This window comes from Furipterus horrens, unplaced genomic scaffold (genome assembly GCF_987537825.1).
Source record: "Furipterus horrens unplaced genomic scaffold, mFurHor1.1.pri manual_scaffold_6, whole genome shotgun sequence".
NCBI lineage: Eukaryota > Metazoa > Chordata > Mammalia > Chiroptera > Furipteridae > Furipterus > Furipterus horrens.
The window spans coordinates 76,274,898-76,419,076 of record NW_028327176.1 but is presented as its reverse complement, the minus strand read 5'-3'; the positions used below and the strand labels follow the sequence as shown (position 1 = coordinate 76,419,076).

The 144,179-nt window shown below is 41.8% G+C and overlaps 1 protein-coding gene across 2 annotated transcripts; it reads right to left on the bottom strand.

The window, feature by feature from the left end:
• Positions 1-22,731: 22,731 nt before the first annotated feature.
• On the bottom strand, positions 22,732-126,967 carry UXS1 (UDP-glucuronate decarboxylase 1). 2 transcript variants are annotated; one of them, XM_090281859.1, is made up of 15 exons: positions 126,785-126,967; positions 99,621-99,648; positions 98,561-98,624; positions 97,416-97,459; positions 82,653-82,713; positions 72,509-72,689; positions 54,740-54,844; positions 51,115-51,174; positions 48,388-48,509; positions 40,236-40,355; positions 33,999-34,042; positions 30,649-30,709; positions 28,293-28,350; positions 26,263-26,366; positions 22,732-23,454 (listed from the first exon to the last, which is right to left on the bottom strand). In XM_090281859.1, exons 1-15 carry the CDS (start codon positions 126,876-126,878, stop codon positions 23,323-23,325), a joined length of 1,278 nt encoding a protein of 425 aa, XP_090137985.1. In that variant the 5' UTR covers positions 126,879-126,967; the 3' UTR covers positions 22,732-23,322. The 2 variants fall into 2 exon arrangements, with proteins under 2 accessions (XP_090137985.1, XP_090137986.1); XM_090281860.1 differs by having other exon boundaries at positions 98,561-98,609.
• Positions 126,968-144,179: the final 17,212 nt, after the last annotated feature.

Below are 144,179 nucleotides of genomic sequence, written 5' to 3'. Positions count from 1 at the left end.
GGTTTCTATGTCTTTTTTCATGTCTTTGCAATCATTACTCTAAACTTTCTCTCTGATAAATTTCTTGCCTCCATTTCATCTATTCTTCTTCTGGAGAATTCTCTCGTTCTTTCATTTCGGGTCTATTTCTTTGTCTTCTCATTTTGGCTGCTTCTTTGTATTTTCCACCTTAGATGTTAAACTAATCAGTCATAAACTGATCGGTTGTGAATCTAATTAAGCTGTAAACAGCCGTCCAGTTTACTCTGCCCCACCCTGTGGTTCTTAATTCCTGTGGATGTGCTATTGCTTCCCCTCAGGCTGATACCATTCAGAGAGGAGTGATCTCCCTAAGAAAGATGGCCTCTTAAGTATGGGGACTGACTCAGCACAGGGATCCTGGTGGCTGTTCCTTCAGTTCTCTCCCCAGACCCACAAGCCACTCTCCTCAAGGGTCTTGTATACTCCGCCACCTCTTTGCCAGAGCCCAGGGTAAGTGGCTGCAAATGAAATTTGTGCAGTGACACTTTAAGAGGCTCTCTGCATCTCCAGCAGTTTCTCCTGGCAGACAGAAACCCTTCTGCTTTTCACAGATGAATGTTATCTGGGTTCCTTTCTGGTTCTGATACTGTAGGCTGGGGAGCCCAGCTTGGAGTTTAGACCCCGGATGCTGAAATATCCCTCTGGAACTTCAGCTGCCACCTGTGGGAGTCTAGCTGGCCCTCTAGTGCCTCCTCCATACTCCCTACCGGTATTATTGTGCTGAAGTGATGTCTTCTTATTTGTCCTTGTTTATAAGGCTTACCTCCAGCTAGTGTTCAGTTGTTTATTCTGGATGATTTCTTTACAATTTAGATGTATTTCCAGATTAGTCCTGGGAGGAGGTTAGTGTAGCTTCCACTTACTCCTCCACCATCTTGGATCTCCTTTCTTAATTTTTTAAAGGTAAGTATTTCATACTCTAGGTTTCCTTCCAAATATTGTATCTCACGAGTTGGATGTGAAAAGTTGCATGATGAAATTTTCTAATATCAGTTATAATTTCTCTTGACCCATGAGTTGATTATGTATTAAATTTCCAAGTGAATAAATTTTTAAATTATCTTATTGGCTTTGTTTTCTAACTTAATTACAATGTGGTTTTAAAAATGTGATCAGTCATATCCCAATCCTTTGAGTATACTGAAGTCGGCCAGCTTTATGTCCAACTGTGTGTCAGTCTTGGCAAGTGTTCCATGTATGCTTGAAAAGAATGTGTCTTTTCCAGACATCAGATGTAGTCAAGTCCATTAGCTCAAGTTCCATAGTTAATACTTCTCACATTTTCTATTTTCTTCCTTTTGAGGGGTGATCAATTTGATCTATTGATTAGTGTGTGACCTACTGGTAAACGTTAAAAATATATTATGATGAATTTGACAAGCTTTTCTTTTAACCACGTCAGTCTGATTTTATATGAGGCTATATGCAAATTCATGCAACACACAAATTTAGAATCAATGTGTCTTCCCGATGAATGATATCATTTATCATATGCAGCAAATTTCCTTATTTCTAATAATGTTTTTTGCCTGAATTCTCAATAGTAGTGTGACTATATGTGCCTCCTTTTGGTTACTACTTGCCTGATAAATCATTTTCATAATTTGGCCTTTATCTTTCTGTGTTTTTTAGGTGTATCTTTTGTAGTGTACACAGCTGAAATTTGTTTTGCACATTTTTTAAATACAGTATAACTATTAAAGCATTAAGGAGAGAATTTAGTCCACTTATACTTAGTGTGATTAGTGATTTGGTTTTATTTCTAACATCACATTTTGAACTTTTGACTTGTCCCATTTTACTTTTTCCTCCCCCCACTCTTGCCTTCAGGACTATTTTGTTCTTCTGTGTTTATTCTTTTTATTGGATCTATTCTATTAGCATTTGCCCCATTTAATACATATTTTAAAAGTTACAGGTAATGAATGGCCACAGTCTTCCCTTGAACAATACAAGAGCCTTGCTATATTCTATTCTCTGAATTCCCTTCCCTATTTATAAGATATTACAACTTGGAATTTTAAATCTAGCCTGCTGTATTTTCCCCACAAATTATCTTTGTTTCATATGTAGTCATAGGTTTATTTAGATTATCATATATTTATCTTACTTCACAACTTCTTCCAAATCACATCGTGCACTTGAAGTCACTTTCCTTCTCTTTGAATGACATCCTTCAAAATTTGTTTACTGAGGGTCATTTGGTAGTAAATTCTCATGGATGCACTCTCCCCACCCTCCCATACAAATGAAGGTTTGAAAGAAAGTGTGCTCATTGCTGCTTCAGTGTGATGGGTTTGTCATGGGCCTTTCATCAAAGTAGGGCCTTTTAGGGGCTCAGTCTGTATCACAGGACAGTCTGCCCTGGTCTTTCTCTCCTGTCCTGAGCATGGAGCACCTTCAGAGAAGCACATGTTCTGTAGAATTCTGCAGACAACTTCAGGCAATACTCAGCCATCCCTTTATTTTGGGATTCTGTAGATTTCTTTCTTTTGTATCATCTAAGGAATGCATCTAAAAAGACATTATTTTTTAAAAATTATATTCAGCATGTGCTCCCATTGGGAGATTTATTGAGGTTACTTATCTGATCTCCCATTCTAATAGAAACAGAACTCCTACTTGCTCATTTGTCAAATCAGAAAGTCTTCATCTTTGTGTGTTTACATGTATGTGTGTGTGTGCGCGTGTATCTAGGAACCTCTTTTAAACATATAAAATACACAGAATTACAAGTAAAATCAATTATATTAAAAAAGGCATCAACGTTTCAGAAGACAAGTTTGTGATATAGTAACATGTTTCTTTTTAAAAATATGTATTTTATTATGTTGTTACAGTAGTCCCAATTTCTTTTCCCTTAGCTCCCCTCTTCCCTCCAGCAATCCCACCCCTGCTTTGTTCATGTCTATTGGTTGTGCATATAACTTTTTTGGCTTCACCCTTTTCTATACTATTCTTACTTTCCATCTATTTTGTACCAACCAATTATGCTTCTTAGTCCCTGCACCATTTCCCCATTTTTCCCTCTCCCAGCTGAAAACCCTCCCAATGATTCCCACACCTATAATTCTGTCCCTGTTCTGGTTGTTTGCTTAGTTTTTGTTTTTATTTTTTAGATTCAGTTGTTGATAATTACAACTTTGTTGTCATTTTAATGTTGATATTGTTGATCTTTTTCTTTAATAAGTACCTTTAACATTTCATATAATAAGGGCTTCAGCTCTACCTTGTCTGGGAAGCACTTTAGCTGCCTTTCCATTCTAAATGATAGCTTTGCTTGATAGAGTAATCTTGGTTTTAAGTCCTTGCTTTTCATCACATTGAATACTTCTTGCCAGTCCCTTCATGCCTGCAAAGTTTCTTTTGAGAAATCAGCCAATAGTCTCATAGGCTCCCCTTTGTAGGTAACTCTGATTTTCTCTTGCTGCTTTTAAGACTCTCTCTTTATCTTGAACCTTTGGCATTTTAATTATGATGTGTCTTGGTGTGGTCCTTTTTGGGTCTATCTTGTTTGGGACTCTCTGTGCTTCCTTGACTTGTCTGTCTATTTCCTTTGCCAAATTTGGGGTTTCCCTTCATTATTTTCTCACATAGGTTTTCAATTTCTTGCTCTTCCTCTTCTCCTTCTGGCACCTTTATGGTTGGGATATTGACATGTTTAAAGTTCTCTGAGAGGTTCCTAAGCCTCTCCTCATTTTTTTCAATTCTTGTTTCCTCATTCTGTGTGGTTGACTGTTTTTTTCTTCCTTATGTTCCAAATCATTATTTGAACCTTGTTTTTTTTCCCCTTCATCATTGGTTTTGTGTGAATTTTCCTTCATTTCACTTAGCACAGCCTTCACTTCTTCCCTTATGCGTTTGCCATACTTAAGCATATCTGTCAAGCCTGGGAGCATTTTTATCACCAGTGTTTTGAACTCTGCATCATACAGAATGGCTATCTCCTCATTTGTTAGGTTAACTCTCTCCTCGTAGTTTAGTTCTCCCACTGGAACCTTGATCCATTTCCCCTTTTGGGCCATACTTCTCTGTGTCCTCATCTTGAGGCTCCTGTGTTTGTTTGCCTCTGTGTCTTAAGCAGAGCTGTCACTCCTGTTATGTTGTAAGGGGCGGAGCCTTAGGTATTCGTCAGTACAGGACGACCCATTTCACCATGTTGTGGTGCTGTGTGTGGGAGAGGGGTCCGAGAGGGAACAAAGCCGTTTGCTCAGCACTTGCCCCTTTTCCTGGCACTTCTCCCACTTCTGTATGGGCCTGACTTCTCTCTACCTGTTGCCCTGGCCATCGTTCCCAGAGTGGGTGCATCTGCAGACATTCTAGGATTAAGGGGTTCCTTTACCCAAGCGGATTCTGCTCGGAGACTGGCAGTTTCTTCCTCTGCTCCAATCCCCACTGGTTTGCACAGTCAAAAGCAATGAGGCTTTATTTTCCCTGGCGCTTGGATCATGAGCTGCGCAGTCTAGTCCAGTGCTGGTGTTGGTGCTGGGAGTGCTCCCCAGGTGTCCCTTCCTACTTTTTAAAACATGTGTCTGAGCTTTCCGCCGGCCTGCTGCTGCCGCCACCACACCACGTCCTCTCCGCCCCGGCTTCGCCCCTCCTCCCTATCTGGATGAGTATTTCTTCTTTATATCTTTGTTGAACTTCCATGCAGCTTCATTTTCTGGGACTTCTGGTTGTCTCTAGTTTTGAAGTAGTTGCATTCCTTCTTAGTTGTGGAGGGAGACACAGTGTGTCTGTCTAGGCCTCCATCTTGGCCATAAGTCCATAAATGAATTTTTTAAAATAAACATGTACAGTGCTATAAATGTATTTTTTCTTCCTTATGATTTTTTTAGTAATATTTTTTCCTCCAGTTTACTTTAGTGTAAGAATACAGTATATAGTACATATAACAGACAACATATATGTGAATTGAGTCTTATCAGTAAGACTCTGGATAATAATAGGGCATTAGCAGGTAAGTTTTGGGGAGTCGAAAGTTATAAATCAATTTTTAACTGCATAGGGGTCAGTGCCCCTAACCCTCCTGTTGTTCAAGAGTCAACTATAATTATTTTTATATATTGGTGAATTCAGTTTGTTAACATTTTAAATGTTTACACCTATATTCATGTGGGATATTGGTCTATAATTTTTTTTTGTACTATCTTTGTCTGGTTTTAATATCAGGCTAATGCTGGCTTGATAAAATAAATTAGGAAGTGTTCCTTCTTCTAGTTTTTGGAAGAGATTGTATAGAATTAATGTGTGTGGTAGAATTCTCCAATGAATCTTAATGGATATGAACTTTTCTTTCGCAGAAAGTTTTAAATTATGAATTCTATTAAGTATAGGGCTGTTTCAAATTATGGATTTCATATTGGGTAAGTTATGGTAGTTTATATTTTTCCAGGAATTTGTCTGTTTCATGTAAGTTGTCAAGTTTATGTACAGTTGTACCTAGTATTGTTAAAATCCTTTGATGTCTGTTTACTTGTTTCACTCCTGATGTTGGTTATGTCTCATTTTTATTGTCAGTCTTGCTAGAAGAATGTGAATTTTATTGATATTTTCAAAGCTTTGTAAACAGCATAGTTGGGCCATGAAGAAAAAAAACACTACTCTGACAAACCATCTCCTCACTGGTGTCATCAGACCATTTACATTTAGTGTAATTATTATGTAAATGCTTAAATCTGCCATTTTACTTTTTGTTTTATGCTTGTTGTCATTTGTTTCTCTTTTATGTTTTTCCTGCCTTCCTGGGGTTAAACTTTTTTTTTTTTTAATTTTATGTGTACATTTGAGTATCTATTTGTATAGCTTTTTTAGTGGTTGCTCTAAGTATTACATTATATATACACATAACTTATCAAATCTATTCATTCCAACTTTTACCAGTTGTGGTAAAAGTGTGAAAATCTTACTCTCCAACATTTATAATATAGTTGTCTCATTATACAAGGGGGGAGACCCTCCAAAACAGAATTTATTTACAAAAATTGTGTATTTATTCTTACATGTTTAAACTTTAGTCACCTTCAAAGTACTCCCTCCATTTGATGCAATACACCTATTGACACATTTCTTTCCACTGCTCAAAACAGTTAATTCATCGATCTTGATGCCTTTTATTGTTTATGCCGTTTTTTGTTTCACCTCTTGCTCACGCACCAGCAAAATGTTTCCCTTTGAGGTCTCTTTTCACCAGGAGGAACAAAAAAAGTTGCTCGAGGCAAGATCGAGTGACTAAAGAGGGTGGGCATGGAGGTCAGGCCATTTTTGGTCAAAACTGCTGAACACTTAGCACAGTGTGGGCAGGTGCACTTGTATATCACCCATCAGGAAATGGGCAAATGCAATGAGTCTTCCAAAAAAATTTACTGAAGCCCTAAGCCTCTCACAAACACCAGCTGGAACTGATACAGATGGGTTCCCAGAACACTCACCTAGTGGGGAAAGCCTGTACTACAGGGGCTCGCCCTCCAGAAGATAATTCTGTTTTCTTTTCTTTTTTTTGGGGGGGGGGCGGGTGGTCTTCCTCTTACCTCTTTTATATATATATTGAAAACCACGATTGTTATGTTTGCCTCAACCATTATATATAATTTAGAAAACTTAGAAATAAAGCCTATTACAGTTACTTATATTTTCCTCTTTACATTTTTTCTTCCTTCCTGACATCCCAAGTTTACATCTCTTATAGTTTCTTTTTGTTTAGTTTTACTTTATTCTTTTAGGGTAGGTCTGCTGGTCACCCTGGCTGGTTTGGCTCAGTGGATTGAGCGTCGGCCTGCGAGCTAAGTGTCGCTGGTTCGATCTTCCAGTCAGGGCACATCAGAGAAGGAAAACTCTGACTCCAAAAAACCTCCGCTGCCTTGCGGCATACCTCTTCAGGGGAAAGGCTAAGGGAGTAAACCCCGACAGAAAATCCGGAGCCGGAGTCCCTAAGGCGGTTTGATGTTGTAGTCAACACCGGCAACTCCTGCGGCGCACCTGAGGCCAAGCTGTATTGACTCTGTCTTTCCCTTGGACCCTTCAGCTGCGAAGAGAGGGGGGGTCTGCTGCATGGGCAACAGCAGACCCTCCATATCACCCTGCCCAGGCTCTGTAGCTTCAGCTTCACTGGAGAGGACACTCCAGCGTCATCACAAGATGTCGATGCAACACGGGAGGAGACAGATACCGTGTCACTCCCGAGTTGGACTGCACAGCCATTCTTGGCGGTGCAGATAGACTCTTAAGAAGCTACACCATCGTCTCTGGAGACGGATGGCTGCCGACGGAGGTCTGCTGGTGAAAATCTCTCATAATTTTCCTTTGTGTGAGAATGTCTTCATTTTCTCCCCATTTCTGAAGGACATTTTTACTGGATATAGAATTCTGGATTTTTTTTTCCTTTTAGCACTTGAAAAATGTGCCACTGAGTTCTGGCCTTCATTATTTCTGATAAGAAACTTGCTGCAGTTCTTGATTTGCCTTAAAGGAAATGTTTCATTTCCCTCTTGCTGCTTTTGAGACTTTTTCCCCTTTGGCTTTAGTTTTCAGTTTGACTATTCTGTGCCTTCATATGGATTTCTTTGGGTTTACCTAATTTGGTGTTTACTCGGCATTTTGAATCTCTTGGTGTATTTTGCCAAATTTAGGACATTGGCAGCCCTTTTTCTTGGAATATCTTTTCAGTCCCACCATCTGTCTCCTCATTTGGGACTCCAATGACATGACAATTTTTTTTTCTACAGTTCCACATATCTCCAAAGCTCCTTTCATTTTCTTTTTTCAAACTATGCTTTATTGATTAAACCGGATAATTTCTATTGTTTTATCTTGAAGTTCATGGATTCTTTCCTTTGTCCTTTCCACTGTTAAATTTACCCATAGAGTTTTTTGTTTTATTTTTTTCAGTTCTAAGTTTTATTTACATTTCCTCTTTGCGGAAAGTTTCTATTTTTCTTATTTCAAGCATGTTTAAAATTGCTCACTGAAGTACTTTTATGTCTGTTTTAAAGTATTTGTCACATAATTCTAACATTTGTAATCTCAGTGTTGGCAACTCTTGTCTTTTCTCATTCAGTTTGAGATCTTAGTTCTTGGCGTAATGAGTAACTTTTTAAATTGAAACCTGTTAAGTGTTCTACTATAAAACTCTGGGCCTTACTTAAATGTTATGTTGTAACATGCCTCCTCTGACACACCAGTAAGAAAGAGGGAGCACTGGCTTGTTACTGCCAGATGGGGGTGGAAGGCAAGACTCCTCAGAGTATCCACTGACAACATCCAGATGGAAGGGAAAAAGGAGACCTCACTGCTGCTGCCCAAGTGGGCTCCACTGGGGTTGCCCTGTTACTGCTGATCACTTAAGTGCTCAAATCTCCATATGGTCTTTCCTAACACCATGGAGATAGAGTCATTACCACCCACCAGATACAAGTCCCAGCTCAAGGCTTCTAGTCCCTAGTTCCCACTAGGCCTTCTCTGATATTACCTGGGGAGGGGCATGGAGAGATGTGGAGGCATCTTGTGACAGCTAGGCCCCACCTGCTCTTTGCTGGTGGAAATGGGGCTGAGGCTGTAGATCTATCATGGATGGAGTAAAACCACTGTAGGCCGTTGTAGTTTACAAGTTTTCTGTTTCATTTGCCTGCTCCTTTCTTGGTGTGTTCAGACACTTTTTGTTTGTTTTGTTTTTGCTGTGCACATTGAAATTTCTGGGTTGCTAGCTCCTCCAGCTCCAAATCTGGGATATCTGAGGCAAAAAGAGAACCCATGGAACTCGTTTTTTTTTTTTTTTTTTTTTTTTTTTTTCAGATTTAATGTGTTTTATTGATTAATTACATTTGTGCCAATTTCCCTTCCCTCTGCTCCCCTCCACCCGGTGGCCCCCCTCCCTCCAGTTGTCCCCCCCTTTTAGATTATGTCCATTAGTTGTGCATACAGTTCCTCCCAACCTCTCTCCGTCTATTCCATTCCCTCCTACCTTGATCCCCAATTCCTATATCATCTCCCTCCCTTTCCCCATTCCCCCTCCCTGTTGACCTCCCCCCAATATGCTTCCTGTACCCACAGTTCCTCTTCCACTCTCGTTGCCTATTTAGTTTGCCTTTGTTTCATCTCCCTAGCTTCTGTTTTTTTTTTAAACCAGTCCCTTTAACATCTCATATAACAGTGGTTTGGATCTAATGAACTCTTTCAGTTTTATTTTGTCCTGGAAACACTTTCTCTGTCCTTCTATTCTGAATGACAATTTCGCTGGATAGAGTATTCGTGGTTGTAGGTTTTGGATTTTCATTACTTTGAATATTTCTTGCCAGTCTCTTCTTGCCTGTAGGGTTTCCCTTGAGAAGTCAGCTGATAGTCTAATTGGGACCCCTTTGTACATAATTCTTTTCTTCTCTCTTGCTGCTTTTAAGATTCTCTCTTTATCTTTAATTTTTGACATTTTGATTATAATGTGTCTTGGAGTGGTTCTCCCTGGGTCCAGTCTCTTGGGAACTCTCCTTGCTTCCTGGACCTGCAGGTCTATTCCCTTCCCCAAGTCTGGGAAGTTCTCCTTTATTATATTTTCACTCAATTTTTCAAGTTCTAGTTCATCTTCCTCATTCTCTGGCAAACCAATGATTCTTATGTTGGGCCTTTTATAGCTGTCCCAGAGGTTTCTGATCCTTTCATTGTTGCTTCCCATTTCCTCTCGCTGCATTGGTTGACTGCTTGTTCCTTCTCCATATTCCAGTTTGTTGAAATGAACTCTGGATTTTATTTCCTTTCCTTCTGTCTCGTATGCTGTTTTGTTCCTTTCGTTATGAAAGTTTTTTGCTTCTTTCATATCTTTTTCCTGCTCTTTTGTGAATTCTGTAAGCCACCTGATAACAATGGCCCAGAACTGAGCCTCTGACAGGTTTCTTATCTGTTCATCTGTCAGGTTCTCTATCTGCTGCCTGGTGAGTTGTGTTACCGGTATTTCTAAAGTTGCCTGCCTCATTTTGACAGATGCTTTTTGTTTTCTTGGGCTGGCTGTCGGGAGCAGTGCCTGTGTATGCGTCACAAATTAGCGACCGGCGCCTGCTTGTCCGCGACCTATTTCGCAGCCCTGTGGTGCTTTCTTTGGGGGCGGGGGTCCAAGATGGATTCACACAGTTATTCAGCTAGGAGACCGGGATCCGTCCTCCTGCCCCCCCTGGGCCTCACTGTTCAAGGCGATGCGGCGGCCGCTCTCCCCAGCTCCGGAGTCGCGCACCGCCAGGGGCTTGGCCGCCGGGACTCCTCGCCGGGGTCGCGCACCGCCAGGGGCTTGGCCGCCGGGACTCCTCGCCGGGGTCGCGCACCGCCAGGGGCTTGGCCGCCGGGACTCCTCGCCGGGGTCGCGCACCGCCAGGGGCTTGGCTGCCGGGACTCCTTGCTGCCCGCCGCTCCGGGTGCGACCGCAAACAGCACTGCCCACTTTAACTCTTAGCTGCCCAAATGGCACCGCTGGTTTATAACTTCATATGTTGGACTTCCGTGTAGTTTTATTTTCTGGAATTTCTAGTTATCCTTTGTTTTGAAGTAGTTGTATTCCTCTATAGTTGTAGAGGGAGACCTAGCGTGTCCGTCTAAGCCTCCATCTTGGCCGGAAGTCCCCGGAACTCACTTGTTTAAGTTTGCTAGAGCTGCCATAACAAAATACTAAGAGACCATGTGGCTTAAATACCAGAAATTCATTTTCTCATAGTTCCAGTAGCTGAAGGTCCAAGATTAAGGTACTGGTAAGTGAGGCCTCTCTCCTTGGCTAGCAGATGGCTGCCTTTTTGCTGTATCCTCACATGGTCTTTCCTCTGCACATGTATGTTGTCTAAATTTCCTTCTTTTAAGAGCACCTTGTAAGTCAGATTGAATTAGGATCTACTCTAGAAAAACACTGATTGGTTGCCTCTCATATGTGCCCCACCTGGGGACTGAACCTACAACCCAGGCCTGTGCTCTGACCAAGAATTCAACTGGCAACCTTTCGCTATGTGGAACAACACCCAACCAAGCCAAACAGGTCAGGGCTATTTTTTTAGTTTTCTCAATTACAGTTCACATCCAATATTATTTTGTATTACTTTCAGGTATACAGCGTAGTGGTTAAGCAACCATACACTTTACAAAATGTTCCCCCTGATATTTGTAGTACCCAACTGGCACCATATAGCTATTACAGTATTATTGACTATATTCCCTCTGCTGTGCTTTACACCCCCCATAACTGTTTTGTAACTGCCTATCTGTACTCATTCCCTTCAGCTTTTTCACCCAGCGCTCCAACCCCTCCCGTCTGACAACCATTAGTCTGTTCTCTGTATCTATGTCTATTTGTTAATTTATATAGTTCTTTAAATTTCACATATAAGTGAAATCACATGGCATTTGTTTTTCTCAGACTGACTGACTTCACTTAGCATAATACCCTCTAGGTCCATCCATGCTGGGCACTTGGGCTGCTTCCATAGCTTGGCTATTGTAAATAACGCTGCAAGGAACACAGCAGTGCCTATTTTCTTGCGATATATATCTAGAAGCGGGACTGCTAGGGCAGTAAGTCAGTTCCATTTTTAATTTTTTAAGGTAACTCCATACTGCTTTTCAGTGGCTGCACCAATCTGCATTCCCACCAACGGGGCACAAGGGTTCCCTTTTCCCCACACTCTAACACTTGTTTCATTGATGACAGCCATTCTGACAGGTGTGAAGGGATACCTCATTGTGGTTTTAATTTGCATTTCCTTAACGATTAGTGACGTTGAGCATTTTTTAATGTCTACTAGCCAACTGTATGTCCTCTTTGGAGAAATGTCTATTAAGGTCCTTTGCCCATTTAAAAAGAGAAAAAAAATTTTTTTGGTGTTGAGTTATAGTTCTTTAAACATTTTTGGTACTAACCCTTTATCAGATGGATCATTGGCAAATATGTTCTCCCATTCAGTGGGTTGCCTCTTCATTTTGTTGGGTGTTTCTTTTGCGCAGAAGCTTTTTACTTTGATGTAGTTGCATTTGTTTATTTTCTTGTTTCCCTCACCCGGGGAGATGTAGCAGAAAAAAAAAATTACTATGAGAAATTACCAAGAATTTACTATGTTTTCCTCTAGGAGTTTTATGGTTTTGAGTCTAACATTTAAGTCTTTAACCCATTTTGAATTTCTTGTGCATGGTGTAAGAAGGTGGTCCAACTTCACTTTTTTGGCACATTATCTGTCCAATTTTCCCAACACCATTTATTGAATAACTATCTTTACTCCATTGTATGTTTTTGCCTTCTTTGTCAAGTATTAATTGACCATAAAGGTATGGATTTATTTCTGGGCTCTCAGTCTTTCATTGATCTGTATGCCTGTTTTTATGCCACTACCATGCTGTTTGATTATTATGACCTTATAGTATAGTTTGACATTAGGTAGCACGATTCCTCCAACTTTGTTCTTTTCCAAGGCTGTGGCTAAACAGGACCTTTTGTGCCCTCCATATACATTTGTGGATCATTTTATCTAGTTCTGTGTATTATGTCATTGGTATTTTGATAGGAATAGTGTTGAATCTATTGATTGCTTTGGGTAGTGTGGACATTTAAACAGTATTAAGTCTTCCTATTCATGAGCACAGTATATGCTTCCATTTATTTGTATCTTCTTCAATTTTTTTCTTCAGTGTCTTATAATTTTCCAAGTTCAGGTCTTATCTCATTGGTTAAATTTATTCCTAGGTATTTTATTTTTTGATGTAACTGTAAATAGGATTGTTTTCTTGGTTTCCTTTTCTGATAGTTCATTATTGTCATATAAAATGCAACCAATTTTTGGATATTTATTTTTTATCCTGTCACTTTATTGAATTTATCAGTTCTAGTAGGGTTTGTTTTGTTTTGTTTTGTTTTTTGGGGGTTTCTTTTGTGGAATCTTTAGTGTTCTCTATATATAGTATCATGTCATCTGCCAATAATGACTTTTACTTCTTCCTTTCCAATTTGGATGCTTTTATTTCTCCTTGCCACTTAATAAACTCTTTTAAAGACCCCTCCAAATATAACTACATTCCGAGGTTCGAGGGATTAGGAGTTCAACATGTGAATTTGGGGTGGGACACAAGTCGGCCCATAAAACTACTGTATCCTTCGTTGGGCCCTGAAATCCCTAGTTGGGCTGCCTTTTTCTACCTTTCAGTCTCCTGATATTTTTTTAATATTTAATGTTCAGGTTTTGATATTGTACTTGGTGAGGAAAATATGTCTGTTCCATCTTCTTGGAAACAGATCGATCTTCCTTGCATTTTTCTTTAGTTTCTTTAAAAACTGACCTCCCATGACAGGTAAACAGTAAACTCAGCTATTTTGACTTCTGCATGCTGGGCCTTTATACTATCACATTAGTTTTACTTCAAATTAAATGTATAAAAAATACAGAAACACAAAATTCAAAATGTAGCAAAATAGTAAGTCTTTAAAAAATATTAAGGTTCTTGAACAAACCCATTAACTGACATGAAAGTATCTTGGGAAGCTACTGCTCCATCCTAACTGCTAAAAAGCAGAACAAACTGAAAAATCAGTAACTCTTCTTAGGTACACCAGAGAAGTGAGGTCAAACTGCTGTCCCTCAGACTGGGGAGACTGACAAGCAAACACGGAATCACAAGTTAGAGGATGAGCAACCTCACGTGAACCAGTGCCAGAGTAAGAAAATCTGAACTATAATCGACAAATTGCTGGAGGGTTAGTGTAGACAAGTCTGAGTTTAAAAATCCAGGGGAAGCCAGTCATAGGAGAACCCCACAATTTTGAGCTTTAGCTCCAGGAGCTCAAACGGGTTCTCATAGTGAAGAGCAGAGAAAAATCTTGTGTTTCTAGCATCAGGAGGAAAAGGAACTGTTTTGAACTACAGCAGAGCACTTTGTTCTGCATAACAGGCCTACCCTCAGGAGAAACTAGGTAAGTAGTCTAACCTGCTGGGGTTCTATGAGGGCCTAGTTGCCTGGGGAAAGGGAATAATGTCAGTCCCCTAGATACTGTCTCATCTAAAGGGTGAATAAAAATTAAGATTATTGATAATAAAATCCCTACTCTTTTCCTTCCCACAGCACAGCTGTAGATAAAACTGAACTTGTTCCCCAATGTGGCTACAACAGGATACAGAAAAGTTTTTAACATAGGAAGATTACATGGGTTAACCTCAATAATGAGAACAACAGTCCTACTGGGGTCTTTGAAGCCATGTGCATCCCCACCCCCTGCAGACTAGTAGCAGTCTCCGGTCAAGGCCATTTTTCAATTCTCTATCCAAAGTAACAATCAACTACTAAGAAAATCTAGGTAAAGCACACAGATCACTTTAATATGCAAATTGAAACCTTAAAACTCATAGCTCCTTGGCCTTAGGAAATCACTGAGGGCTTCCCAGATTTCTCTGGCTCTTTTATGAGACCAGATTGCAACCCATTCTCCTGGCCAGACCAGCATTTAAACTCAACACAACTTCTAGGTTAAGAACTAAGTCAAGCTAAAAACCACTAACCAGAGGGCAGCTCATCCAGCACCAGGACCACTGAAGGAAGACTACCAGGACTCATGGAGTAGCCACAATGGGGCTTGTGGACTGAGCTCAATATCCACAAGGGTGTAGATGAAATCCTGTCTCCCTGGCACATTCACATGCTTAACTTCAAGTTTCCATTATTTCCCTGGATGTATTACCCCTTTCCTGAGCATGAATTATTAATATAACCCCACTTCCTCTTCTTCCTTGTTTCTTAAATTTTATAAAAATCATAAAAAAATGTCAGAAGAATGAAACCCACAGAAGCATTCCAGAATTAGCAAGTAATAAGGTAGAAGAATTCTGGAGCCTGGGTCTCTGGGGCACTCCCAAACTGCACCACACAGCCTTAGCTCCACACACCTCCCTCCCTGTCTATGCTCTGTCTCCCACGAACAGGTCACCATTAGTCGTTTCCAAACAAGCTCTCCAGTTTTGTGCATCTGGGCTCAGTAAATAGTGCGTCACTTAGTTCTACCTAAAATAATGACAATCTAAACTAAGACACACCCTTGAGTCTTCTCGTTTTCCTCTCACATCACATCGAATCTAGCACTGAATTTTGGTTCCAAAATCTTGCTAGGAATTGAATATGACAAAAAAAATTGCAACTTCCTTAGCCTGACACCAGAGATTCTGATTGGAAAACTATCTCTAATTTAATATATATGTATCCATATTCCAAGGTGATTCTGAAGAAAAAGCAAATCCTGGTGAGTTATGGAAACAAGTGTTCTAGCCAAATGCTTGATGCTTTTATCTTCTTGGTGCTGGTCCAGGTTTTTGTCCATATCATGCAGAGACAACTGAATGTGTTGCTTTAACTTACTGCATCGTTCTTCCCCCTGTTATAAAAGGAATACAAAAATCTAAACACTAAATCTTGAAAGAATTCTTAATGAAAGCAAAGCTCTCAAGTTTTCTCTCAATGAGTCTAGTTCACAGGCACTTCTTTTTTTCTCCATCTGGTCTGTGTTGCCAGAACAGCACACACAATGATTGTATCCCTGGGTGAGAGCTAAAGATCTGTCCACAATGTATTCAGAGTCAGCCAAGGAGCATATAAATGTTTTCAATATTCACTCATCAGATTACATATTATTTGGGGGGGGGGGTTCAATTACAGTTGTCCTGTTCTTCCCCCATTTCTCTCCCCCACCCAGCCCACCCTCTCTCGCAAATCACATTCCTCCCCGTTGTCCATGTCCATGAGTCATTTATACACGTTCCTTGACTAGACCCTTCCCTTATCCCCCTTCTCTCGCGCCCCCTCCCCCTTATTGACTGCTATTCTGCTCTTTGTTCTATTTAGTTCATTTGTTTGTGTTGTTCTTTAGTTTCCTGTATTAGGTGATATCATACGGCATTTTTCTTTCTTTGCCTGGCTTATTTCACTAAGCATAATTCTCTCTAGTTCCATCCATGTTGCTGCAAATGGCAGGAGTTCCTTCTTTCTTTCTGCTGCATAGTATTCCATTGTGAAAATGTACCACAGTTTTTTGACCCACTCATCTACAGATGGGCATTTAGGCTGTTTCCAGCACTTAGCTATTGTAAACAGTGCTTCTATGAACATAGGGGTGCATAAGTTCTTTTGAATTAGTGTTTTAGGATTTTTAGGGTATAATCCTAGCAGTGGAATCGCTGGTTCAAAAGGCAGTTCCATTTTTAGTTTTTTGAGGTAATTCCATACTGTTTTCCACAATGGCTGCACCAGTCTGCATTCCCACCAACAGTGCAGTAGGGTTCCCGTTTCTCCACATCCTCACCAGCACTTGTTGTTTGTTGATTTGTTGATGATGGCCATTCTGACTGGTGTAAAATGGTATCTCATTGTGGTTTTTATTTGCATCTCCCTGATGGCTAATGATGTTGAGCATTTTTTCATGTATCTATGGACCTTCTGTATGTCCTCTTCGGAGAAGTGTTTGTTCAGGTCCTTTGCCCATTTTTTAATTGGGTTTTTTTTTTTTTTTCTTGATGTTGAGTCGTATAAGCTCTTTATATATTTTGGAGATCAGTCCCCTGTCTGTGATGTCATTGGCAAATATGTTTTCCCATATGGTTGGTTTCCTTTTCATCTTGCTGATGTTTTCTTTTGCTAAACAAAAACTCTTTAGTTTGATGTAATCCCATTTGTTTATCTTTTCCTTTATTTCTCTTGCCTTAGATGTATCCATGAAGATATTGTTACGTGAGATATCTGAAATTTTCCTGCCTATGTTTTCCTCTAGGACTCTTATGGTGTCATGGCTTACATTTAAGTCTTTGATCCATCTTGACTTTATTCTTGTGTGTGGTGTAAGTTGGTGGTCTAGTTTCATTTTTTTGCAAGTCCCTATCCAGTTCTCCCAGCATCATTTGTTAAAGAGGCTCTTCTCACTCCATTTTATGTTCTTTCCTCCTTTATCAAATATTAGTTGACCATAGAGGCCTGGGTTTATTTCTGGACTCTCTATTCTGTTCCACTGATTTATATGTCTGTTCTTATGTCAGTACCAGACTGTTTTGATCACAGTGGCTTTGCAGTATTGTTTGATATCTGGTGTTGTGATTCCTCCTGCTGTGTTCTTCTGTCTCAAGATTGTTTTTGCTATTCGGGATCTTTTTTGGTTACATATGAATTTTTGGAGTATTTGTTCTAGGTCTGTGAAATATGTCATTGGTATTTTAATAGGGATTGCATTAAATCTGTAAATGACTTTGGGTAGTATGGCGATTTTGATGATGTTGATTCTTCTCATCCAAGAACATGGTACTTGCTTCCATTCATTTGTATCTTCCTTAATTCCTTTCTTCAATGTTACACAATTTTCAGAGTACAGGTGTTTTATCTCTTTGGTTAAGTTTATTCCTAGGTACTTTATTTTTCTTGTTGCTATAGTAAATGGTATTTTCTTTTCTGTCTCTGTCTCAGATATTTTATTGTTGGTGTACAGAAATGCCTTAGATTTCTGTATATTTATTTTGTACCCTGCTATTTTGCCAAATTCACTTATTATATTGAGTAGTCTTTTAGTGGAGTTTATAGGGTTTTCTAGGTATACTACCATGTCATCTGCAAATAATGATAGTTTTACTTCTTTCCCAATTTGGATGCGTTTTACTTCTTTTTCTTGTCTGATTGCTGTGGCTAGGGCTTCCAACACTATGTTGAATAGGAGTGGAGAGAGTGGACAGCCTTGTCTAGTTCCTGATTTCAGGGGGAATGCTTTCAGTTTTTGTCCATTGAGTATGATGTTGGCCTCAGGCTTCTCATATATAGCCTTAATTATGTTAAGGTATGCTCCCTCTATTCCCATTTTGCTGAGTGTTTTCATCATAAATGGGTGTTGTACTTTATTAAATACTTTTTCTGCATCTATTGATATCATGTGATTTTTGACTTTCATTTTGTTTAGGTGATGTATTATATTTATTGATTTGCAAATATTAAACCATCCTTGCATCCCTGGGATGAATCCCACTTGATTGTGTTGTATGACCTTTTTGATGTATTGTTGGATCCTGTTTGCCAATATTTTATTGAGGATTTTAGCATCTATGTTCATCAGTGATATTGGCCTGTAGTTTTCTTTCTTTGTTATGTCTTGACCTGGTTTTTGGATTAGGGTAATACAGGCTTCATAGAAATAGTTTGGGATTTTTCCCTCTTCTTGGATTTTTTGGAATAGTTTGAGGAGGGTAGGAGTTAGTTCTTCCCTAAATGTTTTGTAAAATTCGCCTGTGAAGCCATCCAGTCCAGGGTTTTTGTATGCAGGGAGATTTATGATTACTGTTTCAATTTCCTTCTTTGTTATTGGTCTGTTGAGACTTTCTACTTCTTGATTCAGTTTTGGAAGGCTATGTTTCTAGAAATTTGTCCATTTCTTCTAGGTTGTCAAATTTCTTGCCATACAGTTGTTTGTAGTAATTTCTTACTATCGTTTGTATTTCTGAGGTATCAGTTGTGATTTCTCCTTTCATTTCTGATTTTGTTTATTCGGGTCTTCTCTCTTTTTTTCCTTGATGAGCCTGGCTAGAGGCTTGTCAATTTTATTTTTTCGAAGAACCAGCTCCTAGTTTCATTGATCTTTTGGATTGTTTGTTTAGCCTCTATGTCATTTAATTCTGCTCTGATCTTGATGATTTCCTTCCTTCTTCTTGCCCTAGGCTTTGTTTGTTGTTGTTGTTCTAGTTCTTGTAGCTTTAGGGTTATTTTTTATTTGAGAATCATCTATCCTTTTCAGATATGCCTGTATTGCTGTGAACTTCCCTCTTAGGACTGCTTTTGCTGTGTCCCATAGGTTTTGGGTTGTTGTGCGTTCATTATCATTAGTTTCTAGAAATTTCTTGATTTATTCTTTGATGTCATTGTTTACCCATTCATTATTTAATAGCATGTTATTCATTCTCCATGAGTTTGGGTGTCTAATTTTTTTCTCTGAGGTTGATGTTTAGTTTCAAGGCATTGTGGTCTGAAAAGATGCTAGATAAGATTTCAATTTTCTTGAATTTGTTGACGCTTGTTTTGTGTCCTATCATGTGGTCTATATTTGAAAATGTCCCATGTGCATTTGAAAAGAATGTATATTTTGCTTCTTTGGGGTCAGTTAAGTCCATGTGATTTATTGTGTTGTTCAATGCCTGTATATCCTTAGTGTTTCTTTGCTTCGATGATCTGTCTATTGTTGAAGTCCCCTACTATGAGTATGTTGTTGTTGATATCCTTCTTGTGGTCTTCTAGTATTTTCTTTATGTACTTGGGTGTTCCTATGTTGAGTGCATATATATTTATCAGTGTTATATCTTCTTGATGGATTGTGCTTTTAAGTATTATGAAATGTCCTTCTTTGTCTCTTTTTATTGCCCTTGCTTTGAAACCCGTTTTGTCTGATATGAGGACTGCTACCCCGGCTTTTTTTATCAGGTCCATTTGCTTGCAATATTTTTTTATATCCCTTTACTTTCAGTCTATGTAAATCTTTTGTTTTGAGGTGTGTTTCTTGTAGACAGCAAATATGTGGGTCCTGTTTTCTTATCCATTCCGTTACTCTATGTCTTTTAATGGGAGCACTTAATCCATTTACATTTAAGGTTATTATTGATGTGTACTTATTGATTTCCCATTGTACCTCTGTTCCTCTTTTTTTTTCTTCTTCTTTTTTCTTCGAACATTCCCTTTAACATCTCTTGCAATGCTGGTTTGGTGGAGATGTATTCTTTTAGTCTTCCTTTGTCTGAGAAACTCCTTATTTCACCTTCCATTTTGAATGAGAGCCTTGCTGAGTAGAGTATTCTTGGTTGTAGGCCTTTGTTTTTCATTGCTTGAAATATTTTTGACTATTCCCTTCTGGCTTGTAGTGTTTCTGTTGAGAAATCAGTTGATAGCCTTATCGGAGCTCCCTTGTATGTTATTTGCTGTTTTTCTGTTGCTGCTTTTAGGATTCTCTCTTTGTCTTGGAATGTTGCCATTTTAATTATGATGTTCCTTGGAGTGGGTTTTGGGGGGTTCCTCTTCATTGGAACTCTCTGTGCTTCCTGAACTTGTATAACTTTTTCTCTCATCAGGTTGGGAAAATTTTCTGTCACTATTTCTCCTATCAGTTTTTCTATTCCTTGTTCTACTAATCCCTCTTTAATTCCAATGATTCTGATATTGTTTCTCCTTATGCTATCCTGTAATTCCCTTATTTCTTCTTCGTACTTTTTCAATCTTTTTTCATTTTGCTGTATTGTCTGGGAATTTTTCTCTACATTATCTTCTCACTCACTAATCCGATCCTCTGCTTTGTTTAGTCTGCTTTTGACTGATTCTACTGTGTTTTTCAGTTCAGAGATTGAATTCTTCATTCCTTCCAGGTTCTTGTTAATAGTTTCTATGTCTTTTTTTATGCTGGTGTAGTTCTCTGCAAGTTCCCTATAATTTTCTTGGAGCTGTTGGTAAGTTCCTTGGAGGTTGTCATAGTTGTTTTTAAGGTTGTCGAGTATGTTGAGGTTCTTCACCACCATTGTTCTGAATTTCGTGTCTGACATTTGGGCTATGTCTATTCCATATACCTCTCTTTCTGGGGATTCCTCTTTTCTTTTCATTGAGAGGTTATTTCTGCGTCTTACCATGTTGGATTCTTCTTGTTTGTTTTTATTTTTTGGGTCTGCTTTGACTTCCCATCTTTGTGGTATGAGATTCTTTATAGGAGATCTGGGGGTTTCAGTGGTGCAGTCTCTGATCTCCTGAGCCTGATGTTCTTGGGTTACCCTTTATGTCGTTTGTTTATGATGTCTGGTTATATTTCAGATACTCTTTGGTAGGATCTTCCTTCTGGCTAGTTGATTGAGAGTCACTCTATCCACTTTCTCTTGAGTTCTTTTGTGGAGATGCTGTTAAAAACATGAACACACAGCCTAGGCAGGAGACCCACACCCTCAAAAATATTCCCCACCCTCTATCCCGCTATCATAAGCCAACGAGCCAGTATTAATATAAATGTAGAGATATTAGAGCTTTTATACTATAGGAAGAACAGGTAAGAGTTGTTTTTAGGGAGGAAAAATATGATTTTTGAGAGAGGGGAAGATAGATTAATAATATAGTTGAGACTATGCAAGATAGTAGGTAATATTTACATTGTTAGTAACAATAGAAGAAAAGGATGGATAAATGCAAAATATAGTAAAGTGGGATTGTATAGTATTGGATTTATATAGTAGTTATATTCTATTTATTTAGAGTGAAAGGGAGGCTAAACTAGACACACAAACAAATAAACAATGATTCAAGAGGAAGGATGAGGAGAGATTGTATAAAACAAATTAGAGATACAATTTTTTTTTTCCCTTCCTTTCCTCTCTTCTCTTTTTTCCCTTTTTTAAGGAAGGAAAAAAAAAAGGAATGTTTTTACTCAGTTCAGCCTTCGTGTGTCATCTTCTTTTTCTGCGTTCCCAGCTGGTCTAATGTGGCAGGTCAGAGGTTCTTGTTCCTTGCAGCAGCGGTGTGCACCTGTGGTGGCCAGCATGGCGCGCTCCCTTGGCACCTGCTGGAGCCAACTGAGATGCCTTTGTGCGCTCGCCCCTGTGCACGCAGGGTGGCCCGAGAGCTTGCCTCGGGCCTGCCGAGCTGCGCTCCGGGAGCTGGTCTCTAGCCTCCCAGGGCGGGGCCCCAGACACTTGGGCACAGTGGAAGTGAGCGTCTGTGAGTCGCTGCCGCCTGCTGTTCCCGCGCTGCAGGTGCCTGCCATTCCCACACCCGCCTGGGCGGGTACGAGCAGAGCCTGAGCAAGTGGTCTGCGCTCCGGCCTGGCGCCCACTGGAGCTGACCGGGGGTATCTGCGCACGGTCTTCTGCATGTTCAGTGGGCCCTCCCTGTGCCCATTGGGGCATTGGTCTTATGTCTGTTGGGGAGTGTCCGAGGGGCACCTGGACTCGCGGCTCTGCGTACCTGGGCCAGTGAATGTGGGTACTTCCCTATGAGCACCTGCGTGACCCAAGGGGAGGATTGGGGAGTGGATGAGCGCACCTCTGCGCCTGCACTCCTCAAGAATGTCCCACCACCCCCAAACTTCCCACCCCTCTCCGCAGTCCACAAGAAAAAAATATAAAGAAAAATTACGTTCTCACTTGCACAGCAGTATGCTGTCTCCTGTCCTTCAGCGCCAATGCCACCTGGTCGAGTCCCGTCTCTACCAGCGGGCAGAGATCCGCTCTCCTCCCGACTCCTCTCTGGGGAAGCCTGTGGTCGCCAAAAAGCCTTTGTGTACTTCCAGCCGCAGCTCAGACAGCCACCCCAGTCAGGAATCCCGTCTCGTCCCTTTTTCCTCCGCTATCCACACTAAATAGGTTGTTCCCAGATGGTTTTTCTCTAATCCAGCAGTGCCAAGGCTCGACTCCTGCCAGTGTCCAGCTGCTCACTGAGATGTTCTGTCTGCAATTAGTCCAAACTACAGACAGGTCTCGGGAGCCTGAAAGCGCAGCCTCCCCTCCGCCATCTTCTATCAAATTACATATTATATCAAAATGGATGTTTTCAGAATTTTTAAAATTAAATTCTCCAATATTTTTCTGAAAGCAGAAAGCCAGCCAACCTTTAAAACTGAAAGTGAGTTTCAATATTTTATTAAAATAGCATATTTAACCACTGTAACCAAGAATACCTCAACTTTGTCCCCCACCCCACCCAACCCCACCCCAAATATGCAGCACAACACAGTAGTGATTTCAAATATCCTTGATCATGAGAACCAACAGAAATATTTCAAAGTCAAGTTTGCAACTAAAAACTGGACCTTGGAAAAATTCTGAATTAAAAGAAACATAAAGCTCTCAAACAGAATTTTTTCATCCACCCCAAGAATAAATGCCGGTGTGCCATCCACCTGACAATACTGTTATTTTTTTTCTTTATGCATAGTAAAATGTCTCATTTATAGGTACCACTTTTATAAATAAAATTGGCATTTTCACCCCATTTAATGTTCCTTTTCAGCTTCACAAAGAAACCAGTAAATAAAACTGTCAACGACAGTCACAACATATGCTCTCACAGCAGGATAAAAAGCTTGAAAATACGCAGAGATGCATCTATGCTATTTTACATAAAAAGACAAATTTAAAAAGTGCAAGGCAAAATTTGTAGGTTTTTGAGGGGAGTTTGTAGGCACATCCATTTCTTTAAAGCAAGGTTCAGAATAAAATTCCAGTTTGTTCTTCATGACACCTGTTTAAGTCTCTCTTTAAGAAAAAGAAAAAAGAAAAAATACATCCCATCAGTGTGAAACAGGGAGTCTCAGTCCCAAGAAGGTTTTCAGTTATGGCGCGTCCGTCCTTTTTTTATTCTTGCAGGCTTTGGTTTGGGGATATATTGATTATTTGCCTGGTACTCAAGTTCTTTCCGGAAGTAGTGAATTGCTTTGTTTAAACCTTCCTCCAATGGGACCTGTTTAAAGAGGAAGTGAGAATGAGAGACTAGGTGGCTACTGAACAAAACAACAGACTGTCCCAGGCTTCACAGGAAGAAGTGCCAACTTGAGGTCACAGAACAACTTATGGGTCACAATGGAAATAGGGCTGACTGGGAGAAGTCAGTCATCTTTTCCAAGCGCCCTTCAGAATGCCCTGGGAAATCTGACAAATTCTACTCCAGACTGATACAAAACAAGCTTTAAACCCCCAGAGATCTGAATGACTTCTTGCAGGTTTGGTGTCTACTCCAGTTGGAAACAATCACAAAGATCACTTTTAAAATAAGGCGCAGATGCACCTACCCCTCCCCGGGTGGGGGGTGGGGTGGGGATGCTATAGGAAGCATCTGTACCTGATCCACATACCTCATTCTCCCACGGAACATTGATCTTTTGTACTTTCACCTTCACTGACCTAAGAGGCTGAGTCTGACAGTGATGTTTAAGTAATCTTAACTTGGAAACAGGAAACAGAAATCATCAGCTGCCGACTAAAAAAACAAAGGGAGAACTGGGAGGTAGGCATTACCTAGGGGCACCTAAACTGCAGGGGAGAGGATATAGCTGTTATCTTGGTGGAGATGGTTTCATGTCAAATTTATCAAATTGTACATTTTAAGTATGAGCAGTTTGCTGTATGGCAATCTCAACAAAGTTGTTAAAAACAGACACACATAAGAAGATTAAGATAGGTATGACTAAAAGCTTCTCTGGATAAGATTTCTCAAAATTTTTGTATGAATTAAACTAGTAGGAAGAGAAACTAGCAGTAGTTGCCTTATATTCCAAGAATGTTAGAATATTATACATTTAACTCCAGACAAAAATATCCACAGTACACATACTTCACATAAGTTAGGAGCAATAGTACTATGTAGCGAATGTGCATTTAATTTTTCTTAAAACATTTTGTTTAAAAACATAGTTCTACTTACAAAGGGCCCCGTGACAAATTCCTTCCAAACATGAAGACCTGTGCTTGCTGTAACTTGTTCTGTACAGCTGGTATTGTTATTGATCAGATGTTGTTAAAATAGGCCACGATCACATTTTTACTTCATTCAACCAATTTCTGTGGCCTTCAGATGACTTAGACTTGTAGATGACAGGATAAACTACGGACAGGACTGGACTCTCATACCTCTGTAAGGTCCAACATTCTACATTTCTACTCACTTAGTTCTCTAGGTCTCTGAAGGGCAGCAGAATATATCACCCCAAAATATAACTGTAGGGGTTTAGGATATGCCACCCCAAATCTGCCACTTTGGCACATTGATGATTTTGAGCTGTAGGCACTTGAAAAAACAGAAAATGCAGGGAAAGAGAGACTTTCTCTGAATTTCCCTTTTCTGCCTAAACACAAATCCTCCAAAAGAACTCGATTCTCATAAATCCCTCCCAGGGAGCTTCATCAACCAGGGAGGATTGACTTATTATAGGAGAGGACAGTTTCACCAGATAAACTGTGTCACAAACTATCACTAATCCCCCATCTATTCTTTTAAAGGCCCTTCCCTACCCTCCCTTTTCTTTTTTTCTTTCTTTCCTGAACCTGCAACCTTTTGGTTTATAGGACAACACTCCAACCAACTGAGCCATCGGGCAAGGGCTCATTCATCTTTCTTAAAAATCCTTTACTCTGCCCTAAAAGGCCTCTCCCATGTATACATGAGGGATGCATGTTGATAAACTTGTTTTTCTCTTGTTAATCTGTCTTTTATTACTGTAGTCACGGCTGACAACTCAGAAGGTAGAGGGAGAATTATTTTTCCTCCCTAACATTCCCTACTACATTCACCTTCTAAAGGGAAACAGCTGTGGACTGTGCCCCTCCTCTCTGTGTCTGTGGCCTGACATGGAGGAGCTGCAACCAACAGGGCCACGTGATGATGGCTCTACATTTACCGAGCACCTGCTGTGTGCTAGGGTCTGCAGGAACTGCTGCGGCTGCTGCTGTGCATGAGCCACATGTCTCTCTCCTCAAGGAGAGCACATTTTAGCAAGGCCCACGGGTGGGGGTGGTGCGCAGAGAAGGAAGGTGAAGCAGAGAAGCAAAGAGGGAGTGGCAGAGACGTGACAGATGGTAAAGGGGTGAGGTTGGTCCTGGAGATGTGGTTGCCCAGGAAGGCATCTCTAAGGAGATGGCCTCTGAACTGAGACCTTAAGGACAAAAATGCAGCAGCCCTGGGGACACACAGCCTAAGAGGATGGGCATTCTAGACTGAGGGAGGACTCTGCAGCTTCTTGCAGACCACAAGAGTCTTAGTCTAAGCACAACTGTCCACCCTTAAATTAGACTAAGGAGGTCCACCTTTTTCCTCACCTTCCATCCCCCACACTTCCAATCTGGTGTCCCATCTGGGTGGGACCCATGGGACTTGCTTTACACCCGACATGGTTGGCAGCAACCTCGCCCAGCCCTGCGCATGCAAAGACAGCCAGGGCCATGTGAAGACTGGCAGGTCACCCATAGCTACACGAGGCCTGTAGCGCATGGAGCTATCACCCTCAATGCTGCTTTCACGGGTGAAGATGTGTGTGAGATTTTCTGAAAGCACAGACCTCAGTAGGCCCAGGCCGTTTCCCCAGGAACAGAGAATGAGACGCACAGTGTGAGAAGCATGTAATGACCTGAAGAAAACCCTACACCTGGGCTGCCCAGATGCTCAACACTACCTTGCTACACCAGGGGCTACTCAACAATGGTCAGTGCCTGTGAGGACATGGGTGCGGGACACGGTAGGCCTTTCTTCCCAAGACAACAACTCCCCCACACTTACCACAGGCTCCCACCCTAGCATCAACTTTGCTTTTTTGATGTCTGGTTTTCTTTTCTGCGGGTCATCCTGTGCTTCGGAGAGAAACTGAATTTCACTTCCACTACCTGAGTTTTTTAAAAAAAAGAAAAGAAAAGGTAAGAGAGCATCACAAACCACTAGGGATAGGATGTTTTGCTTGATATGTCAAAGTAAAATCCCATCTCTGCAGTGAATAGGGTACAGGTTGCGTGATGCATCTCTCCTGGAGTCATTCAGCTGCCCAAGACTTCTGTTCCCTCAAAAGCTTGCTAAGCGGCAGGCTACTCTGCCTTTATGGGCCTGAGTGAAACTCGAGGGCCGGCCCTGCACTGTCCACTCCAAGGCATACCACCTACCATCAGCTAACACAACAGGTGTGCCATCGGGCACGACTCCGAAATGGCAAATGTGGTGTGTGGTTAGAGGTGGTGTGCAGTCATCTGTGACAGTGCTGCCCCCACTGATCACCTGGTGCTCATGCCCTGAGAAGGTCCTTGCCTGGAATCAGGCTGGTCTTTAACTCACTTAACCAGTAGAGTGCAAGGGGAATGACTAGACCAGTTCCGGGCTGATGCCTAACTTGGGTGCCTGCAGGAGCGAGCCCTGATTCAACACGAAAGATGTCCAGCTCCCCTGCTGGAGACAGGGCATGCAAAAGGACAGAGAGCCTGGCTTGTTCAGGCCCTGGCTGGGCCCAGATCCTGCTGGCCAGGAGAACGACGCCACACTGTGACCATCGGCCAGGCGCTGAGAAAAGCCCGCAGTGGAGGCGAGCCCCATTGCGGAGCCGCTGCCCACAGCCCCTGTGGTTTGGGGTGGTGTGTCTCACAGCTATTCACAGAAGCATGGCGGTTACATTGACGCCCACTCAGGCTTTAGGCCAGCACTTCTCAAACTTCAACATGCAGATCGATCACCTGAGGATCTTGTCAAAACGCAGATTCTAATCCAGGAGACATGGGTGCGGTGTGTGATCCTGCATTTCTAACATGTGCCTGGATAATGCTGAAGATGCTGGCCCCATGCCTCACTCTGGATAGTAGTCTCAGTGCCACACTAGCTATTATCAGAGCACATCCCTTCCTCACAGTGGCAGGGACAGACTCTCAGTAAAAAAGATGAGGAAATGGACCCTAGTGGAGGCTGTAGCAGCCATAGGATGCTGCCTTTTATGTCTCAGTAGGATCACTCCTCATCAGCCCAGCTGTCCAGAGTGGATCGGAACAATGCTGGTAGATGACAGCTCAATGCCAGGAAGGAGAACCCTGAAGAATCCACCCAGCTAAGGGTAGGGTGTGACAGCCACTTCAGAGCATCCTACATCACGTTCATTCCCAGTCTAGCCAACTACAGTCCAATATGGTTTTGTCTTAACTCAAATTTCTCAATCAACCCTGGAAAACAAACACCTCCACAAGAACTGGATTTCCCAGAGCTTCACTCTAATGATGAGACAGAGGGGACCCCCAGGCCATGTCTGCTACTCAAGAGCTGGCTGGAGAATCACAGACTTCTTATGGCTGAAAGGCAGACCCTTGACGGGGCCACTCAGTGTCTACGCTGCCTCCACGCTTCACGGCAGGCTGGTCACAGGGCTGAACACAGAACATGACCCTGCACACAGATTCTGTCAGAAACACAGCTGGTGTGGCTCTCCCCTGCACTCTGAAAGTCTACACTCGCCACCGCCAGTGTTGGAAAATCAAACAGTTGTCAACTGAGCAGGATGATTAAACATCATCAGGTCTCAAGCACTGGGAACAAAGTTATACTTCCCGCTCCACAAAGACCTGCAATTATGAAGGTGAACGAAAACACACCTTCCCCGCTCACCTTGGTCTCTATCTTTCCATTTCTTAATTAAAGATTCAGAAAACAATTAAGTGTCCCTGATAGAGTTCTGCTTTTTATCCAATTCAATTCGCTTGTATTAATTATACATTTTCCAGTCAAGATATTTTAACTGACAGGATAAGTGCAGTTTCATTCAGGAAGATGTTTGTCCTACTTACCAACAAGGGTTTTAATTAACTGAGCAAATTCTAAGATTGTGTGTTCTTCTGGGTTCCCCTAAGGAAGAAACAGGTTCTGGTTATAAGTGTAACTGCAACAACAAACACCACCCCCCACCCCACCCTCACACATGCAGGTCTTCAACACAGGCCAACCCTGGTGTCTCCAGAAGTCCTCAGGCTCCTGCCTCATGTTTCACTGGTGCTTAATTGTTCCAGACAATAGCTACTCAACGTGACAGAGTGCTGAACTTCACCGTTGTCCTCTAGACATCAGGTATAAGAACACCCTTTGGCAAGGTTAAGAGTAATGTGAACACACATTCTCTGACTAAGTTACTGTGACAGACAACTTCCATATCTAACTGCAGTGTCATTTTGCACAAAAGTTGAATTCTGCAAAATTAGCTCTAAGATGATTTCTTTTTGTCTGGGTGCACTGTGTGAACTTAAGTAATAAAGGACTTGCAAACTTGCATATAAAAGCCACGACAGAAATAAAACGCACCACAGGTGAGGGCTCTAGGCAAGTTGGCAGGAAAGACATGATGCAGTTTATAAAGTAAGCTGACTTTGGGGGGCTTTGAAGCTGCCCCCTTTCCCTTCCCAAATTCCCACTCTGATGTGCTGCTCCTCATCATAAGAGACCACCATAAAGTCTGGCAGTTATACATCCTAAATCCTTTTCATTACCAGTTTCCTAGTGCAGTCTTAAGCTGGAAGGTAAGAGAGGCAGGGAGGGACTCTGGGCTTAATTATGAGCACAAAGGAAGGGCTGAGTAGTATAGAGGAGTGATGGGAGTCCAGGAGAAAGCGGCCCTATCTTTATCAGGAGTATTAGCAGTCTTCATATTTTAAGGAAAAGAAGTTTCTATTAGAGACTGAGTTCCCAAATTTCCTTGTTCAAAAACCTCTCAAAAAGAGCAAAGGAGGAACATGGTATCTAAAGAAAAATAGATGACTGAGGACCCACACAATCTGAGGGGCATGCAGAGGGAACACAAGGGTGGAGGGTCCTTCACAAAGTGTCAGGTCAGTAAATGCCTGAAATAAACTGAGCCTCACAACACATCTCATTCTCTTTTTCATTGCATGTTTCTTCCAAAGTGCATCAAAGAAATACTGGCTGGGTGCTCGCAGCCAACCATACCCATGAGCAGGTCAACAGTTCAACAAGGGAATGACCTCTACAGGGACTATTCTTTCCTATTTGGTAAGAACCCAAATCCCAACTCAGTGAAAAATGAATGCTATGGAACATGCTTAAGATTGCTGGCTACAAAGAAAAGTACAAGGAAAGGCTTTTGAATTAACTGGTTTCCAAGAAATAAGCAGGCATGGCCACACCTGCTCTAAAACACTGTAGGAAATGAGAGGTAATTTGGGAGAAGCACCTGAAACAGACTTCACCAAGGTGACATTGTCAAGGTGAGGCAGTGCTAAAGGGGCTCCCTAGGGAACACAGGGGCTCTCATGTCAGTTGCCATCAATAGAAGCAGAACATCTTGAATGCTGGGTAGTCTACAGTGGACACCTCACATTTCAATGAGATAGGGAAAAACCCATTCAGAAGACAATGACCAAAAGAGTAAGAGGACTCCAGTGTGACATGAACTCTGGCTGAAAGAGCTGGAGAGGAGAAGACTTGGGGGGTATGACCTTGACCTTGAAGTCCTTAGAAAGCTATTATACTGCAGAGGCACCAACCAGCTCTGAATGGACCTGCACACAGAGAAGGCCAGCCAGCAAACAGGCAGACAGAGAATGACACTTTACTCCAAAATGTAAGAAAAAACTTTCTGTCTGCCAGAACTGGCCAAAGACAGAATGTTTTCTTTTGGGAAAGTGAGTTCACCAGCACTAGCTGTGGTCAAGGCCAGGGAAAACCACCGTACAGTCCTGAAACAGAGATCCTGGGACTGCAGAAAGCGATGTAGAAGCACGAAGGCGGTCTGTGCAGCTGAATTACAGAGGTAACTGGAAAACTTTCTTAACCACCTCCCTCTTCTAAAGTCTCATTTAATCAAGTCTCATACAGATGTATGTTAAATGACGGAGAAGGGGATGCACATAAAAATGCCCATCTCCCATCACCGAAAGGGTTTACGAGTTTGTAGGTGGACAGAGTTGGTTTAGTGTTAATTACATTATTCATCCATGTCTTGCAGACATTTTACTTCTTTATAATATCTTACTTGGTTTTACTTTGTGTTTTTTCCTCTTTAGCATTCAGCAACATGCATGCCCTAAGTGTGTCATAGCAAATAAAGCAAAACCTGATGCTTTTCATGGCTTCACTAAGTATGAGCGAGCCTGTGACCTATTCTGGGATAGTGGGGGGAGAGGACCTACTCACCAGGTTGACAGGGCTGCTGACGTTGCTGTTCATGAGAGCCACCAGGCCATTCACCAGGTCACTAGGAGAGAAGGGAAGGCCGGCTCAGGTGCCTTCTGCCCAGCACGCAAGTGCTGATATCAGACACAAGCTACCTCCCAGAAGAAAACCAAAACCCAAATGGAAAACTGGATGTCAAAATAAAATCCTGCAAATAAGAGGATGTTGAGAATGCTGAAGTACTTATGGATGAAATGACAGGACCTGTGGAATCTGCTTTCAGTAGATGAGATGTAGGTGGCTAACAGGATGGAAGCTGAGCGATGGGGTTGAGTGCTCTACTTTTGTAAATTTCTGAAATCCTTTAACAATTACAAAATAAAAATAAATTAAAACAGGCACACATCCAAAAAGGATGGAGTTGATACAAGTTTCTGCTGAAAGTCCATGTGACATGGGAACCCAAGTAGTTGGCCCATATGAAAACAGATAATTTTTTTTTTAAAAAGAGCCACTGAAATGAACAAACTCCCATTATATAATTCCCACACAGGCAAGGCACAGATAAAACCAACAACACTAAGCATTGAAATAAACCTAACACTCTCTCAACTCCCTCAACCTTCAATTCAGCAACCCCCGCCCAAAACACCTCGTATGAAACGGTTAAGAGGCACCTGGATGCTTCAAATGAATAGTGACTGACTGGGCCATGAAGGTGAAGATAAGTAAGCAAATGTTCGCTTACCAAGGTTTCTTATTTTCAGAAGCTTTAAAGTGTGGCTCTGTTAAAGAAAAGTTACTTCATAAAAATGACACCTCACTGCTATACACAAGTACTTTCTCTAAGTCTATTTTCATCAACTATAGTTTTGAAAACTTTTAAAGTTCATTTTAGTGGTCCAAATTAAGTCTGTTTGGAAACCTCTCCCTCCTCCTCCTCAGTCATTACCAGAAAGGAGCAGGATACTATGGTAAAACTGCAAAAGAAAACCTCAGTTTTTTCTTTCTTTTTCATTGAAAAACAATTTTTGGTGGGGTATTTAAAAAAGAAACTATCCTCTAGGTTTTTGTTTACAACAAATGGGTATTTTTGTGTGAACATGCCTTAAGTCTGTTCTGTTCTCACAAAGTCAAGCACAAATGCAAATAACAGCTGATTTTGGATGATCTGTCTTTTCTAGAAACTGACAAAAGGTCACTTCATCACTATGGCAGTGATTATGACATCACAGCACATTCTCTTACGCATATGTCTCTGCATTTGTAAAAAGACATTAAAAACTGCCATTCAATAGTCCACATTCCTTTTTAACTCTGAAACTGGGAGAAGCCGGGGTCCAGGTTAAGCTGGAAGATGACTGACTGTTATGCAATCAAACTCAATCAGGGAGTGGAAGGGGTGGGTCATGCATCATTTATGGAATAAACTGGCAACTTTTAAGGTCCAAATTGCACAGATCACACTCATTTAACCTGAAGCTCTTTAAAAGTGTCATTTTGACAAAGTGACTTAAAAAAAATATGGCATGCCTTTGTTATGTGGATGAGAACGGAACTTGACCGATGCAAGTACCACACACAGTCACATCTGGATGTCAATGTGCATGACCTAGACCTCAGGAACGTAAAATACTGTTTCAAGGCAATCCTGAATTTTAGAAACAGTTGATTTAGTACAGTAATGACAGATTCAGATACTGCACATTTTAAATTGTGGAGTAAAAAGATTCTCAGTGTCTAAAAATAGCTTATTAAAAGTAGCAAAACTTTGGTGGGTTAACTCTCAGCTGAGTCTTCAATAACTACAAATTGTTAATAAAATATTTTAATCACCAAGAAAAAGAAGTATCTGAGATTATTTTCAATGAGTTTTGTATCTGATGCCTTTGAAATGAGGATAGTAAGAATGGGTTCTGACTGACTTCCTTTTTACTGTGTCCAGGGTGTTACAGCTGGAGAAGCGTGAAGCACCACTGATGAGGGAGGGGCTTCAGGAAGTTCAGTGTAATTGCAGAGTGCGAGATCCCCCAAGAAAGAGTACAGATGGGGTGGGGAGTGTTGAAGGAGAGTGGGGTGAGAATATATTATTATGAAAAGATGGTACTCAATACACAGAAGTCCAATTAGTATGGTTACCATACAGAAATGTGCCATGATCCTTTTCTCTGAGCACATGGTGCCTGGGTTAAGTGCTTTGAAATGAAAACAGGATAAGGGAGGGGCAACTGCCATTTCCTGGTTAAATCCTTTCTTAAAATACCTGGGGCACAAAGTGAGCCCATTATGCACTCCCAGGCTTTTTGTCCTGCTGGACAGGACACTCATGAGTGGTGGGGGTTGGGAGTGGGGAGGGAACAACACTCGTTATGTTTGTCTAATCAGAGCTCTCTTTTGGACTAAAAGTGAAAATTCACAAACAACAAACACTTTCAGGATAAATCTACACTGGTTATTTTAAAGTTTTTCTTCTTCTTCTGGCAGTTCCATTTCTCAAAGAGACTTCTATCCTAGACCTTCACATCATCAGACAAAAGTCTATGTGATCACTTAGCTGAGGTAGGGCTGGGGGGCTGCCCAGACTTGCACCTCCACTGCCACCTCTTCATCCCTACAGCAACCCTGAGATGGCCTCAAGACACAAGGAATAGCATTTTCTGGCTGATAGGCATTCCAGGTGTTTGCAGTGAAAAGTGAAGATATACAGAAATAGATTTTACAATTTCAAACACCACAAATTTACGAAGAATTCTCAGCAACTATGTCACGTAGAAAATTATTTGGGACTATGTAATTGTTTATATGGTAACTCTTCTCTCTGAACCCAAACTGCATTTTTAAAATTAGTCACCAACTGAACTGACCAACAAAAAAACTACGATACCAAGAAGACAATGAAAATTACCATGTGAGACATTTAGTTTTGGTACAAACTTCAACAACAGCAGAAAACTATCTCATCTTTGCCTTAATGAAGACAGTCTCACCCACCCCAGAAAGCCATGTGTAAAATGGGTTAGATTTCAGGATCTATAAGTTTGTTGGATGTTTAAGGCCAAATGTTAAGCTGGCATGAACTGAAATCAAATTAATTCAAGTTGGGCAAGTTTAACTACAGAACACTAGGTGGCAGTAAAGGATTAGCATGTGAGTCGTAAGTCACTGACGCGCATGTCAAACTTTTAACTTTAAATAAAGAAATAAAAGAACTTTCCCATTTTAAAATTAAAATGAATTTTGCACCAAGTCATGCTGTTAAGAGTTGTGAAGGCCATTACTGTGAAACACAGACACTGCCTGTTTGGTCCACAGCAGCCTTGCTGCAATCACCGCGAAGGCCAGACTGCACGCAGCCAGCCCAGCTATCTTACCTGACGTACTGGAAAGCCCTGGTCTGCGATCCGGATCCGTACACCTAGGAGGAAACCGACAGTCAGGCCTCACAATGTGTGCTTCAAAATTATGCCCGATGGTGAGGTGACAGAAATACTTATGCATGTGTGTATTTACACATATAAAGTTTTCCTCAAAGACAGTGCCAGGAGTCAGCTTTCATCAGTCCTATGACATGACAGGTGCTATGTCAGGTTCTGGGACAGGATCCAACAAGCACTTAGTACTTCTCACCTGCCGCCCATCAGGAGAGCAGGGTGCTCCATAAGACCAAGCCACAGAACCTCTGCCGAGAGCCCAGCAGCCTGGCATTTTTACAACTTGTTCACTAGGTCATTCTAATGTTGGCCAAGGTTGAGAACCACCCAGAAGACTCTGGATAGAGAACAAGTGGTGGGAGGGAGGGGTCTCATGCTCCATTTGTTTGCAGTGTGCAGATGACGTTTTATTGAGTTGTACACTGGAAATCTATGCGGTTTCATGAACCAATGTCATCCCAAAAAGTTAAATTTAAAAAAATAAAAAATAAAATAAAATTACATAGACCCAGATTCAAACCCTAAATCTGCCACATCCGGGCTGTCCTGAAAAAATTCACATCTGTGAATCTATCTTCTCATCTGCAAGCTGAATACAGTCAAGAGGCACAGCAGAATCAAACCCTCCTCTGAATGGAGTCTGCACGTTAGTGTTTTAACTGAACTAAGAACTAAAATCTCTTCAAAACAAATTTAAGCTTAATAAACTTAATAAGCCAGCTCCACCCAAACCACACTCATCCATTTTCTAAACTTTCTGAACTGAATTCAACACAATATTTTCTGGGCTGCTTCTATGATATGACTGGTAGAACTTAGCAATATACAGACAGTACTTCATTTCACTGTGCTTTATAGATACTGTTTTTGTTTCTGTTTTACAAATGGAAGGTCTGTGGCAACCCTTCATCAAGCAAGTCTATCAAGCACCATTTTTTCCAACATTATTTGTTACTTTGTGTCTCTGTGTTACATTTTGGTAATTCTTGCAATATTTCAAACTTTTCGTTATTATTATATTTGTTTTGGTGATTAGTGCTCTTTGATATTAATATTATAATTGCTTTGGGGCACCATGAACTGCACCTATAAGGCGGCACAGTTAATTGATAAAGTGAAGAAACATATGAAGCTAGCACAGGCTGATTCATGAGGTTTAAGGAAAAAAGCCATACCTGTAACATAAAAGTGCAAGGCGAAGCAGCCAGTGCGGATGTAGAAGCTGCAGCAAGCTCTCCAAAAGACAATTAACAAAGGTGGCTCCACTAAACAACAGACTGTCAATGTAGATGAAACAGCCGGAATTATCCCCTTGTAATACAAATACAGGCTTTCCCCGCTAGGTGAGTGTTCTAGGAACCCATCTGTATCAGTGTACCACCTGGTGCTGTGAGAGGCTACCTTCGGATTCAATGAATTTTTCTGAATACTCTTTCAACACATTTGCCCATTTTATGAAGGGTTATTTACAAGCACACCTGCCCACACCGTGCTGAGTGTTCAGCAGTTTTTGACAAATATAGCCCAACCCCTTCTGCCCCACCCTCCCTATTCACCCAATCTCACCCCAAGTGACGTTTTTCTGTTTCCCTGGATGAAAAAAGTCCTCAAAGGGAAATGTTTTGCCAATGTGGAAGAGGTGAAACAAAAAACAACAGAAGCACTAAAAGGAATCAAAATCAGCAAGTTCAAAACTGTTTTGAACAGCGGAGAAAAGTCTTGGTCAGTGTATTGCATCAAATGGAGAGTACTTTGAAGGTGACTAAAGCTTAAACATATAAGAATAAGTACACAATTTTTATAAATAATTTCCAGTTATTTTTGGGTCCCCCCTTGTATGGAAAAAAGATGACACCTAGGACTTTTATAGCTGGAGAGGAATTAATGACTGGCTCCAAAACCTCAAAGGATAGGCTGACTCTCCTGTTAGGAACTAATGAAGCTGGTGACTGTAACTAAAGCTCATTTACCATTCCAAAAATCCTACAGCCCTTAAAAATGATGCTAAAACTACTCTGCCCATGCTATATAAATGGAACAACAAAGTCTAGATGACAGCATACCTGTTTACAACATGGTTTACTAAATATTTTAAGCCCACTGTTGAGACTTGTTGCTCAGAAAAAAAAAAGATTCCTTTCAAAATATCACTGCTCACTGATAGCGCACCCAGTCACCCAAGAGCTCTGATGGAGATAAACAATGAGATTAGTGTTGCTCTCATACCTGCTAACACATCCATTCTGCAGTCCACAGATCAAGGAGTAATTCTGACTTTCAAGCCTTATTATTTAAGAAATACATTTTTTAAGGCTATAGCTGCCATACACAGTGATTCTTCTGATGGATCTTGTGAAAGTAAATTGAGAATCTCTGGAAAGGATTCACCATTCTAGATGCCATTAAGAAAATTTGTGATTTGCGAGAAGAGGTCAAAATATCTTCATCAACAGAAATTCGAAAGCAGTTGATTCCAACCCTCATGTATGACTCTGAGGGGTTCAAGACTTCAGTAGAGGAAATAACTGTAGATGTGGTGGAAATAGCAAGAGAATCAGAATTAGAAGTGGAGCCTGAAGAAGTTACTGAATTGCTGTAATCTCATGATAAAATCTTAATAGATGAAGAATTGCTCCTGGAGAAGATGCTGTGAAGTGTGTTGAATGGCAGCAAAGGATTGAGAATATTGCATAAACTTAGTTGATAAAATAGCAGTAGGGTGTGAGAGAACTGACTCCCAATTTTGAAAGAAGTTCTACCTTGGGTAAATGTCATCCAACAATATCCACATGCTACAGAGCAATCATTCACGAAAGGAAGAGCCAATGAATGCGGCAAACTTCATTGTTGTCTTATTGAAGAAATTACCACAAGCACCCCAACCTTTAACAAACACCTCCCTTATCAATCAGCAGCCATTAGCACTGAGGCAAGGCCCTCCACCAGCAAAATGATCAGGAGTCGCTGAAAGTACAGATGATGGTTAGCATTTTTTAACAATATTTTTAAATTAAGGTATGTACATTGTTTTCTTTTAGATATAATGCAAACTTAATGGACTACATGTAGTGTAAATATAACTTTAATACACACTAGGAAACTGACCCCACGGTACCCCCGAGGTGCACCTGTACTCCCAAGTTACCCTAACAAGCATCCAATCTGGCAGTGACTCGACACTAAGACGCAGAGAAGGAATGAAATCTGCCTAGGGATAAGACAACAGGGGCTTCCAAAAAAAAAAGCTGGAAGGTAAGTTACTACACTAACCCAGATTGGAAAAAAGAAAACAAGGTATCAAGGTGTTCCCTACTACCCGTGAAAAGGTCTTTAGGCTTAGAAATGACTTGTTGGAAACATGAGAAATGGAACGAGAACAGACACACCTCCTTCTCCTTGCTTAATAAACAAAGCGTTCCCAAAGATGGGCTGGATGGAGAGAATCGTGATTTCTCCATAGAAGCCTGTGACAAAAGCAAGAGATGCTGCCTCAGCTGAACAGGAAAGGATGAAATCCAGGACTTCCCTTCCCTTCAGTGGAAGGGAAATAGAATACTGTGTGACAGAGGAAACAAACACATCTGAGAGGCGTCCCTGGGTCCTCCTGCCACAGAAAGTGCCCAGAAGACTAAACCTGGCATGTTCTGGACTCAGTGTAGTCCTGTATGACAGCAGCCATCCTTCTGCTCTGTCACTGGCCCAGAAGCTTGCACAGCACAGACACGACACACAAGTTACTACCTCTGTCACAAAAGGTGCACTCCTGGGGCACGCAGGCGACTTGCTCTCCCCCACCAGACACTTGGGCCCTGGCTGCTGCCCAGAAGATAATAAATCATTAAGTTCTTTCTCGGCAGGCTTTGAACAGTTTTTGCTCTGCAAAGAAAGCAGCTCTGATCTTGTGATGTGAGGAGAGTTACTGAGGGCAGTGGCTGAAAAGGCACTAGGAGTGTCCCCGACAGTGAGGAATTCCCAAAAGAGCAGCTGGTCCGAAGGGTCCAGTGCAACAGGGAGAAGGGCACAGGGAATGAGAACGAGCAACACCTCATAGAAACACAACAACCACAGCTTCCAGAACAAGTCACTGAGCTGCTTGTGCTCACCACAAAGAAAAGCAGCCACTAGAACCCACTTCATTAATTCAACCACACTATCCCGGCCACCTGTGTGCTTGTCCAGGGGCAGGGACACAGACGTGTGCTCTCCCAAAGGCAGGGACACAGACATGGGTGACCCAAAGTTCCTGGTATCAAACAGGGAACTGGGGGGCTGGAAACTTAATGTTTCAGTTGGTGATTAAGTGCAATGGAAACAACGAAAAGCATGGTGAGGAGGGGCACAGTGACAGGTGGGTGCCACTATATGCACAATGATCCAGAAGGCTGCCCAAATGAGATGATGGCTGAAAGGGGAGATGGCCTGGAAGAAAAGCACTCCCAGGAGAGGCAGGACCAGAGTGAGGGTGAGGCTGATTGTGCAGGGAAGGCGAGATGAAAAGCCATCTGCAGCTTCTGACCTCTCTTTCAGGGCTCCCTCTGGCTGCTGGGTTGAGAGCACTTGACAGGACAATGAGAAGTTAAGCGGCCACAGCAGTAAAATAGGGGTGCACGGAGGCATGGGCCAGGGGCAGTGGGAGAAGAGGTGAGTCAGTATCTGGATCTTCTTAGGGAAAAGGCCACTAGGATGTGCTGGTGGATCTGACGATGTACCGTGTGAGGGAGAGAGGACTGAGTGTGACCACAGAGTGCCTGTCCTCAGACACCAAGGCACAGATGGAGCTGGTGCTTACTGAGCGTGAAGGTAGGACAGTGGGCTGGGGGCATCTGCTCTTCAGGCTGGGGTCTGAGTTCTCCTCTCCCCTATCATGTATGATGCAAAACTAACCTGGAAAATGTGTCTTGCCCTGGTTCTAAATTGTCAAAGCTTTTTATTCTAAATTGGTAGTGGTACAGCAAACACATCTAAGAGCAGCTGAACACCATGAAGAATAGTGATTAGGAACAGAGGCTCTGGGTTCAAACACAGCTGCCACCATTTGGCCATATAGGCTTGGACAATTTATCTAACCTCTGTGCTTCCGTCTCCCAATCCCGTTAACAAGGAAGAGTAACATCACCTTACCCCATAGATTTGTTGTGAGCAATAAATGAGTGAATAAAGATCAAAGAACAGAAACAGTAACTAATTTTCTCTATTGGGAGATTGGTAGAGAAAGGGAGAGACGAATATACGAATGGACAAACTGGTATGCTTACACAGCTATTAATTTTTCCCCTGGAATACACTCAGCTGATAAGCAAATTATGCTGTAGAATATTTGGAGAACCAAGACGCTCCTCTAGTCTGGAGACCCACTGCACACGGAGCTCTCACAGAAGGCCACGGGGTGAAGAGCAAAGCAGCGGAGGCAGGGAGGCAGGAAGAGGAATGGGAAAGGCGGGAGGAAAGAGGTGCGTGAAGAGAGGCAGAGCACTGAGGATTCGGCAAAACTGAAGAAAACCAACTGAATTAATCAGCAAACGCCCTGGCAGAGCAGGCTGAGGGCGCTCCTCCCCAAGGGAGGCGAAAGGGGACAGTGGGGACATGTGTGGAACAAGCAGCACACACTGACCCCACGGGGGTGTCAGGGTACTGAGCAGTGCGGCCTGATTCTCACCATGCACTTGAACCACTGACCCCAGAACACCAGGAGGCCACTAGGCTCCAGAAGCCTCCCGGGTGGAGAGCCACCGGCAGAGGGACTGCTTCTCAGCACTGCTGAGACAACCGCTGCAATTGACCCGGACACATCTCCATTTCTCAGCCACCTGAGGAACACTGAGTCTAGATACACCCCTGGCTACAGCCGGCAGGACAAGAAAACTCGGGAAAGGTCTTTGCAGGCTGAGCAGCACAGGCAGACAGGCCCTGAGGCCTGGGTAGCGTGGACCACGCCTGCGGCCCCTGGCTCAGTGTTACCTGCAGACTCTGAAAGCAAGGTGACCCTAGTTACACGAGTCACTCCTCCCTGGATTCTACGCATGTGCCTCCACTCCCGATGGCAGGGACATACAGAAACACCAAGTGGCAGCTTCAGGAATGTGACTCCCTGAATTAGTGTGCACTTAATCATTTGGGGGGGGTTCCCGAATTTGTTTTGTTTTGTTCTGTTTTTGGGCCACTGGGGCTGCCACTTACTGTGAGCGGCTCCCCCTGGAGCGCCTGCAGGATGAAGTTGCTGACCACCCGCCCGTCGTTCATGTGCATGCGCGGCCCAAACGTGTTGAAGATTCTTGCCACTCGCACTTCTACGCCTTCCTGGAACAGGAGCAGAGGAAGTGAGATGTGTTTCATTCTGCAGTCTGCATGGATGCTTTGGCATTTCCAGTGTCCTGCACAGAAAACATGTCAGAAAACGTCCTGCTTTTCATTCTAAAACAAAAACAGCTGTTTTGTTTTTACTGTATGCAATGTGCTTACTGTAAACAAACCTGAACACTACAAAGTTATACCAAAGAAAGTCCAACATGTCCTAAATCTCACTACCAAAAGGCAACCAGTATTAACACTTTGGTAGAACACCTGAACAACACTAACATGTTTATATACATTTTTCCCCAGTAAATATCTGTTTTTCAAATGGGATCACGCTGCGCTCATTCTTTTATCACTTTTCTCACATATTACTTTTTGCAAATGTATCACTAATAGAGACTTAAATGTCAGTGAATGTTTAACAGCTGATTTGAAGAAAAAGGAGCACTTTATCTTAGGAAAGGAACATATACACATTCTTAAAGAGCTGCACTCTGCCTACACCGCAGTCTGTTCCACCCACAAACTAAAGACAACATGGCACCAATAGCAGCTATTAGCTGAACAGCCTGGAAAGATGCACACCAACATGGTGTGAAACACTCTCTCTAGGTGGTGGGACTATAAACATTTGTTGTCTTCTATGTATTTTTTTTGCAATCAGGAAAGCATATTTTAAAGTATGTAATCATGAAAGTATATTTCTTAAACCCTAAAAGATTTCTTTAACTATCTTATTTAATTATTAATTTCACAGACTGCTTTTTCATGCATACAAAAATTTTTTTTCTTAAATCCTTACCTCAGGACATGCTCACTGATTTGAGGGAAAGGGAGGGAGAGAAACACTAAGCAGTTGCCTCTTGCATGTGTCCCGACCGGGGACCGAACCTCTGCAACCTTTTGGTGTATAGGACGACGCTCCAACCAACTGAGCCATAGAGGCCAGGGCCAAAAGTTAAATGTTTTAACACAAACTCTGAATTAGTGGACTTTCCCAGCCTATGTGCTTCTAATCTGTTGGAGTCATCAGAGTACAGACATATATTTGAGCATCTGAAGCAGGTAGGGTGGTGGCATGAGAACCTGGGCCCATGTGCCACCCAGCTCCATGGCTCAACCAGCCCGCTGCTTAACCCTCTCTCAGTCACAGTAAAATTGAGAGAGAAACAGTACTTTCCTTAGAGGGATGTTATAAAAATTAAGCCTCTACTGCCCTTAGCACAAGCTCAGTGGTGGCATATATTAGTTGCCATTGTCACTACTAATTGAAACAGTTTTGCTCCCTCTCTCCTTCCCCCTCTCTCTCACTCTCATTTTACCATCTCAGATCTGGCACAAACTGGGAACCAAACGGACCCCTGGCTAACTGGGCCTGTGCAGAGAATCCTGCCCCCAGTACAGTGAGTGAAAAGCAATCAGCTGCAGCGTCCCAAGGGCCCACGTTAGGCCTCAAAGAGGACAGACACCCAGTTGGCCACCTCTGCCTACGAGCAGCCTCATGACGCCCCTGGTACGCAGTTTCCACATGGGCTGAGACAGGAAATGGTTGGGAATAATGAACCCAGCACAGACTTAACTTTTAGAAACCAAAGCACTATATTTTTGCTAACTCCTCCCAGCAACACATTATAATGCTTTCACGTGACTTTTCAGATTCTTAGGACTAAGATACTTGGTCCAGGAATTTGAAATCAACCCTTTTCTCTACTGAACTAAACAAGAGAATTTCTTTTTCAATGGAGGGAGGGAGGAAGGAAGGAAAAACAAATGTTGATCTCAATAGAAAATAACTCAAAAGTATCTACTTGCATTTAATTGTTAAGATGAGGAAAGAATTATAAGTGGATAAATATGACTTTATTCTAGGAAGAGTCTAGAAAAACCTTAGCAAATCTTTAGTCAAATCCACATGCCTGGCAGGAGGGAAGATCAATGGGTATGTGAGGACTGCAGCGAATCTAACACTTTTGTCCTCTTGACCCTCCCTTTCCTCAGGAATAACATTCTAGAACATGGCCTTGTTAAACAAAGAAGCGTTCTTCAGATACTGCTTGGCCAGCCCATAAATGAGCCTGCTTGTTTTGATTTTACTATTTGGATTGTCACCTTAGGAGACACAGGACAACACCCCGAGACAGGTGCAGCTGCAAAGAGAAATAGCCACAGTGCTGTTTCAAGAACTCTGGCTCTCAAGCCCAGTTTACACCAAAAAGACTAGCTCCATATTAAGCCTCACCTTCTAAATCAAGTCAATATGAACCAAGGCTCCCTCGATGTAGAACTGCACTCCTCATGCACTGGTTCTTTCTACATAACATCAGGACACAAAGCTAAGAATTCAGCATGCACAGTCCATCAGCCGCCTGACACTCAGCCTCCGGAATCCTGCAGTGGCCCATGCTGGATGGTGGACAGTCAGCAGGTACCCACACGCTGCTCATGGTGGTGGTCCAGTGGGCACCCACATCTTGGAGAAAGGTATAATGATTCCCCATCTCAGACCTGAGGAAAGGGCCAGTGACCCGAAGCCTGCTACCCATGATAAAAAAAAAACAAAAAAACAGGAAATGTCACCAGGCCACCATGCCTCTTTTAAAGGAGAGCCTCCTTTGAAGGACCAGTAAGCAACACAAACTGCTGACTCCCATTCAACACCAACTGCCATGGACAGAGTCCTGGGCTGCCTCTGCACACACATGGCAGGACAGCTGAGTCATTAAGCATGGCTGGGTTGCATTTTGTGTTTGTGGTTTCATCCCATGTGTGGAAACACAACTCATTCATTTATGCCTCCAAGCAGCAAGAGGTTCTTATCAAGGACCAGCATAACTCCTGCAAGTGTGAGTTACATTGGCATGAAAGCAGCGGAAACTTGAGAGGAAGGATGTTCCAAGTGCCCCACGGGTGAAAACTTTAAGCAGCCAGGTAAACAGCACATGGAATGCACAAGAGAGGCACTGGGGGAGGCCCAGGGCTGGGAGGCTGGATAACTAGAGGAAGTCATCAAAGACCTGTCACTCACTAGCTGCAAATTCCTGGGAAGTCACTTGAGTTTTCTCAGATTTAAGATCCTAATCTTTGGAATGGGGACAACAATATCCACATGCCTCCATTACAGGAATTAAAAGAAAATATGTGAATCCACTTTGAAACTGTCATCATTCCTATCTATCTCCAAGTGACGGTTCTAAACCTGTTATGTGCCCTTGAACTTCGTTCTCATTCCCTGATTACACTAAATTGTAGCATAATTGTGACCTTGTGTAAAGTACCTCAGCAACATTTCCACCAGGTGCCTAAAATCACTTAAATGACTGGGCTTTGCAAACAGTGACTACACTGCAATTAATATACAACCCCAGATGAGTAAGCTGGCATCAGAATGCCTCTTTTCCTCATTTATCACAGCCAGGAGGGGCGAGGGGTTGGGGGTGACAGGACAGCGCTTCCTCCCTCCCCAAGGACAGAAATGATACCATCAGGGCTTAAATGGTTCTCCCTCTGAAGTTCTCTTAAAATGTGCCCACTCCTTGGACATCACCACTGTCTCAAGCCACTGCAAACCGCCATATGATTATGGTCACTGACTTCGCTGATGGGAGGTACAGGGGATGGAACAAAGCAGCAGAGCACAGGGAGAGTGGGTGCTGACCAAGGGCTGACCGTCCCCCTCCACTGTGTAGACAGCCTGTCCTGAAAGAGGCACCAGGGCACATTTACCCATAGGGACGGGACAGAGAACTAACAGAGAGTGCTCCCAGGTCCGGCAGTTACATGCACCTCTCTAAAGTAGAGCCACGTGGCCCTGAGGCAGAACCGTGCATTTCCCATGTGGCCCCTCACAAATATTTCCTGATGGGTGTGCTCCCTGTCTGGGGATAAGACCGAGGCCATAACAGAACACAGAACTCACTTTGCTGAGCAAGACTCTTGAGGAACTAAAATGTTCCAATTCCCTCTCAGTGGTGGCGGAGGAAGAAGGCCACACAAGGTCAGGGGACAGTGGCATGTATCTGCCTAGCAATCTCCCTCGACACTGTATCATAACAATTGGGCCTAAGTGTTAGCTACACAGCAGGCTAAGTTCACTTCGAGGCCAGGAGGAAGCAAGTATTACTCTGTGAATTTCTAGGGGGCAAGTAGGCATGGAGAGCGGGTCCCTAACATACAAGCAGCATAGCTGGGCACGTCCAGGCCACGGAGGTCTTAACCCCTGGAGTGTGAATCCTACCCATAGAACATTTGACTTGTTTTAACTGCTTGTTGAGTATTTTTTTAAAACTAAAATATAAGGTACATACCAACTATTTTATCTTTTAAAGTATTCTGATGCCAGAAAATAAAACAAAGCCAGAGACTTCCGGCCAAGATGGAGGCCTAGACAGACATGCTGCATCTCCCTCCACAACTAAGAAGGAATACAACTACCACAGAACTAGGGACTACCAGAAGTTCCAGAAAAATCAAGCTGCATGGAAGTCCAACAAACAAAGATATAAAGAAGAAATACTCATCCAGACAGACAGGAGGGGTGGAACCGGGTGTAGAGGACCGGTGTGATGGCGGCAGCGGCAGGCTGGCGGAAAGCACAGTCACACATTTATAAAAGTAGAGAGGAACACCTGGGGAGCGCGCCCAGCACGAGACCAGACCGCACAGCTCATGGTTCTAGCACCAGGGAAAATAAAGCATCATTGCTTATGACTGTACAAACCAATGGGGGTTAGGGCGGAGGAAGAAACAGCTGGTCCCTCAGTAGAGTCCGCTTGTTTAAAGGGTCCCTACAATCCTAGAACATCTGCAGACCCACCCACTCTGGCAACAGCTACAGAGGTGCCAGTCCCATACAAGAAGTGGAGAAGTGTCTGGAAAAGGGGTGAGTGCTGAGCAAGTGGCATTGTTCCCCCCACATACAGAGCCACAACATGGTGAAACGGGTTGCCCGTACTGACAAATACCTAAGGCTCCGCCCCTTACAACATAACAGGTGGGACAGTTCTACCTTAGACACAGAGGCAAACAAACACAGGAGCCTGTCAAGATGAGAAGTATGACCCAAAAGAGGGTACAGATCAAGGTTCCAATAGGAGAACTAAGCAATGAGGAGACAGCCAACCTAACAGATGCAGAGTTCAAAACACTGATGTTAAAGATGCTCACACACCTGACAGATACGCTTAAATATGGCAAATGTATAAGGGAAGAAGTGAAGGCTATGCTAAATGAAACGAAGGAAAATCCACACAAAACCAAGGGTGAAGAAAAGGAAACCAAGGTTCAAATCAATGATTTAGCACATAAGGAAGAAAAAAACAGTCAACCAGTACAGAATGAGGAAATGAGAATTGAAAAAAAATGAGGAGAGGCTTAGGAACCTCTGGGGCAACTTTAAACGTGTCAACATCAGAATCATAGGGGTGTCAGGAGAAGAGGAACAGCCAGAAACTGAAAGCTTATGTGAAAAAATAATGAAGGAAAACTTACCAAATTTGGCAAAGGAAACAGACATACAAGTCCAGGAAGCACAGAGAGTCCCAAACAAGTTAGACCCAGAGAGGACCACACCAAGACACATCATAATTAAAATGCCAAAAGTGAAAGATAAAGAGAGAATCCTAAAAGCAGCAACAGAAAAGCAGAGAGTTACGTACAAAGGTGTTCCTAAAAGACTGTCATCTGACTTCTCAAAAGAAACTTTGCAGGCAAGAAGGGACTGGCAAGAAGTATTCAATGTGATGAAAAACAAGGAACAACCAAGATTACTCTATCCAGCTCACCTATCATTTAGAATGGAAGGGCAGATAAAGTGCTTCCCAGACAAGGGAAAGCTAAAGTAGTCCATCATCACAAGCCATATTATATGAAATGTTAAAGGGATTTTATTTAAGTAAAAGAAGATCAAAACTATGAACGCTAAAATATCAACAAACACAACTATCAACAACTGAATCTCAAAAATAAAAACAAAATCTAACTAAGTAAACCAGAATAGGAACAGAATCATAGGTATGGGAATCATTTGGAGGATTATCAGCTGGGAATAGAAAAGGGAAAAAATGGGGAAATGGTGCAGGGATTAAGAAGCATAATTGGTTGGTACAAAAGAGACAGGAGGAAGTTAAGAATAACATAGCAAAGGGTGAAGCCAAGGAACTTATATGCACAATCCATGGACATGAACTAACAAGGGTGCGACTGCTGGAAAGACGGAGGGTACTGGGCTGAGGGGAGCCAAGGGAAAATGAATTGGGACTACTATAACAACATAATCAATAAAATATACTTAAAAAAATAAAATAAAAAATTAAATTAAATTAATTTTTTTTTAAAGCCATACCTTTAAGGCCACTTGACTAGCTGATGTATCAGAGTTCTGTGTCTGCTTTGCCAGTCTGTGGTTTTATGAATGGTGCTCTGTTTGCAGATCCTGCCCAGTGGGTGGGCCACAGAGCTGGCATGCCCCGCTGCTGACAGGCTATGAGCTCACACACACACCAAGCACTGGCCATGGCACACTAGAAAAGTCCCCACATCAATAAAACCCAAGTGCACACAGAAGCCACAATTTAATTCCTCTCCGACAAGTTCAAAGTATTCACGAAAGATGCTATGCCCTTGAATCCGCACTTCCATCTCATTCCATCCCCTGAAAGAAAACTATAGGAAGCTTCTCTTTATGTTCACATCTCTAAAATGAATTATGTGCCATAGATTTTTCTTGGACATAAAATATTATTTTGAATACATTAGCATATTTCATTAAGAGAATCTCAGAAGACAATCTCTTAGAAAAGAGAAGAGCTATAAAAAGGTTACTCCTACCTCTATCTTGTTTATATTCTCAATCCTTATATACTAGGTTTATTCAGAGTAATATATATCCACATACCATATGGGAAAAACAAAACAACAATTTATACTTAAGAGCAAATGTGTCATTATGTATTAAAAAATAATAATTTACGTTATTAAATAATTAGAAACACGTCAAACACAGAGTATTCCAACTGGTTCATCCTTCTCTCTAGGCATTTTTTCCCATTAATCAACAGAAAGCATAAACGTGTCCCTCTACAAAGCTCTATCCTAAAAGGCTGCACATGTAGCACTGTAAGGTGACAAGGTCATGCTGTAGCTCCTTGCAGATGAACCTCATTGCCCCAAGCAGCAGCAGCAATGCCCACTCCTCTTTTACATCCTGAGAGCACAGCCCACCACACACCTGTCGACAGCCTGTCCTGCTCACGTGTCCATCCCTCTAACAAAGAGCATGTCCATGACGAGCCCAGAGCACTGGTCCAAGCACAACAGGACAGTCATCATGAAATGGAGGGACTAGCCAGGCTCTTGTCTGGCCCCTCAGGGGCCCTGTCTGTATGTCTCATCTGCTCCCACACCGCCATGAGGCAGATAGGACAGTGCACTGAACCCCTGGCAGAGATAAGAACTGAGGGTCCAAGGAGGTCAGGTCACATCTCTGAAGACAAGGCAGCAGCAGAGCCAGGGTGGGAACCCAGATCCTCTGCCTCTCAGTCTGTGGGCTCTTTCTGCTACAGCACATGAGTGAGCAAATCTGTGGCACAAAACTACCCATGGGAGAAGTCACCTGGGAAGCAATGAGTAACCAGGAAAGCAGGAAAGAATCATAAATAACAGTTCCTAAAGAGGCTCAAATAAAAACAGTCATAAATAAGTTCCTAAAGAGGCTCAAATAAACTAGAAGTAAAAAAAAAAGTAGTCCACTGATTTGGAGGCTTCAGGAAAACTAAGGCACTTAACTGCTGGTGGGCAATTAGGCGATAAAGCAGCACACTGTTCCTGGCTGTCCCCCAGAAATCTTTTTTTTTTTTTTAAAGGGAGACACATGAAGAAAGCTGTTGCTGATACCATTCATGCATGAGTGGGAGTCTGGCCTTCCTTCCCCAGCAGTACCCTGGAAGTTAATGATGGCTTTCATTCTTTTACACTTTCCATCTGGTGAAAGCGGCACACTGCGTGTCTGTGTCCCAAGCTCATGCACTTGGACTGATACCTGCTTCATGTAGGCGTAGCACATGGTCTCTGCAACACGCTTGCCTTCATCATAGCAGGCTCGGGGGCCTATTGGATTCACGTGGCCCCAGTAATCCTCACTTTGAGGATGGACTTCAGGATCTACGAGGGGGAGAAAAGAGACTATGTTTTCATCTTTCCTTTGCTTCAAGTTCATATGCATGATAAACACTGAGCATTTATGATACAAAAGGGAGCTATGGAAAGAATGAGATAAACTTCACACATGGAGAGATCTGTATCGAGAGAACTACAGTGTTCCACAGTCCACTCTCTGAGTTCCAGTGGGATATACTGCTCTTATCTCTCATGTTATCGTATTTTACAGGAAAAAAAAAAATTAAAAGATCAGAGGCTCTCAATTTTAAGTCTTCCTTTTCTCCCATAAATTGTTCTTAACTTTTAAATTATTATACAAACCATAATTAAATATATGTGAAGAGATAAATAGGTTAATTTTACATTTACAAAATATGTAATAAAAGCAAAGCATGCATTTATCGAAAAAAATTTAAGAGCATCGCTGTGGAAAATGACTTTCACATGTGCCATCCCCAGAACAAGCCTGAGAACCTCAAAGAGACACCCAGGAGTCTTGATCCAATGTCAGGTGGGGGCATCCAATGGTAAATGACTATATGTTCCTTTAGCACATGTTTTAAATTTCCGAATTCCTGGTTTTCTGGTGTGTGACTCAATCACATTTTAAGATGTACCAGGGGAATGACTACTTAAGAAAATCCAGTAACAAATTCTTAACATAAGTATATTTTTGAAATATGAATAACTAATTTATCTAGTATACCAGGAATTTTATACAACCATGGTATAAAATGTGTAAATCTTTGCCAAGACATCTGGATAAGGTTGAGGAACCTATGTTGTAAATTAACTTCTTGTGTATCTTTTAGCAGAAGTTTGACTTCAGCTCATGGGTACAACAGGCCCTGCACAGGGAGAGGATGTGAGCACACAGGTGCCTTAGCTGGTCGTCTAGAACCTCTTTCAGAGGGCGGCAGAAGCCCAGTGCAGATGCGGACCTTCCTATCTGCTGCTGAGGCTTAAAACTCCCCTAAGAGGCACGTGTCTACGGCACTGTGAGAGAAAAGGTCTACGGCAAATCCTCTTGGAGAGAAGAAAACCAATCACGTAAATTCACAGAGATGTAACAATGACTGACATCAGACCTTTTCTGGGGATTTTTCACAACGGCTAGACAAGTAAACTCTAAAAAAGACGATCATAAATTTGGCAAATGATGAGAAAGAGAAGGCTAGGCACACCTATCCACCCACTGACAGGCACTGTCTGAAATGAAATGTCCAGGGTGCCTGAGGTTCGTGACACACCTTTAAAAGTTCCCTCACAAAATCACTTTGAAATTACAAAAGGAAAGGGCTAGAGTCACAACTGTTTTCTAATCAGGCTCCCCTGTTCAGCATTTTGCTCGGCTAATACATCAAGCATGCACTCCACAAAACACCAGATTACAGTAGTTATGAAGTCAGGGCAGAGCACAGGGCAGATCCCCTGAGTTAGGCCCTGAGATTATTTAAGACCCTGAAGAACACAAGCTATTGCCAAATGCGCAGACTGGAAGGGTGGAGGGAGAAAGAATGGATGTGGAAGAGAGGTCAGTGTGCTCTCCTGGACAGAGAACATGAGCACCTTTATATCTTAGGCATTTAAAAAGGTACAGCCTGTCAGACTTTGTCAACACTACCCCTTCAGTGACATGTGAAGCCCAACAGAGGAACCAAAGGGGAACCATCCAATGCAAATGGGGAACTTGGGGTCCTCTGTAGAGTCCTGATATGCAAAGAACAGGGAGGGGAGAATTCCAGCGTCCACTCAACAACCCATTCCCAAAGCAACAGGGGCGAACAGGGGAGAGGGAATGTGGACATTCCCGCCTTTTAACTGCCTAGGCTTTCAACGAAGTGGATGGAGCTCTACATTTTCATAAGGATTACAAAGAACATAACTGCACGTAGTAGAATTTCTGTTTCTCAGAATTTTTTTTCATTTTGTTCCCTTTAAGAAAAATGAATCCCTTCCCATGTTGCCCTTCCACTCCCCTGTGTCTCCTGTTCTTAACAGTATGTGAGCTGGGTAAGTTCCAGCCATGGCAAAGCCTGGCTCCTGCCGCATCCTCTAAGCAGTTGGTTTGAGGCCAAACGGAAATCCATGTGAACTGAATGCGACAACCCTCGTCCCACTGTGGAGGGTGCCGAAGTGCTGCAGGCTGGCAGAACAGACCCTTGAGTCTTCTGGCACTTCCATAAATAGTATATTCTTCCAGAAATGGTTATACAACAGTGAGGCATCAGCACAATTCACCAAGCAAGCAAGCTTCAAGGCCAACCCCAAGCTCCTGGTAGGTCAGCTCAGGACACACATTGTTTACACTGAAGAATAACATGCACCAGCTAAATTGGCAAAGAATCCCTAATGAATGTGATTTCTTGGGTACTTTCAGAGCAGAATGGCAAAGCACATCTATGGAATCGTGAATGGCAGGCCCTCCAAGGGTATGCTTCAGCAGAGAGGCTGCAGGCCACGGTGGCAAGATGGGCAGCCCTTTGCTGCTGTGCCCTGGAATAAAAAAGGTTGAGCCTTCTCAGAAATAAAATTCTGGACTCAGTTTTGATTCCTTCCTCATTTAAGACAAGATGCAAACTGTCCAGGGGGCGCCCCACCCACTTACCTCCATACACCTCTGAGGTGGAAGCCAGGAGAAGACGAGCACCGACTCGCTTTGCCAGCCCTACAGAAAGCAGGATCATGGTAAGAGAAGCTGTCAACAACAGGGAAACAAGGAAAAAATATACATGCACATTTTTGTAGCCAACTTCAGCAATATTTTAGTATTAATGGTCTCTGATCAACTATGTACCTTCAGTTATCCACTCTTATTGCACCTATTTTGGAAATTAAAAAAAAACAAACAAGAAAAAAGGTAAGAAAAACACAAACGAACCCTCTGAACTACAGTAGTTAGTTAGATAGCTATAACTGCAGAATCTGTTGGTTTGATGAAGTGTGATTTGAAGAGTTTCACAGATTCCTTTGTCCCAACATATCACCCTGTATTTTATGAGGTAGCTTCACCCTGGCTGGCACAAAACAAGGCCCTTCGCATCTAAACTTCCACTATTCCACCCAAAATGGTCCACCTGCCACTTCCTCAACATGCTCCTTGCATCTTCTGACTGTGCCAGGGCCAGTCCCCAAGACTGGGCACCTTCACCCCCGACCTCTCACCTCCTTTCAGGTTTAGCTTAAATAGCACCTTCTCCAAAGCAACTCATCACATTCCACCATCCTGTTCTGAACCCTTTCCTGCATTTACCCCTCCACGTAGAATGGACTAGAATATCATTATCTATGGTGGTCACGTAAGTGTAGAAAGTAAAGAGCCCAATGTACAGAAGTCATCAGAGGCTCTGAGAAGCCCTGTACAAAAGAACCCCACTGCCCCTCACTTCACCCAACGCTTCTCCAATGTACTCCACCATGGAGCCTTGTGCACAGACCCACAGACAGACACCAAGGGCCCCCTGACTGCACCCCGTCAGCACACAGCACTGCACAAAAAGGCCTGTGAAGTGCTGCAAGGAGGGAGAGGGTAGGCGAGCACACAGAACCTACAGCCACTTCTGGGGAGGCTAAGCAAGACAGAAGGGTTCTAGTGCGAGGAGACCGGGGTATGAGTACGTAGAAGCACCCGGAGAGCCATGAAGGCGCACACTGAGAACAAGAGAAGAGCGCTGCTGCACGGTAAGGATTTGGAGATAACCTGTGCAAATGCCACCACGTGGGCCGGAAGAAAACAGTAAAAAGGAAGTAGTACAACATGGAATTTACCTGTAGGCTCCCCCCTACCACAGGCCTTTCTCCTTCACTCCAGTTCACCCCACAGAGTCTGCAAGATGGCTCACTACACCATATCGCTGCACAGACACAATGGCAGCAGCTTCAAAGTGAAGGATCCTGAGGTATTTTATTTGAATGAAAATTTTAATTTGAATTGTACATTCAAATGAAGTTGAAAAAATACAGACAGACCCCACGTACCCTTTTATCCAGTTACCCACAACGGTAAAAACAAAACTGTGGGTTGGTAACACAACTAAGACACTGACATGGGAGGAAGACAGAGACCATCTTCCTCCACCAGAGGGTCGAAGCCAGGGCAGCACACCTGTACTGCTGCAGCATCCAGGTGTCTGTGCAGAGACTGGACAAAGAGGCTGCCTCATGAAGAAGCCAAGCTCAGGAAGATGGAGGCGGTAAAACCAGAGAGACAGAAAGGCCCTACCATGAAGGAGCCAGGCGACAGTCAGGGCATCTTGTCTCAAGTGCAAAACAACTAGCAATAGCTCCTCTCAGTTTGGAATACAGAGTCCCATTTGGGTCTCTTTCCGGCCTAGCAATTGTCCCTCTTCAGTCTCTGTCTGGCATTCCTGAAAGACCCTTTGCCAATCCTTCAAGACCTCCAGGTCCAACCTCACTCAGGGTTCAAGCCTTAGCCTGAGTCACTTGCACCTTGAACTCCAACAGCACTCCACTGATGCCTGTGCCCAATATTGTCTCTCCAGAGACACCTAGTTCCCTGGCAGATGAGCCTGAGTACAGTCCTTGCCTGAATCCCCCTCCATAGTGACAGGACAGGGCCTTGAACACACTGACTGCATCTCCTAAACTGGCAGAATTAACGATACCTTTTAAAACATAATGTGCTTGATGGCTCTTCCTCTATTGTGTCTAGTTCCAGTATGAAGGAGAGAGAGAGCATGAAGAATGGGGAAGAAGCTTGTAGTGATAAGAATGGGGAGCACCCGGTAATACACCATATGTCTAAGCAGAAGCGGGGGTTGGGGGGGTGGGAGCTCTCTTCAGTCTGGTGACCAGGACAGGAGTCATAACATAACATAGACAAGGACAAATGCCCTTTCTAGACTATGAGAATGGACCTTTTTACTTCACGCAGAGCTTGATTCCCCATAATGTCTAATAAGAGACTTGAAAACCAACCTCCAGGTGCCTTTGTAAGCCTTGTCTGATGCTTCAGTAAAATTAAAATTTAGTGCTATCTTTCCCAAATCCATTTGTAGAACCTGTTTTAAATGTTACTATAATTAAATCCATTTTTACTTGACATTTTAGAAAGTGGTTCCTTTCTTCCACTTTGTAACTAATCAAAACCCCTCGTGCATTTGGAACCTGTGACAAGCTTGAGCGTGCCTCTAATTTCAAGCATTAATATGTACATATTATCCACAGCATGTCATTTGGGAATACATGTACGTGGCCACCTTTAATGGTGCTCACTCTCATTTTGCACTTCTAAGGTGAATCCTGCAGCTCTGTCTGGAGCCAAGTACTATAGGTCTCAACAACCCCATGAGGACACTTTTCCTCCAACTCCTTTCAGAAGCACTCCTGAAATGCCCACGTGTGCACGCACATGGTATATGTCTCTTTGCATGTGTTGTGTGTGCCTGTGGTGTGTCTGAGTGCAGCTGCATGCATGTGTGTAGCATATATGTCTGTGGTGTGCAAGTGTGCACACACATGGTATATGTGTGTGTTGTATATGTCACTGGGTGTATGTGTATGAGTCTGTGTTGTGCGTGTGTGTGTGGTGTATGTGTCACTGAGTGTGTGTGTGTGGTGTATGTGTTGCTGAGTGTGTAGTATCTGTAGTGTGTGTGTTTGTGGTATATGTCACTGAGTATGTATGTGTCTGTGGTGTGTGGGATATATGTGTCACTGAGTGTGTGTGTGTGGTGTATGTGTTGCTGAGTGTGTAGTGTCTGTGGTGTATGTGTGGTATAGGTGTCTGTGGTGTGTGCGCACATGTGTGGTATATGTGTCAGTGGTGTGTGTGTGTGGTGTATGTGTCGCTGAGTGTGTGTGTGTGTGTGTGTGTGGTGTATGTGTCGCTGAGTATGTGTGTGGTGTGTGTGAGTGTGTACAGTCCTCTCCAACCCAATCTCAGAGCAGAGCCGCCATCGCCCCTTTCTAACAGGGAGGCACACACACCACATGTCAGAGGCGGAAGTAGAAGGAGGTTGAGACTCACTTGGAAACATAGGCAGTCATTCCAGGGGAATGAACTGGGCAACACAGACTGGTTAAGACAATGACCATCTCCCCCATGACCAATTCTGATGGCAAATAAAGTCACACTGGAATAGCCCAGGCTGGGGTTGAGGGAGGGGTGTAACAACCAGGATCAAACTCCCGTAGCACAGCCAATGACCTATGCTTGGACTCGTCTACAATATTCCCAACAACAGCTACAAAATAAAGAAAGGGCCACTTACCCAGCATGTTTAATGTCCCGATCGTATTGGTCTTTAGTGTCTTGATGGGGTTGTACATGTAATTTGGAGGGGAGGCTGGAGAGGCCAGATGGTATATTTGGTCAACTAAAGGAGACAAAATGGAAGTGTTATTTCCAAGAAAAACACTAAAATAATTCTGAATGCCTGAGTTCAGACTGCTTAATAAAGGTGTTGGTATATCATTCACCAAAATTTTAGTTATTTTATTATTCTTCATAGAAAGCAATTTATATTTGTCATTAGAACTTTAAACAAAAATAGGAAGTCTAATTATCTGGAACAAAAAATGTGCTGGGCCAATTATTTGGGCCAGTTCTCCTCTAATTAGGGTCAACCTGATTATCAAATTGATTGTTTTCTGAGATCTGCCCCAGATAAAGCAGTCAAATCAGAAGGAAAACTGATTTTTCAGATACAGAATCAAGTATGAATATCTAAAGCAGCAATTTCCAATCTCTTTCATCTCATGGCACACACAAACTCATTACTAAAGTTCTGTGGCACACCAAAAAATAGGTATAATTTTGATATATTTACACAAGATGGCTATTGTTGTGTTGGCTGTTGTCATTTTTTACTTGACAATCTGAGGGAAAAGAGGTCAGGGCCCCTGACTAAATAGCCAGGTATTGCATGTTTTAAAAATTCTTGTGGCACACTGGTTGAAAATCACTGCTCTAAAGTAAACGTCATCTTAATTAAAAATCTACCAGTTACATAAAACACAAGTGACATAAAAGCAAAGGGACAAAAGTATGGGAGAAAATAGCCTTTCCATTTGCTTTTATGTGTCTAGTACACATAAAACCAGACACTGAAATGACGGAGAGTGATTTTTAAAGAGATGAATGGCAAAACAATGCAACACCTTCCCTTACACATAGGCATCACTTTAACATCGCCACCCACAACCCTCACTCTCCAGGGTCCAATAACACCTGGCACACAGCAGAAAGGCCCTTGAGAACCACATCTCCCAGTGAAAGGGCAGTGATGAACAAGCACGCAGGAGGAAAGCCATCCCTTCAGACAGACAGTGTAGGCCATGCCATCCCACTTCAGCTATACAGGTCAAAGAAAACACAAGCATCACCACAGGAGAGCCAAGGGATGGGGGACCTGAAACACCACTGCCGCAAGGAATCCTCCTTTGTACACAGCTTCAGTGTGCAAGGGCACTTACAGGGATTCCTCCATGACCTGCCCCTCCTGGCCACCCCCTGGCCTCCCACTCACTTCCCAACCAGGGACCAGGGCTCTCCTTTGAAGTAACAGCACTAGGAGCTAGGGTTCAGAGATGACAGGCAAAACGAGCAAACTCGAAAAACAGTCCCCACGATGAGTTCTCTGATACAACTTTCTCAGAAAATGACCTCCCCCCGCACCAAAAAATGCCCCAGCTCCCGACCTCCACCCACATACCACTTGTCCCCCTAAAAATCTCCTGTCATCTTCAGGAAAACATGGGAATCGCTGCAGTATCTTCAAGGATCTGGGGCTGTTTCCTGACATGCTCCCCAATCCCAGAGTGTGAACCAAATGACAATTTCTCATCCTCAGACAAGGGGCAGAAGTGGTGACTCCAAATGGATGTCTCAGAGACTGCGCACACATGAGCCGCCAAAGCCAGGGGGAAGGGAGAGCTGGGTGGTTCCACAGAGACAGCACCTGTGGAAAGAAATTCTAGGTATTGCTCAGTCATGTAATTACCCAGTAACTGTTTTTTTTCCTATACCAGGACTGTGTGTCGAGGAAGGCAGGAATAATATGTGAAAGATTATGGATCCCATATTTTGCATATGGGTGAGGCTTCTTTGTTTGCCAAGACTATTACAGAAAATTCCTGAAGTGATTTTTTAAAAAGGTTTTCCTGTTTAAAAAATAATACTATGCAACACGACTCTTATCCAAATCCTAACAACATTCTTTGCAGAAACAGAAAAAAAATTTTCACCCTAAAATTCATATTAAGTCTCAAAGAAACCTGAATAATCAAAGCAATCTTGTTTTTAAAAGAACAAAGTTGGAGGATTCATACTTCCTGGTTTCAAAACAAATTTCAAAACAACAGAAATCAAAATGGTGTGGTGCTTGCATAAAGGCAGACATATAAACCAATAAAATAAAGAACCCAGAAATAAATCTTTTTGTATATGGTCATATGATCCTCAACAAGGGTACCAAGTCTCTCAATGGAGAAAGGAGAGAGAATTAATAAATGTTGCAGGGAAAACTGGATACCTATAAACAAAAGAATAAAGTTGGACCCTTATTTTATTATACCATATGCAAAAATTAACTCAAAATGGATTAAAGACCTAAATGTAAGACCTAAAACGATAAAACTCCTAGAGGAAAACACAGGAGAAAAGCTAACCTTGACATTAAATTTGGCAAAGATTTCTTGGACATGACACCAAAAAACAAAGGAAACAAAAGCAAACATAAACAACTGGGACTAAATCAAACTTAAATATTTTATACCAATATCAAAGGATAAAATTAACCCAATTAAAAAACGGCAAAGAACCTTAATAAACATTTCTCCAAAGATGACATACAAAATGCCAACAAGCTTATGAAAAGATGCTCTATGTCATTAATCATCAGAGAAATGCAAATCCAAATCACAAGGAGGTATCACCTTATACTCCTTAGGCTACTATTTAAAAAGTAACAGAAATAACAAGTATTGGAGAAGATATAGAGAAATCGGAACCTGTGTGCACTGTTGGTGAGAATGTAAAATGTTTTTCCCTAAGGAAAACAGTATGACAGCCCTTCAAAATATTAAAAATAGAATTAATATATGATCGGGAATTCTAGTTCTGGATATATAACAAAGAGAATTGAAAGCACAGCCTTTTTTCTTTTAATATGTTTTATTGATTATGCTGTTACAGTTGTCCCATTTCTTTTCCCTCTGCTCCCCTCCACCCAGTGACCCGCACTCCAGTTCTCTCCCCCCTTTAGTCCATGCCCATTAGTTGTGCATATACTTCTTCTCAACATCTTCCTGTCTACTCCACTCCCTCCTACTACGCTTCTTAATTCCTGTACCATCTCCCTCCCTTTCCCCCTTCCCCCTCCCTGCTGACCTCCCCCCATAATGTTCCCCATACCTATAATTCTTTTTCCACTCTCGTTGCCTACTTAGTTTGCCTTTGTTTCGGTTCCCTAGCTTCTGTTGTTGGTTGTTGTGATACAGTTTTTGTTTTAATGTTCATAGTTTTGATCCTCTTTCTCCTAAACAAGTCCCTTTAACATCTCATATAACAGTGGTTTGGATCTAATGAAGTCCTTCAGTTTTACTTTGTCCTGGAAGCACTTTCTCTGCCCTTCTATTCTGAATGACAGCTTTGCTGGATAGAGTACTCGTGGCTATAAGTTTTTAACTTTCATTACTTTGAATATTTCTTGCCAGTCCCTTCTTGCCTGCAGAGTTTCTTTTAAGAAATCAGCTGAGAGTCTTATTGGGACACCTTTGTACATAATTCTCTTTTTCTCTCTTGCTGCTTTTAAGATTCTTTCTTTATCCTTAATTTTTGACATTTTGATTATAATGTGTCTTGGTGTGGTTCTCCTTGAGTCCCGTTTTTATGGAACTCTCTGTGCTTCTTGGACCTGTAAGTCTCTTTCCTTCCCCAAGTTAGAGAAGTTCTGCTTCATTATTTTTTCACATAATTTTTCAATTTCTAGTTCTTCTTCTTCACTTTCTGGCAACCCTATGATTTGGATGTTCGCTCTCTTGTAGTTGTCCCAGAGGTTTCTGAGCTTCTCCTCATTTTCCTCACTTTTTGTTTCCTCTTTCTGCACTGGTTGACAGTTCCTTCCCTATGTTCCGATTTGTTGATTTGATCCCTGGTTTTCCTTCCCTCACCACTTGTTTCGTATGTGTTTTTGTTCACTTCAGCAGGACAAACCTTCATTCCTTCCCCATCTTGACTAAGTTCCGTTGTTAGTTCTGTAAGCTGCCTTATAACTATAGCTCTGAACTGAGCCTCAGAAAGATTATATATCTGTTTGTCCATTAATTCACGTATTTGCTTTCTTGTCAGCTGCGTGACTGGGATCTCTATCATGATCCCTCCATCCTGACAGTTTTCATTTGCCTTTCCTTCTTGGGTGGGGCTGTCACACCTCCTACTCTATCAGGTGCAAAGCCCTGTGCACTCATCACTACTAGGCGACCCTTTTCACCGCACTGTGGTGTCTTGTGTGGGGGTGGGGAGGTCAAGATGGATTCCGGCCCTTCACTCTCTGCTGAAAGACCAGAAGCCTCCTCCTCCGTCCCCACACCCTCTGGGCCTCACAGTCCGAGGCAATGGGGGTCTGCCTTCCCTGGTGTTGGAATCGTGAGCTGATGGTTTTGGTGTGCAGCCAGGGGTGCTCCCCAGGTGCTTCTCACCTCCCCTTAAGTATGGATGTCTGTGCTTACCGCAGTCCTGCCGCTCATCGCTGTAGCTGCCGCCGCCAGCACAGCTTGATCTCTCCACCCCGGCTTCGCCCCTCCTACCTGTCTGGACGAGCACCCCTTGTTTATAACTTTATACGCTGGACTTCCATGTAGCTTTGTTTTCTGGAACTTCTGGTTATTTCTGGTTTTGCAGTAGTTGTAGTCCTTCTTAGTTGTGGAGGGAGATGGAGCGTGTCAGTCTAGGCCTCCATCTTGGCCGGAAGTCTTGAAAGCACAGTCTTGAAGACATATTTGCACACTCATGTTCACAGCAATACTATTCACAATAGCCAATAAGTCAAAGCAACCCAAGTGTCCATCAAGAGATAAATGTATCAACAAAGATGTTATATACACAGAATGGAATATTATTCAGCATTTAAAGAAAATCCTGTCACATGCTACAACATGGATAAACTTTAAAAATAGTACTCTAACTGAAATAAGCTAGTCACAAATAGACAAATACTAAAGGAATCCACTTATATATGAGGTGCTTAGGTAGACAAGATCATAGAGTCAAAAAAAGAATGGTACACCTTGGCCAGGTGGTTCAGTTGGCTGAAGTGTCCGCTCATACACTAAAAGGTTGTGGGTTCCATTCCCAGTCAGGGCACACACCTCAGTTGCCAATTTGATCCCTGGTCAGGGAGTGTATAAGAGGCAACCAATTAATGTCTCTCTCTCCCTACCCCCACTTTCCTCTCTCTCTCTAAAATTAATAAGAACATATCCTCAGGTGATAATTAAAAGAAAAAATGGTTAAAATGGTAAAAAACAAAGATATTTATGAGTGGCAAAAGCAGATGAAAAAACAAGTGTTAGTGGAAATGGGTAAAACCTTTATTACCAAAGTTGAAGTCATAAGTTAGAGTTTATGTATTTGTTCTCTTCCCTTTCTCAGCCCTGGGAATATACAGAGTCAAAATCAGGCTCCTGAACCACAGGAGATCACACAAGATTCTCCATCAGTTACCCAGTGAAGCTTTTGAATGCCTGGGGCCCCTGGCATCCTGGCAAAGACACTCCAGGTGAGGAGACTCTGGACCTTTATATATATTTATATATGTTAAAAAGCCAATTTTGGAAACCATTAGGTTAAGTTAAAATTAGAACCCCTGATAGTGAAAGAATTTTTCTTCATAAACAGAAAAAACACACAAAACCTTTTAAAATTGTTTATAATCTGTCAATATGCAAATTCACTGAAGGGATCTATCTAAGTAAGAGGAAATTCCTCTGACTGCTGTCTAATTTCCACCAGTTTTTCTGAGTTGGTAAACAGCTAAAATCCAAAAGAAAACAAAAATTCTATTACGAGAATGGCAAGTTGACAAGATTGTTCTCACAAAATCCCAACACTGTTAGGCTGTTTTATCTTTTCTGGCTTACAGATGTGACCATATGAGAACAGATCAGTTCCCACACTCCTGCTTTTTTATTTTTATTTTTTAAAATACTTTATTTATTTATTTTTAGAGAGGGAAAGGGAGAGAGAGAGAGAGGGAGAGAAATGTTGATGGAGAGAGAAACACAGCTCAGTTGCCTCTTGTATGCTCCCCAAGCAGGAACTGAACCTGCAACCCAGTCATGTGCCCTGGGGGAATTGAAACAGCACCCTTGCACTTGGAGGGAGAATGGCCAACCAACTAAGCCACACCAGTCAGGACAACGCACCTGCTTTTTTAAATGAAGGTCCTCAGTATAAGGAGTCCACCATTACATTTCCTCTTTTTAAAACACCTCATCACACCTGCTGCTGCTATAGAGCAGGACTGTACCAGATTCCAAGCAGAACAAACCTGGACAGACCTTCAGAGCTGAGAGCTACACCAGAATGCACTCTCAAGCACAGCTAACTGACTTTGATCTGGCTTCCGACCTGATTCACCAATCACTCGCATTTCAGCTCAAACACGGAACCTCCAAACACTCCCCAAAACCAGTGTAAATCAAAGTGTATGGGTTGTGATGTTACAGCACCAATTATTCAGCACTATTTTTACCCCTGAGGTGACAACATATACAGTGAAAGAAACTGCATTAAAGACTAAAAGAAAAAAGGGTGCCTGGAGAGTCTAATTCCCTGACATCAAGCATAGAGATTGAACTTTTATAACCTGACCCTGCCTCAGCATCTCCATTGCAGGCCTCAATTCAGATGTCACTTTGGGTGGGAAGCCTTCCTGGTACCTGGAAAGTCACCCTAACTGCTAATGGCCTGTGAGTATGCTTTGTCAAGTACTTCATACAAATCTTCACTAGATGATAACTCATGGAGAAGGAGAAGCAAACCCTTTTCTTTCTTTGGATCGCCACCCACCTTGCTCTCTGCAGGGAGGGCAGCCCCACCATTACCCAGAAGCACTTATGAATGCAGATTCCTGAGCAGACCTAATGTGGCAGAACGTCTAGGTGGGCCAGAAATCTGAGACTGAAAACAAATGCTGCTAGCTAGCCTCAGCAAGTCTGTGACCAGTGTGAAGTAAGTTAAATGAATGAAGACATACAAATTGGGTTTTTTTCCATCCAAAAGGGTATACATCTGGTTTGCTTTTTTTACCACTGGACAATTTAGTCCAACTGCTGCTCCCATTCACCCAACCTGAAAAGGCCAAGGTCTGTCCTATAAAACTATTTTGTGATGTTTATTTATATAGCAACACCAAAGCATCCTATATAGGAACCTGAAAATCCTATGAAAATCAGTGTTTTCAACAACCCTTCTTTCCTATGAGAATGTGTTCCACCTGTAGCATTAACAACATTAACTCCAGCTCCTGGCCTAAATGGGACCTGATACCAGAATCTGTTGACTAATTAATTTGGTAAGAAATTATGAAGACAAGAGTGGGGGAGAAACTGTAGAACAAGCATAAATAATCCACAATAAGAGGTGCTACAAAAATACTAAGTAAATTAACAACAGCAACAAAAACCCTCATAGCCCAGAAAAAAAAAAGCCCTCAAACATGTCAATTGCATAGTTCAAAGTATACCAAAATTGAGTACGGCATTCAAAACTCTAAGTATGGGGTGGTGAGAAGAAGGAAAAAGGAGAAAGGTAGGCTCACTCAGTCGCTGGACATGTGCCTCTAGGTGCTGACTGCCCAGTGACCCCCTCACCCTGACCCTGTTACTTTTACAAGGGCCATGTGCTGTAATGACAGCTAGAAAAATAGGAGCCTTAAGAAACAAGCCTAGAAGAGCTCAAATTAATAACCATTAAATAGTAAAGCAAACTAGTGTTTTCCTTTTTCACATGATTTCCTTAAATTAAGTTCAAAACTGCATTCCTGGCCTAATGCAGGCATGGTTTTTTATGTTGGGAAGAGGATGGACAGGGGTGGGAGAGCCAAGGCATGCCTGGCCCTACAGTGCATTCAGAAAACACCCCCTGCCTCACCACAGTGAACTTCCTAGAGACTTTCATTATGCATTTCAGTGTCCCCGAGATCCATACAAATGATAAATAAATGCCAAGGGGGAAAAAATTGTTTAACTCTTGAGATAACTAAAAATTACTGTTCAGAATCCATAACGAAATTATCTCCTACAAAAGGGAAATGTACATAAAAACACAGTAAATGTTTACATCTGTTTTTGGTTATTTTTACTGAAGTTCTTAGTGTAGGCTGCACCAGAGCCACACACAGCTGAATTGAGAAGATACCGATTAAGATTTGCACCCTGAAAGGGAAGATTTTGGAAAAAAGTAAAGCACAGCATCAGTTCATTCTGTGAACATGCGTGATTTTTTTAGTATATGGTAAAATCCCATCATACAGACACTTGCTACACATTTCTTTTTTTCTACAGTCCGAGTCAGAGGCTAGGCATAAAAACTGCACAAAATGTGCCTCTGCAACACGGAACGCATGGCCTAACCCAGGTCACCCAACAAAAGTGTTTATGAAAACAATGTTTTAAAAGATACAGACCTTTCCAAAGTGTAAAGACCAAATTTCTCTTGGCACAAGAAAGTAAAAGAGTGAAATTTCACCTTGATTTCCTATCAAATAATATTGACTCAATGCAAAAGGAACTGCACACGCCAAGGGTCTGGCGCAGCCCTAGGATGGAAAATCACCACTCGCCAATTTCCTGCAGGCAGGCAGCCACCCTCCCCTCCCCTGAATCTCCCCCAAGTACTAAGGGGCTCACCATGATAACATCATGGCCAGAAAGCACCCATAATGCCTGAGCTGCACTGCAGAACTCCCCATGGCTTTAAGTTCAACAGAAGATCTCTGAGAACTGAAGCCTCTGCATTGTATATTTATATTTGCAACATAAACTTAAAATGAGAAAGAAATTCCTAAATTATAATTTAACAACAGTATTCTAATCAGAGCATCACTCCTCAAATGTCTGCATGAACACAGAGGCAATGTGCTTGGCAAACACCGTTTCAAGATTTTGCTTATCTTTAATTTTCTACAGTTTGAATATGGTATGGCGAGGTGTAAATTTGGTGGGTATTTATCCTGCTTGGCCTTCTCTGAGAATCCCTGATCTATGGTTTGATGCTTGTCATTAATTTCAGAAAATTCTCAACTGTTATTGTAAGAACAGTGTCACTCAGAGAACCATAAGGAGGCAGCAAGCAGACAGAAAGAAGTTTATTTGAGGGAATTAATAAGCGGGGAGGAAGCCGTGCCACGAATGGCCCGACTCCGGGGTGCTAGGGAAGGAGGGGCTGTTTTATAGGGGGAAGAAAAAAGAAACTATTGAATTCAGTCGTTATCTCGCAGCTGTGAGTCTAGGGCTCACCAAGGCCAAACGGAGCTCGGATAGATGTACTCCACTATCATGGGGAACTCCCACACAGCTGCAGGCGGGTGGGGAGAGGGGCGATGGCATGGGAACTAAGGGTGTCAGTTATTACTTCATATTATCTATTCTGTTCCTTTCTTTTTTTTCTCCTTCTGAAACTCTCATAATGCATATGCTGCACCTTTTGTAGTTGTCCCACAGTTTTTTTAAATATTCTGTTCTGGTCTTTTCTTATTTACTCCTTTTCCGTTGGAAAGTATTTATTGACCATTTCTTCTGCTTTGTCCAATGTACTAATGAGCCCATCAAAGGCAGTCTTTATTTCTGTTACAATGGCTTTTATTTCAGGCATTTCCTTTTAATTTTTAGTTTCCATCTTTCTGTCTTCATTACCCATTTATTCTTGCACATAGTTCATTTTTTTTCCATTACAATACTTTGAACGTTCATCATAGTTATTTTAAATGTGTGGTCTGGTAATTCCAAAATCTCTGTCATATTTGTTCTGGTTCTGATGTTTGTTTGTCTCTTTAGACTGTGTTCTTTGCCTTTTAGCATGCCTTGTAAATTTTTTTTAAAGATTTTATTTGTTTATTTCTACAGAGGGGAATGGAGGGAAAAAGTGGAGGAGAGAAATATCCATGTGCGAGAGAAACAGCAATTGCTTACTTCTTGCACGCCCCCAACCAGAAACCTGGCCCGGAACCCAGGCATGTGCCCTGACCTGGAATTGAACTGGCAACCTTTCAGGTCACAGGACAATGCTCACCCCACTGAGCACACCAATCAGGGCAGCATGCCTTATAATTTTTCATTGAAAGGCAAAAATGATAGAGTAAAAGAAACAGATAAGAAGGTCTTTAATGTTAGATTTTGCTTATCTGGCCAGGAGCTAAACTGTACTCTGCCTGCTCCAACTCTAAGTGTCAGAGGCTAAAATTTCCTCTCATGTCCTTGTTTTTATCACCCCTGTTTTCTTTTGAGTTTCCCTAGAGACTCCTTCTTAAATAGGGCCTGACTCTTAGTACCACGGTGGTAAAATGTTGTGGGGAAGGAGAGGAAGCATTCTGCAGTACTACTCAGTCTTTTAGTGTACCTGAGTTGAATATTTCCCTTCCCCACATCAGTTAGGTTCTAGTAGAATAGTTTCCCTTAAGAGCAGGTTTTTGTTTGGGAGAAAAGAATGTCCTAGGTTTACTTCAAAATGTTTACTTTTCCTTCCCCTGCTGGAAACATGAAGAGATTTTTCTCTGATCTATAGTAAAGGCCTAGAGGGGCTCCTAGGGGTGACACTCACAAAAGTGTGCCACCCACCCCTCAAAACTGGGATTCTGGAGATTTTACCTCTCAAGCTTCTCCACACTCATTTTCCAGCAATTAGTCAGTTCTCTATAAAATGCTCCTACCAGGCTCAAGCAGCTGCTTCTACCCCCATAAATCATGATTCTCTGTGTTCACCAGTGTCTCAATTTTCAAGTGGCAATTTGTGCTGGGACCTAAATTATCTAATAGAGCAAAGAAAAGTTGTTGAATTTTGATTTGTTCAGCTTTTTTTTCTTTTTTCTTTTTAATCCTCACTTGAAGATATGCTTATTAATTTTAAAGACAGGGGAAAGGAGGAAGAGAAACATCAATGTGAGAGAGATACATCAACTGGTTGTATCTTGTATACACCCCGACCAGAGACCAAATCCCCAACCTAGGCATGTACCCGGACTGGGAATCGAACCTACAGCCTTTCAGTTTATGGGACAACGCTCCAACCAACTGAGCCACATCGGCCAGGGTTGTTCAGCTTTTCTCCTGCTGTGAGAGTAGGAGTGATGCTTTCCAAGTTACTGAATGCCAGGCCCAAAACCTTAAGTCCATACACCCACTGTTAAGTCCTTCTTCTCTTATCTCTTTTATCTACTGTGTGAACTTCCTGATGAATGGGTAGTGCCATCTCTCTTCTCTAGTGTCTAATCAGTTCTGAAAAGCCCCCACGTTCACGACCCAGTGTCTTCTGCTTCCCCTTCCAAGCCTCCATGTGTACAGGGCTCTTTGCTTCTCTGCAGTGTACTTGGTGGCCGAGCCTGCCCTCCTGTCCCCGAAGCTGGAACAAGGAGTTTACTCAACACTGCAGTCCCATTTTCGTCATCTTTTTTTTTTTCTTTCCATTTTCATCATCTTAATGGCTTCGCATCTGCCACACAAAACCCAAACACAGACTGGTACCCTTGACTCTGGCTACTTAGAAAATTCCCTGTGTCCTGAATAGATGGCTTGAAAGGATAATTAACTTGACTTTTTCCAGAGCTAAATATTTTACAGAGTACATTCAACATCTGAAACTGGCATGCCTTGGTTGGTGAAATCCAGTTTTAAAATCCATTTCAAAGCAATATACCTAACCAAAGATTTAAAAGACCTGTACTCGGAAAATTTTAAGATACTGAAGAAAGAAATTGAAGAAAATAAAAATAAGTGGAAGCACAAACCATGTTCATGAACAGGAAGAATTAACATCATTAAAATGTCCATACTACCCAAAGCAATCTATAGATTCAACACAATTCTTATCAAGATTCCAATGAGTTTTCCACAAAACTAGAACAAATATTTCAAAAATTTATATGGAACCACAAAAGGCCCCACATAACAACAGTGATCCTGAGAAAAAAGAACAAAGTTGGAGGAATCACACGATCTAATATCAAACTATACTGTAAGGCCATAGTAATCAAAACAGCATGGCACTGGCATAAAAACAGACACATAAATCAATGGAACAGAATAGAGATCCCAGAAATAAATTCACACCTTTATTGTCAATTAGTATTCGTCAGAAGAAGCAAGCATATACAATGCCCTAAATATAGTTTATTCAATAAACAGTGTTGGGAAAATGGGATAGGTACATGCAGAAAAATGAAACCTTCTTACACCACACACAAGAATAAACTGAAAATGGGTTAAAGACTTAAATTTCAAGACCCAAAACCATACAAATCATAGAAGAAAACATAGGCAGTAAAATTTCAGACATTTCTTGTAGCAATATTTTATCTGATATATCTCCTCAGGCAAGGGAAACAAAAGAAAAAATAAACATATGGGACTATATCAAATTAAGAAGTTTTTACACAGCAAAGGAAATCATTAACAAAATAAAAAGACAACCCACAGAATGGGAGAATGTATTCGCCAATACATCTGATAAGGGGTTAATATCCAAATTTTATAAAGAACTTATAAAACTCAACATACACACACACACAAAAAAAATAATAATAAAAATTCCAATGAAAAAATGGGCAAATGGCTTGAATAAACACTTCTCCAAAGAGGACATAGAGAGGGCCAACAGACATATGAAAAGATGTTCAACATCACTAATTATCAGAGAAATGCAAATCAAAATCACAATGAGATACCAACTCACATTGTCAGAATGGCTGTCATCAATAAAGCAACAAGTGCTGGCAAGGATGCGGAGAAAGAGGAATCCTTTTGCACTGCTGGTGGGAATGTAGACTGGTCCAACTACTGTGGAAAGCAGTATGGAGATCTCAAAAAATTAAAAATGAAACTGCCTTTTGATCCAGCGATCCCACTTCTGGGAATATATCCAAAGAAACCCAAAGCACTAATTCAAAAGAACATAAGCACCCCTATGTTCATTGCAGAGTTATTTACAATCGCCAAAATATGAAAGCAGTCCCTGTGTCCATCATGAGTGGATAAAACAACTATGGGACATTTACACAATGAAATACTATTTGACCATAAAAAAGAATATTTTACCCTTTGTAACAGTATGAATGGACCTGGAGAACACTATACTAAGTGAAATAAGCCAGTCAGAGAAACACAGATACCATATGATTTCACTCATATGTGGAATCTAATGAACAAACTGAACAAACAAACAAAAGACAGACAGACTCACAGATAAGAGAGCAGGATGACAGCTATGGGAGGCGGGGGTCTGAGGAAAAAGGAAAAAGGATTCATGGACATGGACAACAGTGTGATTGCAGGTGGAGATGGATATATAAAAAGGATAAATAGTAATGAAAAATACAATAATGATAAATAAAAAATAAAAATCCATTTCAGAGCAATATATAAGCAGATTAAGTTATATCAATGAGCACTGACAATTCCTTCTAAAGCAATCACATTCATTCTCTACAACCTAACCCACACAATACTAGGCTTCTATCATAACCCCCTCCTCCCATGACAATAGCAATGTCTTTGACATTTTCATTATTACCGCATGGCAGTTTCTGAATTCTATAGTACCCTATCTCAGTCCTGAGCCTGAGTACACTGCAACTGTATTCTCCTTTTCCAATTCTACCACCACATTCTTAGTGCAGGGAATAGTTCATTTCCTACTGGAAATGTGCAATTAAAATAAGACTGCTAATGTCTTTGCTTCTGACACGCAATGGTTAGACTTTGAAAATAGTGAGATGAGGAATCTGTGCTGAGGAAAATTTAATGAAGTTCTGCTATGATGCTGCAAAATTAAGTGACACCATTGTTACTTCAGTAAAATCCAAACTTGCCAGCCCTAGCAAAACACATAAATGAAAGTAAGCTCCACAAAATACTTTTCAAAATGGAAGCACATTTCTGCTACAGTATATAAATATCAGATCAACTAAAGTTTCTTTTATTAGGAAAAAGGAACTAAAAATAGAGTTATGTATTTAACTTTGGGTTATAGACTATATACTTTTACTATGCAGAGGAGGAAAATAATTTATCACATTAGCAGGACATATTAACTTGTTTATTGATGCTAAAAGAATGAACTTCATATTACACCAAATGGTAGTCCCACTTAGGATGAGTACAGGCTATAAAATTCAGTAAGAACAACTAAACTGAAGTGTATGTGAAATATGACTTGTCAGTCAAGGGGGCCCTAAATTGTTATCCTTTGTGTGACAATGTAACACTGAGGAAAAAAGGGTCGGCCCATGAAAGTATGTTCATCTGGTTAAAGGCCTCCTCTGTTTGATTAAGGGGGGAAGGAAGGGATTATTATCTTTGAAAAGCACAACTGTACCTACATGGGGGATCAAATGATGCACTTCTTCACGTAAGGAGTTCGAAGTCAAGTGGCATTGTGGGGCCAGGAAGAGTGAAGATATGGGGAGACAAGAATAGGATGTGGGGATTATCAAGAGCATGGAAGAAGCCAATGCTAAGGTTGAGAACATGAAAAAAAGGCTTTAAAGTATCAAGGTCAAGAAATGTCTTATAGTGCTACTTGAGGGAACTCACTACTGTGAAGAAAGGAAAAAAAGTGTTAATTATTTATTGTGTGACTCCATTCAGTGTGTGTGGGTGTGTGCGCGTGCGTGCGTGTCCATGTGTGTGTCCCCTACAGTCTATTTCCAGCAGTAGACACAGAGTAGCTCTGGTGTCAGAGCTCACAGTCAAAGCAGATAATTTACTTGCCGACATACAATTTTTGCTAAGTTTTGGTTTCTTGGTGGTGCTGAAATTATGTAATCAATAGTTTCATTCAACAAATATTTATTGCCATGTGCAAAAAAAGAAAAAGAGTAATAAGAGCTATTATTAGGGGAGCACTTATTATGGGCCAGCCTCTAGAGCACTAAGCCACCTGTGGCAGCTGCCCTAACAAATTCAGGGACTTAAATTTAGGAGCTTAAAAAATATCCATTTATCATCTCAGATCTGTAGGTCAGAAGTCCTGGTGTGGTGTGGCTCAACTGGGTCTCTTCCCCGACACTCAGAAACTGAAATCAAGGCGTTAGCAAAACTGCATTCTTGTCATCAGAGGATGATTCCAGTCGCTGACAAAACTCAGTTCCCTAAGGTTGCAGCACAAGGTCTCATATCCTTGCTGGCTGCCAGCTGGGAGCTTCTAGAGGCTGCCTGCATGGTCTGGCTCATGGCTCCTTCAAAGCCAGCAGTGGTGGGTCAAGTCCTTCTCACACTTGGAATCTCTCTGACTTCTCTATTGCAGCTCTTTCACCAAATCTCTGACTGGTTCTTCCAACATCTTCTGCTGCTTTTAAGCACTCATGTGATTAGGTGGGGCCCACCCAGACAGTCTAGGGTAATTGCCATATCTTAAAGCCAGTTGATTCATAACCTTAATTCATCAGCAAAGTCGTTTCACAGCAATAACTAGATTTGTCTTTGGCTGAATGGCTGAAATAACTGGGAAGAGACATCCTGGGGGCACACCTTGAGAACTGTGTCTACAAGAACACCAGTGAGACAATTTGTCTATTATCTTTATTATTTGCTTCACGTTACAAAACTAGACCCTAACCTCAAAATAGATCACAAGTAGATTAAATAATTAAATATTTTAAAATGAAGCAAAAACAAACAAAAAAACACCATGGCTGATATTTATCTACTCTTGGGACAGTTACAGCATAAAACAGAACAAATGGCAAAGAAGAAATGAACAGACGGAGCTATATTATAATTGCAAAATTTCAATGAAATTAAAAGGCAGAAAAGTCAAGTTGCAAAGAGCAATGCTAAATATATATCAAATGATTAACATCCATATTATGAAGAACTCATACTAAGAGCAAATTTTTTTTTTAAGTAAGAGATTATTTAAGTTTCTTTTGTGAATTAACATGTAAGACAGTCTACCCTTTTTAGTAACCAAAGAAACACATATTGATTGAGCCATGGGCTTTCTATCAAATTAGCAAAATATTTTTGTCAGTATTTTTTAGGATAATGCTCAATGCTACTAATATATTAGTGACATAGACACCACCAAATGATAAAGGAGACATGTTACTATTCGGCACAATTCATATTTGGGCTCTTTATTGAGAAAATAAAGATATTTATAATAAAACACTGGAGAAATTTAAATAAGGATATGATTAAGTAAACCATGGTATATTCATATAATAACACTGCTGAGCAATTACAACGGCTCTTCAAGATAGATTTTATTGACATGGGAAAATGTTCAGGATTTGATAATATGGAAAAGGCAGAAGGCTACACCATCCATGCAGGAAGAGGAGCAGGTGTTTACAAGCTTTGGAGTTAGCAACTCAAGCTGAATTCTGGCTCAGCCACTTCACCGCCCTGTAACTTCAGGCAGCCCACAACACAATTCATTTTCCACATACAAGCTATGGCAAAAGTAGGTTTACAATTGTGAGTACGTGCAACACAGAATTTATTCTTGTATTATTATTTATTTACTATTATATTATTTATTTTTATTAACCTACTTTTGCCTACCCCTGTATATATAAGTGGGATAATACCACTTACTTCTCAAGGATATGGTCAGATTTAAATGAGAAAGAATATAAAGTCTGTATGATCCTAAGAGGCCTCCTAGTCAAGTACCTGGTGGTAGTTCTCATCAGTACGCCTTAGACAATCTTTAAAAAAATGTCTCCTTAAGGCCCCTGTATTAGTTTCCTGAACTACCACAAACTAGGCAAACTAAAGCAATGGACATTTATTCTCCCAGAGTCCTAGAAGCCAAAGTCCGAAAACAAGGTGTTGTCTGGAGCGCATGCTCTCCAAAGGCGCAAGGGCAGTAACACAGGGCTGCACAATTCCAGTCTCCACCTCAGTCTGCACACAACCTTCTCCTCTCACCCCCGTGTGTTCACGTCTTCTCCATTCAGTCTCTTATGGACATTTGGCATTAGAATTAGAGCCTACCCAGGTAATCTGAGTTGACCTCATCTCGAGATAAACCTCAACTTAATTATATCTGCAAAGATCCTTTTTTCACATAAGGTCACATTAAGAGGTTCTAGGGGTTAAAACATGGACATATGTTTCTGAGGGTCACCATCTAATTCACATGGCTCCCAAACCATAATTTCTGCAAGTGTCAAAGTGACCAAAGGGCTTTAAACTCTTCCACATATGGAATTTCATTATGAACTCAGCATTCTACATCAGCTACCTTCTGATAGGAAACTAGAAGTAATTTCTCATGGGTGAGGCAGACATCAGACTTGTTAGGCAATAGGGACAGATGTGCACTACACAAGCCCTACTTCAACAGACCATGGAGGGGAGCCATGTAACAATGAAGTCAGACCTTGGCCTTGGCACTGTCATACCATTCTTTTTTTTTTTTTTTTGTAATTATTTATTTGTTTATTTATTTATTTTTAGAGAGAGGGGAAAGGAGAAAGAGAGGGAGAGAAACATCACTGTGTGGTTGCCTCTCACTTGCACCCCCAACTGGGGACCTAACGTGCAACCTAGTCATGTGCCCTGACTGGGAATCGAACCAGCGACACCTGGCTTGCAGGCCAACGCTCAATCCACTGAGCCACAGCAGCCAGGGCCTGTCATACCATTCTTTATCAGAGAAACTAGACTGTTGCCTTGCACACGCGGAGACCATTTCAAGAGCAAACACAACACAGACTGGATGTGGCCAAGTCCAGATGGTTTACGCTCAGGGTCAGGCTGCTCCTGAGTCCATACCCACCAGGCTCTAAATGATAACAGTGGAGGGCATCACTCACCTTCGATGTACAGGGGCTCTACCACGTCATGGTTAATCAGCTCGAAGTTCTCATGGCCGATCCAGTGCTCCACGTTCCTCTTCCTGCCCGTGAAGAAGTTGTCCACCACAGTCACCTCGTGGCCATCCATCATGAGTTTATCAGTGAGATGGGAACCCACGAACCCTGCTCCACCAGTGATCTGCACCAGGACAATGGGTAAAACATCCCCAGAGAAAGTACAATAGAACATGGTGACAATCAACTTCAAGAAGACATACTTCTGGTGCAGCCACAACTTAAAACGTACGTATAGGTGAAGGAAGGAAGATGGCAAAGGCTTTAAAGCAGCATCTTTACTGCTTACCCCAGAGCCAAGAAATTATACCATCTGTCAGCTTCCAAGCAGCCTAAAAACCAAAACTATCACTCAGTAAGACAGAAAAATAGTAGTTCCAAATGTCTTCTTTGATAGATTTTACATTCTTTTTAAAATATTTATTTTTATTTTTTAAATTCTCACCCATGGACATGTTCACTGATTTTTAGAGAGGGGAAAGGGGGATGTGTGTGTGTGTGTGTATGTGTGTGTGTGTGTGTGTGTGAGAGAGAGAGAGAGAGAGAGAGAGAAAGAGAGAGAGACAGAGAGAGATAAAGAGATCAACTGCCCCCAGTACACAGAACCCACAATCTAGGTATGTGCCCTATAGAAATCAAACTCCTGACCCTTTGGTGTATGGGATGATGCTCCAACCAACTGAGCCAACACTGGCCAGGGCTTTACATTCTTAAAAGGTCCTTATTGAAACAGTACCCATGATAGCCAAGATATAGACCTAAATGTCCATCAGTGGATGAATGCATAAAGATGTGGTGTTAAGTATACACAATGGAATACTATTCAGCCCCAAGAAAGAAAATCCTGACACTGTGACAACACTGATGCATCTTGAGGGCATTATGATAAGTGAGGAAGCCTGACAGAGAAAGATAAACATGGTATGATGTCACTTATGCATGGAACCTAAAGGTAAAAGCAAAAAGCACAATGGTGGTTACCAGGGGCTGGGGAGTAGGGAGTGGGAGATTTTGTTTAAGGTACAAACTTGCAACTACTAGATAAGTCCTGGAAACCTAATACAGTCTTGTGATTATAGACAACAGCACTGTAATATAAACATTAAACTTGCTAAGAGACTAGATCTTAGTTGTTGCCAACACTAGAGGAAATGGTAATATGTGACAAAATAGAGGTGTAAGCTAATGCTACAATGGCAACCATAACACTATATAAATGTATCGTCAATATATTGTACACATTAAGTTTATACAATATTGTATGTCAAATACATCTCAATTTTAAAGACAAAAAATATTCTTGTTTTATAATGAATGGGATGCTGACCATCATTTACATGGTTCTAATACAACTCCTGCAGAGTTTTAGAATTACTTTTTTAAAAAAGCTATTAGCAAAATGTAGAGATCTGGTGAACTACCAAAAAATGTGATATTTAAAATGGACTTAAGAACCCCATGAAAACATTTTTTTGTTCCTAAGAACAAATTAATAAGCAATAGATGCAGTTTGCAGACCAAGCCCTAAATGATTAAGTCCCACTGTCAGTAAATGTCTGAATAGGGATGTAACCAGCGGAATGATGTAGCTCTCGGGCCTGTGAGGGACAGGAGTTCAACGATAACTGAATAATAGCAAGACTTTATTCAAATGAAGTGCTGTAACTGAGGGGTATCAGGTGAAGCATTTTTCATTTCTGGGAGGTGGGAGTGAAAAGAATAAACTCGGAAAACAGGCATGTGATATGCAAATCTTCTCTGTACTATTTTGTTCTGTTCTCTATTCTGCCTCTTCATCCTTCATGAGAATTTGCATTCACTTCATGCTCCTCTTTCTAAGTAAAAGAATTTACAGTAGGAAAAAAAAGAAATCTTTCTATCTAAAATAAAAAATACATAAATCTAGGTCGATAGTTTTAAAACATTTAATTTGCCACAAAGTCCTCTGTTCAAATAAAATCTAACACATAATTCCAGTGTTTATCATGGGTGAGTTAGCTTGCTGAGTGAAAAAGATAGACTTGAGGGAGCAGAAGGGTTAATGCCTGCCTTAAGAAAAACTGCTTGTCAACTGCTGACTAGATGTTTATATACAGTACACTCTGACAAAATAGAAATACGGATTAAACTGTGAACAGTGGAAAAGTCCTGATACTCAACAGCTTTCAATCAGCTACACTCATTCTTTATTGAGAGCACCATTTTGTAAATCCCCTTTGTTTAGAGATGACACCTAGAGAAATTGGGGTTTTGACCAAGGTTCCCAGATCACTGGTAATTATATATAAGCCACAGTCTTTTCTTTTATTTAAAAAAAAAAGGGGGGGGCATAGATTTGTTGGTCCACTTATTTATGCATTCATTGGTTGATTCTTGTATGTGCCCTGACCCAGGATTGTACCCACAACCTTAGTGTACCCAGACGACTTTCTAACCAAATAAGGTACTGGCTAGGGCTAAGCCCATAGTTTTAATTCCATATTCTTTCACCTACGCGTAGCTTTTTTGTCCAGTTGGTGTTTTAACTTTACCACTCATACAGTCTGTCTGTATAACTGAACAATGATTTGAAAAAAGAATTTTCTGGAAAAATAACAAGTTCAAATTGGTTCACCACAAAGGCTTAACTCATGGAGTGAAGTTTCATTTTACTTCACCTTTATTTGATAGTATCTTCCCATGTTTTCCATAGTTTTTAAATAAGAAAAAATTAATCTTTTTTTTAAAGAAAATTTAACTCTTCTAATGTAACTATATCTATATGCAATTGTTTGTTAAATAAGGTGTTCTGCGGCATGCTAACTTTATCTCAGCACCTAAAATAACAGTGGCTCAGAGCTAGCAGAAATGCAGTGTATTAAATTATAATATACACTCTCACCTCCAACACTTCCCTAGTTTTAGGAGGAACATAAAATTGCTGGAGGCACCTTAGTCTTGCTTAAAATGAACTTGAACTGTTTTTCTTGAACAATGCCCTTCTATCTAAAATACTAAAAGATTTATGTAACATAGCTGGATGGTTATAAAATGGTTTTCCTAATGAATTTCAGCCCATTAGGCAAGCATTTCAAATAGAAACAAAACTGGCAGAAGCTTACCACTTTAGAAATACTCTCTGAAAAACAAGGAGCTAAAAAAAGACAGAAGAAAAGATGTAAGCTCTCTTACACTGAAATAGATTAGACCTTACACAGCTTTGCATGGCTGTGTGGTTTATGAGCTCATCTATTGCACTGGTAGTTCTTGCTCTTGTGGGAATTAACAAGCAGCTAAAGTGGCCTAGTTCAAGGTCAGCATTCAAATTCATGCTGCTCAGTAAATCTGCAAAAGAATGTCTTTTCATAAACCTCTTCTTTGTTCTGAGGCTTCAACAATTACTGAAAAGGCTTTTAAAGTTTTAACAACAGTTGCCAGATGCTAGCACCAAAATGATTCTGAAATGTGGCTTAATCTATGACATGGCAGAGGAGTGAAAAACACTAAGTCCATTTGTCATGGTTATGTGTAAAGTGAAATAAATTCAATATACTCAGCATCAAGAGGAAGAACATTCCACATGGAAATGATAACCCTTGCAAGACTGTGCAGCGTTCATAAACTGGTGTAGATCATCAGATTTTCTGCTCACACTGACAGAAAGATTAGAAAACTTAACTGTACTACTGTACTCTGCTGCTAAAGACACTGATATATTCAATTCATACTTAAATGTACACACATTTTTGATGTGATGGGTGTACAAGTAGAACAGACTTTACTGTCTTCTCGGGTGAGATTTGTATAAACCATCTAAAAAGGCAAGAGATCTTCTGTAACTTCTAGATGAAAAGGGAAATTATGTGAGGGAAACAGATTTAATACTATTCAAGAGTGATACTTCAGTGTTTGGGATATATACTCCCACAACCTAGATGTTGGGCAGAACAACAACCTTGTGTACCAAAGTAACGGATAAAAAAAATGTCTAGAATGGGAGTGTAAGGTGCTCTGCAGACCTGTTCTCAGGAACACAACCATAACTTGTAAAAATTAATTTAAAAAAACCAACCATTTAAAGTCTCTAAAAATTGTCATAAGGGTTTACAACAAAGAAACATTTATGCAAGAAAAGCTATTAAAATTCAGTTAAGAGTCTGTGACACTTATAAGATGGCTCACTGCCCTCTTCTGCCCTCCACCCTCACAGTTCACAGTGGGAGTGAATGGTGGGTGTGGCCAAAATAATGGACCTCCCAGTCCAAAGATGGAATCTCACCAGGAAGGGCAGCCCAACAGTACTTATCCCCTCCAGCTGAGATTTGCAGAGGCTCAATTCCTCGCAAGTAAGCCAGGTGGTTAAGGGCTCCCTCCCTCCACCCAGGTCTTCCTCATAGGACAGGAGCTCTACTCGGGCCCAGAAGGCTATGACTAATGAAACTGTAGTCATTCTTGTCCCAGCTTGCTCACAGGGTGGAAATTCTAAGGCAAAATAGGCAAGGCAAGAAGATCAGGGCTTCGCCCTGCCCACCTCCCAGCTGATAAAGCAGCAGCAGCGTAGCAGTGTCACTCCCTCCCCTCAAGCTCCAGGGCAGCAGCTCTGAGATTTTTCCAAGTGTAGAGGCAGTCAATAGAACACAGGAAACTCCAAAGCTCTGCTCTCCAAAACCGATTTCACTTGAGAGTATAGAGAAGTTAAGCATAAGGATGCTCTCAAAAAACAATGGAGATTTAGGTGGTAAGCAATAAAAAGGAGGCCGGTAGCTCTTTGAGAACAAGCTACACCATAAGCCAGCAAGTTCAGTAGGGAGACCCAGGGAAAGATGCTTAAAGGGCCCACTTACTGCCAGAACAAACCTCACAGACTGGCCTCAAAAACTACCTTTGCAAAGGGGCCAGAATTTAATGGATCAGACTGAGGAACAATTGATACAACTCACTGCTGAAAGAATAGTTTTACTCCACTGGCAATCACTGGAGCCTAAGAGTTGGTGTGATACCACACAAGGCAGACAGCTTAACAGAGAAAACAGGGCAAAAGATGGTCAATAGGAACCCTGCTAGAACCTCTGTCATCCCAGGTAAGTGTGTCTGTCCATGCAGCTTCACACTGCAGGGGACACAGATGTCACTTAGCAGTCAAGTCACTACACAAATACAGAACCAAACAAAAATAAAACTAGTCTCTTAGGGAGAGGAGAACAGCATCCAGACTTGCTGCAATATATGAGAGGGGACCCAAAAACCCATAACTTATTTATAAAACATTGTGTATTTATTATTATATGTTTAAAATTCAGTCATCTTCAAAGTACTCTCCATTTGATGCAGTACGCCTATCGAGATTTTTTTTCCCACTGCTCAAAAAAGTTTTTGAACGCATTGATGTTGATGCCTCTTGGTGCTTCTGCCATTTTTTGTTTCACCTCTTCCACATCAACATTTCCCTGTGAGGACTTTTCTCATCCAGGGAAACAACAACAAAAAAAAAGTCACTCATGGCGAGATCTGGTGAATAGGGAGGCTGGGGCACAGGGGTCATGGCGTTCTTGGTCAAAAACTGCTGAACGCTCAGTGTGGTGTAGACAGATGTGTTATCATGAAATGGCCAAACACATTGAAAGTCTTCAAAAAAAATTCACTTAAGTCAAATTAGCCTCTCACAACAACGCCAGCTGGTACACTGATACCGATGTGTTCTTGGAATACTCACCTAGCCGGGGAAACCTGTACTACACGGGGCCCACCCTCCAGAAGATAATTCTATTTTTGTAGAAAACTAGAAATTTAAGGTCTGAAATTTCTAGTTTTCTGCAAAAATTATGAGATATGCAAAGAAACAGGAATATGTGATGTGACCTGTACACAGAAAAACACATGCAGGCAACAAATACTGCCTGTGGAAGAGCCCAGATGCTGAAGTTAACAAAGTTCTTCAAAACAACCATCACAAATACGCTCAAAGAACTGGCGAAAACCATGTTTAAAAGAAGTAAATTGAAACTAAAAAGAGAGAAAGTATAAAATAGAAACAAGTGGAAATTCTGGAGTTAACAAGTACAATAACAAAATATATATACATATTCACCAGAGAGATTCAACATTTGACTTCAGCTAAAAAGATTCAGCAAACGCAAAGACAGACCAAGAGAGCTTATGCAATCCAAAGAGCAGAGAAAAAAAGGAAACTGAGAAGAGGCTCAGACAAATATAGGACACCAATAAGCACACCAACATGCATGTAATGGAAGTATCAGAAAAGGAGAGGAATAGGAAAAAATATTCAAAGAAAAAATGGCTGACAACTACCCCGAACTGATGAAATACATTCAAGAAGTTCAAAATACTCCAAAGAGGATAAATATAAAAAACAAAGAAATGCACACATCATACTAGAAATGCTAAAAATCACACACAACAATAAAGTTTTTAAAGCAGTTTTATTGGGTTGAATACAATCCTTCAAAATTCATGTCCTTATTGGAACTTCAGAATGTGACCTTATTTAGAAATGAGGCCATAGCAGATGTAATTAAGATAAGGTCATATAGGAGGAGGGGGAAGCCTGAATCCATTATGAGACACAGAGAGAATATCATGTGGTGATAGAAGCAAAGATTGAAGTGATAATATGTCTACAAGCCAAGGGACTCAAGAATTACTGGCAACACCAGAAGCTAAGAGAAGATTTTCCCCTAGAGCTGTGGTTTTCAACCTTTTTCATACCATGCATGACACAGGAAACTAATTACTAAAATCCTGTGGCACACCAAAAAAATATATTTTTGCCAATCTGACAAAAATTATATTTTTGATTCATTCACACCGGATGGCTATTGTGTTGGCTGCTATTGGTTTTTGTTGTTGTTGTTGTTGTTGTTGTTGTTGTTTTGACAATCTGAAGAGAAAAGAGGTCAGTGCCCCTGACTAAATAGTCAGGTACTGCGTGTTTTAAAAAATTATTGTGGCACACCAGTTGAAAATCGCTGCACTAGAGCCTTTGGAAAGAACATGGCCCTGCTTACCTACACTTTGATTTCAGACTTCTAGTTGCCAGACTGGAAGAGATTAAGCTTCTTTTGTTTTAAGCTAGTGTGTGGTGGTAAATATCATTGCAGCCCTAGGAAACTAATACAGCAGAACAAGAAAAATGACTCCTCAAGCTCAAGGGAATTCTAATATGATTAACAGCTGACTTACTGTAACAAATGAGAAAGCAGTGGGGTGACATATTCAAAGTACAGAAAGAAACTACCAGCCAGAAAGCTTATACGTAACCAAAAAAAAACTTTCAAAAATAAAAATAAGTCAACAAGAAATACTAACGGATGTCATTCAGGATGAAAGCAAATGATACCAGATAGTAACTAATCCACAGGGGAAAAAAGGGGGAGTGGGGGTGGGGGAAGAATCAATAAAGTAATTATAAAAGACGATATAACTGCATTTTCTCCTGTATACTCTTAATTGATTTAAAGACCAAGCTGTGAGACCAACAATGTAAACATACTTAAAGCCACAGAACTGTACACTTAAAAATGGTTAAAATAATAATTTTGTTATTAATCTCACCTTAACAAAAAAACCCAATGGTATAAAATGCAATTTTATTATTGGACCTCTAAAAAATATATATTTGACAACTATAGTACAAAAAAGGTAAATAGGAACAAAATTGTACTGCAGTAGGGAAACAACACTGAAAGCTAATTCAAACCCTCACCAACAAATTTAAAAAATTTGACATGGAATTCCCTTAAAACTATTAGCACTAACCAATGAGTTCAGCAAGGTTAGAGGATAAAAGAAAATACAAAAATCAACTGCATTTCCAAACACTTGCAATATACAATATAAAATAAAACTGAACAACTCAATTTATAGTAGCATTGAAAAGAATACTTCAGAATAAATTTAACAAAACACATGCAAAACATACTGAAAACTACAAAAAAAATAAAATAAAATAAAGAAGAAGTTAAAAGAAACTCATGAAGACCTAAACAAATAGAAAGACACCCATCTTAGGACTGGAAGGCTTAATATTGTTAAGATGGCTATATTGCCCAAATTGATCTATAAATTCAGTGTAATCTCTATAAGAACCCCAACTGGCTTCTTTGGAGAAATTGGCGAACTGATCCTAAAATTCACAAGGAACTTTAAGACATCCAGAACAGTCAAAACTATCTTGAAAAAGAACAAAGTTGGAAGACTCACATTTCCCAAATTCAAAACTTACTATAAAGCTACAGTATGCAAGACTGTGTGTCATACTAGCATAAAGTAAACACAGAAATCAATAGATAGAATTGAGACTCTTGAAATATTTATGGTAACAGTCAGTTGATTTTCAATAAGGATCCTAAACAATTCAAAAGGGGCCTAATTAGTCTTGTCAGCCAATGGTGCTGGACAACGGGGTAGCCACATGCAAAAGCATGAAAAACCCTCATCTAACACCACATATAAAAACCAACTCAATGGGTCAAAGCCCTAAATGTTAGAACTAAATGGGAGAAAATATTTGCCAATTATATATATGATCAGGAAGCTTTATTTAGAATAAAGAATTCATAACTCAATAATGAAAAGAAAAATAACAATTTTTAAAATGGGCTAAGTACCTGAATACACATTTCTCCACAGAAGGCATAGAATGGCCAATAAGCACAACAGCATCATTAACCACCAGGGAAACGCAAATCAAAACCATGAGATACCAAATCATACCTACTAAGTAGGAAGGCTATAAACAAAAAGACAAAAAGACCAAAAAAACAAAACAAAAAAAAAACATGCTGGCAAGGATGAGGAGAAAACTGGAACCCTCATACATTTCTGATGACAATGTAAAAAGGTACAATCACTTTGGCAAACAGCCTGGTAGTTCCTCAAAATGTTAAACATACGAATTACCATATGACTCATATGATAAATGGGTAAATAAAATGTGATATAGCCATACAGTGCAATAGTATTTGGTAATAAAAACATATGAAACACTAATACATGTTACAGCATGAATGAACCTTAAGAACATGCGAAGTAAAAAGAAGTCAGTCACAAAAGTACAAGTATTAAATTATTCCACCTACATGAAATATCCAGAATTGGCAAATCTATACAAACAGAAAGTAGATGAGTGGTTGCCTAGGGCGTGGGGTGGGGGGAATGGAGTTGGGGGGAAAGGGAGAGTCACTGACAGTGGGTGTAAGGTTTCTTTTTGCAGTTATGAAAAAGTTCTAATGCTGGTGTGAATGCACAATCTGTGAATATACTAAAATCTACTGAATTGTACACTTTAAAGGGTGAATTATATGGTATGTAAATTATATCTCAAAAACAGCTGTTGTTTTTTAATGCCAATCTCTGGACAATTTAGCTATACAATAATTAAAGAGAATTCTTTCATTGGTGAATTTGTATTGATGTTTAACAGTACAATTGCTAGCTGAGGAATCCCCTCATGGAGTCATTAAAATGGCCTGTGAACCAGAAAAGTTTTTAAAAACCACTGCTCTGGAAAAGTTTCACATTTTCTCAAAAAGTGATATGTAGGGTTACCATGTGACCCAGCAATTCCACTCTTAGGTATATATCCAAAAGAACTGAAAACCCATGTCTACACAAAAATTTGTACATGTATATTCATAGAAACATTATTCACAAATGTCATTAATTGATAAATAGATAAATAAAATGTGGTACATCCATACAGTGGAATATTGTTTAGCCATAAAAAGGAATGAAGTACTGATTCATGCTACAGCGTGGATAAACCTTGAAAAAATTATTCTAAGAAATCAGACACTAAAGGCCACATATTATATTGTTTTGTTTGTATGAAATGTCCAAAGCTGAAAAATCCAGAGACAGAAAATAGTTTTAATGGTTGCCAAGGAGTTGGAGGTAGGGAGATGGAAAACAACTGCCAATAAGCCTGGGAGGGGGCAGTTTCTTTCTGGGTTGATAAAAATATTCTAAAATTAGAACACACCTTTGTGAATATACTATGAACCACTGAAATTTTATGGTGTGAATTATACATCAACTTAGAAAGCAAGTTTCTTAATACTACAAATATTAATCAGATATGCAAACTTACCAAAATTCTTTTACGATCCTTTTCTGATAAAAATTTTACTGGAGGGTATTTCTGGGTGAAGCTGTATAATACAAAGAGATTAAAAAAAAAAAGTCAAACATCTCACATGAGTATTTTCTCTGCTTACCATCAAAACAAATGCCAGATTTTAAAACTATTATTGTTGTTCCTTCTCTCTCTACTCAGTGTGTAGCAGGAACCAAGCAATCAGTGGCTAATTTGAATTCAAGAAATAGCTAACCTGCTCCTTGTTTGGAATCAAGCTAAGGGTATGCCTTGAGATTCTATATCCAAAAAGGGAAAACTGAAGAATGTGAAGACTACCAGTGTTACAGAAAGAGGGGAGTCCAAAAATAACCAGTTTGTGGCTGGGGGATGGGGAGAAGGAAGCAGCTTTCAGAATGCCTCCACACGCCTGAAGCTAGTGGCCAGTGTCTTTTTTATGTAAAATGGGTTTAATGCATCCAAAGCCTCAGGCAGATGGGAGGGGTCTCGCACCAGGGGATGGTATGGAGAAAGCACACAGAGCCTGCGTGAGGTTCTGTGAATGGTCAGAACTGGTTACCACACCCACTGCGTCAGAGGACGTAGTCAGGGATTTAAAAATAAGCGGCAGACATTTTAGCCAGGCTGACCATGTGAATTTAACTGGGACTGATGATGCAGTGTTAAGGAAGGGATGTACCTTGCTGCTTTGAAAAAGAATTTCCATGCGGATTACAAAAGGACTAACTATGCAGTTTACAAGGAGGCTGAGAATCCATGAGGTTCTGGATTAAAAGCTGGGGACCCCATAACACAGACGCGGTCTCCCCAATCAGGACTGAATGATTGGCACCTACTGGTAAAGCTGAACTGTGTTTAGAAAGTAGGGAAACGGTTTCTCTAACTTTTCTAAAACTAGCCTGGTTTGGTAGGGTGGGCAAGGATATGTGTTTATGGGGGTTTTAAAGAACATAAGACTTAACAACAGAAATCCGCAAATAACTAAATCTATATAACTGTTAAATAAACAATTCTTTTTCTTTTCACTAAACTCTGGTATTGAGAGTTATAATTTTGGCAGCGGGCAATTGGGCCCCTGACTAAAAAGCCCGTGGGTTTGTTTTCAATTGGAACAGCCCAGGGGTTCTGTAACACCAGCAGCCACATATAAAGACAAAATGAGGGAGGTGGCAGCATTCTCACGATGCTGCACCAGGGGCCTGGCAGGAAGAAAGCAGCTATGGGAGACATTCCTTGGGGGGAGTAAGCAAAGACCTTAACAAAGCCAATTCTCCTGATCTGGGCAGGTTCAAAATTCCAGCACTCACTTCCTGCCTTGTGCCCCTGGGCAAAATGACTGGGGGTCAGCACTTTCTATCTCTCACAGTCTGTTTGGAATCTACTATGTGTCATTTTATCTTTCAATGCCTCCTGTTCCAGGTATAAAGGTGCCATGAGTCCCAACTCACATTTATATTTCAGGAGCAGGAGAGCATAAATCATATATAGGATATCAAATGAGAGTTTTAAGTGAAGATTTAAAAGAGCCTTTCTTAAATTGCTTTAAATAAGTTCCAAGAAATTGATTTTATTGTTGATACTTTAACTGGAGAGGTGCTGGGCCAGGGGCACTGTCTCCATCCCCTCCACATTGCCAGCTGGGATACAGAATGCACTTCCTCAATGGTTGCGTAAGTGAACAGAATATGACAGAGCATTAGACAGAAGGCCTTGAAGCAGGTGTTCCTCATCTCCTGAAAGAACGATTAAATTGGAGCATGGAGCAGGAAGGCTTTCCTTCACAATGTAGACCAGTTCCTGTTAGGAGCTTCCAGATTCTCAAAAGGTCTAGTCCTCCTTGCAGACTACAAAAACGGAGGTAGGCAGGTGGGAAAGTCTGAAGGAATGGGTGGGAATCCCAGCCTTCCCCCTTGTTAGTTCTGTGCACCTCAGCACTTCCTGCTCTGTCTGCCAGGCAGGGCCTGTCTTTTTTCTTTTTAAATTTATTTTTCATTTACAGTTGACATGTAATATTATATTAGTTTCAAGTGTACAGTAGAGTGATTAGACACTTATATACTTCATGCAGTGATTACCCCGATATGACAGGGGTTTGTTGTCTTTAGAACATCCCACCAAAATAAGTGCTTCCTTGCTTTGGAGCAGGGTAAGTGCAGCCTTCAGTCAGAGCAATGCTGCAAGCCGTGAGGGAGCCTTACAGATGTCTTCTCTGGGAAGCGACACTTTCTGTCATTCCAAGTATTTCTCAACACTCAGGTGGAGGACAGCAAAGAAAACTTCAGTAAGACTCATGTGCAACACTCACACCTGCCCCAATTCCCCATCTTCTCTAAGCACCTCATATCCACACTCCAGACTCAATCCCCAGTTCCAAACCCCATGGGTAAAATAAGGTATGAATTAAATAATAAATCTTTTCTTACTGCCCCAAATTAATTCTTTAGTAGTTACTTTATATGCCATTTCAGACTCCAACCCATCTATTTAATGGGACAACCATTAAAGTTTTTTGTAGAATTTGAATTATCATTATTTGTTATCTTTTCAAAAGGACATTTAAAGACACGAAGATGAAATTTTTAAAATGGCAATGTAATCAAAGTTTTAAGAAATGAAGATGTGGTAAGGAAGAGGAAAAGCCCACATAATCCACTTACTTGGACTTCTGAAATGGTACTGTCCCCATTTCTTTCCCTGAATCAATATACTAACTTTTAAAAATATTTCTTGGGAGCTACTTTGCTCAAAGTGACAAGCACGTCAAGACAACATTACTTCAGAAACATTCTTATCTTGCCGGTGTTGAGATGATGGTTTGATCATTCTTATCACACAAACAATCAGGAAAAATAAAAATAGACAGAGCTTCATTGATTTCCACCACAAAATCATGTTTGTGCTTGACTTTTCGAACCAGAACATTCACTCAGGCTCATCTGTCACCTGACTTGCACACCAACCTGAAAAGAACCATTTTAGAATAACTAGGACGGCAGAGCCAAGAAGCAAATTTTTAACCTCTGCACCTATTTTAAAGGTAATGTGAGAAATGCTCACTATAATAACACCGGGACACAGGACTTTAGCAGTAACTGAGGCAGTTGTTTATTCACAGATATGGAGCTCTGGGAGCAACCAAATCAAAGGTGTGCATTGGTGTGCATCGACAAATGAAGCAGGCTGTTTTTATCCTAACAGTAAAACGTACCCTCCCCCCCTTCCCCTTCCCTCCCCCCTCCATTTTTCCATGCCGGATACTCCAAAGTTACGATCTAATGCGATTAGCTAAATTAACTGATGGTGATAATTAACTCAGGGTGATCTGGTTATAGGTCTGTCTCCAGCTCTCCTCTGAAATTTCCCTAACTTGTTTGCTGGGCTGTCTAGCTACATTTTCCCATTTCCTTGTGTTTGGATGAATATCTCTTCCTTTTGATCTCAGAGGCAGGCATTTGTGCTGAGCTGGGAATGTCCCTTCCTGACTTGTAAGTGTGCTAATACTGTTAACTTTGGCTCCAAGACCCCCTAATTCAAGACTGCATTTGTCCTTCGCTGCGAATTATTTCCTACTGGTTTGAGAGTCACCAGTTTCCTTGCCCCTTACAGTAACTCTTGACTGTTTGAGAAGCATAAGTTACTGGTAAATTCCTTAAGATTACAGTCATACTTGTGCTTCTCCTGGTTTAAAAAGTACAAAAAGAGGTACATAGTTCAATAAGTCTGCATAGAGAGATCCTGAACTTACGTCCTCCCACAGACATGACAAATCTACAGCTACATATGGAACAATCTGCTCTGAAAGACCTGAAACTAGCTGAATAGCTCCTTTACAACAAAGATAAAAGGGCCACATCCAGTCAGGTAGTAGAGGCAGAATACTGTCTCACTGAAAACCCCACCCAGACATGGTGACCTACAATCAGGAGAGATCTGATAAATACAGAGCTTCTCTCTGAAAAGAGAGGGGACTATGTCCCACATATGGCACCCCAACCCTTGGAACGTACATGGGAGAGATGAGCACACCTCCAAACACCTGGCTTGGAAACACAACAGGGTTTTACAGCTAGGAGAGCCTTAGGGCTGTAAGTAAAAGATTCACTTAAAGGGCTTGTGTGGAGACTCACCTGCCCTGGGACCCAGCACAAAAGCAGCCGTTTAAAAAGCATCTATATCCATATGTGAAAGGTAAACATTTACTAATTTAAAAGCATCTGCTGGAGGGGCAGGAGACAATTGGAACTCCTTCTGGGAACAAAGGCACTGGCAGGAGGCATTTTCACGCTCTCCCTCCACCCAATGTAGAAGTACCTAAATATAGACCTAAAGGAAGAAATAAACAAATACAGTAACAGAAGGGGAATTTAATATCCCACTAAAGTGAATGAATACATAATCTAGAGAGAAAATCATTAAGAAAGTATCTGCTTTAAACAACATGTTAAATCAGACATAGATATTTACAGAACATTCTAACCAAAAGCACCAGAATACACCTTCTTCTAGGTACACATGAAACATTCCCCACGACAAATCACTTGTTCCATCACAAAAGAAGTCTTAGTAAACTTAAGAAGACTGAAATCATATCAAGCATTTTCTCTAAGCGTAATGGTTTGATACTAGAATTCAATCACAAGAAAAAACCTGAATAACACTCAAAGGCATGGAGGCTAAATAACACGTTACTAAACAATGCATCAGTTAAAAATGAGATCAAAGGAGAAATAAAAAGTTATCTTGAAATAATGAATACGAGAAGACAACACAAAATCTATGAGACACAGCAAAAGCAGTCCTAAGAGATAAATCCATAGTATTACAGACCTATCTCAAGAAATAAGAAAAAGCTCAAATAAACAATCAAACTTTACACTTAAAGGAACTTGAAAAACAACAACAAATAAAGCCCAAAGTGAATAAAAGAAAAGGAAATAATAAAGATCAGAGCAAAATGAATTAAAGAGCTGGTTCTTTGGAAAAATAAACAAGATTGACAAACCTTTAACCAAACTCATCAAGAAAAAGAGAAAAGACCCAAATAAATAAAATCAGAAATGAGGAAAAGTAACAACTGACACCAAAGAAGTACAAAGGATTGTAAGAAAATATCATGAACAACTATATGCCAACAAACTGAACAATCTGTAAGAAATGGATAAATTCCTAAAAAATACAATCTTCCAAAACTGAAACTAGAAAAATCAGAGAATCTGAATAGACAGATTACAACTAGCAAAACTGAAGCATTAACCAAAAAAATCCCCACAAACAAAAGCCTTGGACCAGATGGCCTTCACAGGTGAATTTTACCATACATGCAGAGAAGATCTAACACCTCTCCTTCTCAAACTATTCCAAAAATTTCCAGAGGACAGAAGACTCCCCAGCTCATTTTAGGAGGCCAGTGTTATTCTAATTCCAAAACCAGATAAAGACACTAAAAGGAAAGAAAATTATAGGCAATATCCATGATGAACGTATATGCTAAAATCCTCAAAAAAATAATCAGCAAACCAGATCCAGTAATATATTAGAAATATCATACACCATGATCAAGTGGGATTTATTCTGGGGATGCAAGGTTGGTACAATATCTGCAAATCAATAAATGTGATCCACGACATAAAAAATTAAGAGTACAATGTACATGATCACATCAATATATAAAGAAAAAGCATTTGATAAAATCCAGCACCCATTTATGATAAAAACTCTCAGCAAAGTGGGAGTAGAGAAAACAGTGTAATAAAGGCCATATATGACCAACTCTTAGCCAGCACCATACTCAATGGGCAAAAACTACAAGCATTTCCCTTCATAACAGGAACAAGACAGGGATGTCTGCTTTCACCTCTCTTATTCAACATAGTACTAGAAGCCTTAGCCACAGCAATCAGGCAAGAAGAAATAAAAGGCATCAATATTAGGAAGGGTGTAAAACTGTCATTATTTGCAGATGACATGATACTGTATATAAAAAAACGTGAAGATTCAACCATATACACATACACACACACACACAAAGAAAACCCCACCAGAAGTGATAAATGAATCCAATAAATTAGCAGAATACAAAATCAGCCCTATTTTTATATACCATTAATGAATTACCAGAACGGGAAACTAAGAAAACAATCTCATTTACAATTGTATCAAAAAACAAAATATCTAGGAATAAATTTAACCAAGGATGTAAAATACCTGTTTGGGGGAATTATAAGACTGAGGAAAGAAACTTAAGAAGGTATAAATAAATAGAAGCATTTACTGTGTTCATGGATAGAAAGAATTAAAATTATTAAAATGTCCATACTACCCAAAACAAGCTACAGACTCAATGCAAGTCCTATCAAGATATCAATGGCATATTTCACGGAACTAGAACAAGTATTCCAAAAATTTATATAGAACCATAAAGACCCTGAATAGCCACCATAATCTTGAGAAGAGAAGTTGAAGGAATCACACTACCTTATATCAAACTATACTACAAGGCCAAGGTAATTAAAACAGCATGGCACTGGCATAAAAACAGACATACAGATCAACAGAATAGAATAGAGAGCCCAGAAAAACAACAACACCCTTAGAGTCAATTAATATTTGACAAAGGAGACAAAAACACTTAATGGAGTAAAGGTAAGTCTATTCAATAAATGATACAGGGAAAATTGGACAGATACGTGCAGAAAAATGAAACTAGACCACTCTCTTACACCATACACAAAAATAAACTCAAAGTGGATTCAAGACTTAAATGTTAGACTCAAAACCATAAAACTGTGATAGACAGTAAAATCTCAGACATTTCTTGTAGGAATATTTTTTCTCATATACCATCTTGCATAAGGAAACAAAAAATAAACAAATGGAACTACATTAAACTAAAATGTTTTTGCTCAGCAAAGAGAAGTATCGACAAAATCAAAAGACAACCCACTAAATGGGAGAACATATTTGCCAATATATCCAATAAGAGGTTAATATGCAAAATTTATAAAGAATGTATAAAATTCAACACCAAAAAACCACAAACAACCCAGTTAGAAAATGGGCAAAGGACCTGAATAGACACTTCTCCAAAGAGGACATACCAATAGACAAATGAACAGTGTCACTAATCAGAGAAATGCAAATTAAAACCACAACAAGCTATCACATTACACATGTTAGAATGGTCATTATCAATGAATCTACAAACAAGTGCTGGTGAGGATGTGGAGAAAAGAGAACTCTCATGCACTGTTGGTGGGAATGCAGACTGGTGCAGCCACTACGGAAAGCATTATGGAGTTATCTCAAAAAATTAAAAATTGAACTGCCTTATGACCCAGCACTTCAACTTCTGGGAATTTATCTGAAAAAACCCAAAACATTATTTTGAATAAATATATATATATACACACCCCTATGTTCACTGCAGCCTTATTTACAATAGACAATATTTGGAAGTAGCCAAGAATCCATTAAGTACGTAAGTGAATAAAAAGCTTTGGGATATTTACATAATGGAATACTACTCAGCAATAAAAAAAGGGAATCTTACCCTTTGCTACAGCATTGATAGACCTGGAGAGCATTATGCTAAGTGATAAAAACCAGTCAGAGGAAAACAAACACCATATGAGTTCACTTATTTGTGGTATCTAATTAACAAAATAAACTAACAAACAAAACAGAAACAGACTCAGAGAACAGACTGATGGCTGTCAGAGGGTGGGGAGTTGTGAAGCTGGGTGAAAAAGGCAAAGGAATTAAGAAAAGAAAATCTCATGGACACAAACAGTATGGTGATTACCAGAGGGAAAGAGGGGGTGGGAGGAGGAGGTAGGAGAGAGTATAGGGGAGATAAATGGTGATGGAAGGAGAATTTGATTTGGGGTTGTGAATACACAATATCATATACAGATAATGTATTAGAGAACTTTAAACCTGAAACCTATATGTTTTTATTAACCAATGTCACCCCAATATATTCTAAATAAATTTAGTAAGAAATAAAATGTCCAGGAACAGATGGCTTCATTGGTGAACTTTCAAACATTGAAAAAAGATTTAATACCCATATTTCTCAAATCTTCTAAAAACCCAGAGGGAAGAATGCTTTCAAACTCATTTTAGGAAACCTAAATTACCCTTTTTTCAAAACCAGAAAAGAACACCACAAAAAAAGAAAAATACTACGGACCAATATACACGATGAACACACATATAAAAATCCCCAACAAAATAATAGCAAATTGAATTGAACAATACATTAAAACAATCATACACCATGATCAACTCAGGGATGCAAAGATGGTTCAACATTGACAAATCAATGGGATACACCACATTGACAAAATAAGAGGTAAAAATCATATGATCTCATCGATAGATGCAGATAAAGCATTTGACAAAAATTCAACAACCACTTACAAAAAAAAAGACAACTCTTGATAAAGTGGGCATAGATGAAACTTAATGTAATAAAGGCCATATCATGGCAAACACACAGCTAACTTCATAGTCAATGGTGAAAAGCTTGAGAGCTTTTCCTCTAAGAGAAAGAACAGGATAAGTATGCCCACCCTGGCTAGTTTTATTCAATATAGTATTGACATCCTAGAAAGAGTAATTAGGCAGGAAAAAGAAATAAAAGGCACCTAAATTGAGAAGGAAAAAGTAAAATTGTCACTATTTATAGATAACATGACTTTATAAATAGAAAACCCTAAAGACAACCAAAAAACTGTTAGAACCAATAAACGAATTTAGTAAAGCTGTAGGGTATAAATTCAACATGCAAAAATTTGTTCTTTTTTTTATACACTAACAACAAACCAGGAGAAAGAGAAATTAAGAAAACAATCCCATTTAAATTGCATCAAAAGAATAAAGTGCCTAGGAATAAATTTAACTTAAGTATTGAAAGACATGTATTCTGAGACCTGTAAGACAATGAAAAAAGAAATTGAAGATACAAAGAAATGGTTTCATGCTCATGAATTGGAAGAATTAATATTAAAATATCCATATTACCCAGAGTAATCTACATTCAATGCAATCTCTTACCAAAAGTTCAATGAAATTTTTCACAGAAATATGTAAAACAGTCCTGAATTTTTATGGAACCACAAAAGATCCCAAGTAGCCAAAGCAATCTTGAGAAACAAGAACCAAGCTGGAAGCACCATGATCTCTGATATCAAACTATATTATAAAATATAGTAATCAAATAGTATGGTATTGGCATAAAAACAGACATACAGATCTATGGGACAGAACGGAGAGCAAAGAAATAAAACCATGAATATATGGTCAATGAATTTAAGAGAAAGGAGGCAAGAATATACAATGGAGAAAGGACAGTCTCGTCAACAAATGGTGTTTGGGAAACTAAACAGAACATGCGACAACAACAACAACAAAAAGGACACTGGACCACTAACTAATACCACACAGTGAAACCTTGAAACTTCTAGAAGAAAATACAGGCAGTAAGCTCTGACATTGGTCTTGGTGATGATTTCTTGGACCTGCCTACAAAGGCAATGACAACAAAAGCAAAAATAAATAAATGAGACTTCATCAAACTGAAAAACTTCTGCACAGCAAAGAAAATCATCAACAAAATGGAAAAGTTACCAACTATATAGACGATATTTACAAAGCATATATCTGTCAAGGGGTTAAATCCAAAATATATGAACAATTCATACAACTCAATAACAACAAAATGAACTGATTAAAAATCTACAGAGAATCTTAATAGACATTTTTCCAAAGAAAACATATAGATGGCCAAAGGGTACATGAAAATGTGCTCAACATCACTAATCATCAGGGAAATGAAAATTAAAACCACAATGAGATATCACCTCATACCTGTCAGAATGGCTATTCTCAAAAAGACAAGAAAGTGTTGAGGAAGATGTGGAGAAAAGGGAACCCTTGTGTACCATGAATGGAAAAGTAAATTGGAGCAGCCATTATGGAAAACACTAATTTGAAATGATACATGCACTATGTTCACTGCAGCAGTATTTACAATAGCCAAGATATGAAAACAATCTGAATGTCCATGAATAAATAAATATAAAAAGTTGTGGTACATGTAATATATACAATGCAATATGACTCAGCCATAAAAAGAATGAAATCTTGCCATTTGTGACAACATGGATGGACCTTGAGGGAAGTATGCTAAGTAAAACAAGTCAAGACAGAGAAAGGTCTATACTGTGTGATTTCACAAATACGTGTAATCTAAAAAAACAGAACAAACAATACAAAATGTACAGAGAACAGATCAATATTTATCAGATGAGAAGGAGATGGTGTGGTGAGCGTAATGGGTGCAAGGCATCAACTGTATATAGTAATGGATGTTAACTAGACTCACTGTGGTGATCACTTTGTAGTGCACACAATATTGAATTATTCAGTTGTATGCCTGAAACTAATATAATGTTATATGCCAATTTTACCTCAGTTTTACAAAGAACATCAGGAAATTATCAAAGGGAATTCTATAATTCTCACATCTAAAGAGGTCTTTTGTTTAAGCCATTGGCTTACAGGGAAATTATTTAATTGATACACTTTTCACAGATAAATATTATTCTCAATAGAAAAATAACTGCTAGTGGACAATTCTTTTTTTCCCACCAACATAAAACCTATGGTGAGTTATTTCTATTTCTTTAAGCTTCAATTAAAATCTCAAATTATGCCAGTCAAATCTAGGCAGAGATTCTGGCTCTCACTGAGAATTTTACAAGCAGTATCATTTCAGTGCTAAACCGTGGAAAGAATGACTTAAAGCACAGATAATCTTTTATTACTATATGAATCTGTTAAAAATACTAACAACTTTTACTCCAGTAAGAGTTGAAATTAACAGTTTTCCTGAGTATATAAAACTACCAATTAAGGACAAGAAGAAAGTGAATAAACACATTTTGATTGATGGATTTTATCCATCCTTATTCCTCTTCAATCATTTAATGAAAAACACCACAATCAGAGAAAAAAATTGCTCTCCATTCCTTCCCTTTTATTCTGGACTTGATAAAAGTACCAATGGTGACACACATCATCCAAACTCATCCCAAGAAAAGAAAATTAGATAAACTTTAATAAATGTTATCTTTTTCTTTTGTAAACTTCTGAAGAACTAATTGTTACTTCAGAAACACAGTTTTCCAAATACAGTAAAAAAAAAGCTCTAGTGCCTGAAGCTCAACCGTTTAAGAAAGACAGGGAAAGTTGTAACTGAACCAAGACAAAAGGTGAGGAAAAATTTTCTCTGCAATCAGATTGAAATAAAAGTTTCCACCATATTACACACTCTTCCCTCCTAGCCAATTTACCTGGACTCAAATTCTGGAAGTTTCCTGACGCGTTTTGATTATGAAAGCAAATACATGAATCAATATGACAGATCACAAGACCATAATTTCTTATCGTACTAACATATGGTACTAGGTTTTATAACCTCCAAATTATTTTCTTGTTTTGGAAATAATTCTCTTAGACTAATCAATATATGCTAGAAACCATCTGACCACCTTGCAGAAGTTCAGGTAAGGCTTAGCCTTACCTTGTAATATAATGAAATTGCAAGAATTTAGAAATGCACAGAGTTTAGAAAAGAGAGATTTCAACAGACCCAGATGCTCTCTTCTTCCAATGTTCTGACTACTTGGGTATTCTACCCAAATGGGGAAAAAACAAAAACATTTAGGTAGACATTCATGTAGATCATCACAGTTTGTAGAAATCAAACTGATAGAGGATTTTAGAGAAAACTTTTAACACAGGATCTTTGGTTGGGCTTCAAGAAGACATCTGAAAAAAATAAATTTAAATAAATAAGTAAATAAATATTTCCCCCTCTGGAGAGAATCCATTGCTTTCATCAGAAATAATTCTTGATAGCTAAACTAAAGAACAACCACCATTCAGAACCGCCTGAAATCTGGCTGAATAAAGTCCTACAACCAGGTAGGACTGGTAGATGCAGAAGAGGCTGATCCCACACCCACATGTGACAGATAAGTTTGGGATGAACACCTTGGTTGCAGAGGTCCCCCCCTGAGGAGGGGTCTCAGCCCTACACCTGTCCCCCCACCAGCCCACGGTTCCAGTGCCGGGAAGAGAAGTCCCCATAACTTCTGGCTGTAATAACCAGCAGGGATTGAAACTGAGGGAGATGGTCCATGCAGTTCCTCTTACAGAGCCCATGAACAGACTTACTGAGACTCACTCCTTTGTAAGCTCCAGTGCTGGGACAGCAGCAGCTTGAAAGGCACAAGGGACATAAGAGAGGAACTGAACTGTCTAACATAGGGGTGAGAACTGCGGGGACAGCTTTCTCCCAAACAGAAGTGCTAGCAGAAGCCACTGTTTCTTTTCTGAGTCCTTCCCACAGAGCTCGCAGGTGTGCCAAATACGAGACTCCATCAATCTAACACTGTAAGCCCATGCTGGTGATTCCCTGAGGCCATGCCCAGACAACTTTCGAGCCCACACAAGCCATTTCCAGTGACTTTTCCATAAAAATGGTTCGTCTTGGGTCATGCTTCAGATTTTCCTAAAATTTCTCAAACAGTCAGCCCCTGGCCTCAGTGTGCCTCTCATTAAGTCGCCCCAGGCCTGGCGCTAGCAGCAACTAGCCGTGATTCACAACTTGGCCTAGCCTGGGAACCTCCAAACCCAGCACAAGGAGCAAACATCTGTAAATCACTTTTTAACTCATGCCAGGAGGCCCCAGGCAGAACAGTTAGTGGCTGATCTTGTCCTATACCTCCTAGAAAGCCCCAGAGACAGAAAACCCAGTGGACAGCTTTGTACCACATAGTAGCACCACTCAACGACCTCCACAAGTGACAACACTCAAGGGACAGACTCAGCAGGCACCAGATCCCCACTGAAATAAGTCCTGCTCTGTGGGGTGGGTTCTGCACAGCTGATCCTTCACAGGGATGCCAGCCAGTCCTTGCAGCTAATCAGCCTGGGGTTAAATTCCCCTCACTGGCAAGCCAAAAGCAATCTAAGCTCAACTACAACAGAATAATGCACACAGCCTACAGAGGGGCAGGGTGTGGCAGCACACCTGGTGTGCCGTAGCTCGGTCAGGTTAACAGGAATCTGTGCCACTGGACCCTACAGAACATCAACTACAGAAGGCCACTCTACCAAGCCTGGGAGAGGTAACAGCTCTACCTGATACATAGAAACAAACACAGGGAGGCTGCCAAAATAAGGAGACCAAAAACCATGTCCCAAATTAAAGAACAGAAAAAACTCCAGATGAACTAAACAAAATGAAGACAAGCAATCAACTAGATGCAGAGTTCAAAACACTGGTAATAAGGATGCTCAATAAACTTAGGGAAAGAGTAGATAAACTTAAGAGAACTTCAACAGCATAAAAAAAAGGGTACGGAAACAATAAAAAATAACTAGTCAGAAATGAAGGCTACATTAACTGAAATGAAGAATAATTTATAGAGAATCAATTGTAGAGAAGATGAAGCCAAGAATCAAAACAGTGATTTGAAATATAAGGAAGCAGAAAAACACCCAATCAGAACAGAAAAAAAGAAAAAGAATCTAAAATAATGAGGACAGTGTAAAGTCCCTCTGGGACAACCTGAAGGGACATGGGGTGATGGAAAAAGAGAGAACCAAGAGACGGGAAATCTATTTGAAAAAATACTGACAGAAAACTTCCCTAATCTGGTGAAGGAAATACATATGCATGTCCAAGAAGCACAGAGTCCCAAACAAGATGAACCCAAAGAGGCCCACACCAAGACACGTCATAATTAAAATACCAAAGTTAAAGATGAGACAATCTTAAAAGCAACAAGAGAAATGCAGTTAGTTACCTACAAGGGAGCTCCCATAATACTGTCAGCTTATTTCTCAACAGAAACACTTCAGGCTAGAAGAAATTGGCAAGAAATATTCAAAGTTATGGAAAGCAAGGGCCTATAACCAAGATTACTCTACCCAGCAAAGCTATCATTTAGAATCGAAGGACAGATAATGAGCTTCCCAGACAAGTAAAAGCTAATGGAGTTCATCACCACCAAACCTGTATTATATGAAATGTTAAAGGGTCTTCTTTAAGGAAAAAAAAAAAAAAGATAAAAAATATGAACCATGAAAATAGCAGTAAATACAAACCTGTCAACAGATGACTTTAAAAAACAAAATAAACAAACAACAGAAATAACAGATACAGAAACCATTCTGACGGTTGTCAGGTAGGAGTAGGATTGTGGAGATGAGTGAAAAGGGTGAAGGGGTTAATAAATACAAATTGGTTGTTACTGAATAGTCAGTCATGGGGATGTAAAGTCCAGCACAGGGAATACAGTCAACAATAGTTTAATAACTATGTATGGTGTCAGATGGGTATGAGATTTATCAAGAGAATCACTTAGTTAAGTTACATAATGTCTAATCACTGGGATGTTCACCTGAAACTAAGATATGTCAGCTGTAATTGAAAAATAAAAATGATTTACAAAAAGAAATAGTTCTTAATGAGAAAATAAAAAAAGGCTTAAAAAACACTGCATCCAAATTTTACAGTAAAAACTTACCTTGTCATGGGAAAGTTCTTGTCTTGACAGTGTCTTACATCTTTCACAGAATTGATTACTCAGTTGAGATGAACTTACGTAAGATAATAACCTTCTAAGGTCAATAAGTAAGATAGAAACACTTCCCTAAATGCAAAACAAAAAGTATACATACCTTTTTTCCAAATCTCTTATTTTCTCTCTGAGTGGTTCAACAATCTAAAACAAAATAACCAATATCAGTTTTAAAGCAAAAACACAGTCCTCCACCACTTTCGCCCCGCTCTGATGATCCAGGTAGGCATGACATACAATTCAATTCCAATTTGAAGTTAAGTTACACCATTTAATCACAATTCTAGAATTGAGATGAAAAATTGCACATTGGTACTGTTACTCCATAGATGCATCTCTGAAAAAATTAACCTTTTTTCCTTTCCTACCTTACTATGAACAATATGAAATTTGGTTCAGGCTCATAAAAATAGGCAGCCCAACACCACTGGTGTCTTTTCAGGAACTAAAAATCCCCTAATTGCTACCTACAAAAACTTAACACCTTGTTTCTCATATTATCTCCAGGGGATCAGCTCCAGCACAGAAATCACAGGCTACGAGTCGATCACCTTCCATGTGTGCTAACACCATGAGAGTGGACAGAACGACAAAGGCAAAAGCCCAAGGGCTTCCCCAGGAATCCAGCACCTGGCTTCAAATCAAAATGAGGAACTCCTCATCCCCTCCCAGGCCCAAGAAACAACAGTCTACCCATATATACATTTATGTGACTAAAACATAAGTAATTATCTTAAATTAGAAGGTATATTATCAACCAGAGAAGGTTGCTTTCAGGCATGTAGCTATGATTTCCCCGTGTGCGCCTATGGACACTCTTTATGTTTTCAATCCCAGCACCTGAGTTTGGCCTTTTTCCTTTCAGCATTTGAGCAGGTGAGTGGATGCTGGCAGTTGCCTCCATCCCTAGTAAGGTGATCACTTCCTTTTCTCTAAGAAATTCTGGGAAGGCTCACCCAGAAAGTCACGATGAAGTTTAAACTCATTTTGCCATAAGTGTAGAATTTATTTTAATAGAGCACACCTTTAAAAAATAGACAAAGGCTGACACAGAGATGCATCTACACATAACAAATATTAAGTTTCCTATTAAATAAGGGATCATTTTTTGAGATGGTCTCAAAAATCATAGATCAGCATCAAACTGCTAAAATAAAGATACCAGCACAAGCAAAGGAACTGAAGTAGATAAACATTATATATAGGGGGAAAAAAAAAAAGAAACAAAATATGGAAGAGACTAACCTCTTCAATCTTCCTTTCAATTTTTAGTTCACCATTTTCCTGGATAGACCTGTTGAGTAAAAAGCTACAAAACTGAGATCAATTGAAAGGCTCATGACTTCAAGAGTCATATTTCTTAACAACTTCAGACCACCTCCCGCTCCTTTCAAACATCAGTCTTGTGTGCCAGTTCCCTCCAGAAGGGGGTGCACTAGAGGAAAATAAGACTGCCAGGGAGAGGAAGTCTAAACCCATCTCATATGCTCACTGCTGCCTTAGCATTGTTCCTATTAAAATAATTTCACCTTCACATTATACCCAACGTGGAATTTCAAAGCAGGAGGTGTGTCTACAGGAGTACAAGTCTGACCTCTGGGCTTTCAATAAAAATGGGGTTTTTCCAAGTAAAAAAACAGAGCTCCTTTAAATGGTATCTGAACACCCCACCTAGCCACACACAGAAGCCTTTGTCAGGAGACACACACACAAGCCCTGGTGGCAGGAATCAGTTCAACAAGGCCCTGTCTCACACAAGCAACCCAAATTGAAAAGGCTCATGGGAGCACAACAACCCTTCACCCTCATAGTCTCATGCAGCAGCATCAAACTTCTAAATTCAATCCAATCACCACAACCATGATTGCTATTCTTTTAGTTGTACAGTACTACCAAGAAAAACAAACTGGAGTGAATTTTTCTTTAAATGAAAATTACTAAGAGCACCAAATTTGTTTTCACAAGGAACGATTATTACTTTTTGCTTTTTTTTTTTTTTTTGGTGAATATTAACACAAGGATTTTATAAGTGTCCCTCCTGCCCTACTAGGCAACACAAATAATGCATAGTCAGGCCAGAGGTTCCTTGACACAGGTGGTCTTAGCATCCACATGGGGCCAGGGACTAGATGCATTCCTCGAGAATATTCACAAAAGAAAAGACAGCCCAGCTGTGTGAACAGCAAAACATTGTTTCATTTTAAAACAGAATTTAGTTAACCCATGACATCAATGGTGTATAAGTAACAACTTGAATGTGTCTATAAAACCCAACCACAATATCCAAATTATTAAAAACAATTACCTCATACTAACGAAGTTGCCCCAAACAGCTGTAAGGGAAAGAAAAAAAAGTCAATATTTAAGTTTATGACATTCAAGGATTTCAATGAATGTAATTTTAATTTTTAACCAATGTTTTAAAGTTCACTAAGGAAACTAAATTATAGCTCATGAAGACAATATAATACACTTTAAAAATATTAAGTCCTAAGAAAAAAATAAGTGAAAGCAGTCCTATATATCCCTCTAATTTTGAAATATCTCTTTTGAGGTGTGGCATTTAACTTTGCATGTGTTTTGATTAATAGTATGTCCCCAACCTTTGTTTGAGGAAGAGCCAGTCACAAGGATCAAGAACCTGCTTGCCTGAAAGAGATCCGAGGGTTCAGTCCAACCACTTCTTTTAAGTGTTGATGAAACCAAAATCCAGAGAAGTTAAAAAATGGTCTGATGTTGTGGCTTAACTTCAACTAGAAGTCCATCCATCCTTTCTCAGCACCTATCCCATCTCCCTTATATCGCAGCGTCTTGTCTACTGGTTTGCCTCCTTGATCACAGATACCTGCAGGGCAGGTTATCAAGTCTGCAGCTGCTGTTCAGTAAATGTGCATAAATCACTGGACTGCAACAGCAAAATTTTACCACAGATGCTTGGAAAACATAATACTGGACCATGAGAAACCACTTCAAGTTACTGAATAGAGGATCACATCATACAGAAACCTTCACCACGAATGAGTGGTCCTAAGGTTTCATACACACTCAGCCCTGTGTGGTCACTCCCCAAATGCTGAACTCCTCCCAACAGCTAAGTACGCTTAGGTGCTTCTAGGTGCTGGAGAAAGAAGGTGAGCAAATAGCAAACACCCTCTCCATCTCAAGGCTGGTGATTTTGTGATCTTGGGAAAGCCTTGAGGTTAGAGCTACTCCTATGCATCTTCTCACTGCTACCCTCTGGTACATAGTAGGGCTTTAATCACACACACACCCACAAGAAATTCCCACTGTTAAGAAGAGACATGTTGTCAAATCCATAAAATCATATCCTTCTTCAAATAGAGGAGGAAACTATGATAGAAAAGAGATTAATAAAATAACCACATAAAAGTGGCAAGTGAGCAGAAAATGGGAGAAATTTTTAAAAACTATATTATAGTCATAGTCAGAGAAGGAAAACTCTGACCCCAAAAAACCTCCGCTGCCTTGCGGCATACCTCTTCAGGGGAAAGGCTAAGGGAGTAAACCCCGACAGAAAATCCGGAGCCGGAGTCCCTAAGGCGGTTTGACATTGTAGTCAACACCGGCAACTCCTGCGGCGCACCTGAAGCCAAGCTGTATTGACTTTGTCTTTCCCTTGGACCCTTCAGCTGCGAAGAGAGGGGGGGTCTGCTGCATGGGCAACAGCAGACCCTCCATATCACCCTGCCCAGGCTCTGTAGCTTCAGTTTCACTTGAGAGGACACTCCAGCGTCATCGCAAGATGTCGACTCAACACGGGAGGAGACAGATACCGGTTATAAGCTCATCCGATTGGCGAAGGAAACGAGCGCCAGGGGTCTCCTCTGACGGTGGGAGAGGTCATCGCACCTCACTGGACAGCTACCGTCTCGCCATGGCTCGCCTGCCCCACTGGGTGCGTGGGGATCAGAGAGGCGCCTCTCGAAAAGTGGGCCACAAAACACCCGCACCAGTTAATTCCAAGCAAACAACAAGAAAGAAGCCTCCGGCTCTTCGCCTCGCTAGCTGGAACATCAGGACCATGTGCCCCGGACTTACTGCAGACCTTCCGTGGATCAAGGGTGCCAGGAAAACCGCTGTCATCGATAGGGAACTGGCACGACTAAACATCGACATTGCGGCTCTACAGGAGACCCGGTTGGCCGACAACGGAACTATCAGAGAAACCAACTACACCTTCTACTGGCAAGGGAAGTCTCCGGACCAACCAAGACAGCACGGTGTTGGGTTCGCTGTGAAGAACACGCTTGTTAACTCCATAGAGCCACCCACAGGAGGCACAGAGAGATTACTTACCCTCCGATTGTCAACAACTTTCGGCCCAGTCAGCATTCTTAGCGCGTATGCCCCAACCCTCTGCGCCACCACCGAAGAGAAAGAACAGTTCTACCATGCACTGGACGAAGCGTTATCCAAGATTCCCAGAAGTAACGCTCTCTATCTCCTTGGAGACTTCAACGCAAGAGTAGGAGCCGACCACATGGCCTGGCCCACCTGCCTCGGAAACTTTGGGAGAGGAAAGATCAATGAGAATGGTCAGCGACTGCTTGAGCTTTTGTGTCACCACGGCCTGTGCGTGACAAACACATTCTTCAAGTGCAAAGAGATCCACCAGGTGTCATGGAGGCACCCCCGCTCCCGTCATTGGCACCAGCTTGACCTCGTCATCACCAGAAGAACGGATATTGGCAGCACCCTCCTCACCCGCAGCTACCACAGTGCAGACTGCGACACGGACCATGCCCTCGTGGTAAGCAAGGTGCGCATAATGCCGAAGAGGTTGCACCACTCCAAGATGAAGGGTCGCCCACGCATCAACACCAGTTGTGCCAGCAACCCAGTTAAGACCCAGCAATTCATCAACAAGATGGAAGATGCACTCGGCGAGGGAGTGGCGGCAGATGACATTATCGAATCCAATTGGCCACGTCTCCGCGATGCCATATACAACTCCGCCATTATTGCTTACGGGAAGAAAGAGCGGAAGAACGCTGACTGGTACGAGGCTCACTGGGAAGAAATGGAACCCGTGATCGAGGCTAAGAGGAGGGCCCTGCTGGCTTACAAGGTCACGCCCACTCCCAGTACACTTCAAGCTCTACGGGCTGCCAGGAACAAAGTCCAGAAGACCGCCCGCCACTGTGCCAACACCTATTGGCTAAACCTGTGCAGAAGCATTCAGGAAGCCGCCGATATAGGCAACGCACGAGGAATGTATGAGGGTATCAAGAAGGCAACAGGCCCAATCCCCTCCAAGATCGCCCCCCTTAAGTCCAAGACAGGTGAGGTCATCACTGACCAGGAACAGCAAATGCGGCGGTGGACCGAGCACTACCTCGAGCTGTACGCAACGAGGAACACCGTAACAGACACTGCTCTTAACGCCATCCCAGACCTACCAGTCATGGAGGAGCTAGACACCCCACCTACTGCGGCAGAGCTCGGCAAAGCCATCGACCGCCTCGCTTGCGGGAAAGCACCAGGAAGCGACGGAATCCCTCCAGAAATCCTAAAGAGCGGGAAACCAGTCCTGCTACAGCCGCTCCACCATCTACTCTGTCTCTGCTGGAAGGAGGGTTACATCCCCCAGGATATGAGAGACGCCAACATTATCACCATGTACAAGAACAAAGGAGACCGCAGCGACTGCAACAACTACCGGGGCATCTCTCTCCTCAGCGTCGTCGGCAAAGTATTCGCCCGGGTCGCTCTTGCCCGCCTGCAGACCCTTGCTTCCCGCGTCTACCCAGAGTCCCAGTGTGGCTTCAGAGCTGGCCGCTCAACAGTGGACATGATCTTCTCCCTACGCCAGCTGCAGGAGAAGTGTCACGAGCAGCATAAACCACTCTACCTCGCCTTTATTGACCTCACGAAGGCGTTTGATCTGGTCAGTCGAAGCGGACTCTTCAGCTTGCTACGGAAGATTGGCTGTCCACCACATCTGCTTGCTGTGGTCATGTCCTTTCACGACAACATGCACAGCACGGTGTCCTACAACGGCGCAACCTCTGAGGCCTTCCCAGTCAGCAGCGGAGTAAAGCAGGGCTGCGTCCTCGCGCCTACGCTGTTCGGAATCTTCTTCTCCATGCTCCTCCAATACGCCTTTAAGGACTGCAGCGAGGGTGTCTTCATTCACACCAGATCCGATGGCAAGCTCTACAACCTGGCCCGTCTACGAGCCAAGACCAAAATCAAAGAGGTGCTCATCCGTGAGATGCTCTTCGCCGACGACGCAGCTTTGACATCACACTCCGAAGAGGGACTCCAACAGCTAGTCACTTGCCTTTCCCATGCATGCAAGGAGTTCGGACTAGCCATCAGCCTGACGAAGACGAATGTTATGGCTCAAGGCACGGGGACTCCCCCATGCATCACCATCGACGGATACACCCTGGAGGTTGTCAACGACTTCACTTACCTCGGGTCCACCATCTCGAGCTCTCTGTCAGTCGACTTGGAGGTCAACCGGAGAATCGCCAGGGCAGCCACAGTTATGGCCAGACTGAACCGGCGAGCGTGGAACAATTCCAGCCTCACTGAGAAAACCAGACTGCGCATCTACCAAGCCTGCGTACTCAGCACTCTCCTCTATGGCAGCGAGACGTGGACCACCTACGCAAGGCACGAAAGGAAACTCAACAGCTTCCACATGAGGTGCCTGCGACGCGTCCTGCATGTCGCCTGGCAGGATAAGGTCCCCAACACCGAGGTGCTGAAGCGAGCCAATATGTGCAGTTTGCATGCAGTTCTTAGCGAGAGACGCCTCAGGTGGCTCGGCCATGTCAAAAGAATGGATGCAGGCCGTATCCCCAAAGACCTCCTCTACGGCGAGCTAGCAGAAGGCAAGAGGATGACAGGGCGCCCAAAACTGCGGTTCAAAGACATCTGCAAAAAGGACATGACACAATGCTCCATCAATCTCAACACATGGGAAGTACAAGCAGACGACCGCCTAGCCTGGAGGCTCGCGGTCAGGCAAGGTACGTCACGCGCGGAGGCTGCGCGCAACGAGGAGGCGGTCCAGAAAAGATCGAGGCGGAAGCAGCGTCAGCAGCAGCAACAACAGCCATCTGCCTTCACCTGTAACATGTGTGGCAGGGATTGTCACTCCCGAATCGGACTGCACAGTCATTCTCGGCGGTGCAGATAGACTCTCGGGAAGCTACGCCATCGTCTCTCGAGACGGACGGCTGCCGACGACGACGATTATAGTCATTATTCATCAAAAAAAGCACACACTGTTTTATACCGTTTATACCTGTGGACCATGTAATTTCCTTTCAAGTATTATCCTCAGGCCATAAGCATAACCACAGGAAAGCTGCCTTCACAAATCATGGCCTTATTTATAATTAAAGAAAAAAAGACAGTAGGATAAACCAAAATAACTGACAACTGGGAAGCTGCTATCTAATGATATGACCATTCAATGAAATCAGAAAACTATTAAATATGACTTTAAAACTATGTTGTAACATAAGAATGCAGTTGTAACAGTTCCAGAAGGAAAAAATGTATGCAGTATGACTTCTGCTACTAAAAAATACATAGAAATAGACCATGTGAAAATGCCAAGACACAGAGTTTAAATGATGACATGAGTACTTGCTTATTTGTCCCTGGATTTATATGCTTACCTTGCTTTTTGAAAAGGAGAAAAGGGATTTTTAAACCCTTGCTAAAATCCTGTTCTCAGTCTCTTCCTACACCACTTGTGAATAGATCTGTGAATCCTCGGCTCACATAGTAGTAGGTGATGTCACCACCAAAACAGAGCCCCAAAGCTCAGTGACCATCCAGGAATTGCCAAGCCCCATGGGTATTTTCTTTACTGTAAATCTCAAAATACTCTAGGAGGCAGTCCCTCTCTTTCCATGGTATGGAATGGTGCATGAGAGGAGTTATCTCTTTCATAAGGTGCCTGCTGGGTGGTGAGTGCCTTCTGACAACCTATTCAAATTAATCTGTCATTTTTAGTTTATTCATTTTTTCCTTTTTAACCTTTCCTTGAGTCCCTTTAAAAATGTCTATTTCGGAGACATTTCTCAATCCCTCTACCATCACTTAGACCACTTCAGAGAATGAAGTCTGCCTCCGCTCCTGGATACCTGCTCCCTCCTAGAAGTAAATACATCAGCTTCTCCCCAGTCCTCCCCCATCTCCCACTGGTCCTGTTGAAGAATCTCTAAGTGGAATGGGGCCCTGGGACCAGCCCCAGGAATGAAGCCCAGAGCCACCGCTGTACCAACCTTAATGAACAGCTAACAATGGGTATAAGCAGACAATGCCCAAATCTATTTCTGCAGCTCAGCCCTCTTCAGTTGGCTCTAGGCACCTGGAAACACACCTCCTCCCAGCAGCCTGCTCTTTCCAGTTGACCCCAAAGCTTCCTGAGCCTCTTCTCCTCTCCACCAAGCAGCCCTCCACAGCAGCCCCCTTCTCGACTCTCCACTTTCCCTAAACCACTCACCATCCCAATCCTTTAGCTCTGTCTGCAGGTGGTCTCCTGCCTAGGCCAGAAGTGTACTCACATATCACCTGAGCACCCAACCTCTCTCCCTGTTCCAGGGGACACTGGAGCCCCTCTTTTTGGCCACTTCTTTTTTAATTGGTTGTTTACAGGTGGTCTTCCTGCAAGATCAAGTGTTTTTCCTATTCACATTTGCAACATCAAGCACATGAGGGCCAGGCACCAAAATCAGGTGAATAGAGGTCAAGAAATGTTTTCATTTTCACCCATTTACCCCTTGCTTAGTACTTTTTATCTTCATAAGTGTTGTTACCAGTTAATCTTCAAAATGTTTTTATGTCAAGTGCTTTGGCTTCTTCCTTTTAAACTCTCGAAAGCTCACCCTGCACTGCTTTGACAATTGAAAGGACTCAGTACACAGCAGAGACAAGGCAGGAAAAGATGCTCATTACCACACACTTCATTCCAAGGCAGAGACACAAGTGATTTCTCACAATTACAAGCCTTGATGCTGTGTTTTGTGTAAACTAGCCCAAAATGTTGCAGGTTAAACATTATTTAAAATTAACGTTGCTTTTCAAATTTTGCAACCCACTTACATTAATGTGATCCACCTTACAGTGTCTCAGAATGAATTACTAATAGATACACTCAATAAATATTAGAACTAAACTGAACTAAATTAAAAGTCTATTACATATAAGGACTAAATATTAAGTATAAAAGAAAAAAGATAACTTACAGTTATTGACAAAGAGCTTAAAACCAATCCCCTTACATAGCTTTCAAGATATTTTATTCTAATTTTAATATAAACTTTAAAACTATGTTGCATGCAAACTGACGCACACTGGTTCTACATTTCTCATTATGTCTGTATCTATAGACTTCATGCTATGCTGGGAAACCTAGATCAAGAAAATCTATTACATATAAATTTTCATATAGGGTAAGAAATTGACTTATTCTAAAGGTATGATTAAAAATAAGTGTCCTTTTCCAACAAAGGAAAAATTAAAGAGCTAACCCAACACTTTTTTCTGTATTAAGTAAGCCTATTGGACCGTGTGAGTCACTTAAAAGTGTTTTATAGCTGAAGTTCGGGACCTGCCAGTTGGGACTGCAGGGGACTGCAAGGCAGGGAGTTGAAAGGACTGCTGTACTGTCTGCTTCTGGCTCTCCTCCCTGGAGTCTGGCTTTGGGGAGGGCCTGGAGCAGGGCTGGTTCTGCAGGGAGGTACAAGAAATTGGTGCCCACCCTGGCCAGTGTGACTCAGTGGTTTGAGTGCTGGCCTGAGAACCAAAGGTTTGCCAGTTGGATTCCCAGTCAGGGTACATGCCTGGTCCCCAGTGGAGGGCATGCAAAAGGGAACCACACATTGATGTTTTTCTCTCTCTCTTTCTCCCTCCCTTCCTCTCTAAAAATAAATTTAAAAAAATTTTTTTAAAGTCTGGTAAGTTTTTTATAAAGAAGCTGGTACCCTTGTTACTGGAGCCTACTTAGGCACCCCAGGTCACCTGTTTCTATGGGACACTTCTCATCTTGTATCGCCACTGAGGACAAACACAGGCCTGGCTGGCTGGGCTTCTTCAGGTTAGGGAGCAGGCAGGGATTCCCCCTCAGTGACAGCTGCTCTTTGGTGGATCATGCTGCCTGCCCTTTAGCACTTCATTCTTGTAATGGGAACTGGAGACCAAAGCTCCCTCTTCCTGCACTTCTCTCCCTTTCTTATTTGAAGGATTAAAAAATAATATCTTCTAATTTGACCTTTCTGATCCATTTAAACAGATAATAATGCTTTTCTTACTATAAGAATAATGCATATTCTTACCAGCTCTGAAAAACATTTCAGGTGTACTACCTAAAAGTTTATCCAGGTGAGTCAGGTATTTGCTCTGTTACAGTTCTAGAATTGTTCATTAGGGGTAAGCAAGGGTGCATTTTTTCCTAGGGGCATCGAATGTTTTGTTCAGGTGGAGACAGGTAGCCTGGGCAGTTGGGGTGGGTAGGATTTCCCCAGGAACTTGACCCACACTTTTTACCCAGGCAGTGAGTCTGTGCACAGTTGTACCTTTGAGGGGAGGAGGGTGCACATACACTTGGTAGCTAATGCACCAGGTGGGGAGGAGTCTAGCCTCATATCCTGGGTTGACTTGAGGGCTGCCACAGGAGCATCTGAACATCAGTGCATTAAAGGGGTGAGGACATACCTGACTGTATTTTGGTTTTGGTTAAGTCTTGCTGCTTAACCAACTACTTCAAAACTTGGTAGTATAAAACAGCAGGTATTTTATAACATTTATGGGTTCTTTCGGTCAGGAATTTGAAGTGCTCTGTTTCATGATGTCTGGGACTTCAGTAGGGAAGTCTCAAAACAGGAGGGCCACCTATCCAGCCTCGAGGTGGTCAGACTTCCACAGCAGCCCAGAGTTCCAAGAGCCAGTGTCCCAGCAACAACGTGGTGGATATGCCCACTGTTTATGATCATCTCCAAAGGTGTCACTTCTGCTCTCCCCTATGGAAGAAACTGTCACAAGTCCTTCATATCCAAGGGGAGGACACAGAGACCCCATCTCCTCCTGGGAGGCATGTCAAAGAATTTTTGGACAGGTCTGAAAAATGCCACCATGGAGGGTCTGCCTTTATGTAAAAAACACAGTGACACTGTACAGTTTGCCATGAGCACTTGGCAGACAAACTAGTCATAGCTTAGATGAAACATTTTGTTTTAGTTAACACGCTAAGAAAATCTCGAGAGGAACAATAAACAGTCACAGCACAAGGAGTGCAGCAACGTCATACTTGAGTGTTACTGGACCTTTCAAGGGGCCAGTGTTTGTACAGGGTTTCTATTTTGAACGCTTTTCTAAATGCAAGTGTTCTTGACCTGACCAAGTAGAAAGCTGGGATTGCTATTCACTCTCCTGAAATGGACAGCATCTTCAATGTTCAGATAGCCTTTGCTGCCACCCCCACCCCATGGATTTTATAAGGTTAATGCTACTTAGTTTGAGTTTGAACACATGTCACACAGTGGAAGTCTGAGTGGGACGGGATTAGTTTAGAGGGCAAGTTTGAAAATAAAAATCAAGAGATGACTTTTTTCTTTGGAGATGGAGATGACTAGGGAGCCCTGGAGAGGTCACACAGGCCTTGAAATGAGGCCTCACATTTGCAAATGTTGGCATGGGTGACCCTGAGCAAATCACATGATATTCCTCCGGGCTCCTGTTTTTGGCTGTGAAATGGAAGTAATAACATCACCTTGTGATTAGAAACAGCGAGAGTGAAAGGCCCACGTGAAAAGACTGGTATTGCTGCACTTCCTGGACCCATGCCTTCGTCTTGTCATGAGATTTCCTAGGGCTAAGGCCTCTGCCCAGCTGGATGCAGCAGTCAGTGCCCTTATGTTAATGAACCTTCACCATGCCAGAGCGGACCCCTACCTACACCTCTGGCTAGTGCTGGCTTTCCCAGGCCTCTGTTTCTACTAGCCTGTTAGACATCTTTCGCCTGCATCACTATAGCATGCCTTAAACCCAGGACGTGCTTCTCCCAGCCCATTATTTCTCCCCCAGCCATCCTCCCTCTCTGGTGTTCCTATCTCTGGACATCATCCATGTCACCAACCTGCCCTGACCTCTCACCTACCACCTAAGTGAGACCCTGGGAATACACAGCCCACCTTTGTTCTTCTTCCATGCTCCAATCCTCCTAAAGCAACAATAGACTTAAAATAATGTCAGAATAAGCCTTCTCTGGACATTACCTGTAGCAGGCACAACTGTAGATTTCCTCATTCTCTCTGTGATGCCCTCCCCTTCCTTCCCAGGCAGCTGGCAGATCATTATGATTCTTCCTCCTATGTGTCCTTTCAGTGCTTGTCCTCCTCCATCCCCCTCATCCAGGCTCCCATCACTGGATGATCTGACCACCTCCACTGCTATCCTCCTATTTCTGCCATCTCCACGTAGCACTTCTCCCTCCCCACCAATGATTTGTCCTGGAAGCTATTGTTCTAGTCATTTTCTTGCTCAAGATTTCCAAGTTCTCCAAGTTATTTTGATTTCCCACTCAAGTTATCAAAAAATCTTGCACATGCACCCCACATATATGTGCATGAACCACTGTATTATGTGCATTATAAAACAAAGGCATAAAATGTAAAAAGATGAGGTTAAAAAGTCTATGTGTACAAATATATATATAAGTTCTGAAATATATATATTGGGGGGGGGGTCCCAGAGGGTACACTCTCCCCCACCCCAACTCCACCTCACCTGTTTCTACTCCTCCATCACTTGCAGTAAGGCAGCACAGTTCTGAGCACACCCATCCCTCCCGTGCCTTCCCAACCTATTGAATGCCTCGGGGCTTCTTATACCCTACTTGTGCTTCCAATCATGAAATAAACACCAGCTGATCACAGAGTCCCATCTCTAATGGAAAGCATGGCTTTCTCAGTGCTGGGTCCCTGTGAGCTGGAGGGGGCACACTTAAGAGCAGGGACTTCGCCTTCCATGTGCTCTGCACAGCAAAGCCCTGGCACCATCACGGTAGCCAACTTTCCTCCTAAGGATGTCTAGGGCTCCCTTCCTGAGCTTCCCCAGACACCAGGCATGGGAGGAGTGGCCTCTCCACATGCAGGACAATCCCAGTGCTCCCCCACCCATGCTCCTGCACAGGACACCCCAGGGACACTTCTTGCTGCTTCTTCAGCCTCATCTCCCATGACTCACTGCCCCCCATGGTCTTTCCCTCCCCAACACTAAACGTCACCTGATGTCTGGGTGCACCTCCCATGCTCCATCTTCAAACCCTGGCACAGTTCCTTCCCTTTTCACATGTCTCCCAGTCAGCTAGCTCTGTTCTGTCACCTGCGTGGGCCTCACCATCGCTCAGATGTGCTCTCTGACCCTTCCTCAGAATCAATCCACAGCCTCCACTTGCTTCTGTCTCTGCCTCCACACTGAGTTCAGGGTCCCTGTCTTATTTATCCTCTATCTATTCTGCAAGGTTAACACTGCCAAAGAATGAAAATCGTAATAAAACTTCCCCACAACTGACCTTGGGAACCCAAGACAGTCTTTAAGGTACAGCTTTAAAATTGTAAATATTGAGTTATATCCTTAAGGAGTTTCACTCTTATTCAAGAAAGCTGTAAGAACAATAGTCTGAAGAAAAAGAACTCTCCCACTAGAAGCCCTCACCCAGGCAGAGCCTAGCTCTCACTTGGACATGGACTGAAAACCATCTATCACTGAGTTCTATGCAACCACTTAAGATGAATGAGGTAAAGCTCTGCATTCAAAGTGAAAAAGCAAATCACAGATCAATGGTATAAAACCATTAACATTTTAAAAGAACCAAAATATACAATACTTCATAAACACATAATGCAAAGGAAACTACCTAGATGACTCATACCTACAGACTAGTGTCCACCAGCAACCAATGGGAAGAGAAACGGGGTTAGCTAGGAGGAGGAAGAGGAAGGAGAGAGATCTTCCAAATGCTTCCATACTGTTTGGGTGTTGAAATTATGAATTACAACTAAGCCCCGAAAAGACAAAAAAACATCAATACCCCTTGCACCTTATTATCCAAACTGTAAACTACCCTTACACCAAATACTTTGGTTTCCAGGTTCTTCAACTCAACTCAGTACGTAAAAGCAAGCTGCCTGTGTGATCTACCTCACGCAAATAACAATGATGAGATTGTGTCTTACAGCTGAAACTGAGACATTCTGTCCTCAAATTTTCACCTGAGAAAAATCACGTGTGTCTCCTCCCAGCAGGACACCAATAAATTTGTAAACAGGTTCCACTCAAAGATATTCTCAAGATTCTAGTGCACAGTATTATTATTTAATAAGTAAACATTCAAAAGGCTCTTAATCTGAAACACTGAACAACAGCATCAAATCTGGAAACAAAAGAGACAGAAAAATGCCAGAGAACCCTTGAGCTCCAGGACACAAAAATGCACTTTTAGTCTCCAAATTACTGTACTAGAGACAAATACAAACGACAAGAGGAGGACTCGCCTTTCTCCCTTCCCCTCCTCTCCTGCAATTTCACAAATACCAAGAGGTGCTGGCCTGATACAGCAGAAAAAGTTGCTATACAGTATTAGTTCTTTGCATTTTTTCACTTAAACACAACTAAGGAAATGAAGCGATATTTTCTGTCAGAGAAATAAATGATCTCCTAGTTTTCTGATGAACAGAAAAAGTCATGAAAGAAAAAGAGCAACCAAATCCATTCCCAGACCTGCCCAGTATCAAAGAGGGCTGCTGCCCCGAGGAGTGATGAAAGCAGGGACTTAACACCGCAGCGCAGACCTCCCTGTGCACAGACACAGGGACACTGATACCCAGTGTGAGCAGAAGGCAGAGGCAGTGCGCTTCCAAACCCGACACAGAGCAGGCCACTCAAACTCTTGCTGCTGCCCAGTCAATGAATTTGCTGGAAACTGCTGACAGCCACAGCTCTGCTGCAAACACTTCCTCTTCAGCTACTTCCCATGAACACCACAAATTCAGTTTGATAATGGTGGATGAATCTATTTTTAGAATGCCTAAGGCAAAGCAAGCCAGGAAAAAAGTTTAAAAACAACCCTAGCTAAGAAAAAGTAAATCCGGGCTCCTCACCACAACTTCCATTCATGTTTGTTTAATTTATTTATTGTTGATACTATTATAGATGTCTTCATTTCCCCTCTTTGCCTGCTTCCACCAATCCCCACCACCCCTCTTTCCTCCAGCAGTCCCCATTTTTGTGCCCATGGGTTATGCATATTTGTTCTTTGGCTAATCCCTTCCCCTTCTTTCATCCAATCCGCCTCCTCCCCCCGGCCCTTGACAGCTGTCAATCTGTCCCATGTATCCATGCCTCTGTTTCTATTTAGTTCATCGGTTTATTCCCCACAAATTCTAAATGGAGGGAGAAGCTATTGTGTAAACAAACCCGTAACACGAAGACAGGACGTAACGTGCAAAGTTATATTAACTTTTTTTTGGAAAGTAGAACATTAGATTGAAAACAAGATGTGAAAAAATGTGTACATAGAAGGATTCAGGCAAAAAGCAAAGAAAAACCTTTTAAAAAATGGAATACAACTCGGGTTAATTTTGCAGCATGCTGTTGAAAAGCATTTTGTTCATAATATATTTGCTATTGGATATTTATTTAGAATGATAAAAGGAAACGATAGAAATGAACTCCACAAAAAATGTACGAAACCTATGTGGACGAAATTATAAAACATGACTGAGAGCCAAAAGGAAAGATCTCCCTAAATGAAGAGATGTCACTATTTCTGCATGGGAAGGCATTTTAATGTGCTAAAATTATGAGGACTGTGATTTTCTCTTCTTTGCACTTCACTATTTAGTTGTTTTTTTAATTGAACACATTTTTTCCCATTTACAATTATTTTATAATTTTTAAATGGGAGTTTTCAAAATCTTAACAATGTTTTAAGTGTTCTTTTCATTTCATGTTTAAAGGGGTAGAGAGGGAAAGGGTGTGGGAGGGATCTAGAAAAGCCATCTTCAAACTGCAGTGCCCACTGGCATGGAAAGTGCTCACGTAAGACTGAGGAACCCATCCACGGCTGCACTGGTGGCGTGACCACCCACAGAACAGAACCGTGTGCAACAGCTGTGACTGTAAGTCAGGCCTGGAAAATGCCAGCCTTCTATCCACAGTTTTCATTAAGGATGGCAGAGTCCAGGAGAGTGCAAGGACACAGGGCATGTGGGGGACGAGAGTGAGAGGGCAAATGCAGAGGGGCTGTGCTCAAGAGAAGGAAGTGAGGACACAGATGGAGGTTGAATAATAGGGTACGTGTGCATGAGGAAGGGGTGGGAGGGAAAGAGGGAGAAGAGAGAAGACGGGAGTGGGAGGTAAAGCAGCAGGTGGGGAGCAAGAGAGAGAGCAAGTGGAGGGTGGGGTGTTCCTGCAAAGAGGGTGTAAGAGCAAGAGAAGGTGAGGGAGAAGAAGTGAGTGGAAAGTGGGAGAAGTAAGTGTATGGGTTACAGGTGAGATGGGGTGTGAGAAGGGGAAAGGTAAGTGTGAATGGGCAAGTGCAAGGGGGTTGAGAATGAGAGCGACAGGTGGCTTGGGAGGCCTCTGGGGGAGCCTGGGTGGTAAGCTATGTGAGGGGGTTTGCAGAGAGCAGCAGGTGGGACTGGGCAGGTATGCAGATGTCTGTTGATAGATGCAGGTGCAAAACACTCCCACCTGGAAAAACAGGGCTCTGCAGACTCAACACCCTGGCCTAGATAGGATGCTGCTGCTGGGCCTGAAGCATGAGCCTTCCAACCACCCAATCTGGGTTATTGGGGCTCCAGTCTTCAAAACAGACAAGCTGACCTGGGTCCACCGTACTGTCTCCCCATTAGGCACATCAGAGTCATCTGACATTATGTCCACTGAATCGCAAATTAGAACCATCATGTTTTGTTTTCAGTTTCTGAAAATACTATAAAAATGTTCAAAAGATACTAAGAATAAAATCCCCAAATCTCACCACGCTAATAAAGTTTTTCACCTGGCTGTGTGGCTCAGTTGATTGCAGCATCATCCCATACCCCAAAAGGTTGTGGGTTCAATCCCCAGTCAGGGTGCATGCAGGAGCCAACCGATCGATGTTTCTCTCCCTGCCTCTCTAAAATCAATGAACATATCCTTGAGTGAGGATTAAAAACATAAAATGGTTTTCATTTTCTAGGAAATTCAGACTCATTCTGAAAAAGACAACTATGAAGGGGTTTGAGTGTTTTCTGTTGTTGCTTTACTTCACTTATCTATTTTGGTTACAGCAATAAAAAGGCTGAATCAAGAAGTCAAAGAAACTGATGGATTAACTTGAAGTTTAGTCCTTGCTCTTTTAAATGAAGGGGAGATAAGAAAAACCTCAGCCCACCCTGTGAGAAACACCCACTTCTACTGCCCTTCATGTTTGAGAATAGTCCTTCCATCTCAGGTTGCTTTAACGACACTCGCTCCTGACCAACATGTTTTTTCCCTGGTGGCTCATCAACTGAAGCTATCATCTATTTAAAGAAATTCTTTTAATTCCTCATAGTATTTTTTATAAAGCATTACTACCCACAAGGTATGAGAACATAGTATTGTCATTTTGTAAGTGAAAAAAATGAAACAGCAAAGTTAAGACAACTCATCCCAAGTTATTCTCATCAAACGTTTACTCATCTCATTGAATACAGTTTATGTCAGGTCAGTCTTCAAGTTCTGCCTTTAAGGATCCAAAGAATCCTGTTCCTTGCAGCCTGTCATCTCCGTGCCTACGGTCATGCTGGAACCTCTGCCTTTACCTCCACTGTATGAATCCTACCTATCCTCTGAATACCAACTCCCAGGCTTGAGAGCCTCCTCATTCCTTCCCAGTCCCCGCTCTTATTTCTCTCATTGAATATTTTGACCAGTTTCTTAAAAACTACATGCGGAAATAGGAAAGCTGTTTAAGATAAAAATTTCTAAGTCCTAAAATCTATTTCTAGTCTCAGAACACTTCTAACACCAAATGTGTGGGCTTTTCCACACCAACAACCAATCTCTCCAACTCTCTAGACATCAGCTGGGTATTCAACAATTCAATCCAGTTCTGACACTAACAGCCTGGAGTTAGCATCACACCCTACAGGTTAAAGGTTCAGTCCTACCAGACTGCCCCCACTGCAAACTCCAACCACAAGTCTCTGGGGCTACTTATACGTACTTCTGACAAATCAGCTATACATCAGGGATTTCGACGACTCCCTCCTTGGGTTTGACAATTTGCTAGAACAGCTCACATAACTCAGGAAAACAATTTCATTAAAACACTGGTTTCTTGTAAAGGATACAACTCAGGAACAGCCAAATGGAAGAGATAAATAGGGCAATGCATGGGGAAGGGGCTGGGGCTTCCGTGCCCTTCAGACAGCACAGGAACCTGGGCCAGGCAGCCAAGTTAAGAGCAGGTGGTCAGAAAGAATTCACGATAAGCTCACAGGCAAGAACGTTACCAACCCTCCACTCCCTACTCAAAATCGCAGAGGTAGCTGATTTTATTCCAACTGCCTGCTTAAACTACTGACCCACATGTTCAGTTGATCAAGGTTTGACCCCTATTCCACCTTCCTAGGGTGGTGGTAATGAGCAGTAGGCCATCTCGCCCCCACAGTTCAGGTGCCAATGTGGTTACCAGGCAACACAGCTGAAAAACGAAGTCACCCAGGTTTGAAATGGAAAATTCCGAAAGCCCACCTTTTTCAAAAAGCCTGACTTTTCACACAAGCCCATTTTGTCCCCAGCTTATAAAAGCAGCCAAAGAGAGCCAGCCCCTGAGCCAGTTCGGAGGAAGGTCCTTTCCTCTGCGCTGCCTCCCCTGTGCTCAAGCATAAGCTTAATAAAGTCCGTCTGAAAATTTCTCAGGGGTTTCTTCTCAATTTCTATCCTGGGGAACCCAAGAATCCCAACACCAGGTGCACAACCTCACAGCACCTCTACATATTTACCAACCAGGAAGCTCAACAAAATCTCATTGTTCTGAGTTTTTAATAATGCTCAATCTCCAGCCCCTTCCCCCAATCCTCTCCCAGGAGGTCCTTGGATGGGGGGTAAAGAGCCAACCCTCTTAAGCACAAGGTTGGTCTTTTTTGGTGACCAGCCCCATCCTGAAGCTATCCAGGGCCCCACCCTAAGTCACTTCATTGGCATAAACTCAAGCGTGACCAAAATGGGGCTCTTATGAATAACAAAGCTGTTCCTATCCCAAGGTTTTAAAAATTCTGTGCCAGGAACATGCGACAAAGACCAAATATATTTTTCCTGTATACCGCACCAGGCATGTGCAAATAGTTGCAATTTATTTCACAAAGGGCAGTTAATACTCCAATATATAAAGAGCTCTTAAAAATAAGATGAAAAACTCAATTGAAAAATGGGTAAAAACATGAACAGTTCTCAGAAAAAGACAAAATAATAGTCCTTAAACATGAAAAAATGCTTAAGGACATTCAATAAGAGAAACACATGTTAAAGCAAGGAGATACCATTTTTCAGATTGGTGAAAAGTCTGACATCGGTCAATTCAGTTTGCTGAGCAGCAGAGAGGAAACAACTGTTGTACATCACTGGTGGGAGCAGCTGCACACGTTTTCCACTGCAGCACTATTTGTAATAGCAAAATATTTCAGAGAATTTAACTGCCTTCCATGGGAGACTCGTCAAACTGCAGTGTGTACTTGCACCGGAATATTATGCAGCTGTAGAACAGAACAAAGGTGATCTCTATACACTGATGTGAAGTGCTTTCGAGGAAATACCGAGAGCAGGAAAGAAAAAGAAGGCGAAATAGTCTAGATAATATGCTACCTTTGGTATTAAAAGATAGTATATGCATTATACACACAGACTAACGCCTGTATTTGCTAAAAGACACCTAGAATTGATAAAACAGACCAATAAAAATAGGAACAGGATGGAGAAACTAGAAATTACAGTGTGACTAACTTTAATATAGTTTAACTTTTGAATCATATACAGGCACACCTCACTGATATTGGGGTTTGGTTCCAGACCACCGCAATAAACTGTCACAATTAAGTGAGTCATAAGCTTTCTGCTGGTGGAGGGTCTTGCCTCCAATTTGTAAAAAAAACCAAACACCTGTGAAGCACAAGAAAGTGAAGCACAGCAAAATGAGGTGTGCCTATAAATGGCTAACACTGTAATAATCAGAAAAAAAAAGCAAATCCTGCAACTGAACAAACAAAAAATGAATCTAACTGGTATAAGGCATAGAAAAAAATTTCAAGTAGCTTTGGAACACAATACTTTAAATGGCACATCCTTAGTGGGATATATTCCAAGGACAAAGAGAAGTAAAAAGAAATGGAATTTTCTTCAGATTGTTGTTGGTAGTAGTATTGATATGGTAATTTTGAAACTGTTTTGTCTCTATCACCACAGAGCAAATGAGCTTTTATTGCTGTTAGAAATAAGATTTTCAATGTGGGGAAAAGAAAATAGCAATATAGAATGAGAAAAGTTAAGGAAGAAAGCTGTTATGATTTAAATTGGGGGGTATCAGCATAAACTCATGGTTGGAAAAATTTTTTTCATTTCACAGCTCTGTCACTAAAGAGCTGGAAACCATGATCCCTCAAAAGCAAAAGGCACACTAGTGCTCAGACCCTGATTCTTAAACAACGTTCTGCACTGAAAGGAAGCAAGGCTCCTTAGACAAATGGTGGGTTCCAGGTTTGGGGCATGGAAAGAACAAGCTGAGCCTGAAGCATCTGGAGAGCAAAGAACTGCTCAAAGACCAAAAGTCCTAAGTGATTTTTAAGAAAAGGAGGGGAGTATAAACTGATTGATGGCCACTCAATTCTAATTCCTAGACCTGTGACTATGACCTTGGAAGAAAGGTCTCTGCAGATGTAACTAATTACTAAAATTCTGCAGCACATCAAAAAACATATATTTTTTGCAGATCTGACAAAAATACAGGCATAATTCTGATTCACTGGCACCAGACAGCAATTATTATGTCAGCTGTTGGCATTTTTTTATTGGACAATTTAAGGAAAAAGAGATCAGAGCCCATGACCAAATAGTCAGGTATTGCATGTTTTAAAAATTCTTGTGGCACACCAGTTGAAAATCACTGTCTTAGATCATACAGTTGGGCCCTAATCCAGTGACAAGTGTCCTTATAAGGGGAGATTTGACAGTCAGAAGAAGAGACAATGTGACTCACAGGGACAGAGACTGAAATGATGCACACACAGCCAAAACACTGGGAGCCTCAATGGAGCCGAGGAGGGAGAATGGCCCTGTGAACACCTTGATCTCAGACTTCTGGCCTCTGAACTCGGAGAGAATAAATTTCTCGTTTTAATGCCATGTAGTTTGTGGCATTCTGTTACAGCAGCCACAGAAAACTAATAGAGTAAAAGAAGAGGGAGGAAGGAGGGCAAGGTATTCTTTTTCTTTTCAGAAGAACACCAGTCAACACAGTAGGATTTACAGAATTAGAAAATCACCATTTTGTAATTCCCAGTATAAAAACTGATCCAGGCAAGGACTGTCAATGAACACTAAATGCACTGGCTGGAGAACTAGACTAGAGATGTTCCTAAGATCTCCAAGAATCAACCCCCCTCACCCTCTACCCCCCAAGCTGTGTTCTAGGGGAAACATGCCTTTAAAATGAAGTGATGTGATGGCCCTTCCAGGCCCTGATGTAATGCAGATCAACAAGCATTATCATAAAAAAAAACATTTAGGTGAATTTAATCACAATAAAACAAATAAATAAATCCAGAATGTGGGACATTTTGTAGGACAACTGGCCTGGGCTTTTTTAAAAAGGTAAATGTCATGAGAAACAAGAGAAAGAGGTATAGCCAAATACAATGTGCACACTCTGACCAGATCTTAGACTTAGAAACAAAAAACAAAAAAAAACAGAATAGGCTATAAAAGATATTTATGATACAACTGGGGGAAATTTAAAAATAGACTGTATATTAGACGATATTTATGTTAATTTTTAGAGACTGCTAATGGTGATGAGATTATGTAGAAGAATGCCTTTAGTCTTAGGTCATTTAAGTATTTAAAAGTGAAATATTATTATGTCTGCAACTCTCAAAACATTTCAACAAAAAAAGTGTAAAACAAGGAGAACAAATGTGGGTAAAAGACAGAACTTGGTAAATCTAGGCAAAGGATTCCTTGGCAGTTAAGATGAAAAGATAATGACTCCTAAACTCCATTAAAATGTCAAAAAATAAACTTAATTTTTGTCCTTTTTGTTTAAGGTATAAACCTATGTTGACAGGAAAAAGGGGGAACAAAATGTTGCTGGAAAATGAAAAGAGGATCGCTGAAGGCAGAGGAATTAAGAGAACAAGAGGCCAGCAGTGGGCAAAGCCAAGTTATACCTTAAAACAGCGATTTTCAATCAGTGTGTTGCCAGAATTTTTAAAACATGCAATAACTGACTATTTAGTCAGGGTCACTGACCTCTTTTCTCTTAGATTGTCAAATTAAAACATCACAATAGCCAACACAACAATATACCTATTTTTTTTGTCAGATTGGCAAAAAGATATTTTTGGTGTGCCACAGAATTTTAATAATTATATCATGAGACAAAAAAGACTGAAAATTGCTGTCTTAGAAAGTGAGAATGATCATGCCTGCTGCACTTGGACATCAGGTGACAGGTAGCTAAGATAGAAAGTTTGACTTTCAAATCTGTCTAAACAGCAACATGACCGCCACCTCCACTCCGCTTTGGCAGAAGATGGGGAGATCCATCTCTGGAAAGGGCAGAATAGGGGGCTCAGACTGGGAAGCCACAAGTCCAACTGGGATGATGATCAAGGTACTTCAGCCCACTCCCCATGCGCCTCCCAGACTACAGGCAGCAAGGCCACACTCCCTTTTCAGCAGGGGCAGGGAAGTGCCTTGTCACAACAGCTCAGAGAACAGTCCCATGGCACTGGGTTGTGCGGCTCTGCCAGAAAGTGACACAGCTTAACAGTCAACAGGCAGCTCAGGGCTCCCCATCAGGCCAAGTCCCCTGGTTCACCAAAAAGCTAAGAAAAGTCTTGAACAAGAAAGGGTGAAGCGACCTGGGGGGAAGAAACTCTTCAGTGAGAAGAAAACTGAACAAACAAAACTATCATGAAGAGAATAACCATGAAACAAAGACCATATGTTTCTTTTGTTTTTTTAAATATGCTTTACTGATTATGCTGTTACAGTTGTCCCAATTTCTTTTCCCTTTGTTCCCTTCCATCCAGTGACCCCTCCCCCTCCAGTTGTACCCCCCCCTTAGTCCATGCCCACTGGCTGTGCATAGTTCTTCTCAACATCTTCCTGTCTACTCCACTCCCTCCTACTATGCTTCTTAATTCCTGTACCATCTCCCTCCCTTTCCCCCCTTCCCCCTCCCTGCTGACCTCCCCCATAATGTTCCCCATACCTATAATTCTTTTTCCACTCTCATTGCCTACTTAGTTTGCCTTTGTTTCGGTTCCCTAGCTTCTGTTGTTGGTTGTTGTGATGGTTTTCATTTTAATGTTCATAATTTTGGTCCTCTTTCCCCTAAACAAGTCCCTTTAACATTTCATATAACAGTGGTTTGGATCTGATGAATTCCTTCAGTTTTATTTTGTCCTGGAAGCGCTTTCTCTACCCTTCTATTCTGAACGACAGCTTTGCTGGACAGAGTAATCGTGGCTGTAGGTTTTTGATTTTTATTACTTTGAATATTTCTTGCCAGTCCCTTCTTGCCTGTAAAGTCTCCTTTGAGAAGTCCACTGATAGTTTTATTGGGACACTTTTATACATAATCCTCTTCTTCTCTCTTGCTGCTTTTAAGATTCACTCTTTATCCTTAATTATTGACATTTTGATTATAATGTGTCTTGGTGTGGTTCTCCCTGGGTCCAGTTTTTTTGGAACTCTCTGTGCTTCCTGGACCTGCAATTCTATTTCCTTCCCCAAGTTAGGGAAGTTCTGCTTCATTATTTTTTCACATAATTTTTCAATTTCTAGATCTTCTTCATCTTCTGGCAAGTCTATGATTAGAATATAGGCCTGCTTATAGATGTCCCATAGATTTCTGAGCCTCTCCTCATTTTCCTCACTTTTCATTTCCTCTTTCTGCACTGGTTGACTGTTTGTTCCTTCCCTATGTTCCAATTTGTTGATTTGATCCCTGGTTTTCTTTCCCTCACCACTAGTTTCCTATGTGCTTTTGTTCATTTCAGCAGGACTAGCCTTCATTGCTTCCCCATCTTGTTTAAGATCGGCTGTTAGGTCTGTATTCATTTTTATAAACAAAGCTCTGAACTGTGCCTCAGAAAGATTTCTTATCTGCTGCTTCGTTAGATTAGATGTTTGCTGTTTGGTCAGCTGCGTCACTGGGATCTTTATCATGATCTGTGCCATCCTGACAGTTTTGTGTTTACCTTTGCTTCCTGGGCAGGGCTGTCACACCTCCTATGCTATAGGGGGCGGAGCCCCGTGCACTCATCACAACCTAGCGACCCTTCTCACCACCACGCTGTGGCGTTTTCTGTGGGGATGGGAGCCCAAGATGGATTCTTGCCATTCACTCTCCACTGAGAGACTGGGAGCCTCCTCCTCTGTCCTCAGCCCTTCCGGGCCTCACAGTCCAAGGCAATGGGGGTCTGCCTTCCCTGCCGTTGGAATCGCAAGCTGACAGGTCTGGTCTGCAGCCGGGGGTGCTCTCCAGGTGCTTCTCGCCTCCCCTTAAATACGGGTGTCTGTGCTTACCATGCCCCGCAACCATCACCACTGCTGCCACCGCCAGCACAGCTTGACCTCTCTGCCCTGGCTTCACCCCTCCTACCCGTCTGGATGAGCACCACTTGTTTATAACTTCATACGTTGGGCTTCCATTTATTTTCTGGGACTTCTGGTTATTTATGGTTTTGCGATAGTTGTAATCCTTATTAGTTGTGGAGGGAGATGGAGCATGTCAATCTAGGCCTCCATCTTCACCAGAAGTTCGACCATATATTTTTTTTAATTCAGAAAACAAAAAAGAACTCTTAAGTGAAAAATGATAGCAAAAATAACAATTTTTTTAAAATCACTATAAGAGTTAGAATACAAAGATAAGGAAATTTCCTAAAAGCAGAGCAAAACTTTAAAAAGAGAAAATTAAAAATTAAAGGACTAGTCCATGTAATTCTAATGAGCATAATAATATCCCAGAAAGAGAAAAAAGAAAACGTAGGGAAAGAAACAACCAAAGAGTAATTCAAGAAAACTTCCAGAACTGAAGACTTTGAGTTTCTGGGTTGCAAGGGCTCAAAAGTATCCCGCACACTGGGTATAAGGCACCCAGGCAGAGTACAAGGTGGGTTATCAGGGCAGGCTTTGCCGAACTGCAGCACCAACCAATTCAGGACCCTTAGAGGCTTAGAACAGCGAAGATACCTTCTTCTTCAGGGCTATTTCACGCTAAGTGAGTGGGGGAGGGGCCCAGACACTGTGCACTGCCACCTGGAGCGCTGTAGAAACCTGCTTTCACAACTAGCCGCTGGTCCCAGAAGTGAAGTGGGCACACCTTCAGCCCCTGGGCATGGTGATTACAGGAGGCCACCAAACTCCAGGAGCAAGGAAAGGAACTAGGTGGTGTGGGGGAGTTGGGGGGACAGGAGGCGGTGGCGGCAGAGAGCTGGAAATGTGTGGTGAACATGAATACTACAGCAAAAAGATCCTGCAATCTTCAAGAAAAAAATGCAAATCAGACAGAAAGGGACTGTTGTGAAACTTTCCATCAACACTAGAAGCCAGAAAGGAATGAAACAATACCTGAGAAATTCTAAGGGAACATTTTTCTAGAATTCTACATTATTAATCTATGAATTAAATGTGAAGACAGGAAAGATACTCATGGACAAGGACTCCAAATGCTCCTCCTGTGCACAACCTTGTGAAATAAAGAAGAGGAAATGAGGAGGCAGGAAATAAGTGATGGACAGAGCAAGTCTGAAGGCTGGGGCCCTTCTTCAGGAAGAGGCCCTGACACTTCCAAGCACCCTGCAAGAAGATACAAGCAATCAACAAAGTGTTTGGAGTTGAATCAGTAATAGTACCTCAAAAGCAAAGTAAAAAAAATTTTTAAAGCCAATTAGCTCCAAGGAAAGCAAAATTATACAACATGAATGGCGTTTAGACATACATATAAATACTAATGTTGATCTCCCCAAAATTCCACAATACCTATATGGCAGGTTATGGATAAGCATGGGTGCAGAGGAAAGAGAATAAACAATCACCTTCCAATAAAGAAAGGCCCTAGGTAACAAATATCGACAAATGAAAATTCAAGAGGCAGATCATTCTACGACACAAAGACAAATACCAAAAAATCAGCCAGAAGAAATCAAGTGCTTGCCTCTGGGGAGTAGAAAATAGTGGCAGGGGACACTGTTTTCCCTAACAACCCCTACAGCGGCTTATTTGACTTTTTAAACTATAACTATATGCGTGTTAAAAAACACCAACGGTAACTGGAGCTGAGTCTCTGCCAAACTAGCCACCTACCAGGTGGGCCAGATTTTCAATCAGACCTCAGAGCTCCTCCACTGACCTAATAGCACTGATCTAAGTGCCACAAGGGCTGAAACATGTAAGACACAATCCCTGCCCTAAGATTGGTAATCTTATTGAGAAGAAAACATATGCATGGAAAAGAACCCACAAGCAATGCAAGCTGGCATATGCTAAACCCCCTAAGCATGGTACAGGAGAGTTATGTGGTATTAAGAAGGCAGCTTGGGACCCAGGAGGCAATAGACAGAAGAGGGGGAGTGAAAAAGACTAGTAGTACCTGAGAGAGGAGCAGGGAGAGCATTTCCAGAAAGGAGACTGGCTAACAGTGAGAGTGTGTAATTTAGGAGTATGGACAGTTTTTTTGTCAACACAGGTGAGTTTTTACTCATAATGGGAGAGGCGAGATTATTAATAAGGGAAAGTAGACACTAAAAATCACAGAAGTCACTGTTAACTTATATTCTCAGAATCCTCGAACACTATCGGGAGCCCTGTAACATATATTGTGCAGAATGTCTCAGATTTACCATCCCTGCTCATTGGTAACACTGCCTCTGCCCTAGTCTTAAACCCCTCGCAGCTAAAATCACCCACTTCACAACCTGGCACAGGCTTCTTCCAGTCCTGCATGATCTGTCTTGGTGAGGCAGCTTCACTGCTATACTTCATTTTCACACTCCAAAGACACTACCCTTCTTAGCAGTCTCAGAACACTCCCTGCTCTTGGATGCCACAGGACCTCTGGCACACGCTGTTCCTTCTGGAACACATTCCCTCCTCCACCTCCCTGTTAAGTCCTATGTATCCTTCAAGTCTCAGCTCAAGCCTCAATTCCTCGTGGAAACAAACGTCCCTGGTTGCTCTAACTGGGGGAGCCTCTGCCATAACCTCCTATGCATTCCTTTCCTTCTATCAGTTTATAATTTAACCATCAATTTGGGTGATATCTAATTCATAGCCATCTCATCTTGTAGGCCAGTCATTCTTAAAGTGGGTCCCCAAACCACAGTAACAGATTCCCAGACGAAGCTATTAGGAATGCATATTGTTAGACCACACCCCAAACCTACTGAATCAGAAACTTGAGATAGGAGGCAGCAACCTGAGTTTTGCAAACCCTCCAGGTGATTAAGATGCACACTTGAGTTTGAGACCCACTGCCCTAGAGTTCATGACTGCAAAGTCTAGGTGTTTTGCACTCTGTGGTGTCCCTTGGCACCAAGTGCAGCAGTAAGGAGTTGGTAGGATTTCCTGGTCGAATGAATGGTGAATACCTTTCCTGGATCCCCTACATTATAAATTCTAAACCCCTCTTACTTTAGAAACCCCTATAATCAACAGGAATATGCTGCAGATCTCTTCTCTAGGCCTCAGCTCCCCGGCTTTTCCAGGTTCAAAACTTGGCTCTCCATAGCTTATCATCTGTGTGATCGTCCATAAATTTTCCTAATTTTTCTTGGCCTTAATTTCCTTAACTCTAAAATGGGAATAATTATAATACCTACTTTCTAGGACAGCTGAGATAACTAAATGTGACAATGACAGGCTCAGGCCTGCACATACACAGTAAGCACTAAGCAAATTTTGGTAATATTGTCATTGTCATGCAACTTTAAGTGGTCCTTCCCCTTGGGTCTCAGCTTTCTTAAAATTGACCACACACACTTCCTCTCTCCGAAACTACTCACATCTAACACCCACCCCGAGCCTGCAACCTTGCCTAGCGACCAGAAGCCCTGCTAGAGATTCCTCAGCTCAACAGCAGGACTCCAATAAAGAGGCCAAGTCTTAATCACAGGTCTTCCTGATGCTCAACCTAAGTCACTTTCCGGAGTCTCCTCTCACCTTCGGAATCAGAGCTTAATAACTTCACAAGTTAAGCAGATTGTTTCATTTCAGTGTATGTCCGGTGGCTAGGACTCAAACGGAGCTCACTGGGAGATATTTCTGGTCCAATTTTGATACTTGGTAAAGCATTAATAGCAACAATTAAAACATATTCCCATTGAATAGATCTTAAATTTAAGAATAATAATAACGGTTTCTCCCTCTAAGAAGACACAGGGTCCAACACCCGCCCTGTCTCGGGTGACGACAGTGAGGAGAACCGCAACACAGGAAAGCGCCTGCCCGCAGGGCCAGGGCTGGCCAGATGAGCCGAGCACCGTGCCCCTGGAACCGCGCGCGCCCGCACACCTGGGAGCGGCCGCTGGCCGGTGGGGGCCGGCAATACTGTGCTTGGCTCCGCAACAGTTAAATGCTGAGTAATTTTCCTGCAGAGCAAACAGTCGAAGCATGGTCTATGCCAACGGCAACAGTATTTTTATCCTCCTTAACCAAAACGGCACGGCGGCGCGGCGGTGGACGTCTCCAGAGTGTCCCCGCGCGGCACGCTCCGGAATCGCCGGCCAGGATCCTTACCGGCTCCCGGGGAGACGTGGACAACAGTCCCACGCGTCAGGAAGGAGGTACTTGGGAGTGTGGGCTGGGGCCGCGGGACACGGGGTTGGCCAAGGACGGCGGCAACTCCGCCGCGTGGGGCCCGCGATCACTGAGCTCCGGATCAAGGGCCCCTCTTCCGGGCTGCTAGGTCTCCGCGCCGGGCCTAACCGGTCGAGGGTCTGCGCCCAAGTTGGCCGGCTGCTTTGCCGCAAAAGTGGAAAGGGGGAGAGTCCGAAGCCCCCGGAAAAGGGTGGGAGCAGGAAGCGCAGGTCCCGGCTAGGAAGGAGACCCGGCTGCTGCGTGGCTGCTGGGCCGCTTCTGGGGCCGCACACAACCCGCCGACCCCCGCCCCGCCGCCGCGACACCCAGAAATGAATGAGGGTCCCCCGCTGGCCACGGGCGATCACTCACAGGCGACGTAGGCGAGCAGCGCGATGCCCAGGAGCAGCTTCATCCTCCTGCGGTTGACGGCAGACACTAGGCGCAGCAGCGCCTTGCTCACCATCCCCGGGAGCGCGCCGGACCTGGGCCCTGCCGCGCGGGGTCCGCCTGCCGCACAATGCGCGGTGGCGGCGGTAGCGGCAAGGAGCAGCGCCGGCCCGGGAGAGCCCCGCCCCCGTCCGTCCGTGAGGCTCCGCCTCCGCGCGCCGGGTTTCCGGCTGGCAAAACCATTGCGCACGCGCAACTCCGCCCCCACCCCGTCTTCTCCCTTGCCCTCTCAATGTCCCGCCCCTCCGCCTTCTCTCCCCGCCGATTCTACTGAGGCGGCTGTCACCTTGGTTTTCGAAGAATGTAACTGGGAAGGATGGCTGGGAGGGGGGGCGGGGCGAGCACAGCGCGTGCGCGTACCCGCGTGTTTTCCCTGGAGGTGCCTCTGGCGCCGAGTACGGGAAAGGTGCGTCCGCAGCCTGTGGGCGATACCGCGGTCACCAGGCTTCTGAATACAACCCACCCGGTGGCAAGCGGTAGGCAGTCAAATTTTGCGCTGAAAAGAAATATTGTTGCTAAATTTGGCGTGTCTTTGAAGTCTTTGAATGTCTTCCCTCAGAAACTTGACTAGTTCTCTGGGCTGTTGTGTTGGCTTCTTCATGTGTTGGCTTCTTTAGTTACAGTAGCAGCAGAGGAAAGGATTAATCCCCGAAACACTGCTAAAATCAAAACCACGTGCATTTTCTGTGCCGATAAACTAAACTGTCTTTTAACAATAGTTTATTATTATAAGAAAGTAATGCTAGTGGTATAATTAGAACAAACCAGGAAAAGGAAAGGATGAAATCACGTTCTCAACCTAAAGGAAAACACTGAACATGTCGAGTGTGTTTCATTCCAGTTTGTTGAGGGTATATATTTTAATAGAAAAGGGGGTGAATTAAGGTGGTATAGCAATTGCATATGTGGTACCTGAATTTATTTTTTCAATAAGCATTTACCGAATGCCTACAATAAGCCCAGAGGTGTGTCAAGGGATACACAGATATCATCATCAGATCCCCGGAAACACTGGTCCCATAAGAGAGAAAAGATGGTACCCACAGATGATGTCAAGTCAAGAGAGACCTCAGGAGATGTTGGGGACCTGCAGATTAGACGTGCTGATCTTCAGTCACAGGGAGAAATCAGAGCAGCCAGCAGTGTCGCTTACCTCTAAACAGTGTCATTTACCCCTTTGCTAAACTTAACAGCCTAATACCCACTTTAAAATATCAGATTGAAGCTGTGAGCAGATTCCAAAAATACTAGGTTGTAGGTGGACGCTAGTTGATAGTTACCTATCAATTCAAAAAGGCTAGAAATTGTGAAATACATGCCATTTCTGTACAAAACTCCTTAAAACCCAGCACTCCTATTTGAGCATTTTTCCTGGCACCATACACTTTTGCCAACTTCTGCACCAGTGGATTAAGTAAGTATATGGAAATACCGTCAGCAACAGCTGCAGTTAAAATTGCAGCTACTGTCATTGTTACCAGTTGGAAACTGTTGGTGGCCCAAGACCCCGATTTCCAGTTCAACCAAAGCCAGAATTGGGGAGTACACCTGAGGGAAAGGAGGTGCCAAAGAGGACCTCCAGGCTCATCAGGGAAATCTTGGGTTTAGGCAAGTCCACACTTGGGGCTGCTCTCCTATTTTCTCTTCTTCCAGTCCACCCACCCCACCTCCTTATCAGTTTCTGGGCTCTCGTCCACCCTACCCTGACCTTGCTGTCTACTTTATTCTCTCCATGGGTATGTGAACAATAATATTTCAAGCAATTTACAGTTATAAGACACTGTTCTTGATACTTGGGGTAATTAAAAACTGAATCATATATGATTCCTCTCCTAGATTGTGAAAAGCCTAAGAAAATGGTAGAAAACTAGCATTTATTAAACTTCTACCATGTGTACAGAACTGTTGTGTGGGACGCTTCCACATGTTATCTTATTTAATTCTGTAACAGCCCTGTGATGTAGAGTTGCTGCTGTATTTAACAGATGAGGAAATTTAAGCTCTTGAGAGTTTTAGTCAGTGTCCACATTGCTATGAGTGTTGAGTGGCCTTTTGAACACATACATTATTCCTATATGAAGTTGCTTTGCTGTGGGGGAGTGAAGGCAAGTACAGAAACAACAATAATTCATGGCAGAAAGTGGTGAGTGCTGTGGGACAGGCTCAGATGAATGGCTAAGGAGACATTGCTTACAGGGAGTGTGCCAGCTGGGTGAGCTGGTATAGGTTCACCCAAGATGAATGTGAGCAACTCCAGTGGGATTATTTATGTTACCCAACTCAAAGGGTTGGTAGCTTGGAGTGTTCCATTTAAGAATGAGACATGGTTGTCATTAGGTAATTTTATTTACTTGCACCAAGTAGAGGAGATGGACTCACATCCAAAGCTCTGTCTCCAAGAGAGGCTTAGCCATTGTTTATATTTAGTTAATTGTATGTGGATTTCTCTTTGCAGTTGGCTACACTTACTCTTGGGTTCCCTCAAGCTTATCCTTTTTACAGCTGAGTCTGCAAAATATTGTGCTACATTTTAACATTTAGCAAGAATAGCATTTAGTAAGAACTGCCCAGACTTTGAGACCCTTGTCCTATCTAACAGTTATCCCATGGAAATGAGCAATTGCAACAAACAGGGGTGTTTTTATTTTTTGTTTTTTACCAGCATACCTCTGCTTCCAGGTCAAAACATGGATAGGAAGGCCTTGCACAGCAGGAGCTACCTGATTTGAACTTCAAAGCACAAGTAAGGCTTTTCCTCATACACACTGGGCTCAACATGTGCTTCTAGACTCTACTATTCTGCTGGGACTGCAGTGTGTACACTGCATCCTCTAGCTCCCCGGTAGGTTCTGTAATTGGTTTTCTCCTGGCTATTCCAGTATGGCCATCACTAATGGTTGCCAGAAGTTGTTAGTGTCAACCAATTGTAGTTGGTACCAATTCAGTGCCAACAGGTATCCCCGATTTGGGATGTAGTGAAGAAGGACACTATTCAGTGCAAAACAACTCAATTGTGATACAGCATAGCTGTGAGGCAGCCCTGGGGCCAGGCCTGCTAGACAACTCTGCTGTGCTTCTCAATGGTCAACTCTGCTCTGCTCCTTGCCAGTGAGCTTTGTACTGTGCTGATCTGCTCTGCTGGGCTTTTGGTCTGCTCTGTTCTGTGCCAGTCTGGTCTGGCCTGTACTCCAGGGAGACATCTTCAGTGTTGCAGCTCAGACAGAGAGAGGCAGTCTTCAGTCTTTGGTGGAAAGAGGCAGTGCACTTAGAGCCAGAGCTGAGCTGGCTCATTTGGACAGGAGTCCCTGCCCCTGGTCCATGACTGTTCTCTCTCATGTAAACGAGGATTCCAAGTTCACGTTTGATTGGTCCAAAAGGCACTATCCTAATTGGTCAGAATAGAGCTGCTCTAATTGGTCAAATCTGTGCAGTACTGATTGGATGGGGAAAACCTTCATACTATTGATTGAAATAGGATTCCGGAAACTCTTATAAGAGCTGGCTCAGATGGCAGAAACAGTGCAGGAAGGCAGTTTAGTGCAGGCTTTTCCCTGACATGCAATTTGTGTGAGAGGCCCCTGTGTAGAAACAGCCTGCTAGGCTCCGTTTATTTATTTTTGGTTTTTGTTTTAATTTGAGTTCAGTTAGCCACCAGGAGCCCATCTTAGTGTTGGTGTCTTCTTTCTCAAGGTTCACACTAGCATTGGCCATAGCTGCAGTGAGGGTGTGTGATTCTGCGTCCCAGAAGCCCAGAGTGAAGCAGCACCTTCTCAGAGATCCATTCTCCACAGAATCAACGCCTCCATTCTGGGCTGGTTCGGAGCAAACCACCCATGGGCATTTGCAGCTTCTGATCTCTGGGTGTTTGTTGCTCCCTGCTTTCTTGCTCTTCTGGAATCCTTCTGCTCCCTTTTGCTCTTCAACAACTTTATAAACAAACTCCTATGTTAAATTCCTACTTTTTGAAATAATTAGAACAGTTTTCCTGACCAGACCTTGACCGACACTTCTTCCTCTAGGAAATCTGAGAAAGAAGAATTGGTCTCAGGTCTGCTCATGAACTGCCTGTCATGACGCTGCTCATCCTTGCTATGCCAGCACTGTCATCGGTTATTGCTGTTCTCCTGCTGGTCATTGCCCATAATACCTGCACTGGACTCCCCTTCTGAAGGATATTACACCCTTACATGGGTCTCAGGAGAGAGACAGAGGGGAGGTAGGCCTCTCTGCCCTATTGCTTTATTTTCCACTCTACTATTACACCAGAATAAGTAAGTGCCTTAGACCTTGGGGAGACAGGAGGGTTCAATATCATATCAACATCAGAAACTTGAAATTGCATATTTGACATTCCCATTCCTTACTGTAGACAGTCAGGGAGCACTGGGGAGTCTCCTGCATTAGCCAAGATGGTGCAGGGGAAGATTCTTACACTGAATACACCAAAAGCTAGAAAGATGAATGGACAGGGCCTGAGTGTGCCAAAAGCTAGCAAGATCACTGGATAGGAAAAAAAAAAAAAAAAAAGCTGTCCCTTCCCTATTCCAGTAAGAATGGCAGACTTGAGTAGAAAGGGAAGATGGTTTTTGAGGCTGGAGTCCACCATTCTCCCAAGTCACAGCATCTGAATAAACCTCTTTCCTTTTGCACCAGCACCTGGCTTTCATTGTGGCAGGCAGCCAAACCCACATTTTTAGTTACAGTTTTGATGAGTTTGCCAGGATGGCATGGACCTTGCCAAGTCCAGGAGGGCCAGGGCTGGGGACCCAGCTACCTGAGGCCAACCTCAAGAGAGGGACTGTGGGGACTTCCCAGCAGCTGCCAAGAGCTTTTCTCGGGGAATTTCCCTGCACTCCTTCTCAAGGCATCAGCTACCTGAAACATTTGGTTGGTGAAAGAAAACAAGTTTCTGGGGAGCAGATGGACTCCAAGACTGCGTAAGTCAAACCAGTGTGCACACCTGGGGTCTTCTGTCCCTGCCACTTAGGCTTCATGCCACTTGGGCTTCTTGCCACTTGGGACAAGTTAGCACCATTTGTAGTACCAGTTGGTAGTCTATCCCTTCCTCTTGGGCTTCATGCCACTTGGGCTTTGTGCTATTTGGATCCGGTCCGGACTGCTTGCAGTGTTTGTTGGCAGGAGATAAGACTCTAGGACTTCTCTCTTGAGTGCTCATTTGGACTATAGGATTTATGTATCCAAGTTCTGTTCATGTGTTCCTACTTTGTCTAGCGTCTTTCTGTGGTTATGTTTTGGGTTTGTACTTTTCTGCCATGAAGGGTTATTCTGTTTTGACTCCTGAAAGGAGCCCACTGGGCCAAATTTTAGCAAATTGGTCTACATACAGCTATTACCCAATGAGTAAGAAGAAATTGGTTTTCTGTTGTAACACTGCTTGGCCTATGTATACTTTAGACTGGGGGGGGGGGGCGCGGTGACCCGTAAATGGTTCTCTAAATTACTGCACTATCATTTAGTTGCAATTGTTTTGCCAACAGACAGGGAAATGGGACAAAATCCTTTATGTTCCAGTGTTAATGTCTTTATACAAAAGAATAAACTAAAGATGCAGAGAAGGGAATTGGTTTCAAGACCCCACCCTGACAGTAGAACACAGAAAGAAAAGGAAAATGAGGAAATTAGTCTCTTTAATGTCCTGAACCCCAGGGGACCCAGGATTAGCAGCAGAAAGATTTCTTCCGTTACCCTAACTGCTAGATATCCCTGAAATGAGGCCCAGAGGAATGGGCTCTCCCTCAAGGGCGTGGCAGGTTACCCAGTTTTGCTGGGGGGCATCCATATCTGGAACAGAACAATTCCGTTTGAGGCAATACCCTATAGGCAGAATAAACCAGAAAGTCCAGCCTGCTGGCCACTACTGGGCCCATACTTCATTTTCCACTTCATATCTGCTAAATTGGAAGAATTCCAACCCCTCATATAAGGAGGATCCTCAGAAAATGGCAGATCTTCTCACCTCCATTTTTGCCACTCACCATCCAAACTGGGCAGATATACAAGCTCACGTTAACATCCTGCTAACAGCAGATGAAAGGCACTTAGTTGTAAATATGACTAATGAAAAGGTTCATTGCCTCCATCAAGAGAATTCCAACAGGACCCCCAACCCAGCCGAGTCAATTCCTTTGACAGAGCCCTACTGAGACCCAGATGGTGGGAACCAACCTACCTCTCTAGAATATTAGAAAAGGTGCATTTTGGAAGGGCTTAAGGAAGTGGAACCTAAACAAAAGAGCCTGAATATAATGCAGGCCATTCAACAGAAACCAAAAGAAGATGCTTCTGAATTGTTAGAAAGGATCTATCAGGCCTTTTGAAAGCACACGGATGCTGACCCACAAGCACCAGAAATTGTCCAGAGGGTAAACATGACTGTTATTGGGCAACATGCCCTGGATATCAGAAGGAAGCTTCAACGTTAGACAGGGCACCGGGAATGAATCCCTCCCAGCTGGTGGACATAGCCTTTAAAATTTACCATGCCTGGGATCCAGGAAGTTAAAACAGGCCACAGCTCTCTTAGAAACAGTGCAAGGAAACCAGATGGAGAGGAAGGACCTGAAAGGAAAAGGGAAAGACCCACTAGGTGCCAATCAATGTGCCTATTGAAAATAGGAAGGCCATTGGAAAAAGGACTGCCTGGAACTAAATAACAATAATAATAATAATAATAATAATAATAATAATAATAATAAAGGATAAAAACCCTCACCAAGAAATGCTAGAAAGGAAAGATGAGTACTGTAGTCTGATGACTAATGAGGAGGCCCAGTGGCTCCACTAGACATCTCCCAACACCTGTTACTATTTACCCATAGGAACCCTGGGTCCAGTTGGCAATGGGGAACAAGCTAACTGCTTTCCTTGTAGATACGGGAGCTCTACAGTCAGTACTAAATACAAAACTAACCAAGAAAAGTTCACCTTCAATAATGGTTACTGTAGTGACCAGAAAATTACAAAAACAGGCATTCTTTTAACCTCTAGAATGTCAGCTTGGGGATCAAAAACTTACTCATAGTTTACTCTACATGCCAGATTGTCCTATTCCATTGCTAGGCCAAGATTTACTTTGTAAATTGCATGCACAAATAACTTTCCCCTGAGAAGCAGCAATTATGTGTAGATGTCCCACTGAAACACACTTTCCAGCTCCAGATGTTCCTGACTTGCCTAGAACGACCCAATGGGGCCGCTTGGGCTACAGAACCCCAGGTAGGGTGGTTAATAACCAACCTGTTAAAACCTAAAGGAATGGGCATGGATCCCACAGAAGAAACAGTACCCTTTTTAAAAGGAAGCTTTAGAGGGAATTGAACCAGTATTTTAGAAATACTTTTTTAAAAAAAATATATTTTATTGATTATGCTATTACAGTTGTCCCAATGTTTTCCCTTTGCCCCCTTTGCCTGGTACCCCCCTTCCCTCCACCAATCCCTCCCTTGGTTCATGTCCATGGGTCATGCATTTACGTTCTTTGGCTTTGCCCTTTCCTTTACAATTCTTAACATCCCCCTGTCTATTCTGTTCCTACCAATTATGCTTCTTAATCCTTGTACCATTTTCCCCATTCTCCCCCTTCCTGTCCCCACTGATAACCCTCCATATGATCTCCATACCTTTGATTCTGTTCCCATTCTAGTTGTTTGCTTAGTGTGTTTTTGTTTTTTAGATTCAGTTCTTGATAGTTGTGAGTTTGTTGTCATTTTAATGTTCATAGTTTTTATCTTCCTTTCCTTAAATAAGTCCGTCCCTTTAACATTTCACATAATAACAGCTTGGTGATGATGAACTCCTTTAACTTTCCCTTATCTGGGAAGCACTTTATCTGCCCTTCCATTCTAAACGATAGCTTTGCTGGATAGAGTAACCTTGGTTGTAGGTCCTTGCTTTTCATCACTTCAAATACTCCTTGCCAGCCCCTTCTTGCCTGCAAAGTTTCTTTTTGAAAAATCAGCTGATAGTATTATAGGAACTGCTCTTCTTTTCTCTTGCTGCTTTTAATATTCTCTCTTTATCTTGAACCTTTGGCATTTTAATTATGATGTGTCTTGGTGTGGTCCTCATTGTGTCCAGCTTGTTTGGGACTCTCTGTGCTCCCTTTATTTGTATGTCTGTTTCCTTCACCAAATTAGGGAAGTTTTCCTTCATTATTTTTTCAAAAAAGTTTTCAATTTCTTGCTATTCCTCTTCTTCTGGCATCCCTATGATTCAGATGTTGGCACTTTTGGAAATGTCCCAGAGTCTTCTTATTCTTTCCTTGTTTTTTTGAATTCTTGTTTCTTAATTCTGTACTGGTTTACTGTTTATTTCTTTCTTATGTTCCAATTCATAGACTTAAACCCAAGCTTTCTTTCCTTCATTATTGGTTCCCTGTGGATTTTTCTTTGGCTTAGTTCTTTTTCTGGAGTTTTGATCTGTTCTTTCACTTGAGCCATAATTCTTTGTCTCCTCAATTTGACAGCCTCCCTGTGTTTGTTTCTTTGTATTAGGTAGAACTGCTTTGACTCCCTGTCTGGGCACACCTGGTACATTGTAAGAAGTGGAGCCTTAGGTATTGTCAGTGTGGGGCGACCAGTTTCACCACTTTATGGTGCTATATGTAGGGGAGGGGTCATAGAGGGAGCAATGCCGCTTGCTTGGCACTCGACCCTTTTCTAGTTACTTCTCCCACTTCCTGCATGCAACTGGAGCCCCTCTAGCTGCTGCCCTAGTAGTGGTTCCCAGAGTGGGTGGACTTGCATATGTTATAGGACCATGGGGGCCCTCTAAACAAACTCTCCTGAGAGACAGGTAGTTCCTTCCGCCATCCCAACTCCCATTGGTTTTCACAGCTAGAAGCTATGAGGCTTTATTTTCCCGGTGCTTGAACCCTGAGCTGGGCAGTCTGACCTGTGGCTGGGATTGCTCCCCAGGTGTCCCTCCCAGATTTATCCACCACACACGAATGTGGGACCGCTCATTCCTCTGGCTGCTGCTGCCACACCATGTCATCTCCACCCTGGCTCTCCAACTCCACCCCTCCTACCCCTCTGGATGAATATTCTTCCTTCAATCCTTGGTTGTCAAACTTCCAATTCAATATCATGGCAGTCTGGTTGTTTTTTTGTTTGTTTGTTTTGAAGTTAGTTGTGATCCTTCTTCTGGTTGTACAAGGAGGCAAAGCATGTCTACCTATGCCTTCATCTTGGCCAGAAGTCCAAAACCTCTTTCCAGTATTTCAGAAATTCTTAAAATCAGGATTAATTCAGCTATGCCTGTCTCTCTGTAACACCCCCATTTTGCCAGTCAAAAAGCCTCACTTTGATGAATATCTATTTGTACAAGACCTTAGGGCCATAAATGATGTTGTCCAGGACATTCATCCTTCGGTGTCCACCCCTTATACTTTGTTGACCATGGTGCCTGAGGATAGCAAATGCTTCTCAGTTCTAGACTAGAAGGATGCTTATTTCTGCATCCCAGTAGATAAGCAGGCTTGACTATATTTTGCCTTTGAATGGCAGGACCCAGAAACTAAAGCCACACGCCAATACTGTTGTACTGTGTTGCCACAAGGATTTACAAATTCCCCAACCATATTTGGGAAAATATTAACAAAGGATTTAAAGGATATTCAATTGAAATCGGAATTGTCTACAATCTAAGTGTCGCTGGTTCGATCTTCCAGTCAGGGCACATCAGAGAAGGAAAACTCTGACTCCAAAAAACCTCCGCTGCCTTGCGGCATACCTCTTCAGGGGAAAGGCTAAGGGAGTAAACCCCGACAGAAAATCCAGAGCCGGAGTCCCTAAGGCGGTTTGACGTTGTAGTCAACACCGGCAACTCCTGCGGCGCACCTGAAACCAAGCTGTATTGACTTCGTCTTTCCCTTGGACCCTTCAGCTGCGAAGAGAGGGGGGGTCTGCTGCATGGGCAACAGCAGACCCTCCATATCACCCTGCCCAGGCTCTGTAGCTTCAGCTTCACTGGAGAGGACACTCCAGCGTCATCGCAAGATGTCGATTCAACACGGGAGGAGACAGATGCCGTGTCACTCCCGAGTCGGACTGCACAGCCATTCTCGGCGGTGCAGATAGACTCTTAAGAAGCTACACCATCGTCTCTCGAGACGGACGGCTGCCGACATATATATATATATATATATATATATATATATATATATATATGTATGTATGTGTGTGTGTATATATATATATATAATCTCCACACCTTCCATCTGTAAAGAATATAAAAAGCATGTTCCTGGAAAGTGTTATGGGCTGAACTGTGTCTTCCTCAAATTCATCTGTTGAAGCCCTAACCCCTTGTACCTCAATATGTGGCTATTTGGAAATAATGTCTTCAAAGTATGATTAAGTTAAAAATGAGGACTTTAGTGACTACTGTTAGTACTACATTTTATACTTGAATGTTGCTAAGAGAATAGATCTTTAATATTTTCGCTACATATTCCAGAAAAAGATTATTATGTGAGGTGATGGGGAAGTTAACTAACCCTATTGGGGTGAAAATTTCACAACACACACATGTTGGAAATCATCATGTTGTACACCTTAAACTTACACAATGGTATATATCAATCATATCTCAATAAGCCTGGGGGCGGGAATAAGGGCTTTATGGTGGGGACATAATTCAATCTGACTGCTGTCCTTATTAAAAGAGGAAATTTTGACACACAAAGCCACTTAGGATGTGCCTGCAAGAGGAAATGCCATATGAGGACACAGCAAGAAGGTGGCCATTCGCAATCCGAGAGAGGCCTCAGAAGAAACTTAATCTGCCAACATCTCGATCTTGAGCTTCTAAACTCCAGAATGGTGAGACTATAGATTTCTGTTGTTTAAGCCCCCAGTTTGTGGTATTTGGTTATGGACATCTGAGCTAATACAGATATTACTCTATTTAATTCTTACAACAATCCTATGAGGCAAGTATAGTGGTCCCAGATTTATGAATAGAGAAATAGATGTAAAGAAGTTATATGACCAGCTTAAGATCACACAGTAGACTAGAACTTGGACGTCTGGTTCCAGATCCAGTGCCCTCTCTGCTACTCCAGAGCGGTCTCCATTAGGTACTTGCTCCTCCTCTGTTACCCTGGTTTGGCTTCTCATGGGGAAGGTCCAGGCCCATGGGAAGATGAAGAATCTACCTAAGTCAAATTTGGTTTTAAACCATCCTAGTGAAGGCAATGCCATTACTATAGTAAATAGATCTCTGATTTTTGCTGCCATTTTTCTTTGCTTTAAAAATCAAACAGGATAAGACTTTAACACCTCAGTTGTCAGAAAGTTGGCAAATTTCGGTTTCCTAGAATACTAACAGAAATACACAAAATGAAACCCCGAGTTCAAGACCCTTACTTTGAGTGAAACATTTAATAGACTCAGATTTTAGAGCTGGAAACTTCAAGATTACCTGTACAAAGAAGAATCTGAGGCTGAGGGAGATTGAATGCGTTGCTTGATGACAATGACAGAGTACAGTTCTAAGATTCAAAGGGCTCTGTCTCAGCTCATAATGGCAGGACATTAAAGAGAGGGATAGGAATGGTCAGTGGTGGGACACTGACACCACGAGAAGTGATAACTTGACACCAAAGTAGGGAACAGCCAAGCTGACTACCAGATCCAGTAATAGCCGTGCCTCACAGCCTGGGGCTGTTTTATGCAGCGACAAACAACCCCATAGGCCCTAGTAACTCTCAAGACATCCCAGTACTCACAGCTCAATTAAATAATGTCCATGATGACTCTTGGCCATCAAGAAAGTTAAATTATACTAAATTTACTCTGATTCCTAAGACGGGGACTTACATAATGCATTTTATGAACAATAATAATAATAATTAACTTTTATGAGTGCTGTGAGCCAGAGTCTGTGCTAAATGCTTTATAGGGATTATAGCATTTGAGAAATATTACCATCCAAAACAGTCTTAATTAAAAATGTTTTGGTACTTGAAGCTGCAGTTGGCTGAAAAGTTCACTTAGATGGAAAAACTCATTTGATAACGAGATGATTAAATGATACTTTCCATGTCTCTCTCTTTCTGTCTCTCTCTCTGTCTCTGTCTCTCTCTGTCTCTCTCTCTCTCTCTCTCTCTCTCTCTATATATATATATATATATATATATATTCCTTTTATATGTTTATAAAAACATTCAAAAACACAAAGTAGACACCTGCAGCTAATTTTTCTTCTGAATCAATCTCCATACAATCCCTAATTCCACATTTTCTTCCATCTTGCAGTTTTCTATGTCTCATGTACCCTTCAAGAGCCACTGGAGTCTGACCCTTTTTGGGCAGCCTTCTTCAGCTGCCTTAGCCCTGAGCCCTTACCCTTCTCTGAGCTCCTACAGCTCTCACTTCCTTTCCAATTCATTTAGTACCTGCACATAATGCGCAATCTGGTTTTGGCCTTCATTTTTTATGTGGCTGGTGATAGCCTCTGATGTCAGTGCCCATGTATGTCCTCCTTGAACAATCAGCACTTCTGTTCTGAATACTCTGTCAACTTCTTCGATGCTTGCTACTACTGATGAATGTAACTACTTGTGTCACAATATGTCACTCATCATCCATCTTCTGAAAGCTTCAGTTTCTCATCTGCACATCAGAGATTAAACTGCCTACCTCATGCTGTTGTGGGCACTAACTGGAATAACATGTGAAAACAGTTTTTTAACTTCAGCACTTCTAAACAACTGTTAGTCATTTCTAGTGAATATTAAATAGAACTCCATCTACTGGAATGTGGTACGCACACAGCTTTTCAGGACACATACCTGTTGTGAATGATTTGGGGGGGAGTCTGCCCAGCCCAGGCCCTGAGAAGGGTCCCACTTGCCCTGGATTTGCAAAAATAACATGTGAGCCAGCTCTTTCTGGGCACACTTCCTGGATGCACTGACACAAGCTAGGCTACCTCAGTGCTCATTATTCTTTATTAGGTGCTTGAAATAAAAAGAAATGTCACCCACCCCCATCATCTTTATTTATTTTATACTTACCCGAGGACATTTTCTCATTGTGTTTTAAAGACAGAGAAAAGGAGAGAGAGAAAACATTGATGTGAGAGAGAAGCATCAATTGGATGCCTCTCATAAGTACCCAGATAAGGATTTTTTCTCTGGATGAGGGATTGTTCTCATGGGGGGATCATTTCCACCAGGACTGGGGACCCAACCCACAATGTTTTGGTTAAGAGAGGACACTCCAACCAACTGAGTCACACCAGCCAGGGCAACCCCAGTCATCTTTATATGTCTTAAGACAAGAGACAGCCACTTTGAGGCAGTGAAAATGAAGCCAACTAGGAATAAACAGCCAGGCAAAGATGCCACATGACCTTGCAGAGATGGAGATGATGTTTGTCCTGCTACTGGATTGCAGAAAGTGCCACTCCTTTATATGTTACCTATATTTTGCCTAAGCTATTTTGGATGATTTCCTTTCTTCTTTTTTAAGCAAAAGAGCCTCAGTTAAAGCAATCTGTTATGGTAATACACCTGTCCTCTATTTTCTAATCAAGCCCAATATTCTGAACTTTAAAAGAATAATAAATTTCAGAAGAGTAATATGAGACTATTTGATTACAAATGTGCCCTAAAGGACTAAAAGAAATGTGGCAATATATGTTCCCAGAAATTTCTTTCCTGAGTTTGAAATGTCAAGGGAATGTATTTTTGTTTTTAAAAAAATACTTCTGTATTTCATAAGCACTAGTAATTATGTAGTGCTTATAAAATCCTGCAATGTAAGCCTGCTCCAAGAAGTGGGTGGGGTTGGGGACAAATCACACTGTCTTTTCCACCTCTAAAACCAAAATCCACTTTTAGTTTTCATGCTCTTGAACTTTCTGTAACCCTTGACACTGTCTACTGATTGTTTTCATTTATTTATTTATTCATTCATTCATATCAGTTATTTTCACTTGGAAGTCTACTTTTCATTCAAACAAATTACCTTAGTTTAAAAAATCTAAATGGCTTCTTACTTGCTGACTCCTTAAATACAGGTTTTCTTAAGCTTTATTTTCTTCTTTCTCTTCTAATTCTTTTGTTTGTTGTCCCCTTTTTCTCTGAGGTCTTCTCCTGGGCAAATCATGTTGTTCTTATGCCCAAGAATTTTTACATGACTAACTATTGTCTACAAATAAAAATCCAAACTGTTTACCATGGAGTTCAAGGTTTTTCAGCCCTTCAGAGTGGGAATTCCCTACCTTCCAATTGCATTTTTCACTCTGCACATCCTTTGCCCCTCCATGCTGTGGTGCACACTCTGCCTGGAGCCTGCTGTTTATTGTCACATCAAGCTGTCACTCATCCTCCCTTCTCCTCCTGGATTGGCTTTTCCCTATCTTTGCTCAGTGAAATTCACCCAGAAGTCTCCTCTGTTGAATTTAACCATCCTCCCGCTAGCCTCTGCAATACTGGGCTTGCACTACTAACATAGCATTTGTGTACACCCATCTCATATCAGGGCTGTGCCTTTTGGCTGCCTTCTTCACTAGGTTGTTTGTTCTTTCTTCAGAAGGATAGTGTTTCTTTCCTTTTTGTTTTTATCCTCTACTTGCCGTGCATTGCTTTGTAAGTAATAGGCGTCTAATGCATATTTGCTGAATCTGGGACGCTGTTGAGTGTAGTGCTTAAGAGAATTGGGCCCTGAAGTTGGGTGGCAGAGGACTGGGAGCAACTCTGTTCTGTGCCTGGTGCATACAGATTTACCTTGGCTCAATCCTCCCACCCCTCCCCAATTTGAAGATTATCTAGACCTGTGAGATGAGAATAATAATAGTACTGATGTCATAGGTTGTTGTGAGGAGTAAATGAGATAATGGAGTAAATGAGATGATAGAAACTGGCACATAAGTAATTCTCTATGTTAGCTCTTATTATAAATTATTATTAACCTAACTGTTTAGGGTATCATTGAAAACTAAGGTCCAAAGAGTTTGTTCCCCAGGGAATCTGTACAGAGAGAAAGGGCATTTTTATTCCTTTTACTTTGCGGAGGATTTGGATATTTATAGATTGATTTTAAGCTGTCATACGTAGGGCATTACATTTTCAAAATCCAAATCAGCTTTTTCTTGTCCTGCTGATTTCTTCTAATCCATCAGCACAGAAGTTCTTAAACTTGAATGAGTATCAGGACACCCTGGAGGCCTTGTTAAAACACAGATGGCTGGGTCTCCCCCCAGAGTTTCTGACCCAGTAGGTTTAGGTGGGGAATGAGAATTTTCATATCTAACAGGTTCTCAGCTGATGCTTTAAGCACCACTGCACTAGCAGGACTCAGCTCCCCTATCTAAGGGAGTCATTATTAGGGTACAGTTCTCTAGGAAATATGACCTATAGTTTCATACAGAAGAAAAATTAGCAGAGAATAAATGACCCTTTGCTCTCTAGAATTGACTGAATGATTATATCAATAATTCATAGGTTATTACCTTGCCAGTCTCTAAAATATTTAAATTATTCGAGTTAGCATTCCAGGTGGAAATGTTTCAGTGTCACATTAGACAAGTGCTGATATGGGAGTTCTCAGTTTACTGGTTACCAAAGCTCATTAGCTTGATGCTGTGATGTTATTCTTCTTGGCCAGGATATCATAACTAAAGTGTACATACTCCTGGCATTGATGTTGGTACTCCTCCTGGACTGTGGCTTTGACATGGTTACTGGCACTGGTCCCTCTACCCAGGATTATCTGCCTCTCTTGTTTGTGATAGGGGCAGGTTGAGAGGGAAGGTGGAACATGAGTCAGAAGAGCTTGGAAGAAGTTCCTTGCAGGCTATAAAAAGCCCACTCCTTTGGCCATGTTTCCCCTGGTGCAGACCCAGAAACTCCAAATAGTTTAGGGTACCTTCTTTTTGAAAGACAGGATGTCTTGAACCTGAGATTATTATCCTATTTCTATAGTGCATGCATATGAGTGTGTGTGTATTTAGGGGTAGGGAGCAGATATTAGCTTCTTTAATCATCACAACAATGCTATGTAAGAGTATTGGCTATTATCCTTATCATATAATAGATGAGGAAATTCAAGCTTGTTGAAGAAGTTCAGAAGCATTCTAAAATATTACAGTTAGTAAGTGTCAAAACCTAGTGAAAAGCCCAGATTAAACCCCCAACTAATAGGCAATAGAGCTAGAGAAGTAATACCCTTATGTCTTACTGCCAAGGCTTTACGTGAGCAGATAGCTAGTCACTTCATCCATTCTTCCATCCATTCAGCACATACTATATGCAATTTATCATGCAATGTATTCTGAGGGCTGAGAAGGTGAATAGTCCAAAAGATATTCCCTGAATAAATTAGTTGTCCTTTTTTCTAAACAAAAGGTCTCACATATTTATTAATGAAGCAGCCTATTAATGGAAAGTATAAAAACAAAGAAAAAGTCAATGAAACCAGTAAAAACAAATAAAACATGTTCAACTGATCAAATAGTAGTGACTTCCTCAGCTTGCCAGGTTAAGATACTAGTAACTTTAAGCCAGCATAAATATGTGTACCATCACATATACAATTTCTTATAGACCCAAATTCATTCTTTTCCAACAGTTCCTCTTGGAGTTAAATCTGACTTAGTTACAAGTTTTCATTCAGATCCATTGAGAATGGATTAAAGTTAGCAACTAATCATAACATGACAAAAATGAAAATACGAGCCATCACTATTATCTAATAGAAGAACAAAGGGTAGAATATGGAAGTGAAGTGGCTGGAGTGATGATGAATCCAGATTTCATTATGACCTAGTGCTCCCACCATCATTAAATTGTATTACAAAGATGACACACCATTATAATTAAGGAATTGTAATGAGTGGTTGTTACCCCAATTCAACTGACTTAAAACAAAAGATATTGACATTAAAAGTCCTTGAATGTCCAGAAAAAGGGCACACATGGCATAGCAGTGGCTCCTCAGTTTTATCAGGTACAGGTTCCTCTGTTCTTTCTGCTGTGCCCCCTCGGGTTGGGCTTTCTCCCAAGGCTGCTTTCCAGCATGGCTTCAAGATGACCTCAGATGTCTGAGAGATCACAGTCAGATGTGACAGATCTGGTGGGAGAGGAAGAGCTGTCTTCCCTAGGGTTCTTTTAACAACTGAGGATAACTTTCCAAGAAGCTCTCCAGCAAACTTCCCATGAAGGCTCATTTGGCCACCCCTAGACCAATTCTTGATAAGGGATTGCCAAGTTTCCTTGTATCAATCACAATTTACCTGAGTCTCAGAGCAAAACTGGGTATCTGCCAACATGGAAGGGGGAAGTGGC

Bases quoted from the DNA above. Each gene is read 5' to 3' on its own strand.
- UXS1 (XM_090281859.1), bottom strand. From the start codon at position 126,878: ATGGTGAGCAAGGCGCTGCTGCGCCTAGTGTCTGCCGTCAACCGCAGG. The intron at 48,510-51,114 runs GTAAGTGGGTGG...TCCCCCTCGTAG, and splicing joins CACCTCAGAGGTGTATGGAG to ATCCTGAAGTCCATCCTCAA. The intron at 30,710-33,998 runs GTAAGATAGCTG...CTTCTCTCCTAG, and splicing joins AGGGCTTTCCAGTACGTCAG to TGACCTGGTGAATGGCCTGG.